At 41.2% G+C, this 143,532-nt stretch overlaps 8 protein-coding genes and 2 long non-coding RNA genes across 12 annotated transcripts in view; 3 read left to right on the forward strand and 7 right to left on the reverse strand.

Moving 5' to 3' along the window:
- Nucleotides 1-3,199, forward strand: part of pcp4a (Purkinje cell protein 4a) — a 13,977-nt gene extending 10,778 nt beyond the window's left edge. The window contains exons 2-3 of the mRNA XM_027015462.2: nt 974-1,025; nt 2,111-3,199. Coding sequence (XP_026871263.1) covers nt 974-1,025; nt 2,111-2,244 — 186 coding nt within the window. The 3' untranslated portion in view covers nt 2,245-3,199. The remainder of the gene's footprint in view (nt 1-973; nt 1,026-2,110) is intronic.
- A 3,734-nt stretch (nt 3,200-6,933) lies between these two features.
- Nucleotides 6,934-64,449, reverse strand: dscama (Down syndrome cell adhesion molecule a). 2 transcript variants are annotated; one of them, XM_035535848.1, is made up of 33 exons: nt 63,675-64,449; nt 52,687-53,004; nt 52,132-52,275; nt 31,616-31,762; nt 31,212-31,490; nt 30,408-30,683; nt 29,646-29,942; nt 28,407-28,682; nt 27,734-28,012; nt 27,528-27,647; nt 27,235-27,414; nt 21,519-21,733; nt 21,202-21,298; nt 20,870-20,998; nt 20,346-20,513; nt 18,911-18,981; nt 18,532-18,772; nt 17,292-17,438; nt 15,991-16,146; nt 15,612-15,745; nt 15,243-15,396; nt 14,684-14,801; nt 14,145-14,305; nt 13,941-14,039; nt 13,630-13,818; nt 13,060-13,350; nt 11,664-11,840; nt 11,395-11,425; nt 8,973-9,088; nt 8,699-8,866; nt 8,390-8,587; nt 7,715-8,017; nt 6,934-7,353 (listed from the first exon to the last, which is right to left on the reverse strand). In XM_035535848.1, the coding sequence occupies exons 1-33, from the start codon at nt 63,715-63,717 to the stop codon at nt 7,004-7,006; spliced, it is 6,072 nt and encodes a 2,023-aa protein (XP_035391741.1). In that variant the 5' UTR covers nt 63,718-64,449; the 3' UTR covers nt 6,934-7,003. The 2 variants fall into 2 exon arrangements, with proteins under 2 accessions (XP_035391741.1, XP_026871258.2); XM_027015457.2 differs by lacking the exon at nt 63,675-64,449 and adding an exon at nt 57,594-57,680.
- On the forward strand, nt 46,537-50,203 carry LOC113580733. Its single transcript, XR_004777088.1, has 3 exons — nt 46,537-46,749; nt 47,010-47,055; nt 50,033-50,203. It is a non-coding gene; the product is annotated as an uncharacterized LOC113580733 (long non-coding RNA).
- Nucleotides 64,450-78,734: 14,285 nt separating the features above from the next.
- tmprss2 (transmembrane serine protease 2) lies at nt 78,735-84,706 on the reverse strand. The gene is made up of 13 exons (XM_027015441.2): nt 84,623-84,706; nt 83,206-83,398; nt 83,011-83,103; nt 82,779-82,895; nt 82,545-82,674; nt 81,654-81,773; nt 81,247-81,290; nt 80,836-81,001; nt 80,524-80,696; nt 80,215-80,310; nt 79,846-79,988; nt 79,606-79,758; nt 78,735-79,446 (listed from the first exon to the last, which is right to left on the reverse strand). Exons 2-13 carry the CDS (start codon nt 83,396-83,398, stop codon nt 79,438-79,440), a joined length of 1,437 nt encoding a protein of 478 aa, XP_026871242.2. The 5' UTR covers nt 84,623-84,706; the 3' UTR covers nt 78,735-79,437.
- On the forward strand, nt 83,120-91,326 carry LOC113580726. The gene is made up of 3 exons (XR_003410994.2): nt 83,120-83,197; nt 84,658-84,751; nt 91,256-91,326. It is a non-coding gene; the product is annotated as an uncharacterized LOC113580726 (long non-coding RNA).
- acat1 (acetyl-CoA acetyltransferase 1) lies at nt 86,833-92,262 on the reverse strand. Its single transcript, XM_027015443.2, has 12 exons — nt 92,158-92,262; nt 91,810-91,857; nt 91,569-91,686; nt 91,281-91,376; nt 90,881-90,981; nt 89,013-89,156; nt 88,493-88,643; nt 88,239-88,334; nt 88,005-88,118; nt 87,784-87,848; nt 87,542-87,699; nt 86,833-87,417 (listed from the first exon to the last, which is right to left on the reverse strand). The coding sequence occupies exons 1-12, from the start codon at nt 92,206-92,208 to the stop codon at nt 87,297-87,299; spliced, it is 1,263 nt and encodes a 420-aa protein (XP_026871244.2). The 5' UTR covers nt 92,209-92,262; the 3' UTR covers nt 86,833-87,296.
- A 16,587-nt stretch (nt 92,263-108,849) lies between these two features.
- LOC113580711 (collagenase 3-like) lies at nt 108,850-112,885 on the reverse strand. Its single transcript, XM_035535989.1, has 10 exons — nt 112,749-112,885; nt 112,321-112,562; nt 112,068-112,216; nt 110,774-110,902; nt 110,528-110,689; nt 110,288-110,411; nt 110,061-110,191; nt 109,805-109,964; nt 109,583-109,686; nt 108,850-109,487 (listed from the first exon to the last, which is right to left on the reverse strand). Exons 1-10 carry the CDS (start codon nt 112,848-112,850, stop codon nt 109,387-109,389), a joined length of 1,404 nt encoding a protein of 467 aa, XP_035391882.1. The 5' UTR covers nt 112,851-112,885; the 3' UTR covers nt 108,850-109,386.
- Nucleotides 112,886-118,716: 5,831 nt separating this feature from the next.
- Nucleotides 118,717-122,707, reverse strand: LOC118242815 (collagenase 3-like). The gene is made up of 10 exons (XM_035535200.1): nt 122,571-122,707; nt 122,187-122,428; nt 121,934-122,082; nt 120,641-120,769; nt 120,395-120,556; nt 120,155-120,278; nt 119,928-120,058; nt 119,672-119,831; nt 119,450-119,553; nt 118,717-119,354 (listed from the first exon to the last, which is right to left on the reverse strand). Exons 1-10 carry the CDS (start codon nt 122,670-122,672, stop codon nt 119,254-119,256), a joined length of 1,404 nt encoding a protein of 467 aa, XP_035391093.1. The 5' UTR covers nt 122,673-122,707; the 3' UTR covers nt 118,717-119,253.
- Nucleotides 122,708-129,148: 6,441 nt separating this feature from the next.
- On the reverse strand, nt 129,149-132,226 carry LOC113580723 (collagenase 3-like). Of its 2 annotated transcripts, none has more exons than XM_035535877.1 (10): nt 132,131-132,226; nt 131,683-131,924; nt 131,385-131,533; nt 130,713-130,841; nt 130,467-130,628; nt 130,219-130,348; nt 129,991-130,121; nt 129,735-129,894; nt 129,513-129,616; nt 129,149-129,417 (listed from the first exon to the last, which is right to left on the reverse strand). In XM_035535877.1, the coding sequence occupies exons 1-10, from the start codon at nt 132,224-132,226 to the stop codon at nt 129,317-129,319; spliced, it is 1,404 nt and encodes a 467-aa protein (XP_035391770.1). In that variant the 3' UTR covers nt 129,149-129,316. The 2 variants fall into 2 exon arrangements, with proteins under 2 accessions (XP_035391770.1, XP_035391769.1); XM_035535876.1 differs by having other exon boundaries at nt 132,125-132,226.
- A 4,568-nt stretch (nt 132,227-136,794) lies between these two features.
- LOC118242877 (collagenase 3-like) lies at nt 136,795-139,701 on the reverse strand. Its single transcript, XM_035535875.1, has 10 exons — nt 139,600-139,701; nt 139,270-139,511; nt 138,972-139,120; nt 138,336-138,464; nt 138,090-138,251; nt 137,842-137,971; nt 137,614-137,744; nt 137,355-137,514; nt 137,133-137,236; nt 136,795-137,037 (listed from the first exon to the last, which is right to left on the reverse strand). The coding sequence occupies exons 1-10, from the start codon at nt 139,699-139,701 to the stop codon at nt 136,937-136,939; spliced, it is 1,410 nt and encodes a 469-aa protein (XP_035391768.1). The 3' UTR covers nt 136,795-136,936.
- Between the last annotated feature and the right edge of the window lie 3,831 nt (nt 139,702-143,532).

Consider the following 143,532-nt stretch of genomic DNA (forward strand, 5'->3'; position numbering starts at 1 on the left):
TGATGCTGGTTGAAGTTGTTTTGTGCAGCCACAAAACTACACTAAATTACATTAACTACATTGGCTTAATCTCCCTTGTTATGTTATCCTTGTAATTAATTACTTTTAATTTCTTTTATTCCATATGCAGGCCTTCTGGCAAGCATACTGCATTTTGTACTGTATGCTTGCATACTTCTCAGTTTGTGTGTGTGAGTGTGTGTGTGTGCGCGGGCGTGTTTGTTAAAAGTATGCTTTATGGCTCTAAGTTGGAAATGGAGGGTCATCGGATGCCTTTCGGCTGGGATCAGCCGGTCCGTAGCAGGGGCTGTGGTGTTTGTGCTGAGGGCCAGCAGGGCAGTGAGATGGCAGCGTGCCAAGCCCTCTGCTCCCACGGGCCCGCAGGCTTGGGCATCGCCGCATCAGCCCTGCTCTGAGCAGCGCCTCCTTACATGATGGAGTGCCACACTGACACAGGAGGAGAAAAAACACCAGCAGGAACCCACTTCCATGTTCCTTCCATGCTGTTCCATGCATGGCTACTAAATGGAGGAACAGATGGGTTTGCGTGGAAGTGGGTTTCCCTTGCTAGCCTGCACCCAGAGCAGGGGGAAGAGAGGAGATCTTCCCTGGCCTTCGTTTCTCTCCCTCGGTGGCATGGCTTCAGAGCAGAACATCGAAAGATTCCCATGAATTATTCAGGACGCAATGTGCAATGGCAGCAGTGTCAGTCTTGTCTTTGGTGCTTAAGTGGTGAGGCGCTCTCTGGCATACAGGAATTCCACTTCTCCTGTCTCATGCCGGCCTCCCCTCAAAAACCTACCGACATCACCATGAGCCACTTTGTTGTCACTGTAGCAGTTTCTTGTATGCTGTTTCATATGGCATAACAATATTGGGATGTATCAAATATATACCACATACTGCTGTTTTTATTATTATGTGAGCATGTATTAACTTGCATCAACCTGCCCTTTTCTGTTTGCGGTTGCAGAGACAAGGTTCCGGGGCAGCAACTGGAAACACCAAACCTTTATCGGGTCAAGGTAAAGTCCTTCTAATATTCGGTCTGGAGCTGATTTAAAAGGGTCCAGTCATTTCCTTTGCTGCTTTTCCCTGCTGGGCGACTCTGTCCTCGTGAATCCGTTGACTGCCCCCCCCAAAAGCAATGTGAGGAGTGATCCGACTAATCAGCCTTCATCCATGCCAATCTCATCTCCATGCCATGCACAGAAGAAACAGCAAGGCTGGCATGCTCTGCAGGGTTCCCGCACAACGTACCCTCAGGCCCTCGAGTGAGAGGATCGCGCCTCTTACATGTACTCGCCGGTACACATCCGGCTGCGGCACATGGGTAGAGGTCCATCTGAAATGTACGGATGGCATGGTTTATTGTTCCGCAGTTTAAAACCCCTCGAAACGTTCAGCTCAGAAAATCATTTCTTGGAGTGACGAACAGAAATCCACTGAATGTGTTTAATGCCAGATCAAGGCATTTTTTAAACTGTTTTCAATGTCCTTGTGCTGTTTTGAGGAATTTCCAGCATAAATTGCATATTCAAATTATGAAACTGTTAAAAGTGGCCTCTTTGTAGGAAAATAGGTAGATAGACATTGCCAGGTGCATATGCATGCTACCTTTGCAGTATAAATGCAATAGTTTATTGGCTCCCTTCAAAATGTGTTATGAAAAAACATAGACTCACAATCTCATGTCATTTTTGGTCTTAAGATTACCTCTCGATGAGTCCATATCCCTGTGTGATGGCCTGTTTTGAGAAACAGATCCCTTTTTCCTTGTTTCTTTGATGGGACATGATGCTGAATGTGCAGAACTGGTGTGACACCTATGGTCTCTATTGCTTTAGTCTGCCTGTGTAGCTCCTTATGGTGCCGTGAATGGTAAGGAGCAACTTATAGTAATTTTCACAATACGTTTCAAAGATACCTGCTCATAGGGTGATATGTGAAGGCTATTCTTGAGGAGATCCAGGTCAGCCTTTGTTGGTCATATGAAGTTTTTTTTTAATTAGTTTTTTCTTCAGAGAACTTGTTTAGGTTCAGACCATTTGTTAAGATGGTTAATTTTAATATGGAGCAGGCACTAAAGCACAGCTATTCCTGCGCACAGATGCATCCAAGAAGGACATCCCTGCTGAGGACTTTGACATCGACATGGATGCCCCTGAGACTGCAAAGGCTGCTGTCGCCATCCAGTCGCAGTTCAGGAAGTACCAGAAGAAGAAGCAGGATGTGAAGTCCTAGGCTGAGGAGGGACACACCCTCTGGAGGCCCTGGAGTACCATTGTTTGGGCTGGCTGTTTGCATGTCTAATAAACCATACCATAGTGGACTTGTGGGTAGGGATGGGGGTACTTGGGGTAAACGGACTAGAGGCATAACATTAATCATTATCCTGTCTGTCACTGATATCTACCTGGATTAATAAATGTTATCATTTCAGATTTGATTTCTCTGTCCAATTAGCTTTTAGGTCTTTTTAATCCTTCTATGCCCTAATTTGTGTATTGATTTTGATTTCAAATGTGTTCTGATCTGTTCAAATATGTTCTGAAAACTGCTGTCTCAGTTGCACCCATCGATGTTAAAGATTTTTTTTAAAAACATTGCACCCGGGCCTGCTTTCAAATATGTGATCCATTCATTGCTTGGAAACACAGCGAGATATTTAATGTACTGACAGTGTGAAGCTGTGCTATGACTGTTTCCCAGAGGCAAAATGCTGAAAGTCGACATATTGTGGAGGTTTACCATAATTTTTATGTCAGGGAGTCACCTGGCCCTAACCTGCTGGAATCATTTCATCCCATGTGGCTAAAGCGTTTTGTTTCAGGGCCAACAAAGCCACTCTAGATGAGCTAGCTGATGGATCCTGGATGCTGTTACGAGCCACTGAAGCCGTGACTACCGCATTTATGTGACTTCGTTAGTGAGGCAACTGATACCTAGACACAACGCTTCTTCAAGCGGTATTCTTTCCCCTTTCACATTCATAGTGTTGTATTTTTTTCCACCACTGTTCATTATTCTTCTAACTGTAGGCAGTGGCATCTTGAGTAATCACTTTGTTTGTGATACAACCTTCATCATTTCCTCTAAACTTTGTTTTACCAAATGTGACATGTACTACACCATTATCAGACACTTTGAAATGATATACAAGCCGAATACAAATGAATAAATATTGGGAAGAACTGACTAGATGACTGATATATATTTGACTTTAAATCGCTAAACTGAACCCAACACCTGACCTTGAACTGGACGTCCTTTGCGTAATCTCACCGTCTTTGTCTTCTTTACCGAAGTGGTCCAGAGTAGAGTAGTAAAGTTGCTGTTCAAGGCGCAGTGTTAGGCAATTTCTCATGAGCTTGCAGCGAACTCCCGACCCTGTCTAAGTGTATCGATCTGTCCGTGGGACTTAATTGTTTTTGGAGCAATAACGTTGAAGAGCCCCATCAAAAAGACAGGCTACTTTCCTCCTGTAGAGAGAAATATAACTGTATATAATATTACCGGGGGGGGGGTACTAATTAAGTACTGTGTAGACATAATATTTTCTGTCATCTAGAAGCAAATGGCTTTGCACAAGAACAACCTATGATATTGCAGTGTAATTTTATAATTCTTGCACTGTCGATTAAAAGGACAGCAGGGTCTGCTGTATTCAAATTTTAAAAATCTATGAAATTATCATTTTAAAAACATCCTTTTTTCTGAGGCTAAGAAAATAGCATCTGAGTACCTCTGATTTGCTCTGAGGCCGAGCTACGATCCAGGACAAGCTGTACGCAGGGATATCACATATCTAGGAAATCCGTGCACTTCGCGTTGACTCCACTGCATGGGAGTCAGGTCAGACCGTGACAATGTACTGCTTGTGTTCTACTTTTTAACACAATTCTTCTTACTATTTGTGGGACCGAGTGCCAAACTGGGTTTATATTAACAAAACAGTCCTGCTAGTTCTGTGATCTAAAAAGAACTCTTCTCAGCCAAAATCAAACTTCAATCATAATGATGGAAGCAGCAAAACCGAGAAAAACAGGGCACTTGTAGCAGCTGCATCAGAAACACTAAACGCTCGAAAGCGCTTCCAAAATGACTAACCAGTGTATTGTGGGTGGTTCACAATTTTGGAAGTCTACCGTTTCGCAAAAAAAATATATATAAATAAATAAATAAAAAATAAAAAATAAAATAAAATAAAAGTACATTGTGTTTGTATGCTAAACACCAGTCCTCCTCCACAATCCATCAGAGTGCTGTCGAAAGTGTGAATACTGCGTGCATAGATGCTTTTCACATTACTCATAGCTGAACTTTGAACTTTTAAAGATAGTCATCACGGAGTGCCAAGTTGAATTGTAGGCTCCGGTATAGGCATGAGCAACCGGCTAAACTTAGAGAAAACGCAAAAATAACGCCCACTTGCAAGAAACCAGAGCAGTGAGGATGCCGACTAGGCATGTCAAGATCAATATTAGTGATTCATCGCACTAAAGCCATACCCTCCAAATATTCAGAGACGCTCACAGCAGATATTTATTTCTGTTTGCCAGATCTATAAGGGCCTTAAATCTCTACTTTATGGCATAGAATTAATAGCAGACTTAGTTCAACAAAACCGAATTTTAACATTCCAGTCCATGTTGCAATAATTTGGAGCACTTAAAGGGAAGCCCTAAAAACGACTGATGCACCCCCTAGATTTCACCCTGCAACACTAGCTGCAGGCGGCCCTCGCTCAAGTGGCTGCTGACAGCTCCTTTAGACTTCAAATGGAGCAGGCGAGAACGTTTAATGCAGCGTAATTAAAAGAGATAAACCACGTGTTGTCCATTCCCAGATGCAATCGCTGTCTGGCGCCTGACAGCTCCGTGCTTGTCGCGGAAGACCAGAAGACAGCACATCAGTCTTTATTTACGACAGCGGTTAATAACGCTGAGTGACAGTGCGTAAATCTGTGCCAGCTCGTTTAATTTGTTGCGGGCTTCATAGGAGGAAGGCGAATGTAGTTGTCGCACAGAGTAATACATTTCCCCATTACCCAACGTCGGTTATATAGAACCATCAAACCAATTTTCAGTGCAAGCATTTGGAGAAAGGGCCCTGCCGAAACCTTCGCAATCAACAGCAGCACCACTTGCCCGGCAGAAGCGAAACGCCAGGTTCAGGGGAGACGCTCTGTTTTGTCGAAGTTGCATTCCTGCTGCACTTTAGAATACAAGCCGCGTGGGTCTTCCCCAGATAACCTCGTCACTCAAGCCTGAGTATAGACGTGCACGGGACGTTAATTGTGTTCATATGGCTGTGCTGTTCGTATCTGTGCTGATTAAAGAGCATTCTCTATCCCGATCCATTTTCTTTATAATCATCGTAGGCGCCATCGTGCCATCACGATTAATCCATCTTTGTCATTTGCGGCACTGGACAGGTAAATGTTAGGCATACAAAACTTGGAGATATCTGGGGAACAACCTTTTATTAGTCAATTGGAACTGCATGGTAAATCTTTATTGGAGTGACAGCTGTGAACACCCTGTCCAAAAACATAAACAAAACAAAAAAACATCTGTATAAGAAGTTTAACAGGAGGGGGATCTTCTAATGAAATATACTGGCATTTGATCTCACAGCATTCTTAATCATTCCTCTTCCTGCAAGACAAAGTTCATTGCAGAGCTACAGTTACAGATTGCACACAAACCTTAAATATTCACATAGAATCCGATTCTCATTCTTTAAGGGTATTCTCTTCAGATTGTCTCGGGTATTTTTTTCCCTGTAGAGGAGCACGACCGCAATGCAGCAAAAATAAATCTAGTGAACACAAGCGAGTGCCCTGCAGACGTTACCTAGTGCACAACGCACAGGGGGTTCATGAGCAGACATTTTCTAGTGCAGAGGGAAGCAAACTATTAAGAATAACCTCCCCTGGACATAAAATCAATATTTACCTTGTAAACAACCAGTGGTAATTTACACCTGAATAAACAGTTTCAGATCGTCTGCCCCTTAAAGTCATATGCTCACAACATAGGTTAGATACAGTACAGTATAAAGCAAAAGTATTTCAGTTTTTTTTTTTTCCATATTGCACCATTAGAGAATGGGACACAAATAGTCGTTAACCAAGACTCAGTTTCCTAGGTAAAACAATATATGTGCAAACTGACTAAGGACTTTATTAATCAAATCAAATCTTTCCCTGTAATATCCACAAATAAAAGTGATTTCTCATTTAATATATATATTTATATATTTATAGTCATAAGAATACTAAATCTTCACATTTGATCATTTCATAGTGAAAAAAAATTACCAGCTGGACAGTCCAGCTATTATCATCTTCTTTATGATCATTGTATTTTATTGGTCAGTCCCCATGCACCCATAGGAAGTTTAAACTTTAAAACGCAACAATCTGAAAACAGTGACAACTTTGGAACAGTGGTGATCACTTCTCTCTCTCAACCTTCACATCCTAATCTTCATTCCATTATTTTATATCAATTAATCAATTACACAAATAAATTTCAGTAGAAAAAAACCTAATGGGCTTCCAGCCATCATTTTGTGCACACTAAATGCTAAATAATAATAATAATAATAATAATAATAATAATAATAATTCTCAAATAAACCATGTTAGCAATCTCCATTTGAAGTAAGTTTTAAATAAGTGAATTCACATGTTTAAAAAAGCTTAAAGAAAGTAAACATTACGAATTAAAATGGCCCTTCTGTGAGGAAAGGCGTCTATGTACAAATGTTTGATGAGAGTCTGTTTTTGCTCTGGAGTAGAATTTGGATGGGGAGTGGGGTGTGAGGGGATTTGGGGGTGTGAAGGTCGGGGTGTGTGTTTGTGTGTGTGTGTGTATGTGTGTGTGTGTGTGTGTGTGTGTGTGTGTGTGTGTGTGTGTATGTTTGTGTGTGTGTGTGTGTGTGTGTGTGTGTGTGTGTTTGTATGTGTGTTTTGGAGTCCGGTCCATGCTCTGGGTTATACCAGTGTGTAAGACTTTGCGTAGGGGTTGCTGCTCTGTTTTAAGTGTCCTCTGGAGTCTAAGAGGGATTCCTGCGAGGTGCTGAGTTTGGCGGCCTGGGCCAAGTCCGAGCCGGCCTCTCTCTGGGGCAGCGTGGAGGCAGAGCCTGGCTGCCACTGCTGGGCCTCCCGGCTGGCGGGCACCTCCATTGGCGTGGGCGCCAGTAGGCTGGGCCGCTTCAGTGAGCGGCTCTTCTGTGGCTCCAGGCATGCCTGGCCCATCGCCGCCTCACGAGGCCCGCCTGATGCCCCACGGCTCAGCAGGAAGTCCATGCGCAGGTACGGCGGCAGGTGCACCAGCTCGCCCCCTGCAGGAGGACAGATGGCAGGATTCAGCAATGCATTGCCACCTTTCATGGTGAAAAAGTGCCTTAGGATGAAGTTTGAGTACAGCAAAAAATATATAGCTTTTCAACATTATATTATATATATAGACAGACGATCAAGGCAAGTTATTAAATTTATGACCAAGAAAAATCATAGCCTGGAGACACCAGAAAGCACAGTTCGTTAAGCAGACGGAGAGTACATTTTCAAGATGCTAACTTTTTGTGTTGTACACTCCAGGAACCTGATTGCTCTTTCCTGAATATATTTCATGATTCAGGTTATTATGCTGCACTCTACTAAAGTAGACTAATAGTCTGAAATTAGAATCCATACACCCACCTGGCCTGTGGGCCTTGGGGACGGCCATATTCATGACCCGGCAAGCATCCTGCGGTTTGGGCGGTGAGGCTGTGAAGCGACAGATGCCTGACTCAGACGGTGTGCTGGAGGTCAGGCTGTCTGTGTAGTCGTTGGTGCCGGCCGTCATCTGCTCCGAGGACGTGTCCGAAATGAAGCATTCGGTGATAGTGAACTTGGCGTGCCGTAGCTGCTCCTCCATCTTAGCGTGTTCGTAGGCACGGGCCAGCTCCTCATAGGTGGATGAGGCGCTCTCAGTGGACACCATGCTGCTCCGGGCACGGTCTGAACGCGCGAGGGGACAGGCAGAGAGTGCAGATACAGGACTTTATAGTGAGAGCCCAACTCTAGTTGTAAAGGGCTGGTGTCCAGATCAGTCAACCAAGTTCCTGCTCATACACACCTAATACACCTCAAATTTAACCGATGAGTTGAATGAAGTGTGTTTGAGGAAACCTGACATACTGGGCTGGAATCCCAGCCTCCAGGACTGGAGTTGCTCTGTTGAACATGCACTGCTATCAGCATAAATGAAGTGTGAGAAACAAACCAAATCAAACAGGGCTTAACAGAGACACTAACCACTGAATAATGCACAACAGAAACAAAGCTGATGTGAATAGCAGAGCGTGAGGAGGAACACCGTCGCAGTCTGACCTGTGTCCTGAGACGGGCTGACACTGTAGCTGTCGCTCTCTTTATCAACAGAACCGGCCACCCGTGGCGTGGCTAGCCTCCAGTCCGTGCTGAGGGTATGGGTGGAGACAGGTGGGTGGGGCCGGTTCAGCGTCCACTGGCTGGCGTAGCGGTTCCGCGCCGCGGGGCCTGGCTTTGCAGCGCGGCGCGCCGTGGGGTCTGGCGGGACGCAGAGCGCGTTCAGTTCGATCGGCGCATGCAGGACACGAGAAGAACCACAGCAGGACAGTGGGAAACTCGAACTGACAGACAGAGAAGTGCCCCCCTTACTCGACAGGCTGCTTTTGCTCGTCCCGGGTCGGACGTCCGACACATCCACCAGTGGACCCGTGGCCTGGGACAGCGACTGGTAGTGGACGGTGTGTGCCGCCGTGGCTGACTTTTGCTTAGCTGTCTCTCCGAAGTCGTTCTCTGTGAGGAGCACGGTTGACCTGTCATCTAGGATCAAGAGATTGGCTGTTAGAGATTGGCTGTTAGAGATCTCGGCGGCGGGCCGCTGTTTGCCCGGCTAAAACGGATCATTGGCCGGGGGCCGGCAACTCACCCACTGTTTCCATGGTGTCACGCTCCTCGATGAGGAGCTGAGCTCGGGGGATGTCGATGTGCATGCGCAGTGTCTGCTGCTGCTTGTTCAGCGTGTCGGATGGCCTGGTGTTTTTGCTGCAGGTGCACAAAGGGGATGCAAAACACCTTATTACGTCTCTGTAGATTGCACTTGCAATACTATCACTTTCAAAGATTATCTAACATATGGGTTATTAAGAGCACAAACAACTACAAAGTGTAGACCCTGAACTTTACCATGAAGAATCTGCAATTACTGTATAAAAAGACTTTTATGAGGCAGAAAACAGTGTTTTAGTCCAAACCGGTTGACAGCTTTACATTAAGACTGAATGGATGTGTAAATACTATAGCACCTCTAACAAGCAAACAGAGGCACAACACTTCTAAAGCTCCATGGAAAAATTCAACCTCATTAATTAGGTTAATAAGAGACTGCAGGAAAGCACCATGAAAATGGAGATGGACTAAATTCACTGTCCACTGAAATTTTTACAAATCTGCAAACTGAACTCAACATGTTGATCAGCAGCCTACTATGATAACCTACTCTTCAAGCCTGATAGCCATCAAAATAATCTTAAATTCCTTTTTACTATAATTTACATGCTGGTTAACCACATTAGATCTCATTGGAGATCTAATAAATTTCCTGAATTTTTTGGTAGTAAAATCTCTTCCATGGGGTACAGCATTATATGAGATCAACAACCCCTCACTGCTAGATTATAGTGCACCAGAATGCACCTTGCCTGAGGTGTCAGAAATTGACCTTGAAACACTGATAAAAGTGACCTCACTCTTAAACAGTACTATCAGTTCTCTAGACATCATACCAACAAAATTCATTAAAGAAGCTTTCAGTGCACTGTTGAATGACAATGTCAATCAGTTAATCAGTTATTCGGTCGATTAATTAGTTAAACAAGGAATTTACCCACAGAGTCTCATAATAGGGTCTGTCAAGTCTCTTCTGATTAAGAATAAAATAGACCTCTCTAACTTCAATTCTTACTGACTGATCTCTAGTATTCCAATATTATTGAGTAGGTGGTCTCACTCCAATTACAAGAATATGTAAATAGTAATGAAGTAAATATGAGCTTTCAGTGTGGCTTCACAGCTCATCACAGTACAGAAACTGCACTAACCAAAGTCCTAAATTATCTTATTCTAAACCGTGACATCAGTAACCTGTCTATACTGGTTCATCTTGACCTCAGTTCTGCAGACCACTGTATACTGCTAAACTGTCTAAGACACTGGGTTGGCCTAACTGATATTGCTCTCAACTGGTTTCATTAATATCTAACGAATTTTGACTACCATGTCACACTCGGTAAGAGCAGATCTAAACACCATACACTATCCTGTGGTGTCCTCCAGGTCTCAATTTTGGGACCAGCAATCTTTAGTCTCTATATGCTTCCATTGGCCATAATTATCAGTAAATTCAATATCTCATTTCACCAATATGCAGACAACACACAATTATATATGTCCCTATGACCCTCGGGCTTCCATTCACTTGATTTTTAACCATCTAGAAGACATCAAGTCTTGGATGGGTCATAATTTCCTGCAACTCAATCAATGACGAAACGAAATTTATCATTTTTGGGAATGGTTGTGAGCACACTGATGCAGTAACCTATCTGGAGTACCTATCAATTAAAGTTAAAAACTATATCACCCTTCTAGACATCACATTTTACTATGACCTAAGTTTTAAACACTGTTGTATCAACATATCTGGAATACTGTAATGTGCAGTGAGAAGTCTCCCTAAGAAAACTATCTGAAGCCTACAGAGGGATCAGAATACAGAGACCCCAAAATATACAAAGATGAGAGAACATCATTCCCAATGTCAATCACAATGCACTGGCTACCTGTATCACTCAGAAGTTACTTTAATTTCCTACTGTTGACTTTTAAGTGTTTACATAGTCTTGCCCCTTTATATCTCAGCAGTATGATCACAAGGCACGCACTCTCAAGAGCCCTCAGATCAGTTGATAAAAACATGCTGGAGGTGCCCACCATGCGACTAAAATGTTCCAAGGCTGCTTTTTGCTGCCATGGCTCAAACTCTGGAATTCTCTTCAATTTGATGATTTCAAGAAAAATGTGAAGACATGCTTATTTTGTAAGGTCTTTAATTAAACTGCTCTGCCTCAACTGTGCTTTTACCTTGATTATTTTTTAAATATTGTTTATCACTTTTAACTAAGTAATTTGTACTTTGGTTTCCTTGAAGTGCAGTGATAGATCTCAGGATGTAATAGCTCTATTATCCTTCTATTCAGTCTCTAGTCTCTGTAAAGCACTTTGTAAACTGTGTTTAAGAAAGTGCTAGACAAAAATAAAGTTTATTACTATTAGATTATAAACTTCCTTACCTCATGAGCATTTCTGCCAAGCTTTTCGCATCTAGAGGGTATAAAGTGACATTTAGCATTTAGTCTTGTCAACTTGTCAATATTTAGCAATGAATCAAAATACTGAAATACTGAGTTTTTGTATGTGCATGTGTTGAAATCCGATCGTTTGAAATGTACTGTTACATCAGATGAATGTTCTAAGGTCTGTGAGTACTGTGTTCTGTGAGCTCTGTGTTCTGCAGCCTGTGAAATTTGCCTTCTTGACCAGGAAAACCATGGCTTCGTACCTCTCAGCCTCTTCAGCCTCTGCTCTCTCCTCCTCCTCCTCAGCACCATCAGCAGGACAAAGAGCAGCACCACACCCACCAGGATGCAGGAGATGGTCACCATCATCTTCACACCCTCATGGCCACTCTTCTTCACTGGGTCCTTGACCGCGGTCTGCACCAGCGGAGGGATGGTGCCTAGAGTGAGACAAAGAAATGCCTGAAATCAGGAGGACCTCCCACAGCTTTTACTGAGGTAAGCACACAGAAACAACAAACAAAGAATCAACCTGCCATTAACACTGCCCACTTGTGTATTTGAGGGACGACTTGATAGTGAAAGGAACCAATCAGGTATTAGGTGAGAGTGAATTAGCCGCTTGTCAATTGGGAGCTCCCAGGTTCTGATAAGTGCAGTGGGACCGCAATCAGCACTTGACCTTTGCAGAACTGGTGAGAACAGCCACTCGACTCAAATTCCACTTAAAAGAGATGGACTCATCTTTCTTAGCTGAGCACTCAGCATTTTTTTTTCTTTTTCCCCTCAGAGGTGAGGCATAGGGAGCCCGAGAGCTGGCCCTTCGAGAGGGTGAACGGCCACGCGATTACTCAGACGGCCCTACTCAGAGAATTACTCACGTGGTCAGCCTTCCGGCACGGTGGTCGGGCACATATTAATTCTAGCCGTGCCACTCAATACACAGTCTACGGGAGGGTGATAAAAACAACCCCACACGACAACTGTGCTGACTGGAGTCAGCATAAAATACAGGGCTGCATTACTACCCAGAGCATTAGTGAAGCTGGATCCTTTATGTCCAGTTAAAGGCTGACAGAGCCTTTTCCATTTTGGAGAGTGGGTGCCACCAATGTGATGATATACGTCTTATATATGTGCATTTCATACTTCTTTATCTTACTGAGGCAGACAGGTTTCCTGTAGTCTTCATTTCACCAGTTACAGCCATTGTACAAGCAAAAGCCACCATTAACATAGGGTTAGGGTTAGAATGTCTTGGCCAGAGCACACATATAAGAAAGCGAGAACTAATTAGACTGTTGCATATTATTCATCAGACACCTACCATTACTAATCTTAATAAAGCAGCTAAACTAAGCTACTTCAGTTGCCTAGTTTTGCATTTCATTGCCAGGATTTGCTGTTTTCTTTGATATGTAATTCTATAATTTATTTATTTGTTTTATTGGCTTTAATTATAAGTCACTAATTTTCTCTATTTTAAGATTATCTTGTGTTTCCCTTTTGCTTTTTATCATTTTACTGGTATATGCATCATATTATTTTAATGTCAAGTTCAGTTTTGGTTATATACTGTGAAAAACATTGAATTGTGCTTATGAAACTCTGAATTTTGATGATGTTGTTGAAAATGATGATGATAAAGATTCTACTCACTGCCGTCGTAGTTGAGCGTGGCGAACTTGACACGTTTCTCGGCCAGCCCGGCGCTGTTGTGCACCTTCATCTGTAGCTCGTACCACGTGGCCTCCTGCAGGTCCATCAAGTTGTAGCTTTTCGTGAGCGACGTGCGCTGGGCCTTGGTCCACACGGGGCTGTCCAGTGGCCGGTATTCCAACGTGAAGGACGTGATTGGACAACCGCCGTCATTCCAGCCAATCAGATTGAGTCTGACACACGTAGCGTTGATGCTTGTGAACAATTCCTGCTCCTTGGAGAACTGGGGTTCTGCAGAGGAATAAGAAGACTGCCCTGATAAGAGGTGGAGGTACTTCTTATTTAATCTTTATTTTATTGACTTAAACTACAAACTTATTATCCAGTTATTCATCTTAAAACCTAATATTCACTAATGTCTTTGAGTAATTTAATGACTAAAGAGACTGATACCAAATGTATGTAGGTACAAGAGTGTCTGGCACCATTAACAGTTCCAATTTTAAGAGGATGTGTGTATTACCTATATATCCATAGCAGACCAGATGCTATTGCACATAGGGCCCTTACCTTTCCCATGAGTCTTAGCTTCTATGATCTCACTGATGCGCCCGGGTCCCACAGCATTCTGGGCCGTGAGGGTGAACTTGTACCAGGTGCCGCACTTTAGATTCTCCAGCCGGTACAGGCGCTCACTTGGACTGATAGGAATGCTTCCCCATTGCTCACTGTTGTCCTCGGAATACTGCAGGATGTAACCTGAATACAGGAGTGGGACATGAAGGTTAACATGGATGCAACCGATATTAATCAGACGAAGACGATAATTCAATTTAAAAGACCTGCTGAGCATTTATGATTGGTTCGATAATGGTATACACCTCTGATGGAACTTCCTCCATTGTCTCCTGGTATCCAGGACAGGGTAATGGATGTAGTTGTTGTCTTGGTCACTGTGAGACGAGGCTGATCTGGAGGGACTATAGGCAACAATTGTGTGCTGAGAAAATGTCTACAAGTGAGTGAGTGAGTGAATCTGCACTGTATTGATTAGAATCCCCAGCCCTCGAGTCAGCCCAGCTTACCTTGCACCTGCAGGTTGAGTGTTATTTCATCCGTTCCCCAATTATTGCTGGCAACACAGGTATAATACCCAGAATCCTCGGCTTTCACGGTCCTGATGACAAAGCTTCCGTTTCCATGGATACTGCGCCTTCCATCGATGACTGCAGGCGCTGGGCTCCCGCTGGTAAGACACAGCACGGCACTTTGCAGAAGGGCACGCTTTGACATTTTCAGGCGTTCACACACACACAGCACACCTTTATGAATTATAGCCCTCGAAGGCTAACACTGCCTACATTTCCTTTCGCAGGAGGCAAGATGTTTCTGCAAACACTGCATGGTTAATGGGCCGAGAAGCACGCCTGTTACTATTTCGCACACTTTATTAATAGCATTCTCAAATCCAAGTGTCTTTAATAACAGAAGTGTTGTTCAGTGGAACGACTATAGCGTGTACACCTCAGACTGCTATGTCTGCAGGCTTCCGCGATCAATAACGTGCTCGGCATGATCGGGCAGATTAGTGAGTGCATTTGCATTGGGTGCCTGCTCTGTTTACCTCTCCTTCATCCACTTGACCATTGGTGGAGGGTCTCCGACAGCTCTGCAGGGCAGAACAATGTCCTTCATCCAGGGCGTCGTCACCGTGCCGCTAAAGGTGAGGATCCGGGCGGGAGCTGCAAGACACGCAACATCAAAGCACGCCGGGGTCACGATGGGTTCCTGGGACGGCGGCAGGCTTTTGTGATCTCTGGGTGGTGCCACTCGTGAATGAGGCTTTGCGAGGGCCCCGCCCTAAGAGACGCATACATGCCAATGCAGCAAGGTTTGCAGTTCTAAATGTCAGCGCCGTCAGCACCTTCGGGCAGGCTGACGCTGCCTCGCGTTATAACACGGTTGGCTTTATTCTCAATAATACAGTTGGCCCTCACGCATGGGGAGGCTCATTTGCCATGTTTAGCACACATGGAGGAAAAAGGGCACAAGCTCTTCGCATGGCCCCCACGAGCTGAGCGTTCCCCTTCTCACCAAGCACACTAAACGCTGACACTAGGCTTATGTAACTGGGTGACACGTGACGATGCTTTTTCATTCGTCCACTGCTCCCCCCCACTCACCTTTGGCGAGTGGCTCGACGGCGATGACCTCGCTGCTGTTGCCGCGGCCGGCGGCGGTCACCGCCAGCACCCAGAAGCTGTACTTCCTGTTGCGGCTCAGGTTCTGAACTCTGTGGAGGAACTCGTCTGGGGCTGCCTCGAACTCACTCACCACCTGCCGAGGAGGGAAACGGGGGTAAGTGGCGGACGCTGACGCTTGCAGTACAAGCGCCGTTATGGCTCGGGACGTAAAGTCGATGACGAGGTTTTGACCGAGATCTGAGCGTAGCTCAATCAGACCCCACAACTGAAACAGCATGCAGCTCTACTGGAGTTATTCTATGTTTGAAAGGGTGGCCAAGTGGGTGGAGTCAGAGCGGATGTCCTTACTGTGGGGTACGAGCTGGAGCAGAACACCGTGTACTTCCGGATCACGCCATTCATCTTGAGCGGGGGGAGCCAGGATACATATACAACAGAGTTGGATGCCGCAGATGCCTTCACACCTCCGGGGGGGCCTGGAACTGGAGGGGAGGAGCAAAGGAGTCAATGCTGAGCAGAGTCACTAAAGAAGCAGTGACCTGATGTAATTATACCACTCCCTCACACGCAAACAAATTCTTCCCAATTGAAAAGGATTTTAAATGGTACAGTAAAAGCCATGCAGGGAAAAGAAGCCGCTTCCTTCACCGTGCTGGCTCCAGCACTCTCATGAGCAGCGGAGCAGGGCGGCTTTAGCCCGGATGGTGAGAGAAGGGGGCGGAGTTACCGTCCTCTTTGGTGCGGATGTAGATCTGCTCGCTGCGCACACCGTCACCGGCCCGCGTGAAGGCCAGCACCTGGACGCTGTAGTTGGTGTATTTCTCCAGGCCGTCCAGCTCCAGCGGAGACCGCAGGGTGGTGATGTTCCTGATCTCCCCCAGCTCTGAGGGGGAGGCGGGGCCAAGATCAGACACACTACGACGACGTGATGCCAACCAGTGACCGCAAACTAAGGTAAATGTAGAGCTTGCTATACACGAGATGGCAAGGACGAAAATATTAACCGTCCATAATATTCAAAATCATTTGGGTTATACACATTTAACAATACAAGCGGTCAAGACAAACACATACATGTATACCAAAGGTGAGCACAGAGAGCACACAAATGACATTATGTCTTTTGGACAAAGATAAAAAACTACATTTTGCTTCAGTAACCAGTAACCAGTTCAGATACTGCTGTGACCTGTAATGCTTCTCTCCCATCTGATGCTGGCCCTGGAAGCCCAAGCATTTACCCCCCCCCCCACCTGCTGCTGCAGCACGAGGGAAAACAGCCAGTCTTCCCCACGCACTGCGCAGGTGTTTCCACAACCGAACACTGCAGCCTGATAATGAGGCAATCTAAAAACAAATTGCTTCTGAGTAGAGGCTGGATTAAGAGGTATTTCTGTATTACAGGATTTTTTCTTCTTCTGGTACTCATTTGTATTATGGAAGTGGGGCTTAGCGGACACTGTGGTGGAGTATTTAAATGAGAATGCCTCGTAGGCGCCAGGTAACCAGTACGTTATGGGTTAAGTAATAGGTTGCAGTAGAACTATTGAAGCTTACAGCCTCAGTGATTAAGCATCCACTCATTTTTAATCAGGACCTGTTTCAAATACATTACTTAAATAGAGACTGTACATTAATGTAATTGAGACTTACTATTGGCCCTTATAACAGTGGTTCGCTAATTAGTGTTTAGTGTTTAGTCACCACCTGGTGGTGAAAACTTGAAATACTACAATACCTTGTACAAACACATATTGTATGAATGTTTTATAGATGTAAATCACTACTTAACCATGATTAAACTTTTGATGAGATCCTGTCCAATCAATCATGGTTAAACATGTCTGATGTAGCATTATTGGACAGCTGTCATCTTTTTAATCATTATCTCATTATACCCAGGTATAATGTAATCCCCACGTTCTGGGAATATATAACTGCGGCCGAGTATTGCACGTGTTAACCCCATGAAAGGGGATCCCGGGATATCAGTGGGATATCAGCGGGATATGGGTGCATGCGGTGTACCTCCATCGGGTAGATTGGCCCAGTAGATGACCCGGAAGCCCTGAAGGACCCCATTCAGGGCTTCCCTGGCAGGAGTGGACCATGAAAGGGAGATGGTCTCAGGCGATGTGGCTGTTGCAGCTACGTTTTCTGGAGCTCGGCTGGGCACTGAACACAGCAAGCGCAGAAGGAACAACACGGAATCATTCACTTGAAAGACTATGGAGGTTTTCACTCATCCTGGTCATTGAAACTTCTGGTAATAGTGAGCCAAACTGAGTAGCTTTAATCTCATATACAATTAGCCACTCATCTGAAGGGGCTTCATCAGTTGTTCGTCAGCTGAACTAATGAAACCCTTGAGGTGAGTGGAAAAATGTGGATTATAACTCCTCAACACTGCAGACTAGTCATTTGATTTACTAAGATAGCACTTAAAAATTCAGAATTTTGGTTAATGGTAGTTAACCAATAGCTCAGTGGACAAATGTAAAATTAGTACGTTCCTGGTGGAACCTACATTTTTTCAATGAATGTACACAAACTGAGCAATCAGCACAGAATTTAAGGCAGGCGGAATGCAAAAACAATTCCACTAGATGGCAGTACATCCCAAACGGTTCCAACTACATACAGTGGTTCTTGGTCATGGAGGAATAGAATCTGGCAAACAAACTGCTTGTTAATATTGAATGAATAAATTAAGAGAGCTAATTCTAATATGATGTTAGAAATATATGAGTGAATCGTTTGCATAATATTCTCACATGCAGAGACCGCACAAGGTCTGACATGAACAATCATGAATTAAGGAGTTATGTGAGAAATTTTTGTATTTAAAGGAGGAATAAGTAATTTTTTAAATGATTCTTCTTCATATTATGAAACAGCCATTTCACTGACACCTAGTGACCTGAATGTTTCAGAGATTGTATACTAAATCTAATTTTTACTAAATATATTCATGGCTTCCTGTGGGTAACCCGCTCTGTGAAGAATAAACTGGTTCATTTGAGGACTACAAAGCAGTTTGATGCTTTATCTCGTGTGAGTTGTATAGGAAAAAATCTAAAAATAATAAGCACTCTCTTTCATAAATATTGTTTGCTATTTTTTGATGGTAAAAATGACTTATTGCTCCTCTGAATGTTGATCTCTTGGCTTTATCCCTTTTCTGGGGTCAAACTTCTCAGCATATTGTAGACGCATCACAGCCTGTGGAACATGGACTGACACACGAGCAGACCCCGGCATCTCCTACCATCCTCCATGGTGGTAGCTCGGACCTCGCTGGAGGCGGGGCCCGGCCCGGCGCTGTTGCTGGCCTGTACCACCACCTCATACTGTGTGTACTTCTTCAGGTTGTTCAGCGTGAGCGTCTCACTGTCACCCGTACTCTCCACGCTGGCGCAGATGAACTGATGGCTGCCGTTGGCCGAGTGCTCGCGGTGACACACCTGGTAGCCGCGGATCATCCCGTTCTGGAGGTGCTTCTGAGGAGCCTGGAGGTGGGGGAGGAGTGGGGCATCAGGTGAGGACGCTAAGCGGTACGGAACCCCTCGATTCCTTCACGGTAGCCAAAACACGGCAGGCCACGTTTTGACCCCCATGAAGGAAGAAGCCGAATGACCCAACTTTACCTTCCACGTCACTTTTATACTCTGAGAAGACATCGCTTCAAGCGTCACATCTTGAGGTGGGCCTTCAGGATCTAAAACATATTCACAGTCACATTAAAACTGGAATGTGGGAGTTTTCCAAAATGATAGTGAGATTCTTGTGCAGGGTGGTGTATGGCTGGCCTACATGAGACAGGTAAGTAGGCCTAACCAAAGATAGATACCAAAGCTTAGTTAACCCATTTATGTCAGGTGAACTACAACTTAATAGATTCTGCTTTTTGAAATTCCACCCTTAGCCTGAGGAATATGTCTCATTTGAAAAAGTAAGGGATGAAAAAAACACTGGGTTATGGGGCGCAGGGGAACGTGGGTCAAAACCATCTTAGGAGAATGGTCAAATATATATGCATTTCACTGGTATTGCACTTTTACCAACTTCATTGTTCTTCTTTACACACTTTTTGCACAGTCATTTTTCCTGTTTGAGGGGCTTGGCTCTTTCCTGAAGGCAAATGTGAAGGTCTTAACGTACGTAGCGGTAATAACTAGATTATAGGATTACACAGTAAGAGAGAGCTGGGGGAGAACGGCTGGAGGATGACACGTCCGCGGCGGTGTGTGCGCTTGGACAGCAGCGTGGCTGATCGGCTCTGTGCTCCAGCACAATGAAACTGAAATGACATGAGGCTACAGCGCAGAATGCTAGTGTTCGTTCACGGCTACTTCATGGGGCTTTTATTAAAGGGTATCTAAACTGGACCCTTTTTAAGACAGTGTCACCCAATTTCACTGGGCAATATGTAGTTGGGCAGAGTAGCATTAGTATAATCAAAACAAAATTCTCGTGTTTAGTACTTGATTTCAAATGTTCTGTCTTCGATTCACCTAAGGAAAAACATTACAAAGACATTGCCAGACCCTGGCGATGTATTGGACTTATGATGATCTAATGATGCAATGACCCAGTATTGAACAAAAAATAACTGGCCAGCTAAAAATTGTTTATTGTCCACATATAAAAACAGCAGTGGGGTTCTATGGGATTCCATATGAATGATCTGAAATTAAAACCAACATCTTGCACTTTACTTTCACGGTTTCTTTTCAAACCCAATATGCTGGAGTGCATAATCAAAACAACGTCACCATCCAATTTCTAACAATTACTCACACTCTCTATTTCAGAGATAATCTGTATTTCTGTGAAACTATTAAGAGATGCTCCTGTCATACCATTAACAACCTCTAGATGGAGCGATTGCAATATATTTTCAATAGTAATGGCATTAATCAAACAAGTATGACATTCTGTCATTAGGTGATTACTTCCAACTGTAAATCTCAGTAATTCTAAGCATCATGAACTGTTGAAAACTCTTAAAAATATGCACTTTGTGTGTATTCTATTCATCATCAACTTTGCAGTGCCATGCTACTGCGATTCGGCTTTTACCTGCTTCGTCTGTGGTGACAGTGAGCTCATTACTGGGCTCGCTGTCCCCAATGTGGTTTTTGGCAAACATGCGGATGTTGTAGGTGGATGAAGGGTGGAGTTCAATGATGGTGGCTAGATTGAGGGTTGGGGAGACGTCCCTGGTTCTGCGAGCTTTTTCCCAGGTCGCTGTAAAGGAATGGACTGGGTGAAAAGATGGATTGCAGAATATTGGACAGATTAGAAGTATGAGTTAAAAGTCTGCGGTATCGTCCAGATTAAAATATAATAGGTCAAAGATGTGCATTGCAGGGATGTTGTGCAGATTAAAGGCAGTTAAAGTGTGGATTGCAGGGATATTGTACAGATTATAACAGGTGAAAGATGTGGATTGAAGGAATATTGCAGAGTGCATAGTAGTGATGTATTCATAACAGCTTCTTATGAACTCCTAACACCTAGGAAGGTGACAGAGCTTGTGTTCCATTGGGTATTTATTGCTTGCGCTCTCCCTTTAATATAATGAGTTTTGCTGTGTGCTCCACCTGATTTATTTTTGCACTCAATGTCATAGCCAGTGATCGGGCTGTTTCCATCGAAGCCCATGGTCCATCGAAGGGCAATTGTCCTCTCCTTTACCTCCCGAATCTCCACTTTAGGAGGTTCTGGCGGCTCTGTGGGAACATGGTAGGGTGAGCAAAAACAAAACAAAACAAAACAAACAACAACAACAAAACTAATTTAAAGTGACAGCCCAGCAAAAATCCCCAGTGATGGCTGGACATTTCTGAAGTTCGTTTGCACAACCAGGGAATTTTTGTCATCCATATTCATGCCACCGTGCCATGTTTGGAAGAACATCTCCTCAGGCTCTTACCTTGGACTGTCAACTGGATGATTCCTCTGTCCTCACCATAGGAGTTGATTGCATGGCAAGAAAAAAAGCCAGAGTCCTCCCTCATAGTTGGCTGGATCTAGTGAGATGGGCAACGAGTAGATACGTTTGTACGATGGCGTTTATCATTTATTCTGCATTTCTTCAGCAAAATAAAACCTGTCCTACTTCTCAAAATTCTGTAATACCACTTTTAGCCTCTAGCTGGCGTGATTGTGGTACATTTGCACTAGAACTGATATTTTAGCTTGCTTGGCAAGTCAAGGTTAAAATAATAATAATAAAAACCATTGCCCTACCTTCAGGGTGGAGATGACATCGTCAGGGCCCTTGGAGTTGCTGACAGTGTGCCTCCACATGTCGGGGTTGATCATGTGCGACTGCTTCTCCTTCTCCACCTCCTTCTCCCAGCGCATCATGATGGGTTTCTCGCCATGCGCCCTGCAACTCATCTGGATCTCCTCGCCCTTTGTGGCCACTGTGCTGTTGGGGTACGATGTGATCATGGCGGGGACTGCAGCAGAAGGGGGGGGGGGGGGGGTTGGGTGGACGGAAAAAGAGTTAGAAAGAAACAGAATGAGATGAAATGAGACAGAATGAGACAAAGCATTCGACTAGTGCCTAGGAGGTTCTAGCAGAGTGAGCAAAGTCCAAGGATACTGGGAGGTGTAGCACTGCTGTTATGTAGTGATGTCTACAGTGCAGATGTCATACGGAAGTATTACAGACTGATGTGGCCTAACTGTAATGAACGGGAGGCCGCATTTCAGGATCATTTTACCTCCCTACCTCTCCAACATACTTGCTATACACAACACAGTTCACAGTAATTAAACACCACAGCTATATCAAGTTGTATTGAATCAAATGTTTCGTACTTTGCTGAGGATAACGTCCCACAGAACATGAGCTCTCTGCTCACACACACACACACACACACACACACACACTCCTCAACATACACACTCACATCCCTTACCTCTGGAACAGCCATTTTATTGTGGGATGGTTATAAAGAAAGAGGTCTGCTGAGGTGCATCTGTGCAGGGTGGCATGTGTAATGTAACTGAATCTGTCAGGATAAGGTTTGCAGTGATTTCTGTATCAGCTGTTATTCACCCCAGCCTTGATATGCAAATATACAAGATAAGATATTTCAGGGTTTTTTTTAATAGTACTTTAACGTTTGTGAGAAAATCCATTCTGCTAGTTGTCATAACACTAATTACAAATGGATATTTGGTCTTTTGAAAAACCATCCCTCACGCCGACTCACGTCACACGGTGTGTATTAATAAACAAGGACAGGCTGTTTTGGCCTTTCACTCCGCATGTCTGTCAGGGTTACTCTGCATTTATTAATTACCAGGGAATATGAGCCTTTGTCTTACAGGACGATCCACGGCTTCCCCTAGGCTGTTTGCTGTCTTCGTGATGACTGCATAATTGCTACGTTGATGTATTTCTTTAATATCCAACAGAATTGGAGATGCGGTGGAGATGGGCTCTTAGGGAAAAGGAGAACTCCTCTCCAGAGACACCCCCACCCTGTCTGCTCCATACAGGCAATCTGAAGTAGAGAAGGACCCTTCACCACACACACAGTTATTATTTTTGCATGGGTCCAGAGATGGCTTGTCCACGAGGACTTCCCCTTGAGGCACTGGGTTAAAGTCTGATAGGACTATTGATGAGTTGTAATGAAGCAGAAGGGTAGTGAATCTGTAACTCAAAGAAAGAACGCATCACACATAAACTGGTCTGAAGTGCTAATTGTGTTCATATGTTAAAAACCTGAGTGATGATTAAAACTGCAGTTTATTGCAGAAGGGTGCAATATATAAATGTGGAGTGAAATTTACGGCATCATACTAGTTCTAATCATTGGGGTGCAGTGGTGTGCAGTAAATAAGCCCTCCAGCTAATGGGAGATATTTCTGGTCAGTGTGCTGTATTCCCACTGAGGGCACAATATCTCTTCAGGTCAATCTCATTCATGTATTCAGACAAATGAAAAACAGTAAACAAGGCCTCTGATCAATTTCTGTTAATCATAATTAATAATCGCCATCTTCAAAATACTTGTTAATACAGTTAGTTAGATTAAGCTGTAATGTAACCACATGTGCAAATCTGCCCATGCACAAAGAAATACACATAGTAATATGAGAGAAAGGACATCAGTACTGGTCAGCAGTGCATGCTGGGAGATATATATATATATATATATCATCCCTAGCCTATCAGCTGAATAAATATACTTTTAAGTGAAGCCTCCTGAGCCTGTATGTACACAGACTTAAAATGAGGTTGACGAGGCATCATGAATACTAACTGAGGAGAGATCAGCTGAGTTGCCAGTGTATGATCTCTGGGGCAGCACGCGCCCAACGTAGCTGAGTCTTCACGGCTACCGGAGTAATTAATCCCTGGTGATAAGCTGGAGTCAGAACGAGGCAATGCCTACTGACAGCAGCATCTGTGATGTGTTTGTCGGCATGGCCCGCCCTATCTGAGCAGGGGTTCTTGCTTCAGATCAGTTCGCGACAGCTTTGCACGAGACATTCACTGCTGATGTCTGCCTTTTGAAAATGCAGAAACGGAGACGCAGAGAGGAGGTGTGGTGGGAGGGCGTGGTCTTTACTCAGCATCCAGTCTTTAGGGCTGCCCGTTTTCTACGGTGCTCTTCCACATGCGCTTCCAGCTCCCCCCACACACACCCTTCACGCCACAATCTCCCTTTCACCTGGACACGTTGCCATGCCAACTGGCTTTGGCCTGCCGGCTCTCCTGCTCCCCCACCTCTTAGAGGGGGCTGTCAATGGTGGACAAGAATAGAACAAACATCCAGAATTGATTTTCAGAGGAGCACTGTTAGCGCCACTCATGTTCCTATCAGCGGAGGAGTGGAGTGGCAGAAAATAGTCTCTTTCCAGAAAGACGATGGTTAACATTTTAGTTCGTTCAGAATGAAAAAGGAAAAAAACTGCTTTTGGCCTGATCATGGATTTCTACAAACTAAATTAGTTCAATTAATGTTTAGGGTGAGCCAGGGAATTTTCATTTAATTCGATTAATTAGGTCATGGCTGACATTTAGTTACATTTATCTTTTTGACGTTTTGACCTCAGACCATCAGCTCCATCACCATGCACTGAAGATCTCTGACTCAGTTATGCTGACTGAGTCTGCACCAAATGTAAGTTTAAGGTCGGTGTGAATTACTAATTTTACAGGAATAAAACCAAAAAGAATAAAACAAAAAACAGCACCACCAACCAAAAAAAACCAAAAAAACCCCAAACAAACAAACAAAAAAAACCCACTCCAGTAAATGATTCTCTGTTCCATCTATCCTGCATCTCTTCTGACCTTCTACTCTATAAGAATTGGGCCTGGGTGCACATTGGCTCAGTCCACAATTATGTCATCCCCCCATTTTGTGTGCACGCTGGCTGTATGAATGTAGGCCACACAGCTGCACCCGGCTGGGCTGCCGGCATAACAAGGTCGGCGTGTGCGTGAGCACCCTGCCTTGTGCCCGTCCTGCCCTCTGGGTAAGCATGGAGATGACTGCTCAAATGGAGGCGCTCGCTGTCCTTCCGTCAGAACCTTTTACCGCGCAATCGGTCTTTGCAAGAGGCGGCGAGGGTCCGCAGCCAATCAGCATGAAGAGGAGGAGCATCTTAGGGGAGGAGGGACCAGTAACCTGGGGTTCCATCATTTAAATGTTTTATCTTTGTGGGACTTTTTTGATGGTCACAACTGCTGTAATTGGCAGTTGGCTCAATGTCCCTGACAAACTGATTGCATGTCTATGATGACGCAATATAAAACTGCACACAGCAGATTCAAAAACATTTTTTGCAGACCAAAATCCTAGATGGGAGACCCTAGACTTAAAAGGAACTAATTTTGAATAAAAATCACAACTAACAAAGTAATTTAATCCACAGGGTTAAGATAATCTGTGATTGGAAACTGATTTAACAGTGATTTAAGAACTTTTCCAAATTTTTTTAGCCTAGCACAGGGAATAAAAAGTGTTATAGCCAAAATATGTTAGAAAGATGATTATAAAATAGTGGTGCAGGTGTCTGTAACTAGGATTAAACCTTTTTTTTGTTTGTTTGTTTGTTTGTTATCATGTTTTGGTTATCATAATATATGCAGTCTTTATTCCACTTAGAACCACCCGAAGCAGTATGAAGCATTCATAACATTACTTAAACCAATCTGTGTCAATGAGTCCTGTGTTCATGCAGGCAACAAACGCGAACAACTCCGTAAAGCGCTGGTGTATTTCTGTCCTGAAGGCGGAGATGCTGTCCGTCTCTCTCGCGCTAAATGAGGGTCTCATTTGAAGCAAACACACAGGGATCACAGCCGACATGGAGCTGGGCCGCTTCGGGAGGCTCGGGTTACCACGGCGGCAGCGCGGTGAATCAAAACAGCCGCCTGGCACCTTGGGGACCGGAGCTCAGCTCTCAAAACGCCACACGGGGACACGCACACGCCACATTATTTTTCCCGACTCTCCGATCGATCACGCAAGGGGACGCAAAGCGGGTGAAGGATGTGAGTGTGCGTGCGTGCGTGTGTGTGTGTGTGCATTATTGCAGAAAAAGAGAGGAGAGAGGGAGAAAGAGAGAGAGAGAGAGAGAGAGAGAGAGGGAAAAAGAGAGAGAAAGAGAGAGAGGGAGAAAGAGAGAGAAAGAGAGAGAGGGAGAAAGAGAGAGAGGGAGAAAGAGAGAGAGAGAGAGAGAGAGGTTGTATTTGGCACACACAGAGAGCTCCTCTGCAGGGAAGCTTCTGCTTTGACTTGATAAGGGCAGTGTATGGAAATAAGCCCCTCTGACATCAGAGTGGGATCAACTGTGAATATGGCCTCTGCAAAAGGGGCAGACAACAGGGACTAACGGCATAAAAGGACATTAAAACAGTACTAATTTTGCCAGCATATAACACTCCAACTGTATAAACCTTTTTGTCTCATTTTTTTTCCCCATTAAGTGAACCGATAATCACATCACACACACGTAAGAGATGAAAGATGACAATTTCCAGACTGAATAAACTAAATAATGAAAAAATCTAAAAAGATGATATATTATGATAAATTATGAAAATTCTTTAATAACTGTTTAAAATAAATAGGCTAAACATACTTGCCATTAATAATCTTCTGCACTACAGTACCAGAAATGGAAATGTCTACATTTCTGGAAAAAAAATTGCAAGGATGACTAGGAATTGAAGGATTATTATAATTAATTTTGCATGCGCATTTCTAGAAACCAATAAATAAGTAAAAAGAAAAAATATATTTACTGGCCAATTTAATGGGGTTATAAAAGGAAATACTTTGCATTTATTTGTCTGTGTGCTTCTCTTTCTTTCTTTCACTCAGTTATGTTTATGCTGTATTATTTTTAATAATTCTCATAGCAATAATTTTGTAGGGAAATGGGGAAAAAAGTCACACACTCACACAAACACACACACCCACACACACACACACACACACACAGCTTTAACGCTACCTCAAAGCTAGCTTTTCCACATGACAGCTTCTGCTTGAGATGGAGGCTTAATGGGGGGGATGAGTCTTTGGCTAGGCAGCAGATAGACATGCGGTTCTCGGGCAGACACCCTGCTTGTGAGACACCTTGCTTGGGCAGACACCCTGCTTTGGAAAGCTTCAGTGAGGCAGAATCTAAACAGCGCTGACCTACACCTGGTGCTTCTCTCCACTCTGACACAGTGACCTCATTTAACCTTCTGAGAAAAAGCACTACAAACTCCTGGAAAGCTGTTCAAGCAAAAGGTTCCTTTGAACATAAGGTCACCAACACAACCAGGATCATTAACCACAAGACCTGCCCTCTTTGGTTACTGTTAAACAAACAAGTGTTTGCAGACAAGCACTTCTAATAAAGAAAGTTATGTTTACAAAATGTAAAATGTTTATTTATATGTACTTTTTTTGCCAGGGGATGGTTAACTCAGACTTACTCTTCACGTTGAGGTACATGGACTTGCTGACGTCGGCTCCCACGTCATTGCTGACCTTGCAGAGGTAGTAGCCAGCATCTTCCTCCAGAACGTGCTTTATGAGTAGAGAGCCGTTGCTCAGCATCTGGATCCGGTAGCCTGAGTTCAGTGCAATTGGGTGGAACTGTGGCACGCCTGCACCTGCCAAACGTGGTCAGAGTTTTGGTCAGAGCATGCGAAGGGACACTCCAACTTTTCGTGGAGGCCTCGTCTTTAAGCTGCAGGCTGAGTTGTTTCGGACCAATCCCAGTTACCTTTAGAGTACTTCCACTCTATTGTTGGACGGGGTTCACCATCTGCAGAACAGTTAAGGATCACGGCTTTCCCATAAATCCCGTCCTGGTCTTTGGGTTGGACTTTGAATCTCGGTGGAACTATGCACAGAAGGCAAAAGTTTCGCTTAGTGACATGACACACCATCGCCATACATCCAATCGACATCCAATCAGTGCCTCCTTACCCCTGACGATGAGCTGGCTCTGATACTTGACAACGGCAGCATCGTTACGTGCGATGCATGTGTACGTGCCGTTGTGCACGCGCTGCAGGTTGGAGATGCGCAGGGAACTGGTGAAGTCGATGTTGTCGATGGTCACGCCCAGGCTGGCATTGATAGGCTTTCCATCCTTCTCCCAGTTGATTGAGATGGGCAGATCACCTGACCGTACCACGCAGGGCACGAACACACGGTGGCCAATGGAGTAACGTGGGAACTCAAAGGGCTGGATGAAGGGGGGCACTGAGGAGGAAACCCAAAAAAGTAATTTTCAATCATGTGCTGGCATGGTGCTAGCTTTCTGCTCCCCACTGGGTTGCATTCATTGTTAGCAATTTTAGAATCATTAGCAATGTCAGGATTAGCAGTCATTAGCAATGTCAGCTTGCGCGATGCAAAAAACAGTGTAAACACTCTTTGTTGTAACTCTTTATTTGTTATATTTGATCATGCTAGCCCATTTGCTTTCATTTAGTATTAGTAATGATAGAAACATTACCAATGTGAACTAAAGCAAAGAATCTGTGTTGTGTTTCTTTCCATCCTCATTTCCTTTTTAAGAGTGACATATTTTTTAGTTTTACCAATAATGCTTCGAGACTGCTTGACGACAGGTTTTTGCCTGTGCGCCCCGTACCTTTCACAGTGACATGGACGCTCTGGTTTTTGAAAAGCTGAGGCTGCACGAGCACGTGGCAGGCGTACTCCCCTTCATCCAGCTCCTTCTGCACGTTCAGCAGTTTCAGGGTGCCGTTGTTCTCGAACGCGCGCTGTCTGTCATTGAACGGGAGCAGGTTGGAATTTTTGTACCATTTGATGGAGTAGTATGGGTAGCCAATGACGTGGCAGTGGATGTACGTGTCCCGCCCAGCTATGGCTGTGAGGTTTTTCATTGGTCTTATGTCAGCAGGACCTTTAAAGATACAAAAGAGAAATACCTCTCTTTAAAATGAATTTTTGGAAAGTGGAGAGAAAATCCGAAAGCCAAATTAGTTTTCAAAACATTACATTTTTGTCAAACATGAAGAAAGTCATGGCTGTAAGTTAAAGATGAAAAAACAATGTTTCGTCTCTTTTGGTGGGACCCCAAAGGCCCACTAAACCAGTGTTTGGAGCCTCACTAAACTCTATTCTCTCTTTTTAAATCTAATCTTAGTACAAGTGCGCTTCATAAAAAACTATCCAGATTATATGCATGTCCCCACCTAAATTTTCTCATCATTTCACATCAGGGCAGGGGACCATGTCCTTTATTTATTTAGACTGTGGATTTCGTCTCTACCTAAGCATAGAGCATCACATTACACATCACATCCACGACTATTAGGGGGGCCAGTGATGCGATAAACGGTGATTATCCCCTCTCTGGAACGGCAGCGATTTATCTTCAGAACTCCTCTGCCTGTGACAGCCAGGCGCGGGACGAGAGTGGGGGCAAAACACCAGTGCTATGTTCGGTCATCAAAACAGACAGCATTGTTTACAAAAATCATGCCTTGAAGCCACTGTGTACATCTGTAATTAAAACTATCATGAGTCCAAAGGATAGATCACAATGCTAAAAATAAACCATCAAATAAAGGGTCTTTAAGACGTGAATGGTCATGGGGAAAACACAGCCAAATGAAAGAAAAGCTTGGTATATTAACCAACATGCGATCTGTTAAAAGGGAGATGGAGAAACAAAGTGTGACAGAACGAACATGTAGAGAGACTGAATCACCCCTATAGGCCAAGAAGTTCATTCAATCCCTCTGTTCTGACATTTTAAAGGCACGCATGATTTTCAAACAAAGAGAATGCGTATATGTGTGCGCTTTATATTTATTTATTATTATGATTAATTTGTTTTTGGAAGAGCTGATCTGACAAGCACCTCTTACGTTTATTCGCGCCTGGTAGGAGACCGTCCCCGCTGAGTTGTTGCAGGTGCAGCGGTAGACGCCGCTGTCGCGCACCTGCGTGTGCGAGATGTTCAGGTAGCTGATGACATTCCCGTCAGCCGTCAAGCTGTGGCCCATCCGGTGACGGCTGTCCTTCATCACGAGGTCGTCGTCCAGCGTCCATGTGACCACAGGCTGCGGGGTGCCTTTCACATGACACAACAAGGACACAGCCTCGTTGGGGCTGACCACTTTCTCACTGAAGGCCGACAGGATCTTGGGGGTTCCGTCTGTGAAGAAGCAACAGTTCAAGAAATTCTTTAAACAAGACATGATTAATGGCTATCATTTTCTGTGAGAGTGATGTCGACGCGAATGATTTTACTGTCGCCGCTTTGCAGTTATGCAGCTTCATTGCCATAAAATATGTATGCTTTGATTATTACAAGTCTAATGACAGTCAAACTTCGAAAAAACTCAACACAGTACCATAACGGTTACCTGAACATGTATCCTTCATGTTCTGTTACCTAACAAACACTGGTAGTCACAGAATTCAAAGGAATTCTCAAAGTACAACAAAACAATTCAAGTTTCACTTGAACACTTACTGACTCTGAGAATGAACTGAAAGTTTCACAGACATTGATCCTGACAAAGGACGGACGTTTCACACTTACTAACGGACGTTTCACACTTACTAACCCGAAATGTCTCAAACACTGACCCTGACAGACAACGGAAGACTTACTGACCCTCTAGGATGACTTGCACAAAGTCCTGAGCTGAGAGTTTGCCTTTCCTGGCAAAGCACTGGTACGCTCCTCCATCACTCTTTGCCATGCCATCCATCACCAAATTCTCCTTGTTGACGCCATTCATGTGCACACTCACGGCGGCGTTGATCTTGTCGCCGTTGCGGTACCAGGAGAGCTCGTACTCATCGGAGCCGGTGACGCTGCAGGTGAGGGACACCTGACTGCCCACGCTGCCCTTTACCTTCCTGGGACTGACCACCACGCGCAGAGGCTCTGGAAGAGCACAGTGGAACAAATTGGTTGGGCGGTGGATCACATTAAACCCAGCAGTGACACTAACGTGAAGAGACCTCAGCAAATTTGATATGTTTGAAAAACCTTGTTTGACACCTCAGAGGACGTGTTGGATGATAGTATTCCATAAAAATGAAGATCATTTGTTTTCGATTCCTATTCTGACATCCAACAGCACAAGACATTCTCTGCCCGTTTCACTCACGTAGATTCTGATTTTTTTCTGCCGCCACAATGTGTGCGCATCTGCAAGTGACGTCATCGTGACGTCCTCTCCAAATTGGTCTATAAGTCATTTCTTCCCAGTGATTATTCTTCAAATTACGAAACGGACATTGTACTGACACCTAGTGTCCTCGATGTGTCAGAAATTCTGTACTAAGTCTATTTTAAACATGGCCGCATCCATGTGAGCTGCACATTATAGAAAGCATAACTGATCGCTCTTTTAAAAACTTGCTCTCACCATATAGTTTTAATGGAGCAAATACCTAAATATGTACATACCCTTGACCAGAAGGCGACCGATGACCTCTGCGTTGCCGTAGCTGTTCCACACCTCGCATACATAGTTGCCAGAGTCACTGGGCTGCGCGTTCTCGATCACCAGGCCGGTCATTGTCTGCTGGAAGCGTGTGTCTGGCTCCAGTGGCCGGTTGTCCCGGAGCCAGCGGTACTTGGGTGCCGGGTGCCCGGATGCTTTGCATGGGAGTTCCACCCTATTCGTGGCCATGATTTCCCGCTTCTCGAAGCCATCGAGGATGACGGGCGCTGAGTTTGTGGGGTCTAATGGCAAATGAGAAATAGACATTGGCTTGCAAAAACTGAATATAAAAATATGATAATAATATAAAAGGTGATTAGGTATAAAAGTGAAGTCAGGTTGCTTTGAGGGGTTAACTTCCTCTCACCTGGTACGAAGAGGCGGGCGCTGTTGCTTTGTCTTGTCTCGGAGGTGTAACGGTGCTTAGTCATGCAACGGTAGTTGAATAATTCATCTTCCTTCTGCACGTCCTGGATATACAAAGCTCCCGTCGATGTCCTGGAGAATCTGGGTCCTGAAAAGCACACAGCAACATGTATGGATGTTAACGGAGCTGGTTACCACCCTGCCAGTGCGTCGCACCACTCCTCAGGCTGCAAGTCAATGAGCACGAGCTTCTCTAGATTTAATTTCACTACTGTCTCCACTAAATAAATCTGATGTGCCTGTATGTCTGGGAGATTATAGCCCTAGTTAACAGAAGCTCATTTTCTCAGCAGTCTCCCCGGGGACCTATTCACACAGAACAGAGGTACGCAGTCAACATGTGCAGGTCTGATATGGCCCGTGGCTCACTCTGCATGTGGTAATAACGTGCTAATTCCTGGGATAACCCAGTACGGTAAGGTCGTCAACATTTATGAAGAATAATATGGCCCACAGCCGCCACATACTTCAGCCGGCCCCCAGAGGGGTTATGTCCAAGTCAGGAATGATTGAGAGTGCAATTTGGACAAGATTGCCTCTGACAGACCATGGTTGATGCTTAGGGATTCAGTTCAGGCCTTGCAATAAGGGGTATTCCAGTGCCTACCACAAAAACCCCTCTGCTACTCTTTGATATGTATGTATGTATAAAAAGAAAGAATTAGTACCGAATGGAAAACAGACGGGATGGAGAGGAATAAAGAAAAGCAAGGCCGAAATGAAGAGGCTGCTATTGTACATCTTGATGCAGTTGGATAAGAGAAACATCCTTAGATATCCTTAAGGCATTTTCAGATTGTGGTCTAAATACAATTAGTGGAAGAGTCTGTAAGTGTGTGTGTGTGTGTGTGTGTGTGTGTGTGTGTGTGTGTGTGTATTTATTTTGTGTTTGTGTGTCTGCAAATAATATTTTGTATAGACCTTATGAGGTTTATATAGATGTTATGAGATCATGTGGTTGAAGACTAATGTCTGTATGGGAACTGGGCTAAATAGGGATTAACAATTTCACCACGAACAGGAAAACAGCATAAAATGTCAGAGAATGATTAAATATAAAAAATATTTATACAGTTCAATATATGTTTAACATACTTAGGTTCAATTAGGTCAGAACAAATTTTCCAGAGATCACAGTGAAGGACAGAATTCATATGAGAGTAGAAATATTCCAGCGTCTGCTACCGTGCATCTTTCCTTGCTCCTCTTCCCCTGGGCTGACCTGTGACCTTAACTTCTAGAGGTCTGGAAAGGGCGTATGTATTTTTGCAGCCTCTCCGAATGATGTGTGGTTTCGTTAGGGCATCACATTATTTACGACCAGAAGGAGGGAAAAACCACTGAGCACACATCACATCACATGCCTGCCCTGGAAAACCGCAGGCGAAAACATCCTTCAGGCGAGGTGATCTCCGCACCGTGTCCTTCCTTGGGTCGCTTTCGCTTATTTGTGTAAGAGACTTAAAAGGCAGCCAGGGTTATTTGGTGCTCCACCATTCGCCAGCGTTCAGGGTTGTGTTGTGTGGGAAAGCGTGAAATGAAAGACACACCATGGGGCGTGACTGCATTTACCCAGGCGGAGACTACGGAGCCGCATGGCCCAGTTTCACTAATCTGATATCAGGAGCCTCTGAATTGTTCTGGCACGGAATGTCAGGTTATTGCTTGATTGTTTGACAGTCTCCTAGAAAATCTGTTGAGCAATAACCCCCTTCTTCTCTCCTCTCCTCTCCTCTCCTCCTCTCTTCTCTCCTCTCCTCTCCTCCTTTCTTCTCTCCTCTCCTCTCCTCTCCTCCTTTCTTCTCTCCTCTCCTCTTCTCCCCTCTCCTCTGTTTTTATAAATTATTCAACACCCAAAGCCTCATGCTGTTTCTCCCTGACCCTCTGGGAGTTTCTCTACAATACTCATCCAGACCTTTCTTCTTCCACTGAGCATGGGCACTTATCCCACGCTCAGTGTCTTTGCCCACGCGATGTGTAAAAATACAGCATATGGTCCCTTGGGTGCCTCCTTTTTGAAGGTACACTTGTCAGTATGTTTCCTAAGACAAAAATGAACTCCTGTTAATGGGCTAAATAGTTGAGTTGGATCAGTCTAAAGCACATTGCCTGTAGCATATGAAAACAACCAATTATACAACTGGGTTTTTGAAAAGATATTGTCTTATTTATTTAAAGTGGCTCCACAGACATATAATATTTTCCATCTTGATGGGTGTGCCTTTGAAGGAAGTGACATTTTATCTTCGTGCTTTTAGGACACATATTACAGATTTGCTCATAGCTACATAGTTAGCTACATGAATAAGATAAGAAAGTGACCTCCTCTTTAGAAAAGAGAAACATTTTTCCTTCTGGATGCCTGCTCTCGCTTTCTGTGTTTCTGGAACATTTTATACCTGCAGTCCTTAGGTGAGTCTTCCAAGTATTCTGTCAAGTCATACAGGAAAATTGAGCTCAGTGTAGTTATAATGCTGTAATGAGAGCCAGCATTGAGTGCAGTCAACATCAACTACACAGCTTCCCGGCTTTAACAGTGTCCCTTCAGGGAGTGTGCTGTTTAAAACAGTTAATTGGTTTGATGGTGTGTGTGTGCCCTGTGCATGGTTTACGCACACCCGTGTGGGCGTTTGCATGCACATGTTTGTTCGTGTCCGCCTCTGCACCGCATGTCGGGTGGGGGGGGGTGGGGGGTGGGTTATTAGGGAGCGTGTCTGTGCAGCACACTCGGGGAACACTGAAGTGTGGTCAATAATAACGATCTTGTGAGCTCCTCTACACAAGCCCTGAACCTGACAGGCCGTCTACAGTATGCAAACTGACAGGGATGCAGAGAAAGCCTCAATAATAAACAGCATCAGCAGGGGGCTTGGGAACATGGAACTGCGTTGTGCTGGTCCAAAGACACACACACACGCACATATGATCAGTCGGTCCCCTGCATCACTGAGGGTGTGGCTGGCGACTCACACTGCACTGATGGTGCTGGCACATGGCTATGTGTAGCTTACTCCAGTGCCCTTGGCTTGCACGTGCTCACAGTTTATTCGCTTTTTTTCGCTGGCATCACTCCTGGGGAAAGGCTGCTATGGCCATAAATACTTCAATTACAAATTACAGCCCATAATACTACAGTTTTTGAACACAGCAGTAGTGTAGCTAAAACTGTTTCATTGATATAGCCCAATTTTATTTTATTTTTTACATTTTTGCAGACATGAAATAAACCAAAGAAATGAGGACATTTTGGGTCGAGTATGGTGAGAAAGAGAATTCACTTTTCTAAAGTCTGCTTCTGGCTGGCTGCTGTAACTAACTGCTGCTTGAGACTGTCACTGATGGAGATATTAAAGCGCAGCTCTGGGACCCAGTTAGTGTACACAGTCTGATTCTCATATGCTAATTCACTTCACAGCCTAGTTGTAGGCCCATTATTTTCTGAAACACCCCAAATGCGCTGTTAGGCAAGTCCCAAATGGTGCTTGAGGAAGTCTGACCTCCCAACTGCTCTCAATGGGTGAAGGGTCTGACTTCATTTTCATAAAATCTAAAAGGCACACACATATTTTGTATTCACCTCACAGATTTATACTGCAGCATTGGCTGGGAGGTAATAGAGTTCCACACACATTACATGGAAATTCGATTTGAGATTTAAAAAACAAACAAACAAAAAAACCAATAGTAAATAACAAATAGCCTGACGACTTTAAAAGTGTTGCAGATGGGACTGCACAATGCAGTCTGAAATTGCTCTCTGGGAAGTGTTCGTGGTGATGTCAAAGGGCACCACTGTCCAGAATAAGTACGGCAGCACGGGAATTGTCTTTCGTTAATCACCGTGTGAAAACACGGATGCTGTTGCCAGGTGTGCCTGCATGGCACGCGGCATCCTGGGAACCGGGTTAGCTTCTGCTGAAGAATGAAACAAGTCAATTTATACGCCTGTAATGAGGAAATCAGGGAAGCATTGGAAATTGCACCGGCTCTGTCCCAAACTCTCAGTTTAAGGCAGAGACCTGAACGCATCCATGTTCTACAGATGTCAGTGAGGAGTCAGTGTTATTGTATTATGGAGTAAATGCAATGAAGTGCATTGAAATGCAAAACTGCAAATTCACAAAATATCTATAGAAACAGAAAGAGAGAAGACTAGTGGTATGGAACACCTGTTTGTTAATGTCCTGTGGTTACAGAAGCAGTGTCCATTGCAGGCACCGTGTGGGTATTTATTGAATTCTGAGCTTTTGGAAGCTTAGGCAGCTTGCACGGCTTTGGACATGCTTGTGGTCCGGCGTTTGGGCCTGAAGCAGCGGTGACCCTCGGCCACCTGCAGCGACACCGTAGGAATTGCGATGACCCTCATCCGCCCCTCCCGCCTACCTGTGCTCGTCCTGCTACCCAATGCAGGTGCCACCTAAGCAGAGGCACCTCTGCCGCTCTCCAAGAGAGATGCAGCGGGTAATTAGCATGCTGTTGACCCACTGCTGAGAGCTGCCTCTAACCGCTTTTCATAGCCGTGGGATTTCAAAACCTCATTCTAGGCGAGGAGTCATCTTTAGGTCCTACATTGTCCAGTGGTTCAGAAAACAAGGCCCAGATGGAAATCACGGCAGCCTGCCAGGCTAATGTTTACTAGGTTGACCACTATTAGTGACAACTCAACACAATATGCACGTTACCTGTCTGTTAGAAAACTCAGAGTTTTAACTTGAAATGTACAGATTAGTGTATTAATAAGGAATTTTCCCAGTGCTAATAGATTTTTGCTTTTAATGATAATCTTGGCATGGGTGGAAGTGTATTTGGTCATTGGAGAGCTCTCCATCACAGCAGCAGTGTAAATCCAGGCATATGCTGCAGTGGTAACCCTAGCACCTCACAGGCTCAACCACCCACACATGCTCTCCCCCCACGCAAAATCACATTTTCTCTCCACAGACTGGAACATAGGCTGGAATTACTGCTCTCTCCATCTCTTTCTCTCTCTCTCTCTCTCTCTCTCTCTCTCTCTCTCTCTCTCTCTCTCTCTCTCTCTCTCTCTCTCTCTCTCTCTCTCACACACACACACACACACACACACACACACATTCTCTTGCTCTCCCTCATATTCTCTCTCCTATTCTCTGTGCAGATAGCTCCACTCATCTCTAATCACAGAGCATGGTGCGCTCACCCCCAACTCACTTAGCTTAACCATCAGGAACATTTGTCACCTCCCTGCACTATTACTGCTGGATTAAATATAGATTCCTCCATCATGAATTTTTTGCCCCCCCCTTCTTTATAGTTCATTGGTGTCAAACACAAAAAAAAGCTGCATTGTCTCTGGACTTGAAATTAAACACTTATATAAAGATCAAGCCAAAACAAAACAAACAAACAAAAAAACATAAAAACTGCAGATAGAATGAAGTCAAGTAAACACAACATTGCACAGCAAATACATTTTGTTGCGCCTTTAGGGCAGTGGAGAATGGGGAATATGCAGGATAAGTGGTTGAAATGAGGTCTGTTCTCAGTAATTACTACGACTCGGTCTGATCAGTGTGAGATCAGTGTCTCCATCTCAGAGATGGGACAAAATTAACACGGATGTAATAAGTACTATTTGTCACCATTAGAGAGTGAGATGTTGACAGCTGCCGCTGTTGTCAGGGCAACATCGTTTGTCCTGCTGCTACTGTATGTACACACTCACACACAAACAGGCACACCATATGAATGTGACTGAGAATTTACTGGGTCTGTCATAAGGCAACCTGTTCAAATGTATAGTACAGTAACATTTTGACATCATGGCGATCGACCTAGCATGAGGCTACTATGCTGTACTTGGCCGAGTAAATTTAACTTAGTTGCATCATGCCGCATCGTCAGATTGTATTTACTAATATTTAAGTTCTGTAGTGGCATGCTGAAGCGTAGATTTAAATTTTAATCTCGGATTATTTTGGAGTTCATCAGGTCTAAAGTGACTATTTCTTCCTGTCATATTTTAGTCTCCATTTCGATTGTCACCTTTTCTTATCATTCTTCTCTTTGAACAAATACCAGTTCAGAAACGACTCACCTTCAACTTGAACAACAGGAAAAAAAAAAGCTTTACAAAGCTTTACTTTTTTTCCCACCAGAAAACAATCATTTGATGTTGTCAGTGACAAACTTGAACCCCCGTCAGCAGATGGCTGATATTAGTGCCTGCAAGGCCCTTGATAGCTGACGTCTGGCAAACCCTCATGAAGCCCGAGTCAGTCAGCTGTCTGCGCCAAAGACGCGAGGGTAGGGTCAGATCATCATGTGAATGCGCTGCTTCAAATTATTTCAGCCCTCTGCTGAGAGCCCGATGACGTCACTCAGAGGTCCTCTGCTTTAATTGTCTGATTTTCATTCATTATGATTGAGGGGCTCGATAATTCAACAGCATTAAATATTCAGAGAGAGAAAAAGGGAGAAACAGGGAGAGAGTGAGAGAGAGAGAGAGAGAGAGAGAGAGCGAGAGAGCAGGGAGAGAGAGATAGTGAGAGGGAGAGAGAGAGTGAGAGAGAGAGAGATAGAGAGAGGGAGAGAGAGAGAGAAAGAGAGCGAGGGAGAGAGAGAGGGGGAGAGAGAGAGTGAGAGAGAGAGAGAGAGATAGAGAGAGAGGGAGAGAGAGAGCGCAAGCATTCTTATTGCTCACCCCTCCACTCAGCCTCTTGGGTCACTTAAAGGAGCTGAAGGTAGAGGTGTTGTGAACGCGAGCTCATCTGCTAAATTAGATCTACTTAATCTTTTATGAAACTACTCGGCAGTCACCGGGCTGTGCTTGCAACAAGAGAGTGGCAGGGCCGTGAAGCGGAACATGTCGGGGGGATGGGGTTTAGGGAGGGGGGACACAATCACAGGTTTTGTTTCACTTACAGTTCAGTTTAGGTCAGCTTCAGTAGCTGCTGTCCGTGAGGGCAAACCGACTTAGAGTCTCAGACGGACGTGCTGAAGCACTCGCGTGTGCCTTTTCGGGGGTTTACCTCGACGTCTACAGCTCCGTCAGCACGTGTGAGTGTCCGTGAAATGGATATTTAACAGCTGGGTTCATTCGCGAATGCTCCTGCGCGGGCCCTCGGAGAGCTCCAGTGCGATGGTGTGCCGTCAATTATGCTGACGTTTTAATTGCGCCAGTGATGCTGTGCTTTCCCCCTGTGACGGGCGTCAGAATTCCCATCTCCATCACTCTGAACGGGACCAGACGGCAGTGTTTGTCCTGGGAATCCAGGACAGTACTTTTCTATGTCAACATGCAGCCCACTGGCCCTGCAAAGCAGCCCTGTTAACATACTGGACACCCCCAACAAGAGCGGTGCACGGCTGCTGAATCAGACGCGTTTGCTGGCCAGCTGTTTGAGGGAGACCTAAATCTGAAATGTTTTTCGATGGAATGCACATGTGAATATGTCCACAGATCACCAAAAAAAGAAGACAGATCACCAAAACATCATTTATAGAAAGAAAACTTTAACCAACCACCGGCAGTCTAAAAATGCTGTCTGTGTGCAGTCCATCGGGATCTTTACCACCGCCCAATTTCATCATGTTAAATACCACGCCAACTGAGGTAGTAAAAGATGGAGTTTTTTCCTTCTCTCTCGCACACATACTCGCACTCTCTCACTCTTTTCAGGGTTAGGTATTAATGGTGTTGCTGGCAGCTGCTCTGTCTGAACAATGTGAATCGAATGTTACCGTGGTGACAGACAATTACTCCGTTACCCTTTGTGGCCTGGATGGTTTGCCTCCCTGTATTCAGGTCTTTCCTGGAAAATAAACTACATTCTTTTTTTGTTCATCCTTGTTTGCCTACAGGCAAAAATGCATACATGTTTACCATTTCAGCGTTTCCCAAAAGGGAAATGTAAGCGGCAATATTATTTCTGAATATAAAGATCAGATGATGTTACTGCAGATGAGATGCACATTTATACATTTTGAACATCCTATAAGCTTATTTTTTTAATGTAAAACATGTAAAAAAAAAAAGAAGGCTGGTCTGTATTTATAAATGTGCATCTCACCTGCAGTAACTTCACCTGATATATGTGTGTGTGTGTGTGTGTGTGTGTGTGTGTGTGTGTGTATGTATGTATATACACACACACACAATTTCTTCTCTCGTTTTGCAGTAAAATGATCACTTATTCCACTTCCAGCTGCTTTGCTGTCCATGCTAATTAGCCCTTAGTTATAGCATAATTGCTTGTCAGCACATGCGGTAAAATGCAGGTTAAACGCCCAGGTGCCAAAAGCCTGGGTTTCCTTTGTGCAGGCTCCCTGCTGTACTGACTGGTAGACAGGGCAGAGAGAGAGAGAGAGAGAGAGAGAGAGAGAGAGAGAGAGAGAGAGAGAGAGAGAGAGAGAGAGAGAGAGAGAGAGAGAGAGAGAGAGAGAGAGTCTGGAAGGGTGCAGAATCAGAATATGGCTGTCCTGTGAAGCTTGCAAATTTGCAAAAGTAGGGTTGTCATTTCAGAAACACCCACCTCATCCTTGCTTCCCCTCCCCCTCTCTTTCCTGCTTTCTCCCCCTCTCCGCACGCTGCAGTCCCCCTCTCTTCATCCTCCATCTCTTTCTCTCTCTCCCCCTTGACAGCTGTTCTTTTCCCAACATGTATTGAATTAAAAAGGCGGAGGAAAAGCAAGAAGGGGGAAAAAAAGGTGAAACAGCTATTTGCCATTTATGAGACATGCCTTTTTCCCTTCTTGAAAGTCTACATTCTCACCTTGTCGCTCTCTCTCTATCTCTCTCTCTCTCTCTCTCTCTCCCTCCCTCCCTCTCTCTATCTCTCTCTCTGTCTCTCTCTCTCCCTCTCCCACTCTCTCTCTCTCTCCCGCTCCCACTCTCTCTCTCCCTCTCCCTCTCTCTAACTCTCTCTCTCTCTCTCCCTCTCCCACTCTCTCTCTCTCCCTCTCCCACTCTCTCTCTCTCTCTCTCTCTCCCTGTCTCTCTCTCTCCCTCTCCCACTCTCTCTCTCTCCCTCTCCCACTCTCTCTCTCCCACTCTCTCTCTCTCTCTCTGGAAGACATAATCTTTTCTTTAGGTGTGATGTGACAAGAGGAGGAAGGTGAGTTGGTTACTGTGGCAACTGGGCGAGTGACTCTGGGGCTGTGACATTAGCGGTGCGGGGGGGGGGGGGGGGGGGGGGGGGTGGGTGGCGGTGGAGGGCAGCAGGGTGGGGTGTGGGTGGGGGGCCTCCGGCGAGAGCAGCAGGCATATTAGAGGGATGTGTCAGTGGGCTGCTGCTGTAGCGAGACACTCTCCTTGCCTCGGGCTCACAGAAGTGGGAGCTCAGACAAAAGAGGCCCTTTTGGGCGCCTGCACCGACGACGACAGCTTCTCGGCAGTGGCTTCATCACAATCCAGTCACCTGGAAATCCTACACAACTGGCTTCCCTGCCCACTCATTGCCTGAGTTAAGAATTAGAATTTTTTGTCTCACCACAGAGGTGGGAAAAAAATTATATATATATATATATATATATATATATATATATATATATATATATATATATATATATATATATATATATAGACACACACACACACACACACACACACACACACACACACACACATACACACACACACACCCCAGCTATATATTTAATGTGGACGTAAGGAAAACATTTTTAGAGTGTGGAATGTGGAATCAGTAGAGCAAGCGTAGCGTACAGCAACTCTCCTGAATGTTCCTAATTATTGGAGGACGTTTCCATTGGTTAGCGTTTCACAGATGGCTGCAGAATCACATCACAAATAATGCCATACACAGTACATATGGAAAGCACCCTAATTTCCCTGTGAGAAGGATCTATATTTAACAGCAAAAGCAGATGTGTGTATTCTACCCATCTCATGCAGGAAGCCACATTTAGAGGAGAGCTCATATATGGCATTGCATCCTTCTAACAATAATCTAGTAAAAAAATGCCACAATATTAATTGACATTTCTGTTATAAACAAATTGCTGCCCGATCTGTACCTCGAGTACTTCGAACCTCAAGTGCGGCTCGGCTTGAAATATCATGCTTCAGGTCTCATGGACGACAAGCATCGAGACTATTTTCTGTCCTGGCTCCAAAATTGTGGAATGAACTCCCACTTGCTGTCCGGACAGCAGAGTCCCTTGCAGTCTTCAAACGCAGACTGAAGACCCATCTATATGCAGAATATTTAAATGACCACTGACCCTGCTCCCTTATTGACTTATTGTACTTATTGTACAATAATGTACTTATTACATTACATTATTACAGTACATTAATGTACAATGTACTTATTGTACTTATTGTAGGGTATTGTTTATTATTTTCTTGTTTAACAAACTCTATCACTTATTGTTTATAGCACTTATCATTGTTTAAGATGGACCTTATGTACTTTGTACTTCTATCTATTAGCATTCATCCCTGTATTCTACAGTATTCTAGTTCATTGGTATGCTGGACTCTAACCTACTGTACTGTACTTGGATCTATTCTATGAGTAACCGACAAAGCACTTTTGTAAGTTGCTCTGGATAAGGGTGTCTGCTAAATGCCATAAATGTAAATGTAAAAATGTAAATGCTTCTATTACAAAACACCAAGGATGACATACAAGGATGAATTTACAGATACAGTAAAGGTAGAAAAAAAAGTCTTGTTTGAGAAAAGAGCACTTGGTTACCTTTAACATGCATTTGAAGGGAATTAAAGGCACATTAGACTTCTTACACTGACAAACTGCTGCCTTCAGTAACTTTTTTTTATCTATGGACACCTTCTGACACACACATGGCACCAACCACTCTATCAAGAGATAATCTTTCTTTTAACATCATCCCCCTGTCTCAGCTCAAGGGGAGAGGTGTTATGATTTAATTTTACATGCCTTTGTGGGTGTTACCTGACTAACCTTTAGGGTCGGCAGAAGCCCAGAGAGAAACAGATGGACAACAAAATCTTAACGATGGGGGTAGCCGAGTGTGATGCTACTGGCCCCTGTGGAGTGGATGACCTTACAGTGCATCAACATGTTGACCTAGCAAACCCATCCAGGTGGTGTCCTCTACACAAGGACAAATGGGAGAATAAATCCACAGTCACATTTAAAGTGTTCCAGCACTCCACTTTGGCCACTAATTAGGTTAGATAAACAATTGAGCATCTTGCCTTTTGGTTCATTTGAGCTATCAAACTACATTCAAACCCTTTTATGATTTCATCTTCAGTCACTGTCAGATATGAGCACAGCAGTGGTCTGCACCCGCCTAGTCAGTCTAATAAAGTCACGAGCCCAGCGAGTTTTGCTGAGTCAACGGCACACCGTGTCACTCCCCTCCAACGCCATGACAACGAGCTCCATGTGACACCAGGGCGTCTAACAGATCTTTGATAATGACAACGTCCCGCATTTAGTGACAACACAAGCGTAGGGAAAAAAAAAAAAGAGGAAGCAAGTCCTTCAGTCCCTAGACATGCTGACTTTGATGTCATGGAGGAGGGTTTTTGGAGCGCAGGGCATATGGTACCTCTTCTGCACCGTGATGACGAGTGACAGGTTAGCAGAGCACCGTGCTGGGCGCGCGTGTGTGTGTGTGTGTGTGTGTGTGTGTGTGTAGGGGAGACAAGGAAGATAGGGGCGGTGCGTTCTCTAAACACCTCCATCTGTTCGTATCCTGAGGCGCTTCGAAGTTGTCTTTATATGAGACGAACCCGTGTCGTAGCTGTCCTTTCAGAGCCCATGACAGACATTTAAATAGCGACAGCGGTCATATGCGAAACCCACGAACAGGGAGTCAGCAGACTCTGGGGAGTAGCTGCTCCTTCTTTTGTTATTATTTTTAATTAGAACAATTTTTAAAACTACATCTAACTGCACCCTGCCACTCTGGTCTTCCCCATTAATTACTGCAGAGCTGCGGGGCTGCGTGTGCTCTCTGGAGGCCTGCACGTTTTGATGAAGGTCTAGCAAGCTTTCATCAATCCTGCCATGCCAGCTGCGAGATCGGAACACTCCTGCTGTAGTATAATAGCCGTTAATGAATAAAGAAAGAAAGGTATTGAAGGGGAATTTTTCTGCACACTCTGCTTGGACTTTCATATCACCAAACAATTTTAAGTAATTTATAAATGCACTTGTGACAACTTTTAACACCGGAAAGAGAGACTTCCTTCTGTAGTCTTTTAACGAGTAAACAGATGCAAAAATAATGTGTGTATGCATTACAGGATATTTTTTTTTAAATTAATGAGCTTTTGAGAAAGTGTTCAGGGGGGTTAGCGAAGGGTCTTTAGAGTTTGCCCTTTTTAAACGTCACTCATTTAAAATTTCACTTGTCTTGTTAATATCATGCACTTAAATGTTTGGCAATGTTAACGAGGCTCAGGAGACACTGGTCTAATTACAGCGCTGCGTATGTTTAGAGAAAAATTGCACTTATTTAAAAAGGCTCTGGGAGGAAAAGGGTGAAAAGGTATTGAAGGTTTCAGATGGCTTAATCAGTCAGAACTTCAGACCGAAGGCACCCATTAAATTCCAATTCCAATACACATTAATAACCTAACTAACTGCTGGCTAGTGACATGATCAGACTGGCTAGTGGCATAATCAAGCTACCTACTTTCAGCTACTGGACTCTTCCCGTTGTGTCATTTTGAAGGCCAATTTATCAGGTCTGCTGCACCAGGGTTCTTAAGATGCTCTGACTCACTGACAAGCCAAAGTTCTGCTACCTATCTCCAGTGAAGCAGTTGCCGAATTTCTCTGCCGGCCAGTTTAACCCGATGTGGTTTGTTAAGCAGTGGAATAATGTGCCAGCAAGCTCCTGGTCTTCAGCTGTTCGGCACATTTGGCTTTAGTTCCAGGGCAGCCAAGACGTAAGCGAAAATGCTGCCCAAAGCTTCTCTGCTTGAGCAAAGCCACTGATGGGTCAGCAGAATAAGACTCCCACTTACCCAAATATTTGCTCCTAAGCTGCTGCCTGCTTTCACCTAGTCCTTTTGCTTCATTTTTTAATTTTTTTTTGCTCCTCCATGTTAATTCTACTGTGTCCATATGCCATACAGATTACCACACGCTAGCAATAGCTGTCTCAGCGTGGCCTCTTTAATTACTGTGGATGGTCCATCATTGAGTGGGCTCTGGGTTTACTCTAAGGAGGCTATTTCCCGTTTGTTAGACAGGAACCAACAGCAGGACAGTAGACACAGAAAAAGCCACTGTCTCGCGAGCGTAAGTGGCCATACAAAAATGTATAGACTGTTATATCATATAGCAAACCACCAGCATCAGTTCAAAGCCCCAATACTCTGGCCCTAGGATACAAAGCAGTCTAGGATTTTTTAAGCAGTGAGCAATTAATTAAACTGACTGGCCACTGTGTCATCAAACCTGACTCCTTCATAAAGGCAGGATGGGAATTCAACAGGAACTGGCTCTTGACAGGCAAAGACTGACCAGCTCCGTTGCATAGTGTTCTCTTAAATGCTGTGTTTTTCTATAACCATTCTGTGGCAGATATGGCCCATTAGGTTATTTTGAGATCCTGGTCGTGTTTTTATGCCCTGTTTTTCCTGGTTAAGTGTCACATTTTTTAAAGTTCAGCCACTGTCAGAAGAAACTGAGACAAGACCCTCTCCACATCTCGCGACTCCCATCTCTGTCCTAACACGTATGCTCTGCTGCAGATTATCCAATAGAGGTTATCTCATATAATTCCGGATCATGTTGCTGGCTGCTTTGCTTGTTTCTTGCATAGCCATGAGTGGTCTAAGGTTTGCTGGGTCACAGGCATGGTTAGAGTCATAGGGTTAGGACTGCTGCTCGATGAAGCCGCAACCTCCTCCACCCAACCCCCCCCCCCCCCCCCCCCCATTAGAACACTTAATCCTTCAGGACCCATCTGCTAGACGCAGGGCCAAAGAAATCCAAGCAAATAAAACTTTTTTTTTTCCGGTCTGGGCTTCGATCACTTGCTAACATTTGGCTAAAGAATTTATATCTACAAGTTTTAGTGTTTAGTATTTCCACTAGAAAAAAAAATTAAGTGGCAAACTTATGCCTTACATCTCACAGTTCATTACATCAACCCTCTGTAGGTCTCTGTAGCTCTTTGTCAAGTGAAAACTTGTCAAAGAAAGACCAACCAGACAAAAGATGATCAACAAGAAATAGTAATCACTCAATCTACATTAATTTAGGAAGGAGACAGCATCACAGTACTTTATCTTCATAAATTATCTCTTTCTAATGCTTTTTACTGGTAAAATTAACATTAACATTATTTAATGTGGAACCTATGGTGTTCCAGTTTTGAGTCATCAGTGTGGACCACACTGCTGAAAGTTTGCAGTGGTTGATAAATAGATAAACAGGAATTCTACAGAAGAAAAACTAAATTAAACATTTTTTTTTAAACGAATAAAATGATTAGATGATTTGGAATAGCAGTATCAATAATTGGGTATATAACAGTATCATTATTTAGGAGTGTCAATAATTGATTTAGAATTTGTTTATATTAGTTAACAATCACAAGCATTACTGTTGTTCAGTTTCTCACTCAGGTCATAAGCCTTTGAAAAGGAAAGCATTCAAATTTTAAATAATTAAAATTCTTACATGTGACTTAAATGTTGACTGGTAAGTTAGTTCCTTGTAATATAAACTACAAAAACATTATATATTTAATCATCAAATACTACTGGTCATGACTGTTGCATGCTCCAGTTCATCATCCATTTAATCTGACCGCTCACAGAGAAGATGGCTGCACATGGTCACATGACATGTCCTCCATTTTGGAAACTGCATGTTGGAGCAGTTTTAACGACTAAGCATGCACTGGCAGCAAAGCTTCCCCCAGTACAGAAAAAGATGTCGGGCTTTTTATGAAATCAGACAGAACTGAAAAAAAGAAGAAGAAACATGCTAACAAACAGTAGCGGCTTATCTTCTCAACACAGCTAATTTGAAGCTCTCAATTAGATGAGCTGTACTCTCCTTTTCACTCTTTTTTTTTGTTGAGTTTCTTCGGGCAATTCATTAAATGGAGGCAAAAAAGAGTAAGACTCATTTTGCATCTTACTGGCTACAGAGAGGCGAGTCATACTGTTTCATCCAATTAAAGGGCTGTAGTAATGTTAGCTGAGAACCCTAGCAACAATAAGTCTGTTTTTGGACAAATAAGGAACTTTTTGTGTGTTCACAGTTTAATTTTCTTGCCTGGTGTCTTGCTCTGTTTTTTGTTTCATAGTTCTTAAATATTATTATATGCAGTTAATTATGTATAGTTATTAATACATGTAACTATTTTCATATGCAGGCCAGAGGATTGCAGATATCACTTCTCTGAGTTCCAAAAATGAACGGTAAGCAATATAGTTTCATGTTTGTTCTATTTGAGCCTTATTTTATCTTTTCAGAATAGCACATTCATTATTTTATATTAAAGGTTCATTTAATTTATATAACCTAGTTGTAACCTTATATAATCTTTTGTTAAAGGCAAACCAATTTACTCTCCCCAGAATGGAAGATGTTCTTTATGTTGTATGAAGGCTTGCCTTTGCCCTCAGACACACATACAGGAGTAATATTATTGTATGCAAAAGAGCTCCACGTGCAAATGTATCTTCCGCTTCTTCGTTGCCAGCTGAGGTATCAAACGCTACAATGCGCGTTAGGAATCGACCAATAGACGGTCATAACACAAAGTCGACTTTCAGACAACCCCACAACCTTTCCCTCCTCCCTCCGGCTGTGAGGCAAGCATTAATATAGCCTGTGGTGTAGCAAGGGCAGGCAAACCTGCAGCTGTTTGTCCTCACGACAGAACCTTTCGTCTTACGCTTGCAAACAATGGCGCAGTGGTGCAGTGAGAGACACTGCTCTGAACGGTACGTGCCTGTGTGCGCACACACGCACACACACACACACACACACACAATCCTTCCCTCAAATACGCAGCAGCAGCTGTCTGCTGATGATAAGACACAGCAGACACGGCCATCAACTCTAATTGGCTAACACAGCCTGGGCGAGCGTGTCAAGACTGCAGGATACAACGGTATAAAGGGGTCAAAGGTCATTCATGTGCTTCACCCCTGGTCATGATGCCACAGTAGTTTGCGAGGCACTGACGGCGACTGAGGTCTTTAACATATTAAAATTACTGCGTGTCCTTTGTGATACACCCAGGGTGATTTTGTGCCTCAGAAATCTAGTACATGTGGCAACAAAGTGTTCTGTGTTTTTTTTTTTTTTTTTTTTCCACTTTCCTTTTCTCAAGGACTTGAACGTTTTGGTGAGGCATTTTGCAAGTGCTCGTAAGGGGAAGTGAACGGCTCTCTGCTACCTTAATTAGCCTTCGCCGTGCTTATCGTTAAGCCGGATTTTGGATCTTGGCCATTTGGCTATGATCCAGCCCGACGCAGTGCCATAATCCATAAGCTTCTGAGAGCGGCAGGCTTGACGAGATGCGCCAAAACTGCATGGTGGCAGTGTAAACTCAGCGCTGGTTATTACAGATTAAGCACTGGTTAGTCCTTATGGCCCCTGGAATCATTTTCATCCTTTCCAGTATAAAGCCTCTAACTTTTTAATCATTCATGGGCAAAGAGGCCTGCACAGATGTGAAGCCCGTGACAAAATGGGATCAAACTGTCTTAATCGTTTCATGATCGTTTTTATGACCCATCTGGGTCAGCATATGCTAATCTGATTGTTCTTACTGCTATATTTATTTTCATATCTGTTTCCTTCATTCCAGAGGTTATAGCTATAGCTAAAGGCTATAGCAAATTAGCCTTGGTCCATTAAAGACCATTTGTACTATTGTTGGAACAGCAGCAGCATATTACAGCAGGGTTATAGAATTAAAGAAAATATCTCTACTTCCCTGGGAATAAGCACAGGCTGGACACTAAAAGACCCGCTCAGTGCATCTGGTTCAAGATACCTAGTATGAACGCATAAATGCATGTGCCCATGATTCTTTCTGGCACCCACAGTATGATTAATGCACAAAGGTATTGATTTTTCACCCCCCGCCGCAACCCCACCACTGCTCCTCCACCGCATGTTTGCAAGGATCTCCTTTTATTCAGCCTTCTAAACCCTTCTCTGCTAAGTAGGAGAAGGAGAGGAGCTGGGATTCAGGGGCAGATGGAGCATGTTACTGAGTGGAAAGAGTAGGAAGTGAAGAGGTTTTAAGCATTCTGGCTGGAGCGAAAGTGAGTGTCTCCGCATTGCCTGTTTATCCAGGCTATTCTCTGCAGGCCCACTGACCCATTTTTCCCTCGGAATAGTACTAAGGAACAGGTAAAAGCGGAGGAGAGGAGCCTCCGATTGGGCCCGCATTCTGTCAGCCGGCCTCTCTGAGCCTCCGTCTCCTTCCAAGGTCCACTGGTGGAGGGGGCAGCCATGTTGTTCGTCCTCCTTCCACCAGCCGCACAAGGGAGGGGCTAAAGCTGTCAGACCACCGCCCGCCTTTCAGTGTTCCTGGGCTCCATTTGAATTCTGCTGGAGTTCTGTCCCACATAGCTAGCCTGATGTGTAGTCTGGACAGGGCTGCATTTATGCAGTCAGTCCTACCTATTTCTAAGGCATGTAAAAATGTTATATCCACATAGTTGTAATTGTGTTTTGTTCTTATTGTCATTACCAGTGGCAGATTGATTTTCTATGTGCAGGGGCACTTACTGAGCACTGGCATGTATGACCACGAAGCCCAAGCAGAGTGATTAGCGGTGATGAATATGCTTATTCCAGCAGGAGCTCGTTAAATCCACCTCGTTAAATGGGTGGGGTTTGAATTGGGCCCCTCCTCCACAGTGCAACAGTGAATTGTGAATCCAGGGCAACAGTCAACTTACTGCTTAATGGTTTGCAAAATGTCAGTGGCAAAAACCACTAAACGGATGATGTCTCCGTAATGTCACCAGTGTATTATCAACTTCAGTAAACCAAAACCCCAGGGTGAGCTCTGCACTTTTGACAGAACACAACACTGAATACTGACAGCTTTTATCTCATTTTTCAGTATCCACCCACCATCAATACATGTTATTCTTTTAAAAGGGAGGGAGTTCATGCCTTCATTTATCTCACCCATATTATGCAAAAGTTTCTATTACATGCATTGTATTAAATGCTTATTGTTGTGCCGTATTTAATCTCTTAACATGTTTCTATACAGTGCGGCTTACGATGAGATGGAAATAAAGTCTCTTTCTATCTCTTTCTCTCTTGCGTTTTCTTGTGCTCTTGCTTTCTCTCTGTCCCCCTCTTCCCCTCTCTCTCTCTCTCTCTCTCTCTCTCTCTCTCTCTCTCTCGCCCTCTCTGTAGTGGTAATGCTGATGACCACAGGTCCTGCTGTTAAGGCCATGTGTGGAATGGGAGTGGGAGTCCCTGCAGTACCATCCATCACTGCTGGGCACCGGTGTGAGGCACGGTGGTCACGGGCGGCACCAGGCCTTCGCTCCTCTCTGGCTATGGGCCTAATGCTCCCCATGAATAATAAATTAACACTCTGCCAAGAAATTCATGGCCTCCGGAACTGGTTGCAGGTTTGCTTGACGGCCTCGCTCCTCAATCCTACATGTTCTGACACAAGAATGCGTCTAAAATGGCAAAAGTGATAACAATAGCTGAGAGCATAATCGGCCGGGTGGTATACCATGTAGACACATACTCATTATGCTGTGTTGGACATCCTGTGGACAGTCCCAGGCTAGACATATATGAACAGACAGACATATGCCCATACTTACAAGCTATAGAAAAATTTCTAAATAGACATATGCTTTCATAATGCTTCATTGAAATGGAAGAAAGTATAGCTTCTTTTGAACTTGTGTATGTAAACCTTTATTCATTAGATTGAAGATAGCTAGAAAACAAAGAAGGCATTATAGTTACACAAACACACACACACACGCACACACACACACAGACACGCACACACACACACACACGACACACACATGCACGCACACACACACATACAGACACACACACATGCACACACACACACACGCACACACACACACACTACTCTAAAGTCTCCATCTGAGATGCCAGTTAAAAGTGAAGCATGGATGGTGTCTCAGTATGACACATGCAATGAATTGTGTCTCAAATCTATTTGTTTGTGAAATATTGCCTTCCCTTATCAAATATTTACTGGAGAAAAGCACCACAGATGGTTGGCAGGCTAATGCTTTCTGACATCCTCCCGTCAATGGACACATACCAATCTCATGCACAGCTTGCACAAAACTGCACTTATTTAACACTGCAATTCGACTTTTATGACTCTACACATATGCATTCATTCATTAGGATGGAACCATAAGGTTTACATAATGTAAAGGGATAATACTACATAAACTCTTAGAGAAAATAACTGTACCGCTGCAAATCTCTCCGCTTTCCCCCTTCACATGTACCATTGCTCAAGGTTATTAAACCGTTCCAATAATGTCACATCTGTAAATTGTTCACCAGCAGGCAAATACAAACCATCCAAAGAAAATGGCTGCTCCAGCTCTCGGCCTTAGAGGCATTGGGTTCTCTAGTGAGTTTGCTAAATGCCCCATAAAAAGAGCAGCCAACCCTGAGGGTGGGAACGATTGTGTGTATGAGTATTACATTTAACTGACACAAATTTTCAAACCACTCTCTCTTCTGGATTCAATGGTGAGCGAACTGGATGAATACGGCAGAGCTAAAAGAAACGGGGGTCAGAGGTGACTCTGGCAGGCGCTCAGTGGCAGGATTGGGTGGCTAAATTGGGTCAGACAACGCACCTGTAGGTGCAGTGGGGGTGTGGGTACAGTTTTATCAGTGTAGTTGTTGTTACATTTACGGCATTTAGCTGACACTTTTATCCAAAATGACTTACAATTATGACTGAGTACAACTTGAGCAACTGAGGGTTAAGGGTCTTGCTCAGGGCCCCAACAGTGGCAACTCAGCAGTGGTGGGGCTTGAACCAGCAACCATCCAATTACAAGTCTAGTACCTTAACCACTGAGTTACCACTGCCCACCTTGTTGGTGTTGTTGATGTTGTTGTTGCTGTAGCCTGGCAGCTTAGAGGTCTGGATCAACCGCATGCTCAGTATAGGACAACATAGATAAGTGATATGACAAATGTCCAATTGGAGTTTATATTTTTTAATGGCAAAGGGGGAAAAAAGAAATGAACAACTATATAAATAAAAAAAATAATAATATTGCTCTTAAGTAAAACACATCAGTTGTGGCCTCTGCTTGTTCTGGGATCACATTTCATTCACATTTCATTCAAGCACAACGTTAAATCTGACAGCAAATTACATAAACTCATACTCGGGCTACATAAAGACAGCAAGTCAAAGGCCAACAAAAGTGGATGGAGAAGAAACTGGCCAGCATGTTGGAAGAAGACCACCAGAAGCCTACCTGTGACGGGCACTGTGTCTCTCTCCCATGACACAACAGTGATGTATTTCTCCACTGAGGAAGGAATAATGCACTTGAAGACCGCCACACTGCCTCTCATGGCTGTCTGGTCCGCCACCCGGACTGTGTATGGCTCTCGTAAGACTGTACCGGGAACAAGGTCAGGGTTAGGAGGGTGTTAGGAGTCAGGCAAAAACAGAGGCTATGCACTGCAGTGGACTGACATGGAAGCAGCATTTCAGGAATGGCCTGTTTCATGACTGGTATTTCTTGATGTGATGCATGTACAGCTGCTTGCCTGGGCATGGGCCAAGTCTGGGTCAAACCTGGCACATACCAAATGCAGTCTAAGTCTAGTTCTGGACCGATTAGCTGTTTCATGAAAACCGTTTACATTTTTATGTCTGGTGCTAATTAATTAATTGCCAAGATCTACACTAAATGTCTTAGTGGAAAACTTATTATTGTTAGTGGCAGGAAACTTATTACACAGGTTGCCATTAAAATCGAGCCACGTGAACAAAACAAACGATGCATGCAGATCATAAAACTCACCGGCCTTAATATGAACATCCTGGCTTCTAATTTTCCCTGAAGGATTTTCCGCGGTGCAATAGTATGTGTTGTCATGGATCACTTTGTTGTAGCTCGAGGGGGGGAAGTGGAAGATCTGCAGTGTGCCGTTGGGGTGGACGTGACGGATCCCTGGAACGTTGTAGCTCTCCTCGCCTGTAGCCAGGTACCAGCGCAGTGTGGCCGGGGGCACGGCGGTGGCGGGACAGGGCACCAGCGTCCCTGTGGTGCTGGCGAACACTACCTCTTGCACAGATGCATTGACGAAATACAGGCTGGAATGTAGGTCTTCACTGTGAACTGTAAGAACAGGGTGAAGGGCAGAGTTAGGGCATGAGTGATAGGTGAGCGAGACCCGTTGGCTTGTGGGTCTGCAGCTGTGTAAGTCTCTGTTGCAGCTCAGCTCATGAGAAGTTATGGGTTATGAGAAAAGTTAATGGGTCTCTCTTTGAGAAGGGGGTTTTCAGCACACCACAGAGAAGGGTGATGTATTAGTTTAGACGGCTTTCGCTTCTCTTAAGTCTGTCACCAGGCAACTTGGCCTAGTTCTGACTCCTCGCTCTTTAAGGAAATGACCCTCGCATGCTTATCAATTTATTACAAGATTTTGAACCATGATCCATCTTCCCATGTTGATGTCTTTACTCGGTTTATGCATTCTATTCACTCAGACCTGACCAAATGCTTTATGTAATGAAGGTAAAACTACAGTCCTTGACCAAAAAGCTTTTTCTCTGGGAGTTCAGAAATTCAGTAACCCATTCACCAAGCCCAAATTCAACAATAAACTGACCCCTCCATATGCACTTCTAAAAGCCTGAGGCTGCACTCATCTGAAATCCCCATATCCATAAAGATTTAAGGTAACCTTTACAGGATGCCCCTGCCTCTGTTAAATGCACATTACTGGCTGGGTATACTGAAAGACCTGAGCAAGTAAACTGTGTCCACAGGTTCTATATATAAGATTCACACTGCATTAAAGCTTCTTTTGTCTCAGAACATTTTTGAAAACATATAAAAAATTCAGGGCCCTTTTCCAAGCTAGCTGATTCTCCAACATGGCAGGGTTCTGATGGATGAAAGGCTCTTGGGACTGGAATCGTAAAAGCATTCGCTGGTTTTTCCGGTCTTTGTCAGGGTTGAGGCGGACACGTGAGTTTACCCCCGTGCACTCAAACAATAGCACGCAGGTTCTGCAGGCTTTAGGCTGGTGGCCCCTGTCTATCAGTTTCGGCTTTGCTCTTGCGTTAAGATTCATTTGGGCACCAGTTTAATGGACTCCGTATGTAAGTCTGTATAGCATCTCTAGGCAATGGTTAGTGATTGTATTTGTTTCACAGATGGACAATAATACCTCAGTCTTCATTTTGCTCTTAAAACACTGACAGCTCATTTCCGAAGTATACTAGGCCGAGAAGTCAATGATTGATGCGTCATCATTTAAAGAAAATGCCTTAAAGATCAATTAGTTACCCCAGTCTGAATGCCAGAAGAGCATCAAAACAACACTATATAGATCTTACGCAGTTTATTAGTGTATGACATTAGTATGGAACATTTTTACCACAGCACCGTTGTTTCATTGCAACAATGTGCAGCGTCAAAAACCTACATTTTGTCTATTTTACATGTACATGTTGAATGCAAAAAAAATCAGGAACAATCAGCATTTTACGGTGTTTGCAGTTTGTTAATGTCTGAGTGAAAGAACTAGATCAGAGAACATCATGGTCACACAGACAGCCTGCAGCTGAAAGGTATGTTTCAATAAGTCAGTTTTCTATCTGTAGTTTCCAATAAGGTGCACAACAGCTTCTCAGAAAAGAACCTTGAAAAGCCATCCATGTGATTCACTATGTCAGAAATGGTCACCTCCAAAAAATCTAATTATCTTATAATCATCAAATAAAAATGGACAGACAGAGCTGTTCAAATATGGATGTTGATGAATGTATAATTCATTAGGCATTTTATTCCTGACAGCAACATCACAGTCTTTTCAGGCAGTCTGATTTAAGGCCCTGATCTGCTTGCAGTAAGAGACAGCCCAACTTGGGTGTCACTCCCTGTTTTTACCGCCCTGTCGTGAACATTTTAATCCCAGATGGCCAACGCATGTGATGTGCTGGCCCTGGGTAATTCTATCCCAGTGGCCAATATCTCTGGGATGCATAGTTGGCAGCTCAAGTGCATTGTAAAATCAAGGGGAATGGTATGGGGTCTAGGGGACTCACAAAGATGCTGACTAGGGAAGAAACCGCAGAGATGGATGAAGGAAAACACGTGGGGTTGCAGTCTTTTTTTCCAAAGCCTCATGTAGGTGATGCTCAACTCATTTTAATTTTATTTTAGATTATGTGCGACACCCCCCCCCCCCCCAAATCAAATTGTACTTGGAGAAAATGTACTTGTTTAAACAATATTTTATTAATATAAGAGTTTCTGAAGTGCTTAAATTGCCACCAGCTTTTCATTTTGCTTAGAGTGATTGCTGAGCTGCATCACTGTACAGAGGTCAAGTGCAATAGGGCACATTTCTTTCATATTGATATCTTGCAAATGTTTCTCAAATTTATGATATCATTACAATGGTTCAGCCTTTTCTCTTCATATGAAGCCAAATTATATGTTTAACTTTGAAACACAACACCATGTGTCCACTGATAGTGTGTAACCAGCCATTGCAGGAGACCTTTGAAAACTGGCCAGGCGATTTATGTAGGTGAATGTGCAATCGATACTAAGTGTAGAAACTGCAACAGCAGTCACAGCCTTGCTGCAACCCCCATTAAAGTCACCAGAAGACCACCAGTAGAGGGAAAGGTCCCAACACCTCACCTCACCATAAAAGACCTGTTCATCTCACAGACATACAGCTTAAACTTAATCAAACCCCCAAAACTTGAAGAGCTACCTCTCTTTAAATAAAATTGCAAATTCTATTTGTGGTAATCACAATTCTTCACTCAGTAGTCAAATTAAAGTTGACATATTTTCTGTATCCTCATTCATGAAACTGATTGTATTACAGCAACTGCTCTTTGTGAAGATACTTCTTTTCCACGAAGAGAGTGAAGAGAGAGGAGCATGTGACAAGCTCAGACCAAAATAAAGGAATTCATAGCCCGGCAGCCAGGAATCAAGCCTACAGGAACAGAGAGTCCTCCCCCATCCAGGAGTCAGGCCTATAGGAACAGAGAGTCCTCCCCAATCCTGGCACTACAGGCCCTAGTCACTGGCTACTGGCCACTGCCATGTCCTGCTTGACTACGCTCCTGTCATTTGTCTGAGCGATGCCCATTGGCTGGGTGTCCCTGGTGTCTGGAGCTAGCCCAGGACAGCTAGCTTAAGGTAATTAAGGCAGTACTGTTCGGAGTGTGCCCAGAGTGGGTTGGGGTGGGGTGATGTGGGGATGGCTGGTGCTGGGTTAGGAGTTCACATTCCCCCGCCTGCCCTGGGGCTGCAGCAGATCCCTGAACACAGGGGCCCTTTAGCTCTCCAGCTCCCAATTTGCTCTCATGAATATTAAGCACTGCCCGATGACACAGTTAATGGCCCCCTACTCGCTGGCAATATGTAAAGACGTCGATACGCCTCTGATGTTGAGTGCGGTCACAGCCCAGCGACGAGGGTCCCCGTTGGAAAAGCCAAGCCGCTTTTCTCTCTGTCTCTCTTACACTCTCTTTTTTCGTCCCTCCATCTCTTAAGTGAGATAATCTGAATATCATCTGAATATCATCTGAATAGCGGCAGAGCAAATGCTCGTTTGCGGACTCCCCGGTTGCAGTGACAAGATCAAACGACCTTTGTAGACCCAAATCAATTACAGGAGTGGGAGATGTTGACGTCTGAATCCAGGCAAGATGAGGAATCGTTTGGCTATCGCCAAACGAGCTCCTGCCACCGGCGCTTGGCCTGAAATACACGGCACTGCTGAGCTCATCTCATCAGGCCGCATACACAGATTCCGCAACACGCCAAGTACATATTAACTGAAATATGCTGGATTTCTCTTGGATAAAAGATTGATTTGCAACATGATTTTGTTATTTGGCTGACAATCAATTTTAAACCCCTCAGAATAAATCTTTATAATAATAATAATGCTGTTGTTATTATTATTATTATTATTATTATTATTATTATTATGAGGTCCCTGAACACAGAGCCCTCTTCCCCTTCTCCCCATTTCAGCAGTTAAAAATTATATTATAAATATATATATAAAATTATATATATATATATATATATATATATATATATATATATATATATATATATATATATATATATATAGCAAGTTCCCTGAAGATTGCTATGGTAACTATTTAGATAATGACTATACTGTTAATGGTCCTATTTAAATTTTCTTGGCAAAATAATTAAGTTTATGATTTCTTTGATTAACACACTGCCCTTATTAGCTGAGAGCAGTGACTCGCTCTCCAGAAACCAACTGCTTTGAAATATATTATTATTAGACATCTGATTTGGAGCAACACCAGAGCAGAGTAACATTCCAGTTAGCTATCACAGTATCTACATCTGCATTTGCACATTAAACCAGAATCAGTCTGGAACAAAGAACAAGACCAAACAGTCCTGGGCTTATATGTGATTGTGGGTCAAATGATGAGATTTCACTATCCTATCTTCAAAGCGATTCTTTCAGCTTCATAAGATGTGCCTGTCTGTCTGTCTGTCTGTCTGTCTGTCTCTCTCTCTCTCTCTCTCTCTCTCTCTCTCTCTCTCTCTCTCTCTCTCTGTCTGTCTCTCTTTCCACATTCCCCCATTCTGTCCATCTTTCTCCCTTCATTTTAACCACTGATAAGCTAAGACATTTATAATTAGTTATTAAGTTTGCCCACATAAAAAATACAACTCACCATTCAAGATGCACTGGAAAAAGATTATGACCAATATCCTCATGCCCTGCTCCTTTCAATCCCCACGCTAAGATTCTTCCTCTTCCCACACTACACTTTCTTTACCTTTTTAAAAGAGGTTCTAATATCCTCAGTATATGGATTACAGTGTTACATGAGCATATATGAATAAGAGCTATCTCTCCCTCTGTCTGTCTATCTTTCTCTCTCTCTCCCTCTCTCCTCCCACCCATTCTCTTCATCTCATCCTCCTTCCCACTATCCTCACTGGAAGGTCTACTCCATTTTGAGATGTGCTCTGCAGTGCTACACCCCCCACCCCCCACCCCCCATCTCCGTAGCGGGCGGAGAACAACCCAACCCACCCGACGAGAAGTGCAAGTCTACCTGCGAAATCGCACGCGTTCTGCCCTGCATACATCCCAAGGAGAAAAAAAAGAAAAAGAAAAAAGCCTATTCTGCTGTGGGGACAGTTAGGACACTGTTTTCATCTCTCTGATATATTACCCCAGGGACTGCCCATCTGACGCACCCATAAATCTTTGTGATGGACACTTGGAAAATTGGGGCTATATGCATAAGAGTCACATGCAAAAAAGAAAAAAAAAACCACACAGACATGAACACACATGTGCACGCGCGCACGCACACACACACACACACACACGCGCGCGCGCACACAACAAAACCTATTCTGAGAGAACAGAAGAACCAAGGTTAAAATAAGGCTTAAACAATCATTCTCTTTTCCTTTTTTTTCCCTATAGCCTACATTTTCTTTCCTTTTTCCAGTTTTACGTCTACAGTAATGGTGCCACTGTGCTAGTCCTGGGTCATTTCCCATCATGCTTATTTAGTGGCAGGGGAGGTTAGTTCTGCGAAGTGAGGCAGCCAAGCATATGTAAATGTATTCAGAGCATTTAGTGCTCAGGATTAATCAAATTATAATTTAATCATCTGATCAAACAGCAATTAGCATAATCACTTCTGGGGACAGCCTGATAGAAGGGAATGGAAACATAACAGACCCTAGGCTAGCAACACTTTAATTGGCTGGGATCTTTGAAAATGTTTCACATTTCTGGGTGTTGAAACTCTGCCCTTTTTATACAAATGCTCGTTTAAATCCTGGGTTGGCTGTTACACCACACACATGCATTCAGCAGCCAGACATCATATACAACCCCTTGAAACATCTAAATTACAGTGTACACTAGTATGCTGAAATCTGATTTACCACCAGTCAAAAAAGATTTTGCTCTTTGCACGTTTTAAGAAAAAAAAATCATAAGGGAAAATCAAAGGGTTTAATACATTTCTCCGACGAGTTTAAGTAAAATTGTTTGGAAAACACAAATGAAAAATGACTTGAAAAATTTCGAATTTACAGTATGGTTTCCTGAACAATTTTAATAAATATTCTAAAAATGTTGAGGATGGCTTTCAAATATTTTTAATGAAATGTTTTCCCTCTCTGCCTGACCTCATTACTAACAAACTAGCCCCTAAAACTATATATACTCCATATATACTCCCAGATACACTGTGTCAAGAGAAAAAGATAAATACTAAATACTGATACAGTGCCAGGACTTATTTTTCTAAATTTCCTGTTATTACTGTATGTGTACTGGCTTTGAATGAAGTCTACAAATGTCTAATGAATACCACAACAAATGTTTAATATATTTATATATTAATCACATTACATAGCGCCATTTAGGTATTAAATGTATCACTTGTCTTCAGTTCACATCAGAAGTTGTCTTCCCACTTATTCTGTACCGTATAGCTGTTAGACTGCGGATTGCTCAAACCACATCCTGCAGACTTGGTGTTGTAATGAAAACTGTAGCACTCTGCATGGCACTCAGAGTCGCCTGACAGTGGCGTGTAATTTAACCCGCCACGCGTCGCTCCGAGAACACCTGCAGCGAACGAGGTCCGTAACCGTTTACATAAGAGCGGCGCGTCACCCAGCAACCTGCTTCATGGTGGCGATGACAGAAGAGCTCTCATTAGTGGACCACATTTCCCCGTGGCAACCAGGCTGTTTTAGACTGCCAAGTCATCAACGCCAGGATAAATACACGTGGAAGCCACTCGACTAGCCTCCTTCTGTCAGCCTGTGCCAAGTCCAGGACATTTCCACCCCTTTTCTAGGTCAAAGTGACACTAAGCCATGCAGGTATAGAGGATGTGGAGTCTGACAGCCACGACTAGCCCAAGTTCACCCACTCTTGGGTGACTCTGAGAAGGCCACACTGAGATGAATGGGACAGGAGGTGCTTGGAAACTGACATATTTTTAGGTGGGATTTGGGATAATCACAAAAACATGGTGGCTGTCAATGTACTGCTGAAACAATTTATGTAGGTGCCATTAAGAGACGAATAAATTACAGATAATACATTATCAGCAATATAGAAAAATAGAGTGCAGTTGGTGATAGTTAGAAATGGTGGTAGTAGTGGTACCCACATCTGTAAGGCTCTGGTGTGCTGTGTGTGGTGTGATATCAGTGGTTCTTCTCTCCACTGTGACAGATGTACATCATCATACAGTAGTGCATCCTCACCCTATCAATATTGGCCTTCATCCTGGGACATGGGAAGTGTGAGCAACTAAGAAACACACACTATTCAACCTGAGTGATTTCACACAGCAGACATGTGCGACTGCAGTAACAGGAACCCTTAATTAAAAGGTATAAGGCACCATGCCGTTAAAAAACAAATAACAAATGCTTCTGTGCTGAAATCCAGCTTTGGTGTGATGAGGGCATTAAAAGTTGCATTTATTTCCAGGTTTAAAAATTATGTGGAATACAAGAAGTCTGAAGGCCCTGATATGGGTCAGTGAGTAGTTTCACTTCATAACAATACAGAAATTGAGACAGTAAATAATGGCCACTGGAGTGTATTAAAATCCTCATCTTGCAATCTGAAAACCATACAAACAGGCCACGAATTAGTTTAAGTCTTTTAGTTCACAGGAAGTGAACATGCTCCCCACAGAGCAGGCCTATCTCACATCATTAGTTTTGCATTTATAAACTGATTAAAATCTCTCAGTGACAGCTTCATCAAGATCAATCAGTCGTTCCGGCCTCCCTGCCTTGGCGTTCTAAATGAGACATCTAAATACTGCTGACAGCAGCTCAGTCTCTATGCATGAAATCTTTAGTCGTTCAAATACATCAGTCCTTCATGAATTTCCAGGCTAACTTGTGTCTGTCCTGTGTGTAGTGCATATGAGTAATTGCAAACCACAGCTTTCACTGGTGAAGACGTTAATTTTAAAACTCTCCTCCATATCCCGGCACTTACATACGCTTCATTTTAAATTGGGTACAGCCAAACACACTCTTTTCTGGCATCGGTGCAAGGGACTGCATGTTCAAGGCCTTGACCTATATTTGCACTATTTATTAGCATCCAATTAAATGTGTATTTGCCACCACCTTGCAGAAACATCATCATTCCTGTTAGCCAGCATGACTCTCCAAGGATGGACCCAAAGCTCCCAATTACGGGCTGCGTTTTAATCGAGCCGTGGTGGCGAGAGCTCTCCAGCCAGCAGAGAGCCCTTGAAAACAACTCTCCATGATACTGCATGTTAAAGCTCTGCTTATCTAATATCACAAGACCAGTGTTGAGGAAGACACCATAGTTAACTGGATTGCGAAAGCACTGCTGGATGGAGAGTATATTAGTTTAAGTCATTTAGTTCACAGGAAGTGAACCAACACTTTCCTCTTGATTTAACACAACAAAATTGTGTTAAACAAATCACACTGGCACAGAAGAATTTGTTGCTACAAACATTCAGAATAAACTGTAATGTTCCTGAAAATACAGAAAATGAATCCCCTTTACTGGCATTTCCCATTATATCAAGTGATTAGAAATACATTTTTATACTGATAAAGACTGAAATTGGTATTATCATGCAAAGTTTGTCAAATAACTACACAATCTCTTACAGTACATCTCCTCTCTGCATCAACGCCTGGCTGGCTGTCATCGTGCCATAGTACTTCCGGGGTCACCTGTGCCACACACAGTCTTGCAAATACAGGCACGGCTGCAGTCTCGTCCATTACACGGGTTTCCATAGAGACCATGCAAGGAGTGGGTTATGTGCTTGGCCAAATCAAGAAAGCTGCATTTTGTAAGGCATCTGGTCTCTGTCTCCTCACAAGAGATGCTTGCTATGGGGAGCAGGAATGTAGAGGGGACATGGGGAGGGGGTTGGGGGGGGGCGTGTAGAGGGAGTATGGAGCACCGACTCAGGCTTGCCTGTCGACTGAAAAACTGCATCAGAAAACAGATCAATCGGCTCTAAAAGTGCCTCAGCCGCAAAATCAGAATAAATGGAACAGTACAAATGGTGTACTATTGATCAAAGGGAAGCACTCTGAATGCTCTTTAAAAACCTCATTTGAACACAGTCCACCAGGTAGCCACAGTTTAATTTTGCAATGAAATGGCGCTGAAATACTGACAATCAAGTCGATCGACGCAGCACCCGAAGAGCTTATGCAGTCGTGTCCATGCATTTCACGCAAAGCGTGCCAGAGACCTGCTGGAATGTGTGAAAACAACATTTGAAACGTATGAAAAATAATGTTCTGTCACGGATGGTGCAGGAGCGGACAAGGCTCCCCTGGATGAAAAGCCACCACGCCAGACAGATGCTTCTGCACACGTTCCTGCATGTGTCCATCACCGCGGTGCTACAGCCTTTGTGCTAAACAACCACTGCTCTCGATCGGCACACCATCCTTTCCCACAAAATGGTTTTCCTGTCATCTTCACTTGACGCATCGCCATCGCTGGGCTGCCTGAATGGGAGGGGGTTCACATTCAGTTTTGTCTCCTATAAAATCTCATAAATGCCCCTATTTTCTCCCAGTTCCATTCCCCCCTTACACACCAGACCCCCACCCCCACCCCATACACACCCTTCCTGATTTAGCCCAGCAACCATGCACCCCTTTCTCAATGCCTCTCCATTTTACAGCCTCAGTCAAATTTTCCTTCCTGTCGAGCATCCGCACAAAGCCCTTACAGGTCATTCAGATTAGAACAGTAATCTAACAAAATCGGGATTTACTCATAGAAAACATGCTTCAGGACCAGTGATGAAGCTCTGATTGGGATTTGGGATTTGGGGAAAAAAAATGTTCTTCCTCCCCTTCAATGCTTCAGTGTTTCAGCTTCAACATGGCGCGCGTGATGCCACAAAAACAGAAATACCTCTTTTTCATAGAGTGCTATTTTCTTTCACACAGTGGAGTCTTCTTTGTTTTTTTTTCCAAAGTAATTAAGTGATTTTGAAGTGCTTTACATAGCACATTAATAATGTATAATTGAGTTTATTACATCATTGAAATGACCATACTTATTTTCTTAATCAAATTTCCATGGCAAAATGTTATGCATAATTTCTAAGTGACATAAAGTAATCCAAAATAAATGTTTTGGGAAGCATTATGTACACTTTAAGGCAAATGACAACTGGAATGACATGATTTATTTATTTAATGGCCATGATACATTGACAAGTTAAATTTGCATAATCATATAAAATCAAGAATCTTGATTAAAAATGGCAACCATAAAATCACTGATTCAAATGTTTGTTTTTGATGGAGTGAATAACCGCTGCTATATTTCGATAAGCTTAAAGGGCGAACGAGGGTATTCCATTTTAATTTTCAAAATCGCAAGCAAGAATCCGAATTAGACCATCATTACGAAATGTTTTCTGTCTTTCTCTTGCATCGCGTTACAAACTAAAACAAAAACAATGAAATAGTAATAAATCGAAGAGGTCACAATGGAAAACCACTGTTTAAAAATTTAGCCTATGTAAAGTTGAGCGTAATTAACCTTTATAGATGTGGCAAGCTAGCTAACCCCTGTCCTCTGAAATGTGAGTAGGACATATAGCCGTATAGTAATATATTTAATGCTTTTAAAAAGATTTTTACAACAAATGATTTATTTTAACCACTGATAAGCTAAGACAATTATAATTAGTTATTAAGTTTGGCCACATAAAAATACAACTCACCATTCAAGATGCACTGGAAAAAGATAATGACCAATATCCTCATGCCCTGCTCCTTTCAATCCCCACGCTAAGATTCTTCCTCTTCCCACAGTACACTTTCTTCTTTAAGATTTTTGCTTTTCTCCGGGTGGTTTTAATATCTTCAGTTTATGGGTTACAGTATGACATGAGCATATATGAATAACGGCAATCTCTCTCGCTCTCGCGCGCTCTCTCTCTCTCTCTCTCTCTCTCTCTCTCTCTCTCTGACGAGGTGTACGCTTCTGTTGATTGTCTTCAATAAAAAAGCCGCACTGAGATCCCACTGTAAAGGTCTTTGGTCGTGGACTCTCTGCCTTAATGCCGTGCCGGCGTCTCCAAGCGCTGCTCTGGCGGGTGCATGCGGGGCTCGCGTCGGTAACCGGCTGGCCAGGTGTGACGCGGAGTCTGTGGCGCTCTCCGAGCGTACGCTGGATAAGTGCAATGCGCACAGGTGGAGTTTCATGCAAAAGTCACGGAAATAACGCGTCGTTTCAAACAAAAGGCAAAAAAGTTAATCCGTCCATGCAAATGAAATCAGTCATTAGTCAAAAAATCATGGCAAACTTTCCCAGAAAAAAATAAAATGTAAAAAAAGAAACTGAAGCAAAATCCAGTCGGTGAATATGGAGTAGAGGTAGCCTAATAGTTGTTAGCTGGCCTCAGAACTGAGTCCCTCTTCACCACCTCGCGCCATCCAGTAGGCAACAAGCACACGCATCTTCCCCTCTGCTGCATTGATCAGGCTACTCCCCGCGCTCACCCCCTTTGGCTCCGAGCATTGCGGAATAACCCTCTCTCTCTCCTCTGCAGCCGCTTTCTTCCTTCGTTCCCTTAAAGGTGCAGGGGCGCACTGCTCTGCACGCAAAAGAGCGTATCCATCACACCAATCAGGCTAACAATCAACTCAAGCCATCACGTGATAAGTTGCGGCATTAGTCCCCTGTGACATATTTACACGGTTCAAAACGCTTAATAATTTACATTGCAAAGTTTAGTCGAACTGAGAGCGTAGGGACGTGTAAGTAAAAAATGACAGCTTCCTTATTTTAGCTTAATTGGAAGATATCAAATCGTGCGCTTTAACGTGTTCTCTGTATAATTTATGAGCCCCGAGGGTGCGAGCATTTACATGCGGCCTTAAATTGTATTCATTAATTGACCTTGACAAATCGGAGCGCTGGCCTCCTGTGCAGCCGGCCCATTAAGCTGTTCGTAGTATTTTCAGGAAGTAAAAATGTTGCATATTAACCTCTATTTAAGTATTAGCTGTCAGAATCATCAGAATCAGATTTTTTATGGTGTTGCACTTTAAAGAGAATTATTGTTGGTTTAGTTATTATTATTATTATTATTATTATTATTATTAATATTAATAATAATAATAATAATAATAATAATAATAATAATAATAATAATTCTACTACTACTACTACTACTAGTAGTAGTAGTAGTAGTATTGTTGTTGTTGTTGTTGTTGTTGAAAGCTAGATATTTAGATTGTTTGACATTAGACATATTTCCTCTTTGATTTTTTATTTTTTATTTTGTAGTATATTCTGTGTTGAGTGTTTTGCAGACAAACTGCACCTGTCCTGTCTTTGCTGGCACTGTCTGATTGGTTTAACGTCCACCACAGAGCTGCGCACATTGTTGTGTGCAGGAGCTGTCATTATTCCTTGCCTGTGGCCACCCAGCCAAAAATACAGCGCATCATTAGAGCCATCCCCAGAAAGCCTGACAAACACAGCGCTGCTCTCTGCTTTCGCAAAGGTCTCTTTTGTCCCTCTGCCACCTTTTGTTTTGCCGATTTGTGTGTGTGTGTGGGGGGGGGGGTGTACTTCTAGGAATGGCCTGGCTATTCGGAGAGTTTCGCATTTATGCGCACGAATTGAGGGCTTTATCCCTGTTGACTGTGGTCTGGATGGGAGGTGTGTGACAGTAATGGAGCGCCTTCCTCCTTATCAGCACTACTCCAGCCCTCTGCCTGCCTGCCGTCTTTAGCCCCTGGTTCTGCCATGAACCACTCCTACCATCTCTCTCTCTCTCTCTCTCTCTCTCTCTCTCTCTCTCTCTCTCTCTCTCTCTCTCCCCCCCCCACCTCCTGAATGCATTTACTGCAACATTCAGCCGTCGCGGAACCACGCGTAAAAGGAAAAGGTTGTGTTGCCACTTTTCTGAATCAAACCCTGTCTGCTTTTGTCATTTATCTTTACTTCCAGTGATCTGATTCCTGACCTGCACCAGACCTGTCTTCCTCATAATCACTCACATGCGTTTATCGTATGCATGCATTATTCACCATCATCCAATTTTATTTCTCTCCAGCTTGCAGAACCATGAGACTTTATAGACAAATTTCTTTCTGGCTTGAGATTCAGTTGTCTTTTACAAAAATTAAAACTTAAAGCAGACCGCGAGTGATGAGCACATACGGATCTGTCACACAAGTGAAATCCAAACAGCACGGACTCTTTTGTCCAGTAACGGTGCCGCCATCATGCTACAAAGGTGCGGTGGCTTGCCCCAGAGGTGACTCCTTTGGTTGCTATCAGAGGGTGCACATCAGAGTGACATGTACTACGTGATCCCACCTCTTGTGCCATGAGAGCTGGAAGTCTGTTGGGCATCAGGGTGGCCAGGGGGAGTGCCTTCCTGTGTTGGGGGGTGGGGGTTAGCTCCCTCAGCGTGTGCCAAGCCTACAAGAGAGGGCTGAGGGCCTTGGGGAGTGCCCCGCCGAACAGGACAGCTAATTATGGGCAGGGAATGCTGGGATTTCAGCCACAGCTCATCCAAGAGAAAGCTGACCCTCTTCCCTATTAGTCTCCATGCTGGTTGGGAAGATGTAAGGTGGCTGTTATTTAGACCAAAGGAATCCACCACCCCTTCTACATTTGTGTATTTTCAGCAAGTTTTCTTTTTTTTTTTTTCCTTTCTGTCTACGTGGTTGATTGTCATTGTGGTTATGAATGGTCACCATGCGGTGGTGGTCCCATAGCACTCCGGAATCTGCCGCAACAAGCACTTCCATATCTGTGGATCAGCAGTGGGGGAACCAGCCTGAAAGCAAGCTGCTGCCGCAGGCTTACAGAAGCCCTCTCAAAAGCGGCTAGTGCAAAACCAGAAACACTTCATACACTGGACCTGAACAATAGAGCGTATAAAAGTAATTTTATGAGCTGTACATTTGATGTGAGACATTCAACACAATTATCACTTCAGACACAAAAGTGATCCCATCAAGAATTAAAACCATGTATAGATATTTCAGAGCTGTATCCTTATCCATTGATTATGTCATTTTAAGACCTTTCATGCTGCCTTGATTTAACCTTTTGGGGGAAAAAAAAAAAACCATGTTGCATGTCAAGTAAATTTACTAAATAAAAGAAATTGATGCATCATGTTCAGCCAGAAATGTTTAATCACCTCAAGAAAAGAAAAGAAATAAACCTAGCAGCATTAGGTACCTTAAAATCCACAGAGTGCTACTAGCATTGCCTGTTTGGCTTTACCAGAAAATTATGCATTTACCTTTTAAATATCCCTTTATGTGAGTGTAATTCATTATTGGAATAGTTTCGTGGTACACTAGACATAGCATAAAGTGGCTAACAGACATTGCTGGAACTAAATTAAATTTTCCCCTCAAAAAACAAGTGGTGTGCAGCAGACGGGGCAGAGCAGGCTCGATGACCCGCTGTGGAGAATCCATACATCGATGTGGCGTATTGACTACCTAGTGCCTCTCCTCACATCTCCATTCAGGAGTGCGCCTTTCCCCAAGCAACATGTCCCCCAGGGCCAGAGCCATGAGACGAAGGCCAAAGAGTGATTACAACAAACGCTCTGGGTTTCTGTGTCTTTTGAACTGGGCTCCGTGGAAAAGCAAATGACAGTATGGCTCCTCTTTCACAATTTTTTTGAGAGATGCCTGGTGCATGAGTGCATGACCCCACCCTACTTCTCTGACCACACCCCCTGCTTGTTGGCCTGCCTTTTTATTTGCATGTTCTAGGCCCACTGCAGGACACCCTGCACACTGGTGCTCTCTGATGGTGCTGCACTAAACTGGGCTTCTTAAGGAGCACAAGTGTTGCAAGAACAAAGGGACAAGTGGAAAAAATATTTATTGTTTACATAAAGATTATGCAAATAAACTGTACATTTGATACAGAATATACAGATATGTATTTCGGATTAGATACATATTACACAAACATATTGCAGATTAGATACAGACTATACATAGGGTCTAACATATAGATGTAGATGCAGATTATTATTGCTATAGAACACATGCTTTTTTGGCAGCAGAATTTACGTATTATATTTTTATAACTGTTTTTAAATAGAATTTCAACACTAAAAGGAAGATATAAAGTACATATTTAATATGTTTCTCAGATTTAGTATCCATGAACTATTATATTTCGTAAATTAACTATTTAGTTCATTTTAATGTTATCTTAAATTTTTATTCTTTCCAACATATATTTAATAGTTAATTATGAGAATGATGCATGATGTGCTGAAGGATTGTCAATGAGGTAACAAAGTTGTGCTCTAAGCATGCATGAAAGACTGACTGTCACAGCAGCAAATGCCATTTGAGCTGACTTTCCCCATTCACAACTGTCCAGCCCAGAGTTGCAGTGTTGCTTAGTAACCATGGCACATGGCTGACCCTATCCGTTTGGTCATAAAAATGTATGAAGGTCTATTATTAATATATTTTTTGTCTCCTCTCTGTCTCTTTCCCTCTTTTACTCGCTGCTGAAACCTGCACACACACACACACACACACACACATCACGTCTAGGTGTAGCTGAGAGCAAGTGTGCGCTGGATAGTGTGCTGGTGTTATTAGTGAAGCACAAGGCTGATGTTGCAGATGACACTGTCCTCCGTAGTTTCATCTTCAGACGGCCAGCTCACAGGTCAGGTGACCCTGTTCTCTGCCCCTTCTGCTGTTCTTGTCTTCAGATCTTGGAGGCATGTTCCTTTGGTAAGACTGCACGTCAGACCCCATGCCTTGACATAACGGTCAAGGCTTCAAATAACACCCTACTGCCAATTTATGATTGTGTATGCTTGGGAATTCCAGTATAGAACTGATGGTGGGCTCTGTGGGGCTCTTTTCCACAGGGCTGAGAAAATGTGGTAGGACACTCTGGATGCATGGTGAGGGGGTGTGGGTTTGAGGCTCCATCTCTACCCACTAGCATTACAACCACAGCTAACGCACATCACAATCTTAACCTGAAACACAACCCCATAGCAACCCCTTAACTTAAACCACAGCCCCTACTTAACAGTGCTCGGGAAACCCTCCTTAAACTGACTGAAGCAAATGAAGCACTGAAATAATAATAATAATAATAATAATAATACATTTAATTTATATAGTTCCTTTCAGTAACCCAAGGTTGCTTTACAATGACAAAGATGGAGAGGGAAAAAAGACATTAATTGACACAATCAACACATTAATGAACAAATATGAATAGGAAGAGAAGTTTTACAGTAATTTCCCCAGCAGGTCCAGAGAAAAAAAAATATACCCCGTCAGTGATGAGCAACGAACATCCAATGGAATAAACAAAACTCCAGACATTTTTTCTCCTTCATGATTTAGCATCTATGGTGCCTTATGAACCAGGTACTGAGTCAGCTATTCTAAACCGTAGGCTCTTCCGCCCACCATGCCAGCATGCCGGAAGCACGCATGCCATGTCTGCAGGACTGGCAGCTCACAATCTGGGGTCCGCAAAAAGCCCCGAGCTTTACATTGGCATGTTTGTAGTGTTAAAGGCTTCCTGCCCACCCCTTTGGCCTCAGACACGCTGAAGTTGAGCTGGCTGTCTGCGCAAGAACCTCCACCTAGTGACAGGCCTGCCACGCGGCGACTGCCTCCCTGGGAGCAGCTTGGCAGATGGCACACGGGAGACGAGGGCTCGGCCCGGGAATTGGGGGGAGGGGGCGGAGGGTGAGGGCAGTTGGGGGCAGTGGCAAGGGGAGGGGTTGGCAGGTACTTACACACGCTCCCATCTGGCCTTGACCCTGGTGTTTGGCCAGAGGATGTCAGTGTTCACACAGCTGAAGGCATGTCAACGCAAAGCCACTGCAGGGATAAGGCAGCTCTTGTTAGCCTGTGTAGACACAGCTTAGCCTGCAGGGATAAAGGATAGGCAGCACAGATACAGGTTATCCTGCATACATACAGGGCAGGCTGCACAGGCTCAGGTTACCCTGCACAGATGCACACTTATAAATATCTGTTAAAGTACGAATATATGGGGTACCTCATTGACCCTTCTGCTCATAGTCTAATGGAAACACAATAACAGTAGTCAAGTTCCAAAACACCATGTGCATTTGCTTAATATGGAGGATCAGGAAACAGATTGGGAAAGTCATCATCCGTAGACATCATAATTAGCAGGAGCTGAAGGGCTGCACATTGCCTGATAGACATTTGAAACCACATAACATGAGGAGAACAGACACTCAGCATGTCTGGGCATCATAGCTTGGAAACACAGAGAAATCCATGGGCTCAGACATGAGGCTAATAGCATGACACTCACAACTGGTATCAGGGAAAATCTAAACCTGCATTTACCAAACCAGCTGGTCATCCAACTGAACGAGTGCCACTCAACTCAGGATGGATCAGGAATGACTGATGAAAGTGTCCTCCCTATACTGCTCATTTACATTTATGGCATTTAGCAGATGCTCTTATCCAGAGCGACTTACAAAAGTGCTTTGTAGAATACAACTCAGAATACAACCTAGCCAGTACAGTAGGTTAGAGTTCAATATACCAATGAACTAGAATACTGCTGAAATACAGGGATCAGTGCTGATGCCTAGAAGTGAAAAATACATAAGATCCATCTCAGACAATGATAAGCGCAATAAACAATAAGTACTAGACTTTGTTAGTCAACATCAGTGTAATAAACAATGCCCTACAATAAGTATTAGTTTCAGTTAGTCAAAATAGGAGCAGGGTCAGTGGTCATTTAAATATTCCACAAATAGAGGGTCTTCAGATGGCATTTGAAGTCATTATAATAATCTGGAATATAAATCCAGCATGAGGTGGTCATACCCCCCTTCCTTTGCTGGTAGGAGACCGAATGCCTGCCTGGGTTCCAAAGATGGAACCTGGTGCATCTGCCTAAGTTGTGTATTAAGTAAACCCAAGGGAGCAGAAGTATCACAATTCTTCGACCTCACCGGCCAATTGCATCAAAGAGGTGTGATTAACACTACATGACAGATTTGTTAATGCTTGCATTTGGAAGGCACAGCAGATGAAACAATTTCCATAATTCCCATCAGCCCAAGTTCTAGACAGCATTGGTTGGGTGATGCGATAAATCATAATGGGTGGGCATGTTTTTAGTCATATTTTGAAAATCAGAACTATATTAAGGTTTTGCTTTGAGGAAGGAGGAGATGTCAATCCCCCAGTTAAAGAGAACCATGAGGACAACCATCCCCTTTGTAAATCTTATCTCCCTTTGATTTAATGCGGTAAATTAAGTTGTCTGCTATCAATATTTTCACTCTAACCATGTGTGCAGTTTACTCACCAAGCAGTGGTGTAGCGCAAAATTTTGGGACCACACCGCAAGAGGCACAATAGACACCTTTTTCATTTTTATTATTATTTCTTAATTATGATCCACTCCTACACCCCCCCTCCAGTTTGACTGCATACCCCTCCCCTATGCCAGTGGCACTCAGTTGCCCTGAGATTATCAAGAATTCTTCATGGCAAACAACTATTGAAGCAGGACAGACGCAGTTTTCCTGTAGAATCAAAGACTTTCTGTTTTCATTTGGAACTCAGTGGAGGGTTTGGTGCATCATTCATCTGCTTTGGATAACATTTGAAATATTGCGAGATCTGTGGATTTTCTTTAAAAAGAAAAAAAAAACAGTAACCATCATTAACGAGTGAAAGATGTTTGGAGTTAATAAAACTGAAAATCTGTACCTATGATCTTAGGGGATTGTCTTGATATTTAATTAAATGAAAGGGTTTAAAAAATGGGCTCATAAAACATTACACTGCATCTTCAAGAAGTGCTAACCTTATTTAGTGTGCTATTACTGCAGTGTGGGTAACGCTACATTACATCTGTGCATTAAACCACATAAAGGCTCAGGGAAAGGGCAGCTGACCATGATGGTAAATGAAGAGCTAATAATGCTGCCTTAAACTGAAATATGTGGTAAAGAAATAAAAAATGTGCATGTCTGCAAATGCATCCACTTAAGACTTAAACGGGCTGTGTGGCCTAACATGCACTTTGGAAATGCTCTTAAAACTGTCTGCGATGGTAAGGACTCAAGTTGCGAGCTGCTTCAGCACTGCTTCACAGTGTGTGTGTGTGTGTGTGTGTGTGTGTGTGTGTGTGTGTGTGTGTGTGTGTGTGTGTGTAATATGTGAAAAGACATGTCAGTTATAGTAACAAGCTGAGCTAATGGAGATTACCTGCTACTAACTAACAGTTAACATGCTAATAAAACAAGTATATAAAGTAAGCAACAAAAATATTAGTAATAAATGTGAAAGATATATGAAAACAAAAAAAGATAATGTTACCTTGTGGATGTAAATTTAAACTCGTAGGTTAAAGTTGTCTAAATTGCACTACTTTCCTATTTGCATTGAAGTTAAGAAGCTGTCTGCCCTGCTGAACTGCAAACAGCCAATGAGAAACAAACAAAGAGACAGCTTTACACTGAACAGCTAAAATGCAGCTTTGTTATTGGTTCGGAGAGAATGGCACAAGTTAAAAAAAAAAAGAAAAAAGCTTTAGCTTGCTATGAGAAAACCTGGGGCCCAGCCCCCCAGATACAGGTTAAAATGCACAGATACAGGTTACACTAGATAATAACAGGTCAACCTGCACAGAAAACGATTAGCCTGGACAGATCATAATATAGGAAAGGCAAAGAATTTGAGAGTGATCTGTTTGCAAGTCTAGATCAGAGCTTGGTCACCCACTCTGCCCTCCCCATAACTCCACTCTCAGACTGCCCTCCTGCCTTTCATATGAAGATGAAAGCACATATCTGGTCTCTGAAGATGACTCGATCACATATCAGCATAGAAGATAATGGACATCTCGCTGAAGAAAAAAAAAATCAGGCTATTTTCTGCCTTGATTACTGACTCCATTTTTTCTTCCACACCACTTTAAAAGGAGAGAAACTGGGGGGGGGGGGGGGGTATAAGAGCCAGAGGTAAACCCTAAGTCTCATTAACCTGGTTCCACTACTAAAACCTATTAGACAAACTATTAAATGCAACTTGTTGATATTGTGAGGGAATTCATGACAGATGTCCCTGCTTTGCATTTTAAACCTATATGGCAACTGTCCCCCCACATCAATCAGAACCTTTATCTCAAAAAAAAAGTTTCAGATCTTAGCAGCAAGAAGATCTTGGAAAATAGCAGAAAGGGTCACCTCTATTCGACATGACAGCTGAAACCGGAACATGTTGCCAGGTCATTATGGTTCACTTTATCTTAATTCTGTATACTGTCAAGCTTGTCGGGGGCTGTATTAATGACATCCAATCCAATCCTACACAACATTGCATGAAAAAGCTAACAGACAGCAAGAGTCTAAGATGACCATAAGGATGCCTGTTTAACGTGCAGGACACTGTCTAGTGGAATTCTGGATGGTGTCAGAGCCCTGTATAAAACTGGTGTAACTGGAATTGAAAACAATCAGTTGGACCTCAAACCAAGAGACACTTAATGGATATTGTTGGGATAATGTTAATGAAGAGAAATACTGCCCATACTGATAGGCTGGCACAGGGTTCTTTGACCTTGTAAAGTAATCATTACATTATACTTTGCATAAAAATGGCGTGTATCCTATATTAAACTGAACTTCTAACTCTGAGAGACAGACTCAGATTCTGTGGGGAGGAGGTTCAGGACGAGATTACTGGCCATCATCCTGCAAAGAGCAGACAAGCTTAGGCAGGGGTAGCTCAGTGGTTAAGGTACTTGACTTCTAATCAGAAAATTGCTGGTTCAAGGCTGCCGCCCCCCCCCCGCAAAGTTGATGCTGTTGGGCCCCTGAGCAAGACCCTTAACTCTCAAGTTGTAATTGTAAGTTGCTTTTGATAAAAGTGTCAGCAAAATGCTGTAAATAATGTTAAATATGAGATGATATGCAAGAATCTAGGTTATAATGTAAACTGAAGCAATTTAATCATGTTATTTTTCATCAAATGAGATGTGCGAATACATTTATCAAGATTAAATAGTGGTATTTATAGAGCAGTCAAAAAACAGAGAGGAGATATTGAAAGGGAAAAGGGGAAAAGACAGCATTGTTACAGTTTGTGCATTGCACAGTCCACCCTCACCAGCTGAAACACAGGGCTTCATTTGCCATCAGAGATTGTGTCAATCACTTTTCCAGAGGATGTGTTTTACTGGAGCCTGAGGGATCTTCCATGACCCAAATACAAAACTGTCAACAGAACCACTGCCCAGCTAAGAGCAGAATCATATTACACATTTTTCTATCTTTTTAATATAATTATATCTATTTATTTTGATCTAATTCAACGCTTTTACATTATTTGTCTAAGAAAATGAAAATGAGAATGCCAAATATTACATGAAGATTGAAATTTGTAATGTATAATGTAATATTTTTTTCATTGTGTTTAAAAACATTAATGTATGACTTATTTGCCCTTATTTATGATACATAGCACAGTGTCACTTGAGATCTTGGGATGCAGGGCTATGTATGTGGGTGGCTTGATGTACAGATTGAGATGTGTGTGTGTGTGTGTGTGTGTGTGTGTGTGTGTGTGTGTGTGTGTGTGTGTGAGATGGACTTGATGCTCAGGTTGGAGTGTGCGTGTGTGATGCACTTGATGCTCAGGTTGAAGTGTGTGTGCCTGTGTTTGGGTGTGTGTGTGATGCACTTGATGCTTAGGTTGAAGTGTGTGGGTGGGTGGGTGTATGTGTGATGGGCTTGATGATCAGGTTGAAGTGTGTGTGTGTCTGTGGGTGTGATGCACTTGATGCTCAGGTTGAAGTGTGTGTGATAGACTTGAAGCTCAGGTTGAAGTGTGTGTGTGTGTGTGTGTGTGTGTGTGTGTGTGTGTGTGTGTGTGTGTGTGTGTGTGTGTGTGTGTGTGTGTGTGTGTGTGTGATGCTCATAGTGGCAGCATAGCATACTGGTGACATTGTAAAAGCAAGTTTCTCCAGTGCAGTGCATTCAGGAGTCTTGGCATAATTGCACAGTTTAACATGGCATAACTCAACTACATTTTCCTTATATACCATATGGTTTCCAAAACAGTCAAATGTTTAGAAGTGTTTTAGATGCATAAAGGAATGCTCTAACATCCTTAGAGGATGTTTATTTGTTTATTCCTTCATGCATTCTTTAATTTGTATATTGTTTTACTACACACATGAGCCAAGGAGTCTCTCAGATGTCATTACTCACATGGGTGGTTATTTCAAACTAACAACTGAGCAAACCTCTGCTCATAACTATATGTTTTTATGTACATTAAAAATTAAAATGTTTTTTTCCCTCTGTTGTCACACCTTAATGCTTCATGTGCAGGGAACAAATATCAGATCAGCTTAGCTATTTAGATTCATAGTGTTCAAAGACTGAATCACTGACCATCAGTTCTGAAGCAAGTATTCAGTATTACTCATGTAACTTAAAAACAGACAGTAATGCACAATACCTCTGCATCCTGTCCCAGGAGCATTGTGGGTAAGAACGGAGAATGACATGGTTTGCCTCTGTACGTGTTCTCAGTCTTTTCCCCACGTGCGGCACATGCAGTTCGGCAGTGGCTGGGGGGCCGAAGAGTGGCTGGTTCCCAGAGTTAGCTGACCTACAAACTCAGCAGACACTGATGCTCACTGCAACCCCAGAGCTTTGCTGTGCCTCACAGCCTCCTTCTGCTCTGAGAATCTATGAGCCCTGACGTATGACATCGACCTCAAGGAGAGAGGGGGGGGGGAGAGAGAGAGAGAGAGAGAGAGAGAGAGAGAGAGAGAGAGAGAGAGAGAGAGAGAGAGAGAGAGAGAGAGAGAGAGAGAGAGAGAGGGAGCATGAGAAAAAAAGGAAACCCATAACTGCCCAGTAACAAGCTCTTCTTCCCCATTGGCTGCAGAGACATGTGCGTTTGATCATACCCTTAGACCAAATGACACACACAGTTTGATCCGTGTACACACAAAGTGCCTGTGTGAACTGCAGCACAGTCAAACCTATAAGCACCATTTAACTTCCAGCCCTGACCAAGGGCTCCGCTCACTCTCTGCACCCGAATCAAACTCACTTCACCCTGACAGATATCATGAAGTACTTAAGAAACCTAAAAATGTCACAGAATTTGTTCAGGTTTCTTTTAATGGAAATACGACGGCAAGGATTTGTGTTCTAATCCCATCTTTGGAAGCTTTTAATCAGGGATGTCATAAATATCTTAAATGGTAAGATATTTAATTAGGTCCCACTACCAAACCAGATGGATATGTTTTCCCATCCTCTTTTAAAAGAGAGGAGTTTGAATTTGCAGACGTATTTTGCAAATTGGTACATTTACATTTACATTTTTGTCATTTAGCAGATGCTCCTATCCAGAGCGATTTACAAAAGTGTTTTGTTATTTTCTCATAGAATGTATCCTAGCCAGTACAGTAGATAAGAGTTCTAGGTACAGTTGAACAAGAATACTGTTGAAATACAGGAATCAACGCTGATACCTAGAAGTGCAAAAATAAGTATAAGATACATATCAGACAACGATAAGTGCAATAACAAACAATATCAAACAATAGCTGCTTGAGTTTCAGTCACCAACAGTAGGATGAATTTAATGGGTGTAGGGGTCAGCTGTGAAGCTAGGCTTCATAAACCATAAAAATTTCTTACTACTACTACTACTACTACTATTATTCTGTAGAATTAATGAAGTGTAATTTTGTAATGAAAAAAAAATGTACAGAAACAAATAATACAATGATAATGTAATTAATTATTTATAATCAAAGAGAAAGAATGAACAAAAAGGTCTAACACAATTTGACTGAAACTAATATTATAAAATATATTTTACAATAATAATTGGCATTGATCAGATTTATCACCTGTTAGATCTTATGTTTAAAGTGTCTGCACAAGTTCTAAGTCCTGCTCAAGACAACACCTCGAGCTCTAGGCGTAGGAAATATTGGCAGTTTTTCTGCCAATTGTACAAAATCGCAGAACCTCGGGGGAAAAAAATAGGAAAAAAAGATGGCTGAAATCCCACTTCCCGATCGCGACGTAATTGCTGGGACCGTGCGCTAAACGAGCGTTCGTTCAAACGGGCCCGTAATTGCCACATCTGTTAACCCACTGAAGAGGCGTCAGCAGCGTGTCACACATCTGCTAATTGGTACAAACAGGTAGCAGATGCACCCTCGACTGCTGAGCATCTGCCAATTAACGCTGAAAACTCAATGAGGGGGTGATTAGATAAAAAAAGAAAGAGATAGTGAAAAAGAGAGGATGACAATAGCAGCCCAGCCTGAATTTAGACATGAATCTGCAAAATTAATGTGTAATCTAAGCTTGGTTGGCACCTTTTTTTCCTCCTGGGTGAAACATTTGGAGTTACATAAAATTCTGAGAAAGCTGACGGATTAGTTAAAGCATAGCCAGCAGGGGGCACTCATCATCTGTTTGCAGATTTTTTTTTCAATTCATCGCAAATTCATGATATTTACAAAGAGACGACAACAGTTTTCACTGTTTTCACAGTGATACGTTTTAATTTTTTAAAAAATCATTACGTGGTTTAGATCGGTTTCCTTGTATTGAGTATGAAAGCAAGTCAGGTTTCTGGTTTTCCAATCTTTGAAATAAAAAAGCATTTTATACAATGTTTAAAAAATTTGAAAGATGCAAAATTTTACATTCACATTTACATGTTATATTTATTAGTAGAAAAAATACCCCCTTAGTCACCATGCATTAATTGAGGATACTCATGCAGATTTCAACACCAGTAAAAGGTCACCACCTGGATTTAACTAAGCAAATAGGTAAGAGCCTCCCATTGGATAATTGCTTTATGGGTGATTATGTTTCAGCTGGCAACAAGTTATTTAACCCTAACTGACGCATTTGTTAAACAACCATGTCGAAAGACACATCCTGTGGTCGTGAAAAAGATGTTAATCTGTCTCAGAAGGGTCAAATTATTGGCATGCATCAAGCAGAGAAAACATCTAAGGAGATTGTTGAAACTACTAAAATCGGGTTAAGAACTGTCCAACGCATTATTTAAAAGTTGAAGGACAGTGGGGAAACATCATCTTCGAGGAAGGACTGTAGTCGGAAAAAAAATCTTGAATGATCGTGATCGACGATCGCTTAAACGTGTGGGCAAATCAAATCGTAAAAAAACAACAGTAGCACTCAGGGATATGTTTAATAGTGAAAGTAAGAGAATTTCCACACGCACAATGCAAAGGGAAAGGATTGGGACTAAACAGCTGTGAAGCCTTAAGAAAACCACTTGTCAGTGAGGCTAACCGGCAAAACTGGCTTCAATTTGCTAGGGAGCATAAAGATTGGACTCTGAAACAATGGAAGAAGGTCATGTGGTCTGATGTGTCCAGATTTACCCTGTTCCAGAGTGATGGGTGCATCAGGATAAGAAGAAAGGCGGTTGAAGTGATGCACCCATCATGCCTATTGCCTACCATACAAGTCTGTGGGGGCAGTGCTATGATCTCGAGTTGCTGCAGTTGGTCAGGTCTAGGTTCAGCAATGTTATGTGTCCAAAGCATGAGGTCAGCTGATTACCTGAATATGCTGAATGACCAGGTTGTTCCATCAATGGATTTTTTCTTCCCTAATGGCATGGGTATATTCCAAGATGACAATGCCAGGATTCATCTGGCTCAAATTGTGAAAGAGTGCTTCAGGGAGCATGAGACATCATTTTCACACATGGATTGGCCACCACAGAGTCCAGACCTGAACCCCATTGAAAATCTTTGGGATGTGCTGGAGAAGACTTTGGTCCAAATCCCCCATCAACAATACAAGATCTTTGGGGGGGGGGGATGAATGCAACTTTGGCCAGAAATAAATGTTGTGACATTGCAGAAGCTTGTAGAAATGATGCCACAGCGAATGCGTGCCTACAGTGTGTATAACTAAAAGCTGACTGTGTTTAGTGATACTAGGAATGGATAAAACAAAACAAAGGTTACATTTGGTGAGCCCGTGCATATGCAGCTCATGTCCAAACACCAGGCTTTGGTGTTGCATTGTGCAATTAAAGCATGTGTATATTTGAACTGTAATACAGGCAGGACCACATAGGCCAGCAATTTTGAACATGTCTCAGAAAGCACCTGTGATCTTAAATACAATGTAAATCATTAAGTTACAAAATACATTAATAAACTGTTGTGTTTCACAATAAATACTTTGCATTTACAATCATCATTCAACACAAACATTTCAGATATTCGGGAACACAAGAATAAATGAGTATGTGAAATGATTAGGCAACAGCAGTGTTATATTTATGGAGTCTTCAGTGACATCATCAGACTGTTCTTCAGTGACATCACCAGACTGTTCTTCAGTGCTATCAGTTGTGAAATGAAGCTAAATGAGCCGCAACCAGTTCCTCAGACTGTTCAAGTTAATATTTCTGCCGGGGGGGGGACAATAAATGCAACAAGAACATCATGTGTGGAATTTATATGAATCTGAAGCAGAAATATTTTATTGTCCACTTCATTTACATAAATGTCATTTGCGTACATATGTCCCCACTCAATACTGTAAGATCATCATTTACAGTTCATACCTGCATTTGCTCATAAATCCACTTGAGGAAGTATGTCACGTTTCCATAGACACCTGGCTTGTTTCTGAAAGCACAACCCTCACCCCAGCTTGTGTCCCCAATGAGCCACCATAGCGACGTCTCCTTGATGACCAGAGGCCCCCCGCTGTCCCCCTGGGAGGGAAAAAACAATGTCATTCTCAGCTGCCTGCCACGTTATTGCTATATACGGAAATCTCTTCCTGCACCTCAGATGCTGACCTGGCAGGAGTCAACTCCGCCCTCCAGTTTGCCTGCACAGATCATGTTGTCTGTGATGTGTCCATTGTAAACTTGACGGCTGTTGCAGATGGACCTGTCTATCAGCGAGACAGTGGCTTCCTGCAGCTGCTCTGATGCAGGACCTTCAGCGGGACATAAGATTTACAGTCATAGGTTAGTATCGCTTTGAATTGTCAAAGCAAATACTGTAAGATAAAATGGATAGCACGTAGATGATTCCATTACATTTTCAACACATGTTCAATGATTTCATTACACGATCTAAACACTGGTGTTGTTAATATATAAAGGTAATTAGACCCAGGCAGAGTGACGCACATGAGGAAAAAAGAGAAAAAGTGCTTGTACCTCCACTGCGAACTGCTCCCCATCCAGTAATGCTGCATTGTCTCGGCGCAGCAAAGTTGACACCAGCATTCGGCAAGCATACCGGTCCAACGTTGGCTATTGAATTGAAGAAACAACATCTAACATTCTCCCTCATGATCCCTTCGTCTTGTAATGAGAAAACTTCACAAAGATAAAATCGCAAAGCGTGGCAGAAATTTGCAACCAAGCTCATCAAATTACTCTAAATTTGTGCCAAATATTTTTTACTGTGAGATAAAAAATATGAGATTCATTTGAGATTCAAATGACATTGAATCTTCAGCTCACTCGACATTTTTAGTGGAGTCAAAAGTTTCATCAGTGCAATGTCGTTGTTGTTGGTTTTGCTGTCAAAGCCAGGGTGGTAGATGATCCGGCTCACTGGGCTGCCCGAGGCCGCATACATCTCGGTCAGGGTGAGATACCCTGCATACACGGTCCACTGACTCGGCAGCGAAAGCCTGCAGGACGACAAAGCAGCCCGAATGAGAGACAGCAACTGGTGGTGCACATACCAGCACACACGGGCATGCTCCTCACAGCCCGTGAGCGTGTGCGATGGATGTCCTGGACAGTGTCGGAGACTTCACGGGGACATACGTCTGAACACAGTGTGCAGCAGTGATGATCCACGAGGGGGTGATGATCGAACCTCCACATTGGTGGCTCCCAGCCACATGTAGGCTGACCTGCCATGGCCAACGCCCCCTGGTGGTCACTGTTTGCCCTCCAACTATGCGTGTTCCATCTCCAGATCTCCCACAATCTAGGGCACAGCATAATGAGAAACGGAAACGGAAGGCAGAACTAAAACCAAAAATCAAAGGAAAGCACTGGAGATTTAAAAAAAAAAAAATGTAATTGCCTGTAGTTACTATTTCAGATTCAAACAAACAGAGTCTCCTGATTTGTCAATGAAAAAGCAATTTTGTCAGGCTTCAATAAAGTAGTGTGGTGAAGGTCACCTTCACCAATGTAAGGTAAGGAAGTGGAGATTTAGCTATTATTTACCTATACATTTCAAGGTCACTGTTGCATTTGTTGGGCAATATGCACTGCATGGGAAAAACAAACACTTTATTATGAAACTAAATGTGATCAGCAAAGTTATTTTAATTAAAACATGACACTCATGAAGTATCGGAATATAAATTTAGGGTGGTAAAACAATCACTTCATGTTTTAGTACAATTCAAATCATATGTAACAGATACTAGAGAAGTTATCTAAACAAATAAAGTTACTTAAATACATTATGATTATTATTACTTCTACTACTACTACTACTACTACTACTACTAATAATAATAATAATAATAATAATAATTATTATTATTATTATTATTATTATTATTATTATTATCAGAAAAAGAGTAAGAATAATGTTAAAAAGTGAAAAGATGAAATCTACAACCTACCTGTTTACAAGATACTTATATACCGGCTGGTCAGAACTGGAATAATCAGATTTGAGCCTCACATATCCATCCACAGCATTGGAATCCATACTTATCTCCCCAGAACTAATGTAGTCATTCCTAAAAGACCAGCCACAGGCCACATCTTACACCAGACAGCATTTACAAAGCCCTGCTCTCAGATCAGTACACACAGATTAGGACTGAACAGCAATCACTAAGCCCTGCTCTAAGATCAGTACACACAGATGAGGACCGAACAGTATTCACAAAGCCCTGCTCTCAGATCAGTACACACAGATGAGGACCGAACAGTATTCACAAAGCCCTGCTCTCAGATCAGTACACACAGATGAGGACCGAACAGCATTCACTAAGCCCTGCTCTAAGATCAGTACACACAGATGAGGACCAAACAGTATTCACAAAGCCCTGCTCTAAGATCAGTACACACAGATGAGGACCGAACAGTATTCACAAAGCCCTGCTCTAAGATCAGTACACACAGATGAGGACCGAACAGTATTCACAAAGCCCTGCTCTCAGATCAGTACACACAGATGAGGACCGAATAGTATTCACAAAGCCCTGCTCTCAGATCAGTACACACAGATGAGGACCGAACAGTATTCACAAAGTCCTGCTCTCAGATCAGTACACACAGATGAGGACCGAACAGTATTCACAAAGCCCTGCTCTCAGATCAGTACACACAGATGAGGACCGAACAGTATTCACAAAGCCCTGCTCTCACATCAGTACACACAGATGAGGACCGAACAGTTATACAGCACTATCTAGAAAGTGTCAAAATGGGGCCTTATAGCTACATGACTGGACAGGACAGTAGAAGTTCGGAAAACGGAGAAACCAGACTAAAGGCTTCCTTACCTGGAGTAGCCAATATGCTCACAAATGGTCTTCCCAATATTGTTGTCCCATCTGTCGGAGCACATAGGCTTCCATGTTTGGTCTTTGCTTGAGAAACTCTGGAGCAGGAAGTTAGATCCATACAAGCGAACTAATAAACAAACAAACAAAGAAATAAATGGAACCAGTTGAAGGTCAGTCCATGTGCAAAAATGATGCCCAGCACAGATAATCTGGTATGAAGAAGCCTCTTACAGCAGGTTGCTTTGTCCTCACCCCCCGGGCAGTCATGGTGTCCATCACACCAGTTGGAAGAGCTCAAACACGTACGGCTATCTCCACACATAAAGCCCAGCATGCACTTCTCAAACACTGTTTTGACACATGGAGATCAACTGCATTGATCAGACAATAGGCAGTGATCTAATACTGATTCCTCTAAAAGGGAACCAAACATTTACCATGACAGCGATTACTCATTACTTACCGAAGTACCATACCAGCACAGCCGCTACACCCAGAATGATTAACACGACGATAAGTGCCACTGTTATGCATGGGCATCGGCTCTTCCTGGTCCCTATCAGAGCGGTCACACCACATAGATAGTGCAGTCAAACACTGCGCGATTACTGAACCGTATATGCCTAAAAGACTGGATGGAAAGGCTAAACGTGAGTACCTCTGTGGGCTGATATGGGATGAGGGTGGCCAGCTGTGGCGGTGTGGTGCGTGTTGATGGGCATAGGCTGGGAGAAAGCATACTGTGGTACAGTGGGGTACACCCCCACGGATCCCCACGAGGGTGCCTGCGGTAGAGGCCGAGATTCCTCATCCTGAAATCCATGGTTTATATGGGAGAGGTTATTGTACATCTGAAAAACAAGGCAAAGGCTTGCTGGAGGAAATCTTAACCAATGGGCTAAGCATTGGTCTTCTCAGTATAAGTTAAGGACATAAATGTAAGTTGTAAGTCCTTACAACTACGGCTAAGCTTCCAATGTGCTCTTAAACATTTTAGCAGTAGCAGCACTAAGTGCATCAGAACTAGCGGATATAAACACACATGTGCATTGCACATGAAACAAGCAAAAAACCTTTTCGGGTATGTCAGTGCTGATTTCTGAGTAAAGTCTATCAAATTAATCATTCACAAAGTGTACAATTCTTTTGCAATGTGAGGATGACTCATTGCCTTGCAAACCAGTTTTGTAAAAGTAGCTTCCGGTTTCACTGAGTGCCAACGATGAAAGAGTACAATAAAATAGTAGTTACTTCAGAAAAAATCTACTCAGAAAAAAAGTACTCATGGAGGAGAAGTACTTTAAAACAAAAACAAAACAAAAGTTTTACTAAAAGTCCCCTTTCTTTTCAAAAAAGAAAAAGTAAGTTGTTTTTTTTTTACTGTATAAGACCATATTTACTATTATATCACATGGCTTGAACCCTTATAACAATATTCAGGTTGTCTTATAACATTTAATAATTAAGTTATTCTTACCCCAGCATAACACAAGCTAATTTTCAACAATAAAAAAAAAAGGTTTTCAGACTTAGTTTTCAGTAATATTTTTTTTTTAATTTTATTTATGAATAGTTTGATTCTATTAGATTATAATGGTGAATTAAATGCTGAAAATAACCCTGTGAATAAAATCAATGAAAAAAGTAGCAAATGTACTTTGAGAGGAAAAAATATCTCAGAAGAGGTATTTCACTCAAAGTAGTTTACTCTTTATTTTTCTCAAAATGTACTCAGGTAAAAGGACCATTACTGAAGAAAAATAACCTTACTCAATTATAGCACCAGACTGAAAACTAACCAGAAATGGTAAAAAAAAACCAAAAAAAAACCAGGAAGCAACTTCATTACTGTTTTGTTGCTCATTTATTTAATATAGTTCAAAAATAATTATCTACTTTCTAATCTTCTTAGAGGAAACAGAGCCTCATTGAACCCAAACACAATCCACTGTTATCAATAAAGGTCACAATCAATATTAATGAAGTTTATTGAAAACTAGTGTGCTCATGTAATGACTAATAGCGTACTTATGACCTTGTGAAAGTAAGAACTTTTAGTTGTATTAAAAACATACCTCTAAGGGCTGTTTCTTCACCACTTATCCCACAGATTTGACCATGGAGTCTCTCCCTTCTTCTGTGTGTCCACTTCTTCTCTGTTCTTGGTAATGAACAGCCATGGCCACACCTTTGCTTGTGCACTGGTAAGCCTATCAGGCCATGCACTTCACTTATCAGGTGAAAGTAAACAGCACTTTTTGAGCACTGTTTCCTGACTCATCGAATTGGGTGAAAGCAACTGATCACGTGGCACCTGGCTGAGTGCTTTTAAGTTGACAACAAAAACCCTTCAGTATGACTCTCCCTGATGCAGATGACATTACATTGTTGTCAGTATTGTTTCCTTGTAGGTTCAACATTTCCATGTAGTGTGCATAACACTTTCCCATTCAAAAATGCCTGGGAACATTCAGGAGAATAGATTTAGGAGCATCTCATATCATCCACTTTAATTGTCTTTATTTGGCATTGTGAAAGAGACAGATCTGGTGTCTGGCAAGGGCTGGTCTCTTGTCCAATATTTCATCTTTACTTCCTTGTTTCGGTGGCACTTGGAAATCCATTTTTAAATACTAATTACAATGTATTTACACTAAAAGGTGTCTGCTTATTTATCAAGGAGAGTAACTGTAATAACTCTGTTCAATGCCTGTGCCATTATGCTCACCTGGTTAAACAACTTCAAAAACACAGGTCTGCTTGGGTCAGCAGGTAACCAGCGCACTATGCTTTTGTGCCATTCTTAGGTTGGTATGAATATATGAACACCCATAAAAGTTGCATTCTTCTTACCAAAGAGGTTCATGACTGGGTGAGGTGTTTCCAAATAATGTTAATTATTATTTTGGGGGTTTATCACTTGAACAACAGGACCAGGCGTCTTGGTTATTTATTGGAGTACATGCTTTTTTGTTCTGTAGTGAAAGCAAAGTGACTTTTAGACTGAACTGGTATATTCATATTATACTGGAGAAATAGTAGTGGTGCTTTGCTAAAAGATCACTTTAAGAGTTCAGGAGCCGTCATTACTGTTGGTGACATCATCAGTAACTGGGTCACATGACATGGCTGTGCACTGACCTTAGGACAAAACAGCTGAAGTGTCAAAACTGCACAGGCAACGGTTTTGGATTTGGAAGTACAAGTAATTTATCCTGTCAGAGGAGTTTAAATTTAGGTTCAAAAAAGTAAAAACCCTGACACAATTTTCTGTCATCCAGTTAATCTCACTAATTAACAACACCTGATGTCTTGAGTCAATTAGAAAATCCAGGTTGGAGCAAAATCTTGGGTAATATTTTTACAAACCCAGTTAACCACAATATCTTATAGTATTTCACAATCACTTTTCTGGGTCTCTATGTGGTATACCTAAAATAAAAAAGATTCTGTTGTCTTTCTGCCTTTTTAAGATGATGTTAATGATTATCCTGGGTCCGATTTCCTAAATGTTATGTCCTGGTACAAAGATGCCTTAATACGGCTGGACAGATTTGCTTCAGTAGCACTGAAACTAGACTCTGACAAACGAAGACCAAGGCTAGTATGCAGGCACTTTTAATGCTCAGAAACCTTCTGTGCATTCACACCTCGTTACTACTTGACAAGACTGAGTGTACTTCAGATTGTGTACTTAACGATTGAGAAATGTTTGGTCATTGTGCATTATGTGGTGGTGTTTTTTTTTTGTTGTTGTTGGAAAAATGTGTCCGGTAAACATGTCCCGTGCTGACTTCGGTGGACAGCTGTGGAGGTCAGTTATTCCTGTAAGGTGAAGGACCCCCATACTGCAAGCCTGTTTGTGCATGGTTTTGCCCCTTGCCAAAATCTTGCTCATGCTTCTTGGACAACACGCTCTACTGGACAGTTTAGAAACACTCCCAGTTCTGTGAAGCGTTTAACATATGCTGCCAGTCCGAGATGTCATCTGAACTGGACTAGCGCTGGCCGCAAAAAAACCTGAAGTCATATTAAACTCTTTGTACCTAAGTCTCCCCGTCCTTTTTCACATGTTCTCTGCTGTATATCTTAAGTAAAGCTTTCTTAGTGGCTAAGCAATAGCACACTCCAGTGGTAATTCAGTGTTGCTACAAGGTAGTGACTGTTTCTATTCTCATTTTACAGGGAATTTTGAAGATTCAAAATGCTGTTGGGTTTTTGTTTGTTTGTTTATTTAATATCTTTGCCATTTTCAATAATATTAACTCTAAAGGCACTTCAGTAGTGAAAGCATTTCATAAGTATCTTTTATTGCTATTCCACGGTTTTAAATAATCCATTTTATCTTGGGTGTTCCTTAAAAATCCTTCCACTTTCCACAAAGAGATTTATCCTATAAAGAAACCTCATACCTTAAATAATGATCAGTATAAATACCTTTACTTAATGGCTTAATTTAAAAAGCTAATTGAAAAATGACCACATTAAATAGTTCTCTGATGGAGAGAGAGGAGTGACATTTTGGAGTGATTATAACCATAACGTTAGAAAGGCAGCTAATACTGAGAAGGCCATCATCTGCCTTCTGATTATACTGTCCTTTTTGGCCTTTGTGGAATGCTGAATTTGAGGCTGAATTGGCTACAGTTGCATTTTCCCCATCTTCTGACCTTACTCAGACAATGTGGCTGAACAGACAAATTACAGTTGACCTTAGAGAGATACTGAATGAGAGAGATTTTGCACTGGTTAAAATCTCTGGATGAGAATGGATGAGGCCCCTCCTCCTCCATTACAGATACTCGCCAAGCCATATTGCCCAGACTTCAGATTGTGCACCATATGTCCAACAATCCTAGTACCAGACATGCTGGGGAAAAAGAAGATTCAAACAGTTCAAAGATTAACAATGGAACCATTACTATATACATGTGTTTTAGAACCAAGATCAAACTGGCAACAGCCAACAAACAGTGCTGATTCATGCTCAATACCCAATAGGGTGCCCAAGGGACACAGCTCCACCGTTGATGTTGACTTTGCTGGCGTCGATGTCCAGCATCTTAATATTGGCCAGGACCACCACGCTAAAAGCCTCGTTTATTTCCCACATGGCAATGTCCTCCGTCTTAATGCTGGCAGCCTTGAGCACCTGCAGAAGGCGCAAGGGCTCGTCAAGAGCGGCACGGACAAGTTCACGCGAGCGCCAATGCCGAAAGCGACCGCGTTAGCTTACCTTGGGCACGGCAAATGCTGGCGCGATGGGGAAGTCGATGGGTGCTACAGCAGCGTCAGCGAATGCTGGAAAAAAGAACAGTGGATGACTGATTAGCTTCAGCAAAGAACACGCCACTTTGCAGGAGGAGGCCAATACAGAGAGAACGGCCACCACGCTGGGTTAGGAAAAGAGATCTTTGAAAGGGAAACACAGTTGCTGCAGAGGAACGTTTCTCTCACCTACAATCCTTGCCATTGGCACCACGTTGAGCCTCTTCGCCGCGTCTGCAGTCATGAGCACAACGGCAGCTGCACCGTCGTTCAGCGTGCTAGCATTAGCTGCTGTCACTGTGCCTGAGAGCCAAATTAAAAAATATGTAGATTTATATATGATGTATCCAAACATATCTTTAGACAAGCAAAGGCTTGCAGACCAACTTTGAGAATCACAAGTCCTGGGAGCAGAGCACATACCGTTCTCTCTCTGGAAGACAGCCTTCAGTTTTGGCACTTTGCTAAAATCAACCTTCCTCCATTCCTCATCTTCCTTAACCACAACATCTGGCTTGCCTGAAAACACAGGAACATTACACAGCTTGAATCGGCACAGGAAAGCCGCGTGCAGTTTCTTTAACGAACATGGAACGCGTCAGCTCTGTAATGCTTCGTGCGCCGGAAACTGCCTGGATGTCTGGACTGAGATGTCTGGACTGAGCAGTCAGACTGACCTTTTTGTGGGATGCTAACCGGAACCACCTCCTTGGCCAGGACACCTGACTCCCACGCTGCCTTGCTGCGGGTATATGAGCTGATGGCATAGGTGTCCTGTTCCTCTCTAGAAATGCTGCTGTTTTTGGCTGTATTTTCTGCACAGTTACCCTAAAAATGAAACCCAAGGGGTTAATGGTGCATAGGATGCATGTGGTGCCATCCTAGGTGCACCGACTGAAATGTAAAGTACAAAAGGCCAACACCATTTGAAATCTGTTGTAACGTACAAAACTACAGTACCATGTGAAGTTTGTTGTAATGTATGGGCAGTGGAAGCTCAGTAATTAAGTTACTCAACTTCTAATCACAAGGTTGCCAGTTCAAGCCCCACCACTGCCAAGTTGCCACTGTTGGGCCCCTGAGCAAGGCCCTTAACCGTCAATTGCTCAAGTTGTACTCAGCCATGATTGCAAGTTGCTTTGGATTTAAAAAAAAGGCAGCTAAATGCTATAAATGTAAATATAAAAGGCACAGTACCATGTGAAATTTGTTGTAGACATCCGTGAGGCCATCCTTTACGATAAGATCCTCCATCATCACCCCGCCATATGCGGGTGCCTCTCTGGCCATCACATATGGAACCTGAGACATGCACTCCATGCCTCCTGCTACCATCACATCCTACACATATATATTTTTATCATTTATGCATTTATGCAGGGAAAAAAGAAACAACTATGCATCCAAGTATGAAATCTCAGTAAATTATTACATAACTTGGTAAGACAAATCTGCATTTCTTTCCAAATTACAAATTGTCAAGTTCTCATATACTTTTTTTAAGACAAACCAGGGGTGGGTTTCCCAAAGTGTTTGTAACTTGAAGTAATACGTTATCTCACACTTGAGAACATTCTTAAATTGACAAGCATTTCCCAAAACCCTTTAAATCTAATTTAGTAGTTAAACTCGATCATAAATTTTAAAGTATTCTGAACTTGAAGTTCACATGTAGTTCTACCTCATAAAACTCAGACATGTTGGTTCTATGCATGGCAAAAGTGCATTTGTATATATACAAAAATACAAAATCATGAAAATTTATATTTATTTTTGAGCAGAAATATAAATCATTTCATTTTATTTCAGGGTTTAAATCATTTCATTCACACAAAACAAACAATATAACAATTGTAATATGGGGGATTATTTGCTGGTGTACACATTTAAATGAAGTGTGTTGTAGTAGTAGTAATTAATCAATGTAATCTTTGCAAAGAATGGCTACAGTTAACCTGTCATGCAAATGTGTGCAAAAGCACTGTGGTGCCATGCACCAAGATATATAACATTTCCATGCACTAGAGATGCACTGCATAAAATCAACATAGGTTTTCATTGAACTGTTCGTGCAGTGGATGGCACACTGATCCCCACACACACACCCAGCCTCTTGAGCTCTAACTATATCTGCCATAATGGCTTCTCTGTGTTAAATGTGCAAGTCATATGCAACCCCCAAGGCCTCTTTATGGACACTGTGGCCAAGTGTCCTGGGAGAACTTGCATCCTGCATCTGGGCCAATTCTGGAGTGGGTCAAATGGCAACTTACTCCTATCTTGAATTACCAAGAGAGAAGGACTTTTCCAGGCTGGCATTGAAACAAGGAAGCAAATGATAAATGTTTTTGCTAAAATTGACCAAAAATGTATTTGGGATATGTGACCTGTTTGTTTTTGGGGTTTAACATAATAGACTCCAGGGCATTTATTGGGGTGCAAGTTTTACTTTCACCAAGCTTTATTTGTGCCCACCACTTAAAATATAAATAAGGAAGTGCAACACTCATAAAAAAAAAAAAAAATTTGTCCTTGCATCTTTTTTACCTCCTTTACCAGGTCTGTAGCTTTGTAAAAGAGCATTTTTTGTTTGTTTGTTTTTTCAATTACTCCCAACATTTGGGTGAGTTCATCTTTGGAAAAATTCTGTTTGTACTGCCAGTTGCCATGCTTCTGGACTGATGCATGAGAGGTTAAATATGTGCCTCTTTACAGGCTTGATATGGACTTGCAAGTGTAATGTTTTTCATATTTTTTATACCATTCATTTATAATAATTATTTTCCTAATCATAGTTTTGTAGTGTAATAATGAGAAAATGTATATAAATGTATGGGAGGTTCAGTTTTTGACTGGCGGTAGTTTTCCAGCACAAGTGCAGAGGTGGAGTCAACAAAGAACTACTTAAAACTCACTCGTAGTTTAGGAGAAAGTTTTTGGGAAACACTCGCTACACTGGCATTCTTAAAGTTATGTAATTGGTAAAGTTCTTTGTAATTTGCTAAGACTAATCGTTATTGGAAAACGCACCACAGACTGTGAGTTAAGAGTAACAGCTGCGTTACCTGGTGCCCACACATGAGACTCTGAGCAGCCAACATGATGGACTTCATACCGGAGGCACACACTTTGTTAATGGTTGTCGCTGGAGTGGAGAGGGGCAGACCTGTGAATTAAACAGACAGAATGGATTATGGGATTGCTTAGACAAAGACCATTTCCCCATCACCATTTTTATGAGTTGTTTTGCACCTTCCAAAATGTGCTGTTGAGTCTTGTTACAAACCTCCCATTCCAAAGCAAAACTCTGTCACAGATAAATCTCTAAATTTAAACAACAACCCAAATGCACAGAGCTGCACTGCATCACTGCATTGCAGTATGAGATCTCATCAAGAAAGACTGCAGGGTATTGTTAGTTTTGTCTTTGTTATGCATAGGTGTGCTGAGTGCTGAGTCACTCACCGGCACCCAGGAGGGCTTGTCGGGTTGGAGCTTGTCCTTCCCTGGCCTGCAGGACATTGCCCATGTACACCTCCTTCACCTCCTCCAGAGGGATGCCTGCAACAGAGACAATGGGAACGCTCTCACAGGTCCCAGAATACCTTCCAAATCATTGTCCTTCAAGAATTCTGAATAAATGATGATTCCCAACATTTGCTTGTGAGGCACAATTTATGTTCATTGCTTATGGCACTGAGTGCTCTGTGTGCAGCATCACCCACATTTCTTCAGAGGGAGAGAGAGCTTTACCTGCTTGTGCGATGGCTCCTTTAATGGCAATGGAACCTAGCTTGGTTGCAGGAACTGTGGAGAGGCTTCCTCTGAATGACCCTATAGGGGTCCGAGCTGCGCTGACAACCACAACCTCCTAGAAAGTCATACACAAGAGGAGCAGCGGACATTCACCCTCAGTCAGCCATAGATACGACGGTTCTGTGGCTTTTCTTCATATATGTCTAAGGGAGAGCTATAACGTTAAGTAGCAACTTACATTTAGAGATGGTCGCGCAACGTAGGTCCTCGACAAATATTTGTGTGCCTGAAAAGAATAGCCGGTGTTAGCTAGCTAGCTAACTAACTAACTAACTACAACGTTTGCTAAACGCAGACATCAAATAAGTCTCTCATAAGAAGGCAGCCACATCTATGTGAATGTGTATAGTTTTTGCTGGAAATTAAATAGGTAGCCTATGCAGCTAGCAAGCAAGCTAACCCGCTAGCTGCCTACTCGAAATGATCCACAACCAAGATATCTAGGTCGCTAAATGTCATGTTTTGTTGACTTGGGGGGGCTAAAACAAACTTCACATATCGACCTTGCACCCTTAGTTTTACTTACGAGCTGTCTGCACAGCTGCGTGCGTGTGGTGAACAGTGCAGCAGATGACATAATCACAGTAGACAACCAAGCGCGCAGAACGACGAGTTTCACCTTCACACCCCAAAAAAACGCTTTTAAGCGAACAGCCAATCAAATCGGAGAGGTGTGTCCTCGTCACGTTGCTGCTCCCACAGAATTGTGGATAGTGTAGTGTTATTTTGGTTTGCATATTTCATCATTTCGTTTTCTTATTAATCTGAGCGTCTTTTGTAGGCTTAATGTAGAAAATCACAAAATTAAATTCTCACGTTTTCTTGTCTTATCGTCAAGCATGAGACTTGAGTGCTTCAAATAATTGTATTTTATTTTACTTGCAAAACATACATTTACAGCAGAAAATAGTATCTTATGACACCTTAAGATAAGAATAATAACAAAGTAGGTTAGTATCATGCATATAAATATGTGACTTAACAGACACCAGATAATCTACAGTTGTTCAGCTCAGTTCAGTTATTATTCATGTAAAAGAGGAAACAATGCTCAGTAGCAGTCCAGCCATCCATAGATTAGAAGCACCCATCTCACTGATCTTGATTTATAATCATGCTCTGTTTTCCTGGCACCAATGGAAAAATATAATAGACCTGAAGAATAAATAAATCTTAAATCACACCTGCACTTGAAATGTAGTGCTGTCCATTACTAATGTGTTTGTGTATAAAAAAATCATTTGCAAGTACAGATCATGGCTTTACTTAAGTACTAACTGGGAATTTTGTTAATTGGTTGTGCAAAAACATAGTCACAGAGACCTAAGAGAATGTTGGCAATGCAATTAAAGTTAGGTTAGGGAGGGGAGGTTTTGGGCAATGTATTTTTCCCAGACCTCAGCTATTAGAAAACTCAGATTTATTAGTAGTAGTATTAGCACTAGTGTTTATGCTCACCAAACTTTTTTATCAGCAGGATTAAAAGCAGGGAAATCTTGTTTGGTATATTTAGGGTAACCACATTCCAGTTTTTCAAAAAGTTCATTGAATCTAAGCAAAATAAGCAAAAAGAATATATACAAATGATAACAGTAATATTGATAATACTTATGCAGTATCAATGAGTACAGTATAGATTATTATTATTATTATTATTATTATTGTTGTTGTTATTACCTCCAGTAAGTATCTCCCACAAAGAACAGTGTGCTAGCATCTGCTTCCTCATGATAGGCACCATCGATCTTTGTGACTGAAGCAGGAAAGCCAAACTGGGAGATGGGTTTAGGATATCCATGCAATGTTTTGGTCCCTCTCACGGCCCAATACTGCTGACCTACATGGTTACATATACATAAATATGTCTGGATTTTACATTATAAAAATACATTAAATTATAAAGTCAGCTTTTTCTGTATGAGTGAGTTTGAGAGTGATAAACATTGCATATTTCAGGTAAGATAAATGAAGTCATACCTTTGAAAAGAAAGGCCATGTCTTTCGCTTTTACCTCATACGCAGCATCAACAGAATTAATTGAGGGCCAAGTTGATTTTATTTTGTTAATTTGAATTCCTTTTATATTGTCACACTTCTTCCAGTAATACCTTATAGGAAAGAAAGATAAACAAGAGGGAACAAATGTGAAAAAAACAAGATTTTTTGTTACCTTTTTATTCTATTATTACTATAGCTGTTATTGTTGTAATTATTATTATTATTATTATTATTATTATATTAATAATAATAATAATAATAATAATAATAATAATAAAACAACAGTTTTCTACTTAAAACACTGTCTTACTCATTTTTGAAAAAATAAGGTTCTCCCCTTATAGTAGTTACAGCATCAAACACTACATCTTGGCTGCATTGCACTGGTATGTTTGGTCTGGTCTCCGATGTACGAAGACCTAGGAGAGACAAACAAAAGGAAGTTCATTTTATTGTCCAGATACTCCATTGCACTGCCTGACTTACATCTACATCATGTCACTTCTGTGCACTACACTTTTCGTATACCATCGAGAGCTCGGACTCTTCGTTTAGCATCTCCTGGTAGTTGATATCCATTTGTGTTCACGTACTGATAAGTGGGTTACATGAGGGCGAAAAAAGAAAACAAGATAGAAAATCATCAAAACGACGGCACAGTTTGGCCTGAGCTTCTAAAAACGGAAGGACTACTGTAAAATGACAGAAACAACATGCAACATCAATTTTAATGTCCACATAATTGCTTACCTCTGCTAGTTCTTGGTCCCCTGCGGACAGATGTGTGAGGTTGGTCGGGGCGGCATTACTCAGCCCCAAACACACCGTGAGTGCCAGTGTCAGAAGCACCTTGCCCTCCATTGCTGAGCTGTTTTCTACTGCAGAGAAGACAAGAGGGGTTTATATGTGCTGCATCTACACCACTTCTATGTAAGGCTTCCGAGCCTTGACATTGGGTGGGGAAGCGAAAGGAAGGATAGGCCATTCTGTCTGAACATGCCCTTTACTGGAAGGGCTCAAAAGTGCCTTCATGTTTGTTACATATCTGAAGATGTCTCAGTCCTTTCTGGAATGGAACATCCCTGAGACATCTGGATATGGAACATACTCACAATTTATTGTTTATGCACATACCTTATCCTAAACTTTAAGATTATTAGGTTGATATTTACTGCAACCCTGATCTGACTTAGTAAATTCTTTGCAACTTGAAGGCATTAGACTGGCTACAATCTGTGGATTCTGTGTTTGTAAAAGTAACCTCTAAGTAGCTAAAGTACAAGAGATTCTGGTAGTTGTTTACTTTTGCCATATGCTGTACAATCCAAGATGCATGTGGTACTTTGTTTATGGTGTTATTTTTATTTATTTGTTTAAGGAAATACTGCAGTAGGTTTACAAATACTTATGAATATCTCTACTTCTTAAAAACGTACTTTAAAATAAATTCTACTCCGTCTACACCTGATTTTGTAACATGCTGCATACTGTGTCAAATTTGCTGAAGGACATATGAGACGATTTTGTATTGAGGTTTCCTGTAGCCTCATTTATTTTGGATGATTCATCACGAAATTAAATTCTCATGTTTTCTTGTCTTATCGTCAAGCATGAGACTTGAGTGCTTCAAATAATTGTATTTTATTTTACTTGCAAAACATACATTTACAGCAGAAAATAGTATTTTATGACACCTTAAGATAAGAATAATAACAAAGTAGGTTAGTATCATGCATATAAATATGTGACTTAACAGACACCAGATAATCTACAGTTGTTCAGCTCAGTTCAGTTATTATTCATGTAAAAGTAATATGGAATATCTCTACTTCTTAAAAACGTACTTTAAAATAAATTCTACTCCGTCTACACCTGATTTTGTAACATGCTGCATACTGTGTCAAATTTGCTGAAGGACATATGAGACGATTTTGTATTGAGGTTTCCTGTAGCCTCATTTATTTTGGATGATTCATCACTTTACTGCTTGATTAATATTGCTCATTAAATAGAAGACAGGAGTCATAAAATTAGATGTGATTTGGCTGCTACCTTTTTTATAATTTAGGAAAACCTAATCAATTGTCTAAAGTTGTGGCACTGGGTTTCTTTTGCACAAGAAGAAAATCATGGACAAAGTATAGAGAATTATTTAATTAACTGATAATTAATTAGATAGTTTTAAAAAATGCAAATGTAATAATAACTTATTAATTGCAGTTTATTTTCTATACCTCCTTCCTTAAAACAACAGACAGAAACAACTGCACAAAAAGTATTCAGTGATGAACATCTACAGTTGTAACACATTACAACACACAGAGACGTCTGGGAGGAGGGAGCCGTGCCGTGACAACAATGTTTGTATAAATTCAGATGAAGACAGATAAACTCTGTATTACTGAATTATTTCCACAGTAGTAATTTTGTGTATACTAAATTAATGGTCAAAGAACAAGTAGGTTGGCTGTAGAGTCTGTTTGCTACTAGTGGAACAAAATCTGTCATTATATCTGGATGTTGGAAATGATCTTATGAAATTTCCCAGGAGAGTTGTGATGTCATTCTAGTACATTTACACTCAATCACAGACGTTGAAAACTTGATTGTGTGACAATAGAAGAACTACAGAAAATCCTGAGGCTGTTCCAAGGGCGATTTAGAATACATTCATGCATACACTTGACAGATAACAAGCCTCAGCATGACAGAACAGCATATGTCTCCATATATGGTTATTTTTCACTTTATACAAAATACTGCACAGTGATACTGAATTTCACCCCTGCAACTGATGCCAGTAACAAGTATTGAAGCACAGGTATCTATTAAATTGGAAGATGATGTCAGAGAATATGAAATTTAAGTAATATGAAGAATAACTGTGCAATACAAGTTTTAAAAAAAAGCTTTTTCTTCTGAGTTGTGTGACTGTTCACGTATATTCTTAAAACAGCATGTGTCGCTGTATTTGGTTAAAAGTGCTGGTATTACCATTATCTGTTGTAAGGTAGATAGAATTTATAGAATAATCCATAGAAAACACCTAGTTTTGTGTTTATTCGGTTAACATTTCTGGAAGTAGCACACACTGAAGCTTCTGTTTTTTTTTAACTATATCCACTGACGAGGTAGCTAGAATAGGAAAGAAAACAATTTTATTTAACAAATTTCTACTTACATAGTAACAGACTGTTTTCCTACTTACAGGTATGTATGTACTTATTGTCCTCCAGTACTTGTTGAGGTTTGCATGTGTTTGCATGCGTGTGCGTGTGTGTGTGTGTGTGTGTGTATGCATGTGTGTGTGTATGCATGTGTGTGTGTGCGTGTGTGTGCGTGTGTATGTGTGTGTGTGTGCGCGTGTGTGTGTATGCATGTGTATGCATGTGTATGCATGTGTGTGTGCATGTGTGCGTATGTGTGTGTGCGTGTGTGTGTGTGTGCCTGTGTGTGTGTGTGTGCATGTGTGTGTGCATGTGTGTGTGTGTGTGTGCATGTGTGTGTGTGCGTGTGTGCGTGTGTGTGTGTGTGCGCGCGTGTGTGTGTGTGTGTGTGTGTGTGTTCAGTAGAGAAATGGGCCATGCCTGTGTACCTCTTTACTGAACGGCTGCAGTAACTCAATGAATCATCCTTGGAAATTTCTCTGCCACTAATGTGATACTGATGTTCATTCATAATCTCCTTTCATCATAGCTATAAAAATCAAAACCATTGATGAATAAAAGTAGGTGTTGTATGAGACTAATTGCCCAAAAGGCCATGAACATCCACCTGAAGAGCTACTGGTTCATGAAGATCATGGTCATGCTTGCCTTGTGGTAACAGAAGACAGCGTCTACTTTGCAACCTCGTCTACTTTGTCTCACTGGAGTGAGACAGACCCAGCGAGCGGCTAAACTCGTGAGCAGCCACCAGGAGCAGAATGTGGCCTGAAAAGAGTAAAAGGATAGTCCATCAGTTTCTTCCTACTTTATAGTTCATTTAGTTCAGTGGTGATTTGCAAGCCTCACCGTTAGTTGAACGGAAGGTGAAATTTTCATCATCATCAAAGTGTGCATCTCCTCCAATGCCAGCAGAGGTAGCAAAAGAATGAGCCAGAGTGCCGTCTGGTCCATCAAAGGGGAAGGAAAGTTTTAACATTAGAGGATTTTATGGCCTGGACAATTTACATCTTTGTTATCACTATACGTTACTAAGTTGACAGACCTGAAAGGGTCTCAAAACTAAGCCTACAGTGAGCCTACATGTGGACAAGTAAGTACTTTCTCAGTTAGCAAGGTCTGCTACATAAGAGCAAGTTAATACTTCATTTTAGCATTCATCTAGGCACAAAAATACTAGACATTTTCTGTGGTAATAACAGGCTGTTTAAAGTTTTTTACAGGCTTTTACTAACTTTTGGCAGTGCATTTATAAGACTTGACTTCCTTCAGTCTGTGTAAGAAAAACTAGTCATGTTCTCAAGATAGTCGTGTTAATGAAGTTCATTGGTCTTCCATTTCAAATCCTTACCAAACGTGCTGAGTACTGAGCAACATCTGGAACTCCACAACAAGGCTTCTTCATCACATTTAGGCTTAAATCCTTTAAGCCCAAAAAACATCTGCATCTCAGCAATTTTGAAACTCATCTCATCAATGCTTGCTTTGGAAGCAGTTCTAGACTGTTCACTCATATTTTAGAATTTCTTCAGGTAATTCAAGTAATACACCCAATAATGAAATACAATTTAGTACGAACAGTTTCTAACATCCTGAATGTTAACAGAAATGTTATTATATTTATTATTATATCTCATTCTAGAGTGTAAAGTAATATTTTACACTTCATAAATGTTACATTACCACTGCAAAAGCAAAATCTTGGACCTGAATGAACAGTCATCAGGCCATTGAGGAGGTAGAGCTTGTAGTGAGTCTTCATGTTGCCTCCATAAGGATCCACTCCTGCTTGGATTGCACTCAGAGGGATGGAGGCTTAATACACTTACATTTACATCTTTATCTCATTTGTCACCATAGCTTGTGGCAATACTGACCAGTTGACCAAGATTGATGTATCTATGAGCTACAGTTTTGTAAACAGAGGTGGAGAATCAGAAGAAGAAGAAAAACAATTACAAGAGGGGTCCAGCACCTATGGTGCTTTATCAACTAAGAAGAAAAGCCCTAAGAAATACAACTAACAAATACAATAGTGTTACAGCACCTAAGTTGCTTGCACCGTTAAATATCGCTGCCACAGTCAACGAGCCTTTCCTGACGTGACTTGGCACATGCTGGCACTTAAGCACAATTTAACCAGTTGTTTATGGTAAGGCCTGCTATTGGAGATTGACTGTTATGTGTCATTCATGATAGACATATTTAAAATGACTGACAGAGAGGATTAGCCCTGATTAAAACACTATGGGAATGACTCATTTTTCAGTTTCAAATGCATGTTTATATCTTATAGTTCCACTGTGACATGAATAAGAAGGAGCAAAGTGCAAGTGCAGAGTAAGATCGTCTTTACTGATGCTCAGATACAAAATTGAGACACACAGACACACACACAGACAGAAACAACTGCACAAAAAGTATTCAGTGATGATCATCTACAATTGTAACACATTACAACACACAGAGACGTCTGGGAGGAGGGAGCTGTGCCGTGACAACAATGTTTGTATAAATTCAGGTGAAGACAAATAAACTCTGTATTAATGAGTTATTTCCACAGTAGTAATTTTGTGTATACTAAATTAATGGACAAAGAACAAATAGGTTGGCTGTAGAGTCTGTTTGCTACTAGTGGAACAAAAATATGTCATTATATCTGGATGTTGGAAATGATCTTGTGGAATTTCCCAGGAGAGTTGTGATGTCATTCTAGTACGTTTACACTCAATCACGGACGTTGAAAACTTGATTGTGTGACAATAGAAGAACTACAGAAAATCCTGAGGCTGTTCCAAGGGCGATTTAGAATACATTCATGCATACACTTGACAGATAACAAGCCTCAGCATGACAGAACAACATATGTCTCCATATATGGTTATTTTTCACTTTATACAAAATACTGCACAGTGATACTGAATTTCACCCCTGCAACTGATGCCAGTAACAAGTATTGAAGCACAGGTATCTATTAAATTGGAAGATGATGTCAGAGAATATGAAATTTAAGTAATATGAAGAATAACTGTGCAATACAAGTTTTAAAAAAAAGCTTTTTCTTCTGAGTTGTGTGACTGTTCACGTATGTTCTTAAAACAGCATGTGTCTCTGTATTTGGTTAAAAGTGCTGGTATTACCATTATCTGTTGTAAGGCAGATATAATTTATAGAATAATCCATAGAAGACACCTAGTTTTGTGTTTATTTGATTAACATTTCTGGAAGTAGCACACACTGAAGCTTCTGTTTTTTTTTAACTATATCCACTGAAGAGGTAGCTGGAACAGGAAAGAAAACAATTTTATTTAACAAATTTCTACTTACATAGTAACAGACTGTTTTCCTACTTACAGGTATGTATGTACTTATTATCCTCCAGTACTTGTTGAGGTTTGCATGTGTATGCATGCGTGTGCGTGTGTGTGTGTATGCATGTGTGTGTGTGCATGTGTGTGCGTGTGTATGCGTGTGTGTGTGCATTTGTGTGCGTGTGTGTATGCGTGTGCGTGCGTGTGTGTGTTTGTGTGTGTGTGTATGCGTGTGTGTGCGTGTGTGTGCGTGTGTGTGTGCGTGTGCATGTGCGCGTGTGCGTGTGCATGTGTGTGCGCGCGTGCGTGCGTGCGCGTGCGTGTGCATGTGTATGCGTGTGTGTGCGTGTGCGTGTGCGTGTGTGTTTGTGTGCGTGTGTGTGCGCGTGTGCGTGTGCGTGCGTGTGCGTGTGTGTTTGTGTGCGTGTGTGCGCGCGTGTGCGCGTGTGTGTGCGCGTGTGTGTGCCTGTGTGTGTGCGTGTGTGTGTGTGCATGTGTGTGTGTGTGTGTGTGTGTGTGTGCATGTGTGTGTGTGCAGGTGTGTGTGTGTGTGTGCGCGTGTGTGTGTGTTCAGTAGAGAAATGGGCCATGCCTGTGTACCTCTGTACTGAACAGCTGCAGTAACTCAATGAATCATCCTTGGAAATTTCTCTTCCACTAATGTGATACTGATGTTCATTCATAATCTCCTTTCATCATAGCTATAAAAATCAAAACCATTGATGAATAAAAGTAGGTGTTGTATGAGACTAATTGCCCAAAAGGCCATGAATGTTCACCTGAAGAGCTACTGGTTCATGAAGAACATGGTCATGCTTGCCTTGTGGTAACAGAAGACAGTGTCTACTTTGCAACCTTGTCTACTTTGTCTCACTGGAGTGAGACAGACCCAGCGAGCGGCTAAACTCGTGAGCAGCCACCAGGAACAGAATGTAGCCTGAAAAGAGTAAAAGGATATTCCATCAGTTTCTTCCTTCTTTATAGTTCATTTGGTTCAGTGGTGATTTGCCAGCCTCACCGTTAGTTGAACGGAAGGTGAAATTTTCATCATCATCAAAGTGTGGGTCTCCTCCAATGCCAACAGAGGGAGCAAAAGAATGAGCCAGAGTGAGCCTACATGTGGACAAGTAAGTACTTTCTCAGTTAGCAAGGTCTGCTACATAAGATCAAGAATCAGAAGAAGAAGAAAAACAATTACAAAAGGGGTCCAGCACCTATGGTGCTTTATCGACTAAGAAGAAAAGCCCTAAGAAATACAACTAACAAATACAATAGTGTTACAGCACCTAAGTTGCTTGCACCCCTAAATATCGCTGCCACAGTCAACGAGCCGGTCCTGACGTGACTTGGCACATGCTGGCACTTAAGCACAATTTAACCAGTTGTTTATGGTAAGGCCTGCTATTGGAGATTGACTGTTATGTGTCATTCATGATAGACATATTTAAAATGACTGACAGAGAGGATTAGCAATGATTAAAACACTATGGGAATGACTCATTTTTCAGTTTCAAATGCATGTTTATATCTTATAGTTCCACTGTGACATGAATAAGAAGGAGCAAAGTGCGAGTGCAGAGAAAGATCGTCTGTACTGATGCTCAGATACAAAATCAAGACACACATCAAAAGAATAGCACAAGCACAGAGAGCACTCATCAGAAGTCTCTTCAGGTTTCTGGATAGCACTGAACCAAAATGCATAGCACTTGAGGAGATCTATTATAAGTAGGAAAGGTGATGAAAGTAAACAATAGTTTGCAAGCCTTCAAAAACACATGCAAGACTTTGTTTGGGAGGAAAAAGTAAAAATGTATGTCCTGTATGTCTTGTATTTACTGTATATCTCCTATACTTTTCCGATATGAAAAAGAAGTACTATATTCTACTTTATAAAACTAAAAAAATAAGTGTAGAACATGACATGGAGTCAGATTCGTAGAAGTAGGCTACAAGGGAAAATCGATTTGTTTCCAGTGTGTTATGAACCCCAGGAACAACCCTCATCCCCGCACAGCCACACCTGCTCGTGCACACCCCCGATGTGACTCACCGGAATTCTAGCACACACCTGATTCCTATTCCCCTCATTACCAACCCCTTTATAAGCTTCTCCTCCCCGCATACTAGTCCCAAAGTATTGCTCCTATGTGGCGTACGAGCGTTTCCTCATCCTGTGTGGTTTCTTGGTTATTGACTCCTGCCTGCTTTCTAGACCTTGTTTCCTGCCTGACACTCGGACACCTCCTGAATGTTACCCCGTGCTTTGACCCCGGACCGACCTGACCATGCTTACCTGTCTTTCTGCAAGTAGGAGTTTGGTTGCTAAAATAAAACCTATGCAACTGGATCCTCTTCTCGTGTGTGCAATGATTACACAGTGGCAATGACACACTCAGTGAATATTTGAAATTTTATGAGCATGCAGTATCAGAGGGAACAGCATGGACAATAGAATGGACTCTTCTAAATGGCAAGAGTATCAAATTTAAACATGACATAGGTGCTGAAGTTAATGTCATTTCTGAAACAGATTTCAAGAGCCTGCAACCCAAAACAGCAATAAACCCAAAGTTATTGCTGTCCTGCAACCAGTTTCTCCCAGCTCCCAGTTTCTCCCAGTTTCTCCCAGCTCAGCCAACAATCAATATTACTACATTTCCCAGAATCCTGTTAATTGCAAGGAGCAACATTCCACCAGTCACCGATGACCGATCACTTACCCGTTCATCCTCACCTGACAACTGAATTCACCTGTTCCCTATTATCCATGCTTATTTAAACCTGTCTGTTTCTTAGTATCACTTCAAATTATTCTTCCTAGTGTGTACTGAGTGATTGTCTTTGCATGTATTGTGCTTTTGATCCTATTGTGCTTTTTGGACTTTTGCCTATTGTCTTTCCCTTTGGATTTGTCTGCCTGGCTGTATTTCTCTCCCTGGATATTGAATTTTTGGACTGGTACTCTATCTGATGTTTTGAATTATCCCTTTAACTACATCTCTGCAATAATAACTTCTTCCTTTCATCCTTGAGCAGGACAAGTGGCGGGTTCGACATGTGACCTGTTGATTAGGGTTGAGAAATGATTGCTCAACAGCTTCAGTTGCTCAAAGGCTTCAATTGCTCAATGGCTTCAGTTACTCCTCAAGTTCTTGTTTTGGAGGAGCAAACAGTTTACCAGGAGCTCATGGCAGAATATAAGGATCAGTTTCAAGGATTAGGTTGTTAACCAGTAGAACACACAATGCAAACTGACCAAAGCATGCCACCGGTCATATAAGTTTAGCTGCCAGCATCCTGAAGATACATCTGGCTTGCTAAAATATTTAGCATCTGCAAACTGACATTATTCTACTCTTGTTGGTCCATGTAGAAAAATCCATGTAGAAAAATACTATTTGCTCTCCAAAACTAGCTGAAGGCAGACCTGGAAAGAATGGAATGGCTCAGTATGTTACAGAAGACTGATGGTCTTACAGAGTAGATTATCTCCTAAGTAATTATGGACATAAAGAATGGAAAACTGAGAATATGTCTAGACCCCAGATATTTTAACAAAGTAATTACAAGAGAACATTGTATATTCTCATATTTTAAGTTTCTATTAATTAGTAATTAACTGTTTTGTTTCCTTCCCAGATTAGCTGCCCAGTTATACTCATTGTACTGACTTGATGGTAAGTAATACGTAACACTGTTATAAGCAGTGGAAAGATGCAGTTTTGTGTAATAATTTATTTCTCTTTGTGTTTACAGCAACACAAAATTATCCACTTCTACACATGAATTCATTCAAATAAGTTATCCACACATCACATGCACATGTAACACTCACACAAGTGCCTTGTACCCAACAATGTCAAAATAACCAATAAATCTATGGTTGGCTAAATATATCTCTGAGATCTGTTCTGACCCGCCTAAAAGGCCCACCAAACTGTCACCCACTAGATTGTGCACTCTTCTTCACAACCAATGATTGATGGGGTTATTTGGTAGCTTGATATTGTTGTGTACTGCTTTGTCGCTAGGGTTTCTCCTGAGTGCTTCATCAGATCCTTACAAGTCTGTATAGCTTTCTCTTCTAATCCTTTTGACAATAGGTGACAGGTTGCAGTGCTTCAATAGGGTGAGTGTTTCAATTTATGGCCACAAACCCCTTGCTGCCATTACTAATAAAACACTTTGCATAGTGTGACAATCATTTCTGGAATGCCATGAATCCTGAAACAATGTATAAGTTCACATGGTACGCATCATGGTACGCATGGTGCTTTCCTGTGTTCATGACATTGCAATATCAACATTCATCTGAGGCCGCCATAGATAGCACCTAGCCAGGACTTTCATTCTTGTTATGCCTTCTCTAATATTGATATGGGTTCCCAAAAAGACACAAACATCTTGTCCATTCAGCTCAGGTTGTCCCTTTTGGAAAGGTATACACCCTGGTCCCTCTAGGTGATCACACCAATGTAATGGTGAGCGGTAAGGCCGCGGGCACGTGTATGGAGAAGAGCAAGATTTATTAGGGAAAAATCCAGAGTCGTAGTCGTCAGAGTAGCCCAGGGTCATAGCCCAACATAGAGACTCCGAGAATACATAACAAGATCAAGGGCTAGGAAGTAACACACGGAGATAAGAATTACACAAATGGCTAGAGTAGTAAACAAACTAGACTTACTTACAGGCTTATATAAACAGAGGCTTCAATAAAGATTGAACCTACTTACATACATACAGACTTACATCCAATGAACAGCCAAGACACTGGGAACAACTTAACAAGGCGAGAAATGAGGAACAGGTGAAAGTAATGACAGGTGTGGAAAACAAAACTAAGGAATGGAACCAAACCAATACACAAGAAAGGGGAAACCATGGAACATGGAAGCTAGGAGGGACCAATTGTGACAGCCGACCTCTCAATAAAAACTCACACACTCTGGACAGAATTGTGTCTGTAGCTATCCATCTCCAGAGTTGAGGTTGTCTATGGACTGAGTTTCTGCTCCAACAATACATGCTGTAGAAGTGAAGTGCTTTGAACTGATGAGATTAAGATGCCTTTATTGTCACAATTATACAAAGAAATTGGGGGGCCAACTCCAGTTCAAAGCTATCTAATACAAGTGTAATCTAACAAATTTAAGACATTCAAACACAATGATTATTGCACTTAAACACAAATTCTTTCAAAAGATATTGCACTCGAATATAGACATTAGTCGTGAGTTTATATAAAATTGTTAGGAAAATAAATATTGCTTCAAGTGTGATAAATACTTTAAAAGAATATGAATATTTTTTACTGTAAACTGTTCTCGTCATTATTCACCTCCTATTCAGACTATATTGGTGGAGTTTAAAGTTCAGATGGCCCAGGGAAAGAAACTGTTTGTCCAGCACTTAATTCTCCTGTACCATCCACCAGAGGGTAAAAGATTGAACAAAAGATGGTCTGATAGCCCTAAATGTGGAAGGGGTACAGCTTTGTATGCATGCTTTAAATTGGAATATGATCAAGTGTGCTTTCTGCCCCTGAGTAGATCACTGCACATAGAGCATGAATTTGGGAAAGACTGTCTTTAGACATGCTTGATTAAAATCCCCAGCAACAATATGCACTCTCTAGATGATCCTTTTGTTGTTTATTTATAATGTCATGCAAATGAGTGAGAGCTATGCTAATATTAGCATCTGGTGAGATGTAGGGGATCTTTGGGTGTAGCCAAGTTTCTATTATAATCATCACACAGTATTTGAAAACATAGGTGCTTGCAACTTTATGAACTTGAACAGGTATATGAACTGTACTTGTGCAAAAGACAAATAATCCAAAATACATTTTTTTTGTACTTCATTATTACCATTTTAAAAGCATTACTTATTTTTTAAACAAATCTTTTATACATCTACCACTAAAAGAGATGACACTAGATGTCACAGGAGGCCGATCTCCCAGCAGGAAGGAGACGTCCACTCGTGATAGCGATCGCTCCATTTCCCAACCTCGCTCCCATACCTGGAGTATTGATTGTGCGCACCTGTTCTCGCTAATTGTGTGTCTATTTAAACCCACAGGTACACGAAAACGTCGCTGCGCTGCCTTTAACCCGGGGATTACCTTGTGTGTTTTGTTAGCTTTTAGCTCTTCAGTTTCTTTATTATCTATGGATAAATTTATCTAGGTATCAGCATTCATCCCTGTATTCTACAGTATTCTAGTTCATTGGTATGTTTAATTATAACCTACTGTACTGTACTTGGATATATTCTATGAGTAAATGACAAAGCACTTTTGTAAGTCGCTCTGGATAAGAGCGTCTGCGAAATGCCGTAAATGTAAATGTAAAACGCACTTCCCCGCAACCCCGCCTCTCCCTTTCTCTGAGCCACTTGCGTCACACTAGATAAGAAACTTCACCAGACATTACATTCAAACAGACCTTTGCTCCAAAAATGCAATCTCCATTTTTTTTTTGGCTTTCAGGGAATATATTTTAATATCAGTAGTTTAACTACAGACAATGTAAATCCCCATTTTTAAAGCAAAGCTCACTTGAAAACTACAGAGTGCTATCAAAGTTTTGAGTAGTTAAGTAGGCTACTTGTGATGAATTAAGTATTAAATATATGTTTTTAAATAGATAGACCTTTATCCATTCCTCCAGGATGAATAACGTTCCATCTAAAATTTTAGTTCTGAAAGACTTTAAAAGGTGATATAGTTAGAGTCCACATATAAACTACTACTAAACCATCTAATGATTCAGATAGTTCAAGTATGTGTATGTTTGTGTTTAAAACAAAGACGTCACTTCTCTCCGTGGAATTTTTTATGGCTTTACTGTTCATGGATAGCTAATAAAATAATGTTAGCAAGCTAAAGAAACAAAGTTAACAAGATTATTCAGTGAATAGCTGTCTAACAAAAAAATACATAACATGGGTCCTTAATAAGCTGTATTAAACACAGCTGTATACTGTTGTCTCTATCCCAGAGGCAGCTTTGCCTTTAAATCCTTTTCGGTTTTCTAAGTAAAGATATTTAGATTTAAGATACTAAAAAATAATGTAGTAAAATAATGGCATATTATATCTTAGTCATATGAAAAGGGTACTTTTGATATTCCACTTATGTCCAATAGTTTTGAGACTAGCACAAATTTTGGTTTTCACAAAGTGTGCTGCTTGTTTTTATGGTGGCAATTTTTATTAACTCTAGATTGTGACGCATGATCACATGAGTTGCAAGTAATTGCAAAGTCATTCCTTGCCATGAAAATTAATACAAACATGACTGCATTCCAGGCACTGCATTTCAGCCCTGCCACAAAGTGGCCTGCTAAAATCATTTCAGTGATCTTCTCGTTAGCTCAGGAGAAAGTGTTAACGAGGACAAGGCAGCTGATATCACTCTGTCATGCTGATTAGAAGAGCAGACTGGTTGCTTTAAAAAGGTGGTGGTGCTTGAAGTTTTCTTCTGTTAACCATGTTTACTTCCAAGGAAACGCATGCGGTCATCCTTGCATTGCAAAAAAAAGGGCATCACAGGCAAGGACATTGCTTCTTATAAGATAGAACCTAAATCAACCATTGATTAGATCATCAAGAACTTCAAGGAGAGAGGTTCAATTGCAGTGAAGAAGGCTTCAGGGCTCCCAAGAAAGTCAAGAGAGCACCAGGACCATTTCCTAAAGAGGATGCAGCTATGACCACCAGTGCGGAGCTTGTTTAGGAATGGCAGAAGGCAGGTGTGAGTGCCTCTGCATGCACAGTGAGACGAAGGCTTTTGGAGGATGGCTTGGTGTCAAGAACGGCAGCAAAGAAGCCACTTCTCTCCAGAAAAAACATCAAGGACAGACTGGCATTCTGCAGGAAGTATAGGGATTGGACTGCAGAAGACTAGGGTAAAGTTATTTTCTCTGATGAAGCCCCCTTCAGACTGTTTGGGACATCTGGACAAATTATTGTCCAGAGAAGAAAAGGTGAGCGCTACCATGAGTCTTGTGTCATGCCAGCAGTGAGGCATCCTGAGACCATTCATGTGTGGGGTTGCTTCTCATCCAAGGGAGTGGGTTTGCTCAAAATTTTGCTTAAGAACACTGCCATGAATAAAGAATGGTATCAAAACATCCTCCAAGAGCAACTTCTCCTAATGATCCAGGAGCAATTTTTGATGAATAATGCTTTTTCCAGCATGACAGAGCACCATGTCACAAGGTAAAAGTGATAACCAAGTGGCTTGTTGAACAAAACATTGAAATTTTGGGACCATGACTAGGAAACTCCCCAGATCTCAATCCCATTGAGAACCTGTGGTCAATCCTCAAAAAGAGGGTGGACAAACAAAAACACAGAAACTGTGATCAATTCCAACCACTGATTAGGCAAGAATGGGTCACCATCAGTTAAGATTTTGCACAGAAGCTGATATCCAGCATGCCAAGGTGAATTGCAGAAGTCTTAAATAAGGGTCAACATTGTAAATATTATTTGCTTAAATTTGATGTATTTGTCAATAAAAATAAATGAAAAAAAAAAAAGTATAAAATGCTTATAATTAGATTTCATTATACCATATAAACATCTGGCAAAAGGAACTAAAAAAACTGAGGCAGTAAACTTTGTGAAAACCAAAATTTGCCAGTCGTTTGGCCATGACTGTGCTGTTACTAAGATGCCTTTGAGGAAAAATACGCTAATATGTGTTACATGGTGAGAACAGACACTCACAAATGCGGTAGAAAGCTTTAATAAAATAGTTATTACTGCTCATAAGTACTCTACTTACAAAATGGTGCAACTGATTCAAAAAGAAAAAGTAATAATTTCAGGTATTAATCAATACAAGATAGATTTCTAGTAGATTAAGATAAAAGGTTTTTAGTTTTGGCATTGCCATATAATGAAAAACCTTTGTATTTTTACAGCAAAATATTTAGACTAAAAATTGCCAAAGCTATCAAGAAAAGATCTAGGTAACATTAGTTACCTAACTATAAATAACTTCAGTAATGAACAAAAAATCTTACAATTTTGCATAACTAGCAAGGCAGCTATATAACAATAAATAAATAACAATAGCAACAGAAATAATAATAATAATAATTTAGACAAGCTACATTTACAAAACACACAGTACAACAATAAGATTTTACAAAGTGCATACAAATAAAATATTATCAATAAACATGGTAAATGTAATGGACCATACTGTATTTGCTATTTATATTTTGCCATGCCACTATCTCAGTGGTACACAGATGGGAACAATTAGCACGGCAAGAAGTAATTATTATTAAGCTCACGTAAGACTTTCTTGCTTGAGTTGCTGTACTCAAACATGCGTGTTCCACTGAAGAGGTAGGTAAAACCTGTAACACACGGTTTACATGTCAGGAATGTCATACTAGTTAATCAGAGGACAGTTTGACTCTATGGAACATTAAAGGGTGTCAATGTTACATACCCCTGTACTGGAAAGCTGCAGTAATTTTTCCAGTAACTCCTGGGAATCTCTTTCCCACCAGTTTAGGGGAACCCTTGTCCATCACTTTCCTTTTTTCATCATAACTACAAAAGTAGTTACAAAACTTGTTAGCTGTATCCATAGAAATTATTCAGGAACATTTTTTCGGGGGAAAAAAACAATTATTAACAGTGTGACGTATCAGTGTGATTTATTTCCTACCTGTAGTATTTGTTGTCAACAAAGAACAGGGTCTTTCCAGTGTCAGGATCATAAAGGGCAGCACTGATTTTCTTCACTGTAGAGGGAAGCCCCACACTGCTGAGGCTCTTAGGATACCCCTGCACAATGTCAGTAGCCTTGAACACCCAAACCTTCTGACCTGAGGACCGTGACAACAAGTTTGAATGTTTATCTCACATTGCATTATGACTGGTTATATTATTACTGGAAATGTATATTTTACATTTTTGCTTACCTTTGAAGAAGAATAGTTGGTCTTGTGCTGTATTCTCATAAGCAGCATCAATATAATCTGGAGCATCAGGCCAGAAACTCTGGATCAGATGTGGTCCAGTCTTGTAGGCCGTGGAAACACGCCAGAAGAAGCTGAACAACAGAATTTAGTGTCAGGTGGTCACTCCCTATGAATTACACTTCAGATGTGGATAAGGTTACTGAGGAAGTCTCCTTATCCATTTTTACCTATTCTTGAAGAAGAACCTCTCTCCTCGTAATGTAGTAACAGCATCAAGGACTAGATTAGGGTCACAGGTGACTGGAGGTTTGAGGTCAGGCTTGTGAGGGCGTTTGAGCCTGGTGTTTGAGCCTGTGGTTAAATTGTCAGAATTCAGAACACAATTATTAAAATGGATTCACAGACTGAATTAAAGCACTGCAAAATTTTTCATTGTTCATTTCAGTACCATTTCACCTTGTGCTTACCATAGAGAGAATGAATTCCACTGACATCATCTTTGGACAGAATAAATGAATTTGGATCTCTATAGCTGTACGTAGGATACATGAGGGCATCCGAGTCACTGGAGTGAGACAGACCCAGCGAGTGGCCAAACTCATGAGCAGCCACCAGGAACAGAATGTAGCCTGAAAAGAGTAAATGGTCAGTCTACCAGTTTATTTACTTTATACATTAGTTCATTTGGTTCAGTGGTGAGGTGCAAGCCTCACCATTAGTTGAACGGAAGGTGAAATATTCATCATCATCAAAGTGTGCATCTCCTCCAATGCCAGCAGATGGAGCAAAAGCGTGAGCCAGAGTGCCATGTGGCCCATCAAACGGGAAGAAATCACCGTGGTCTGTATCAAGAAAAGGGGATTTAACATTGGAGAATTTCGTCTAGACAATTTTTCCTTCAGTCACTATTATCAGTTCACAGACCTGAAAAAAAATCACAAAACCTTAAGATGTGAACAACAAAGGCTGTTAGTGATTTTTCAGCTGGAAAAGTGTGCTACATTCATTTAGACACAAGAATGTTATTTTCTCACACAGACATCATTTTAACTGTTTCCCATCTACATGTCTAAGTGGTGGTATAATCTGACCATATCTCAGAGATGACTTTAACACATCATTAATGGTCAGTTCACTGAAATGTTGCCAGCATTGCCTTTCTAATTAATAGCAGCTAGCAGCTTTGTGTAACAGTTAGCACCTCCCAGCTTCCATGTTCCATGGTTTCCCTGTCTTGTGTGTCTGGTTCCATTTCTTAATTTCGTTTTCTCCACCCCTTGTTTGGTTTTCCACGTCCGTCATTACTTTAACATGCTCCTCATTTCTAGGCTTCTTAAGTTCATGTATTTAAACCCTGTCTTGATCCCTGTGTCTTGGCTGTTCATTGAATGTATGTTAGTAGGTTAATTGTTTATCCAAGTCAAACCACTGTGTATTCCATGTAAAGTCATGTTTAATTTTCCTAGCCTGTATGTTATTTCTAGCCTACATTTACTCAAGCCTCCGTGATTTTCGTTTTAGCCACTGCTTGTGTTCATGTATCCTAGCCCTTGTTCTTGTCATGTATCCTCGTACTCTTCATGCTGGTAAATTGACCCTGGACTACCCTAACGACGATGACTCTGGATTTGACCTAATAAATCGCTCTTCTCTGCACATGCATCCATTTTTTTACTGCTCACCGTTACACTCTGCTGATTGAAGGAATGTGCCACAATGAAAGATCAGCTTTTAGACAAGTGCTTCCCCCCACTACCTCTCAAACCAGTGAAAATGTAGAGTATCTATGTGTCTATTAAATGTATAGGATCTGGGTGTTTGATAAGCTCAACGCAGCTAGAGCAGAGACAAATCAAGGTGTATATATGTATATATTCTACCAGTTCTCCTTTTAAGAATAATAGAGAAATAGAAAGTAGAATTCTTTGTCCTTAAGAATACATTTTGCTTTAATTGAATGAAAAATTGTTCCCTGACCGTGCAGTGTTGCTTTAGGTGTGAACTTACATCCTCTACCAAAGGAGATCATGATGTGGGCTGGGCCGCTGTGGATGCGGGTGAACCTCAGAGGAGTGACACGAGCCCAGACTTGCAATGCTCTGTGGATGGAGTCGTCCACTTCAGCCGCAGTCATGTCAGGAGTGTAGTTCTCAATCCTGTGGGAATAGCAGAGTCACTGTTAAAGGTTTTTACAGGCTCTTACTGATTTCAGGCAGTGATGTTATGAGACGAAATGTTCAGCAGTGAATCCTGTTTGTACCTGTATGTCAGCTCATTGGTCTTCCATTTGAGACCCTCACGAAACGTAGAGTACTGAGCAACATCTGGAACTCCACAGCGAGGCTTCTTCATCACGTTTAGTGTCTCCGAGTCCATAGTACCTGTGACTGTAAGTCCAAAAAACTTCTGCATCTCTGCTATTTTGAGACTCATCTGACTAAACCTCCCGTGGGAAGCAGTCCCAGTCTGCTCAGTCAGGTTGTAGAATTTCTTCAAGTAACTCTACACACAACAATGAAATACAAGTTAGTCTAAAGAGTTTCTAACATCCTGAATGTTAACAGTAATTTTATATATATATATATATATATATATATATATATATATATATATATATATATATATATATATATATATATTATTCATGAGTATCAAGTAATACTTTTCACTCTATAAACCTTGCATTACCTCTACAAAAGCATCATCTTCCTCAACTCCTCGTGATATTGGACTTGAATTTACGGTCATCATCAGGCCAATTACAATACAGAACTTATAGTGAGTCTTCATTTTTCTTCCTCCTCGGTGATCCACTCCTGCTTAGATTGCACTCAGAGATGGAGGCTTAAATACACTTCACACAGGCATGTTGAGCAACAGACTGAGTCATTGTGTTTACTAGTTAGGGAACATCATGACCACTGGATATGGTTACACCAACACAATGATGGTCAAGGAAATGTCATCATTGTTATGTTTTAATCCACTTTTTCAATTTCCTCATTTTCAATCTGTACTTTTTAAATTTCTATTTATTGCTAAGTGAATTAAAACTTTGAGAGCATGATGTTATCATTGACATTTTGATTTGTGTTGTAATGTTGAGCAGTAAGGAGACGGATGCGTATGCGGAGAAGAGTGAGATTTAATAGGGGCAAATCCTGAATCAGAGTCGTTATCATAGTTCAGGGTCATAGACATGAAATGGAGAGTACAGGGATACATCACAAAACAAAAACACACGAAGGCAAACTAAGGAAGCCGGCTATAACTAAGGCTAGGAAAACTCGGGGCTTGGAAACACACAGGCACGGAGTACAAACTTAACCACAATGATTCAAAATTATATGCATGCACAGATTCAAAAACAACAACCACAATGAAACACATTCAATGAACAGCCACATTAAGGGGCAAAGACAGGGTTTAAATGTATAAACCAAATGAGGTACAGGTGTGGAAAATTAAACGAGGTGAGGAGAAAACTAAACTACGGAGCGGAACTAAAAAACAGAAGACAAAAAACAGAAGGGAAAACAGGGGAACATGGTAGCTGGGAGGGACTGATCGTGATGTGTAAAATCATGAAATAAGAAATATATAAAATCTTATATATATAAAATATGTTTAGTTTATTTTTAATTCTTAAACATTTATATTTCTATAACACATTTATACCAGAACCACTGTTAGCCTACTATGTTGAGTTTTCTGTTCATTAAAATTCAATTAGCTCTTAAACAGAACTTTTTACATTTTGTATTTATTGCTAAATGAATTATTCTGGATTATATTTGGCAACAAATTTAAACTTATTTGACATAGAAAAGATAATGATTTTGCTTCAGTGTATTAATTATAGATATTTATGTGACGAAGGAGTTTTTCTAATTTGTGGAAAAACCCCTCAGACTTGTTTATACATGTCACAACTGCAACTGTAAGGAAATGACTCACTGATTTACTTTGTTTTACACAACGTCATGTATATGGAAGACACCAGTCTTTTTTTTTGCCATACAGCCACAGTGTTTGTCTTCAGTGTAACGTGTGGATTTAATGCTCAGTGTATCATTTGGATATATATCCTCATTGTCTGTCTGAGAATTTCGTGTCACATATGGCCATTTTATCTGATGAAATTTCAACCAATCATATCAACTTTGGCTGGGCAGCACATTTTCCAAATGGAAGACGTGATAACAGAGTTAGTTGTGGTATGTGCTGGGGTGTGTGGGAGCAAAAAGGACAGGATGCAGGCATGAGTCCAGTAATATTTAATAAACAGAAAACAAAAGCGAGCAAATCAAATGAAGCTAAAACACAAAGTATAATGCAGACGTGGGGGGTGACAGATTGCATAATATCCTGACGCACAACAGAAAGAACATGGGACCTGACGTAAGGCTACTGTGGAAGGAGTGGGACTGTGAGCGAGGGTGGCAGTGATGATGATGGACACATGGATGAAGACTAGGACAGGAATGAGGATGACATAAAGAACAGGAAGAACAGGTGGGCCTGTATTTATGATTTAAAACTTTTGGGAACTGTAATGCCTTTATTTAGACTTATCTGAAAACATGACATATCTCTGTCATGGGTCTGTCATGGTTCCACACCAGGAACTTGTCTCAGCTACTCTGCTCATTCATATTTATATTACTCATTCACAAACTCACTCATTCATAAGCTCACCGTAGCTGTATTCTGCTTTATTTCCACTGTCGAATGCATAGCCTTGCATATGCTCTGTCTATATCACAGACCTCCCAGGATCTGTCATTAATACATTAGTTCTGATCAGTCAGATCTCAATATCCAGTCAGCCTTCCATTCTCAGAGTTGCTTGCCAGACATCTGAGGCTTTGTTCCACCACATGTTCTGTTGATATGGCTGCCCAAAGAAGCAACTTCAGTCTGAAGTAGTCAATGTCTCTGGTCTGGAGGGCTTTTATGGAGCACTTAACATCTGGACACCATTCTAAAGCTAAAGGACAAGTAGGGAGGCTGAAGCAGGAGCAGGCTCAGTATCTATGTTCTTATTGTGGTGACTGACATGGCTGGAGTAGGTTTATCCCCTGGGCCGAATATGCTCCCTGGTACTTTAAGGCTTAGGCCTCACTCTAATCCAGTGCTGCTTTGGTTTCCAGCCTCCCCTGTTCCTGAAGACTTCTGGTATCCCAGTGGCCAACAACTTGTTTCAGCACAATGGTCCTACACCTATGTTCATCTTGCAGAGGCCGTTTGATGTCAAATGGCCCAAGCTGATTGTTACCACAAAGTTGTATCTGAGTAGCAACCCGGAGAAAGCGCATGACATTACAAGGAGATTTGAAACTGCATCTGCCATCAAGATTGAACAAAAGATGGTCTGATAGCCCTAAATGTGGAAGGGGTACAGCTTTGTATGCATGCTTTAAATTGGAATATGATCAAGTGTGCTTTCTGCCCCTGAGTAGATCACTGCACATAGAGCATGAATTTGGGAAAGACTGTCTTTAGACATGCTTGATTAAAATCCCCAGCAACAATATGCACTCTCTAGATGATCCTTTTGTTGTTTATTTATAATGTCATGCAAATGAGTGAGAGCTATGCTAATATTAGCATCTGGTGAGATGTAGGGGATCTTTGGGTGTAGCCAAGTTTCTATTATAATCATCACACAGTATTTGAAAACATAGGTGCTTGCAACTTTATGAACTTGAACAGGTATATGAACTGTACTTGTGCAAAAGACAAATAATCCAAAATACATTTTTTTTGTACTTCATTATTACCATTTTAAAAGCATTACTTATTTTTTAAACAAATCTTTTATACATCTACCACTAAAAGAGATGACACTAGATGTCACAGGAGGCCGATCTCCCAGCAGGAAGGAGACGTCCACTCGTGATAGCGATCGCTCCATTTCCCAACCTCGCTCCCATACCTGGAGTATTGATTGTGCGCACCTGTTCTCGCTAATTGTGTGTCTATTTAAACCCACAGGTACACGAAGACGTCGCTGCGCTGCCTTTAACCCGGGGATTACCTTGTGTGTTTTGTTAGCGTTTAGCTCTTCAGTTTCTTTATTATCTATGGATAAATTTATCTAGGTATCAGCATTCATCCCTGTATTCTACAGTATTCTAGTTCATTGGTATGTTTAATTATAACCTACTGTACTGTACTTGGATATATTCTATGAGTAAATGAAAAAGCACTTTTGTAAGTCGCTCTGGATAAGAGCGTCTGCGAAATGCCGTAAATGTAAATGTAAAACGCACTTCCCCGCAACCCCGCCTCTCCCTTTCTCTGAGCCACCTGCGTCACACTAGATAAGAAACTTCACCAGACATTACATTCAAACAGACCTTTGCTCCAAAAATGCAATCTCCATTTTTTTTTTTTGGCTTTCAGGGAATATATTTTAATATCAGTAGTTTAACTACAGACAATGTAAATCCCCATTTTTAAAGCAAAGCTCACTTGAAAACTACAGAGTGCTATCAAAGTTTTGAGTAGTTAAGTAGGCTACTTGTGATGAATTAAGTATTAAATATATGTTTTTAAATAGATAGACCTTTATCCATTCCTCCAGGATGAATAACGTTCCATCTAAAATTTTAGTTCTGAAAGACTTTAAAAGGTGATATAGTTAGAGTCCACATATAAACTACTACTAAACCATCTAATGATTCAGATAGTTCAAGTATGTGTATGTTTGTGTTTAAAACAAAGACGTCACTTCTCTCCGTGGAATTTTTTATGGCTTTACTGTTCATGGATAGCTAATAAAATAATGTTAGCAAGCTAAAGAAACAAAGTTAACAAGATTATTCAGTGAATAGCTGTCTAACAAAAAAATACATAACATGGGTCCTTAATAAGCTGTATTAAACACAGCTGTATACTGTTGTCTCTATCCCAGAGGCAGCTTTGCCTTTAAATCCTTTTCGGTTTTCTAAGTAAAGATATTTAGATTTAAGATACTAAAAAATAATGTAGTAAAATAATGGCATATTATATCTTAGTCATATGAAAAGGGTACTTTTGATATTCCACTTATGTCCAATAGTTTTGAGACTAGCACAAATTTTGGTTTTCACAAAGTGTGCTGCTTGTTTTTATGGTGGCAATTTTTATTAACTCTAGATTGTGACGCATGATCACATGAGTTGCAAGTAATTGCAAAGTCATTCCTTGCCATGAAAATTAATACAAACATGACTGCATTCCAGGCACTGCATTTCAGCCCTGCCACAAAGTGGCCTGCTAAAATCATTTCAGTGATCTTCTCGTTAGCTCAGGAGAAAGTGTTAACGAGGACAAGGCAGCTGATATCACTCTGTCATGCTGATTAGAAGAGCAGACTGGTTGCTTTAAAAAGGTGGTGGTGCTTGAAGTTTTCTTCTGTTAACCATGTTTACTTCCAAGGAAACGCATGCGGTCATCCTTGCATTGCAAAAAAAAGGGCATCACAGGCAAGGACATTGCTTCTTATAAGATAGAACCTAAATCAACCATTGATTAGATCATCAAGAACTTCAAGGAGAGAGGTTCAATTGCAGTGAAGAAGGCTTCAGGGCTCCCAAGAAAGTCAAGAGAGCACCAGGACCATTTCCTAAAGAGGATGCAGCTATGACCACCAGTGCGGAGCTTGTTTAGGAATGGCAGAAGGCAGGTGTGAGTGCCTCTGCATGCACAGTGAGACGAAGGCTTTTGGAGGATGGCTTGGTGTCAAGAACGGCAGCAAAGAAGCCACTTCTCTCCAGAAAAAACATCAAGGACAGACTGGCATTCTGCAGGAAGTATAGGGATTGGACTGCAGAAGACTAGGGTAAAGTTATTTTCTCTGATGAAGCCCCCTTCAGACTGTTTGGGACATCTGGACAAATTATTGTCCAGAGAAGAAAAGGTGAGCGCTACCATGAGTCTTGTGTCATGCCAGCAGTGAGGCATCCTGAGACCATTCATGTGTGGGGTTGCTTCTCATCCAAGGGAGTGGGTTTGCTCAAAATTTTGCTTAAGAACACTGCCATGAATAAAGAATGGTATCAAAACATCCTCCAAGAGCAACTTCTCCTAATGATCCAGGAGCAATTTTTGATGAATAATGCTTTTTCCAGCATGACAGAGCACCATGTCACAAGGTAAAAGTGATAACCAAGTGGCTTGTTGAACAAAACATTGAAATTTTGGGACCATGACTAGGAAACTCCCCAGATCTCAATCCCATTGAGAACCTGTGGTCAATCCTCAAAAAGAGGGTGGACAAACAAAAACACAGAAACTGTGATCAATTCCAACCACTGATTAGGCAAGAATGGGTCACCATCAGTTAAGATTTTGCACAGAAGCTGATATCCAGCATGCCAAGGTGAATTGCAGAAGTCTTAAATAAGGGTCAACATTGTAAATATTATTTGCTTAAATTTGATGTATTTGTCAATAAAAATAAATGAAAAAAAAAAAGTATAAAATGCTTATAATTAGATTTCATTATACCATATAAACATCTGGCAAAAGGAACTAAAAAAACTGAGGCAGTAAACTTTGTGAAAACCAAAATTTGCCAGTCGTTTGGCCATGACTGTGCTGTTACTAAGATGCCTTTGAGGAAAAATACGCTAATATGTGTTACATGGTGAGAACAGACACTCACAAATGCGGTAGAAAGCTTTAATAAAATAGTTATTACTGCTCATAAGTACTCTACTTACAAAATGGTGCAACTGATTCAAAAAGAAAAAGTAATAATTTCAGGTATTAATCAATACAAGATAGATTTCTAGTAGATTAAGATAAAAGGTTTTTAGTTTTGGCATTGCCATATAATGAAAAACCTTTGTATTTTTACAGCAAAATATTTAGACTAAAAATTGCCAAAGCTATCAAGAAAAGATCTAGGTAACATTAGTTACCTAACTATAAATAACTTCAGTAATGAACAAAAAATCTTACAATTTTGCATAACTAGCAAGGCAGCTATATAACAATAAATAAATAACAATAGCAACAGAAATAATAATAATAATAATTTAGACAAGCTACATTTACAAAACACACAGTACAACAATAAGATTTTACAAAGTGCATACAAATAAAATACTATCAATAAACATGGTAAATGTAATGGACCATACTGTATTTGCTATTTATATTTTGCCATGCCACTATCTCAGTGGTACACAGATGGGAACAATTAGCACGGCAAGAAGTAATTATTATTAAGCTCACGTAAGACTTTCTTGCTTGAGTTGCTGTACTCAAACATGCGTGTTCCACTGAAGAGGTAGGTAAAACCTGTAACACACGGTTTACATGTCAGGAATGTCATACTAGTTAATCAGAGGACAGTTTGACTCTATGGAACATTAAAGGGTGTCAGTGTTACATACCCCTGTACTGGAAAGCTGCAGTAATTTTTCCAGTAACTCCTGGGAATCTCTTTCCCACCAGTTTAGGGGAACCCTTGTCCATCACTTTCCTTTTTTCATCATAACTACAAAAGTAGTTACAAAACTTGTTAGCTGTATCCATAGAAATTATTCAGGAACATTTTTTCTGGGGAAAAAAACAATTATTAACAGTGTGACGTATCAGTGTGATTTATTTCCTACCTGTAGTATTTGTTGTCAACAAAGAACAGGGTCTTTCCAGTGTCAGGATCATAAAGGGCAGCACTGATTTTCTTCACTGTAGAGGGAAGCCCCACACTGCTGAGGCTCTTAGGATACCCCTGCACAATGTCAGTAGCCTTGAACACCCAAACCTTCTGACCTGAGGACCGTGACAACAAGTTTGAATGTTTATCTCACATTGCATTATGACTGGTTATATTATTACTGGAAATGTATATTTTACATTTTTGCTTACCTTTGAAGAAGAATAGTTGGTCTTGTGCTGTATTCTCATAAGCAGCATCAATATAATCTGGAGCATCAGGCCAGAAACTCTGGATCAGATGTGGTCCAGTCTTGTAGGCCGTGGAAACACGCCAGAAGAAGCTGAACAACAGAATTTAGTGTCAGGTGGTCACTCCCTATGAATTACACTTCAGATGTGGATAAGGTTACTGAGGAAGTCTCCTTATCCATTTTTACCTATTCTTGAAGAAGAACCTCTCTCCTCGTAATGTAGTAACAGCATCAAGGACTAGATTAGGGTCACAGGTGACTGGAGGTTTGAGGTCAGGCTTGTGAGGGCGTTTGAGCCTGGTGTTTGAGCCTGTGGTTAAATTGTCAGAATTCAGAACACAATTATTAGAATGGATTCACAGACTGAATTAAAGCACTGCAAAATTTTTCATTGTTCATTTCAGTACCATTTCACCTTGTGCTTACCATAGAGAGAATGAATTCCACTGACATCATCTTTGGACAGAATAAATGAATTTGGATCTCTATAGCTGTACGTAGGATACATGAGGGCATCCGAGTCACTGGAGTGAGACAGACCCAGCGAGTGGCCAAACTCATGAGCAGCCACCAGGAACAGAATGTAGCCTGAAAAGAGTAAATGGTCAGTCTACCAGTTTATTTACTTTATACATTAGTTCATTTGGTTCAGTGGTGAGGTGCAAGCCTCACCATTAGTTGAACGGAAGGTGAAATATTCATCATCATCAAAGTGTGCATCTCCTCCAATGCCAGCAGATGGAGCAAAAGCGTGAGCCAGAGTGCCATGTGGCCCATCAAACGGGAAGAAATCACCGTGGTCTGTATCAAGAAAAGGGGATTTAACATTGGAGAATTTCGTCTAGACAATTTTTCCTTCAGTCACTCTTATCAGTTCACAGACCTGAAAAAAATCACAAAACCTTAAGATGTGAACAACAAAGGCTGTTAGTGATTTTTCAGCTGGAAAAGTGTGCTACATTCATTTAGACACAAGAATGTTATTTTCTCACACAGACATCATTTTAACTGTTTCCCATCTACATGTCTAAGTGGTGGTATAATCTGACCATATCTCAGAGATGACTTTAACACATCATTAATGGTCAGTTCACTGAAATGTTGCCAGCATTGCCTTTCTAATTAATAGCAGCTAGCAGCTTTGTGTAACAGTTAGCACCTCCCAGCTTCCATGTTCCATGGTTTCCCTGTCTTGTGTGTCTGGTTCCATTTCTTAATTTCGTTTTCTCCACCCCTTGTTTGGTTTTCCACGTCCGTCATTACTTTAACATGCTCCTCATTTCTAGGCTTCTTAAGTTCATGTATTTAAACCCTGTCTTGATCCCTGTGTCTTGGCTGTTCATTGAATGTATGTTAGTAGGTTAATTGTTTATCCAAGTCAAACCACTGTGTATTCCATGTAAAGTCATGTTTAATTTTCCTAGCCTGTATGTTATTTCTAGCCTACATTTACTCAAGCCTCCGTGATTTTCGTTTTAGCCACTGCTTGTGTTCATGTATCCTAGCCCTTGTTCTTGTCATGTATCCTCGTACTCTTCATGCTGGTAAATTGACCCTGGACTACCCTAACGACGATGACTCTGGATTTGACCTAATAAATCGCTCTTCTCTGCACATGCATCCATTTTTTTACTGCTCACCGTTACACTCTGCTGATTGAAGGAATGTGCCACAATGAAAGATCAGCTTTTAGACAAGTGCTTCCCCCCACTACCTCTCAAACCAGTGAAAATGTAGAGTATCTATGTGTCTATTAAATGTATAGGATCTGGGTGTTTGATAAGCTCAACGCAGCTAGAGCAGAGACAAATCAAGGTGTATATATGTATATATTCTACCAGTTCTCCTTTTAAGAATAATAGAGAAATAGAAAGTAGAATTCTTTGTCCTTAAGAATACATTTTGCTTTAATTGAATGAAAAATTGTTCCCTGACCGTGCAGTGTTGCTTTAGGTGTGAACTTACATCCTCTACCAAAGGAGATCATGATGTGGGCTGGGCCGCTGTGGATGCGGGTGAACCTCAGAGGAGTGACACGAGCCCAGACTTGCAATGCTCTGTGGATGGAGTCGTCCACTTCAGCCGCAGTCATGTCAGGAGTGTAGTTCTCAATCCTGTGGGAATAGCAGAGTCACTGTTAAAGGTTTTTACAGGCTCTTACTGATTTCAGGCAGTGATGTTATGAGACGAAATGTTCAGCAGTGAATCCTGTTTGTACCTGTATGTCAGCTCATTGGTCTTCCATTTGAGACCCTCACGAAACGTAGAGTACTGAGCAACATCTGGAACTCCACAGCGAGGCTTCTTCATCACGTTTAGTGTCTCCGAGTCCATAGTACCTGTGACTGTAAGTCCAAAAAACTTCTGCATCTCTGCTATTTTGAGACTCATCTGACTAAACCTCCCGTGGGAAGCAGTCCCAGTCTGCTCAGTCAGGTTGTAGAATTTCTTCAAGTAACTCTACACACAACAATGAAATACAAGTTAGTCTAAAGAGTTTCTAACATCCTGAATGTTAACAGTAATTTTATATATATATATATATATATATATTATTCATGAGTATCAAGTAATACTTTTCACTCTATAAACCTTGCATTACCTCTACAAAAGCATCATCTTCCTCAACTCCTCGTGATATTGGACTTGAATTTACGGTCATCATCAGGCCAATTACAATACAGAACTTATAGTGAGTCTTCATTTTTCTTCCTCCTCGGTGATCCACTCCTGCTTAGATTGCACTCAGAGATGGAGGCTTAAATACACTTCACACAGGCATGTTGAGCAACAGACTGAGTCATTGTGTTTACCAGTTAGGGAACATCATGACCACTGGATATGGTTACACCAACACACTGATGGTCAAGGAAATGTCATCATTGTTATGTTTTAATCCACTTTTTCAATTTCCTCATTTTCAATCTGTACTTTTTAAATTTCTATTTATTGCTAAGTGAATTAAAACTTTGAGAGCATGATGTTATCATTGACATTTTGATTTGTGTTGTAATGTTGAGCAGTAAGGAGACGGATGCGTATGCGGAGAAGAGTGAGATTTAATAGGGGCAAATCCTGAATCAGAGTCGTTATCATAGTTCAGGGTCATAGACATGAAATGGAGAGTACAGGGATACATCACAAAACAAAAACACACGAAGGCAAACTAAGGAAGCCGGCTATAACTAAGGCTAGGAAAACTCGGGGCTTGGAAACACACAGGCACGGAGTACAAACTTAACCACAATGATTCAAAATTATATGCATGCACAGATTCAAAAACAACAACCACAATGAAACACATTCAATGAACAGCCACATTAAGGGGCAAAGACAGGGTTTAAATGTATAAACCAAATGAGGTACAGGTGTGGAAAATTAAACGAGGTGAGGAGAAAACTAAACTACGGAGCGGAACTAAAAAACAGAAGACAAAAAACAGAAGGGAAAACAGGGGAACATGGTAGCTGGGAGGGACTGATCGTGATGTGTAAAATCATGAAATAAGAAATATATAAAATCTTATATATATAAAATATGTTTAGTTTATTTTTAATTCTTAAACATTTATATTTCTATAACACATTTATACCAGAACCACTGTTAGCCTACTATGTTGAGTTTTCTGTTCATTAAAATTCAATTAGCTCTTAAACAGAACTTTTTACATTTTGTATTTATTGCTAAATGAATTATTCTGGATTATATTTGGCAACAAATTTAAACTTATTTGACATAGAAAAGATAATGATTTTGCTTCAGTGTATTAATTATAGATATTTATGTGACGAAGGAGTTTTTCTAATTTGTGGAAAAACCCCTCAGACTTGTTTATACATGTCACAACTGCAACTGTAAGGAAATGACTCACTGATTTACTTTGTTTTACACAACGTCATGTATATGGAAGACACCAGTCTTTTTTTTTGCCATACAGCCACAGTGTTTGTCTTCAGTGTAACGTGTGGATTTAATGCTCAGTGTATCATTTGGATATATATCCTCATTGTCTGTCTGAGAATTTCGTGTCACATATGGCCATTTTATCTGATGAAATTTCAACCAATCATATCAACTTTGGCTGGGCAGCACATTTTCCAAATGGAAGACGTGATAACAGAGTTAGTTGTGGTATGTGCTGGGGTGTGTGGGAGCAAAAAGGACAGGATGCAGGCATGAGTCCAGTAATATTTAATAAACAGAAAACAAAAGCGAGCAAATCAAATGAAGCTAAAACACAAAGTATAATGCAGACGTGGGGGGTGACAGATTGCATAATATCCTGACGCACAACAGAAAGAACATGGGACCTGACGTAAGGCTACTGTGGAAGGAGTGGGACTGTGAGCGAGGGTGGCAGTGATGATGATGGACACATGGATGAAGACTAGGACAGGAATGAGGATGACATAAAGAACAGGAAGAACAGGTGGGCCTGTATTTATGATTTAAAACTTTTGGGAACTGTAATGCCTTTATTTAGACTTATCTGAAAACATGACATATCTCTGTCATGGGTCTGTCATGGTTCCACACCAGGAACTTGTCTCAGCTACTCTGCTCATTCATATTTATATTGCTCATTCACAAACTCACTCATTCATAAGCTCACCGTAGCTGTATTCTGCTTTATTTCCACTGTCGAATGCATAGCCTTGCATATGCTCTGTCTATATCACAGACCTCTCAGGATCTGTCATTAATACATTAGTTCTGATCAGTCAGATCTCAATATCCAGTCAGCCTTCCATTCTCAGAGTTGCTTGCCAGACATCTGAGGCTTTGTTCCACCACATGTTCTGTTGATATGGCTGCCCAAAGAAGCAACTTCAGTCTGAAGTAGTCAATGTCTCTGGTCTGGAGGGCTTTTATGGAGCACTTAACATCTGGACACCATTCTAAAGCTAAAGGACAAGTAGGGAGGCTGAAGCAGGAGCAGGCTCAGTATCTATGTTCTTATTGTGGTGACTGACATGGCTGGAGTAGGTTTATCCCCTGGGCCGAATATGCTCCCTGGTACTTTAAGGCTTAGGCCTCACTCTAATCCAGTGCTGCTTTGGTTTCCAGCCTCCCCTGTTCCTGAAGACTTCTGGTATCCCAGTGGCCAACAACTTGTTTCAGCACAATGGTCCTACACCTATGTTCATCTTGCAGAGGCCGTTTGATGTCAAATGGCCCAAGCTGATTGTTACCACAAAGTTGTATCTGAGTAGCAACCCGGAGAAAGCGCATGACATTACAAGGAGATTTGAAACTGCATCTGCCATCTAGATAACTCAGTCCTAATAATATTGTAATATCGGTCCCTTCAAGATCACCGAACAGATCAACCTGGTGACCTATTGTCTACAGCTACTATCTTTCCATTTCTCTCTCCAGACTCATAGTTCTGGTCCCTTGCACAATGAGGAAACCCTTGACTCCACACCTGTGGCCTTCATGATGGACGATGCCCCAGTGTTCGCTGCGAGGGCTCTCCTGGATTCCAACAATAGGTGAGGTTAGGTCCAATACCTAGCTGTGTGGTAAGGTTACACTGCTCAAGGCCCACTGCTAGGGAAGGAGGGCTTTTGTCATGGGTTCATCCGAGGCACCGTCCCAGCCGTACCACCACTCACGAACTCTGACCGTGTTGCTCATTCACCAACTCACCATGGAGACTGCTTATGTTTCAGTCCCATTGTCAGTCACAAAGTCTTGCACATGCTCTGTGCCCCTCGCTTTTCTTCTGTTTGTCTTGCTCTTGTTCCTATTTTATGTTTCTAGTCTATTTTCCTAGCTTACTTCATATGCTTATCATTTGCTCTTTTGTTGCTTTGTTTACAAACTTTTTTTTGTTCTAAATCTTTCTGATTTAGTGCTTTCTGCCAAGCAAAGCTCTGTATTTTGAGTAACAAACATTCTGAATGTAAGAAGCAATCCCTCTACAGATTTCCAAGACGTGGCTATTTATTTAGCAGTAACTTTATTCACATAACAATTAATTACTTACAATAGAAGAAAGAGCTAGTTTACAAAGCAAAAAAAAAAAATACCACCCATACTACTAATCCCAGGATTAGGTTGAAATTCACCTAGTGATATAAACATAATTCTATTTACAATTAATTAATGTTTCCATTAATAATTGAAATGAACAATAAAGGTATATTCAAAACTTTCAAATACTTATTTTGTGTCACGTTACAGCCCCTCTCCCCAAACGTCTCCCTGTGTGTGCGTGTGCACGTGTGTGTGTTTGTCTGCATGACCACGCCCTCCTTGTGTTTCACACCTGCTCCTTATTCTGTGTCGTTAGTGTGTATGTATATAAGTTCTTTGTCTACGTACTAGTTTTGTCGTTGTTTGAACCAGGTTAGCTTGCTCACCACATCATTGTCTATGTGTGTAATAAAACATCTTGTTGTGTTAGACACGGCTCATCCCCGCATCCTGTTTTGCCTCCGAAAGTTACATTTTGTTAACCAACTTGCTAAAATGAATTATATTTTCTTGCTAGAAAAAAAGGTTAAACATGAGAAATTTGAAAATAAATACTATTAATAAATACAGTGAATGTGATAACGTCTCAGTGGAACACACACAGGAAGCATTAGCACGGCAGGAAGTAATTATTATTAAGACTTTCTTGCTTGAGGTGCTGTACTCCTACAACCTACAGCAGCCCCACACTGCTGAGGCTCTTAGGATACCCCTGCACAATGTCATAACCGTAGAGAGCCCAGACCTTCTGATCTGAAAATCAGGACAAGTTTGGATGTTTATCTCACATAGGAACAGAACGTAGCCTGAAAAGAGTAAATGGTCAGTCTACCAGTTTATTTACTTTATACATTGGTTCATTTAGTTCAGTGGTGAGTTGCAAGCCTCACCATTAGTTGAACGGAAGGTGAAATTTTCATCATCATCAAAGTGTGCGTCTCCTCCAATGCCAACAGAGGGAGCAAAAGCGTGAGCCAGAGTGCCGTCTGGTCCATCAAACGGATATGAATCACCATGGGCTAAAGAAAACAAATGGGCTTTAATATTGGAGCTTTTCACAGCCTGAAATATATTGTTTCTCCAGTCACTAGTAACGTTTCACAGTCCTACTCATCAACTCATTACTGGAAAACTTCACAAAACTTAGTGTACAGTAAGATTTAACATATGGACAACTAATGTTTTTATGTTTTATGTTTACAGTGGTTGGTGATTATGATGTACAAATATAATTAAACATTCATGCAATAATCTGAATAGATTTTATATTAACTAGAACTATGAGGACCACATATTTTACATTGTGGGATAAAAATATATCTAAATATTTTTGCAGTGTTATTGGGTGAGTTTTGATGGACTACTCACTACTCGTGTAGTCTTTTTAACAGATACTTTCTTACTTTTACTTAGTAATTTGAATAACTACTTTTATTTCTACTTAAGTAATTATTATTTCAAAATAACAGCACTTTTAATTGGGTACAGTTTTTGGCTACTCTATACACCTCTGGAAACAAGTAATTTACACATTTAAAAGAGATGATTACAACTGTTTGCAGAAATTAGATTTGTATCAAAAATGCAATCTCCTTTTTTTTTCTTTAAGGTACTTTACTGTAACAATTTTAACATTATTAGATTAAGCCTATAACAGACAGAATTAGGTCCATGATTATTGATTATTAGGTCCATGATTATTGACACTTAGAAAAGATTGGAGGAAAAGGTCATGAAACATGTTTTTGTGGTTAAGGTCTTAGCCTGGTCTTACCCTGAAGATACACTGAAAATAGCATAAAATTGTCTTGTGGGGTATTGTTAAAAATGGGTAATATAAATGCTTAAAGTGTTAGTTACAGAAAATTGTAAAGTCACATTTTTAAGATGTTAAAATATGCTATCATAAGTTAATCAGCTTTAATCTCATGTGCAAAATTAACAATAAATATTGTTCTAAAAGCAACTCTCATTATGCTCTGAATGACACTTATTGGTCAACATCCAACAGGTTGATTTTTAAATATTGCTCTCCTTTCCCATATTGTTCTACTTCTACACCTTCCTTCTAACTGTCTGAACAGAAGGCTTGAGTGAGATAAGAAGCTAACTACATTATATCAATTTGTTGTTGTTGTTGTTGTAGACCTGACTATAATAATTAACCTACTAGATAATAACTGAATAATTGCACACTATCTAGCTAGCTAATATAAGCCAACAATGCTAGTAAGTTAAGAAGTAATCAAATAAATATGTGAATAGCTATCTAACGCTATATTATTTAGCAAAATGTGAAGAGCTAGGTTATCAAAGTTTGAAGTAGTGAAGTAGAACTCACAGAAGTGAACTGCCTGAAACATTATACTGTTATTTTAATCATAAGGCAAAAAAATAATATTGATATTTTTAAAAATGGTTACCAGCTGCCTCTGAGGAAAACATGTTAGCATGTCAGTAAAACTTGCCCTTACAGGTTCTTTTTTCCCCTCTAGTCTTTCATCTAAAATACGAATGGTTTACTATTTCGAAAATGTATCTGTAAAGTAATAAATGACAGACATGTACCCTTGCATTTGTCCAATAAAATGTTTAACAGGCAAAAAGCAAGTTATCCTGGAAGGTGCTTACTAAGCTAGCATTAGCTTACTTAGCAAACTAGCAATTAACAGTTAAAAGGTATAACTTATTAGAGCTAAATACCTAGTTTTCTAGGCAGTTTCTAGTAGATAATGATAAAATATTTTTACTTTTGGTGGTGCCATATAATAAAGAATGTAGCTTTCTCCAACTAATTATTTAGACTAAAAATCACCAAAGCCATTAAGATAGCTTCTAGCTAATACTAGCTAGCTAATAGAACTAACGTCAAAAGAGCTTACATCCAGCAAGCTAACTTTCAGGGCAGTTTCTACTAGAAAGCAAACAAGCAAACAACAACAGTAATAATTATGTATTTTATTTATATAATACATTTAGATATAGCACATTTTTGAAACCAAGTTTACAAAACGCTTTGTGTGATAAAGATAAAATAGACAATATAAGATTTTTTTAAAGTGAATATGAAGTGCTTTACAGATAAAACCATTCATCATTTTTAATCAGGTTCAAAGTAAAATTATTTGGTTATTAATAAATTATCATAGGCAAATTAAATATTTACATCTAGTGTTTATTTTGGAAACCATACTTATCACTGAGACAGAGCAACGGGGCCATTAAAGATAAAGAAAACACGTTTTAAAAAGTTAAAACATTTTTAATTTTTACTATCAATGAAAATAGTCAATAAAAGACTAATTATTTACTCTGTTGTTTTGATTTTTCCATGCTACTGTCTCAGTAACATACACACAAGAAGCATTAGCACGGCAAGAAGTAATTATTATTAAGCACACGTAAGACTTTCTTGCTTGAGGTGCTGTACTCAAACATGCGTGTTCCACTGAAGAGGTAGGTAAAACCTGTAACACACGGTTTACATGTCAGGAATGTCATACTAGTTAATCAGAGGACAGTTTGACTCTATGGAACATTAAAGGGTGTCAGTGTTACATACCCCTGTACTGGAAAGCTGCAGTAATTTTTCCAGTAACTCCTGGGAATCTCTTTCCCACCAGTTTAGGGGAACCCTTGTCCATCACTTTCCTTTTTTCATCATAACTACAAAAGTAGTTACAAAACTTGTTAGCTGTATCCATAGAAATTATTCAGGAACATTTTTTCGGGGGAAAAAAACAATTATTAACAGTGTGACGTATCAGTGTGATTTATTTCCTACCTGTAGTATTTGTTGTCAACAAAGAACAGGGTCTTTCCAGTGTCAGGATCATAAAGGGCAGCACTGATTTTCTTCACTGTAGAGGGAAGCCCCACACTGCTGAGGCTCTTAGGATACCCCTGCACAATGTCATAACCGTAGAGAGCCCAGACCTTCTGATCTGAAAATCAGGACAAGTTTGGATGTTTATCTCACACAGCATTTTGACTGATGACATTATTACTGGAAAAGCTTCTCTTTTTTTTTTTTTGCTTACCTTTGAAGAGGAATATTTTGTCTTGTGCTGTATTCTCATAGGCAGCATCAATATTGTCTGGAGCATCAGGCCAGAAACTCTGGATCAGATGTTGTTCAGCCTTGTTGTTTGTTGAAACACGCCAGAAGAAGCTGAACAAAAGAATTCAATGTCAGATCATCATTCCCTAGGAATTACACCTCAGATGTGATTAAGATAATTTAGCAAAGTCTCTATATCCATTTGTACCTATTCTTGAAGAAGACCCTCTCCCCTCGCAGTGTTGTAACAGCATCCAGGACGAGATTAGGGTCACAGGCATTAGGTGTAACTGGAGGTGTGGGGTCAGGCTTGTCTGGGATCACATCAGTGTTTGAACCTATGGTTAAATTGTCAGAAATGAGAAGAAAATTGTTAAAATTATTGAATAGACTTTGAAGGAAACCACTGCAGAATTTTTCATTGTTAATTTCAATACCAGTTGACATTGCAATTACCATAGAGAGACTGAATTCCATTGACATCATCTTTGGGCAGAACAAATGAATTTGGATCTCTATAGCTGTACATAGGATACATGAGGGCACCCGGGTCACTGGAGTGAGACAGACCCAGCGAGTGGCCAAACTCATGAGCAGCCACCAGGAACAGAACGTAGCCTGAAAAGAGTAAATGGTCAGTTTACCAGTTTATTTACTTTATACATTAGTTCATTTAGTTCAGTGGTGAGTTGCAAGCCTCACCATTAGTTGAACGGAAGGTGAAATTTTCATCCTCATCAAAGTGTGCGTCTCCTCCAATGCCAGCAGATGGAGCAAAAGCGTGAGCCAGAGTGCCGTCTGGTCCATCAAAGGGGTAGAAATCACCGTGGGCTAAAGAAAACAAATGGGCTTTAATATTGGAGCTTTTCATAGCCTGAAATATATTGTTTCTCCAGTCACTAGTAACATTTCACAGTCCTACTCATCAACTCATTACTGGAAAACTTCACAAAACTTAGTGTACAGTGAGATTTAACATATGGGCAGCTAATGTTTTTATGTTTACAGTGGTTGGTGATTATGATGTACAAATATAATTAAACATTCATGCAATAATCTGAATACATTTTATATTAACTAGAATAGATTTTACACACAAAAAGCACACACACAGATTCCAGGTGAGAAACAGCAGTGTACTGTAGACATATTCAAAATTATCATCAACAGCTTCATCAGCCGTGCTCTCTCTCTCTCTCTCTCTCTCTCTCTCTCTCTCTCTCTCTCTCCCTCTCTCTCTCTCTCTCTCTCTCTCTCTCTATATATATATATATATATATATATATATATATATATATATATATATATATACACACACACACACACACACACACACACACACACATACAGTGGATACTGTAGGTTTCGACTTACATCCTGCCCCAAAGGAGATCATGATGTCAGCTGTGCCGCTGTAGATGCGGGTGAACCTCAGAGGAGTGACACGAGCCCAGACTTGCAGAGCTTTCTCGATGGAGTCGTCCACTTCAGCCGCAGTCATGTCAGGAGTGTAGTTCTCAATCCTGTGGGAATAGCAGAGTCACTGTTAAAGGTTTTTACAGGCTCTTACTGGCTACTGGCAGTGTAGTTATAAGATATTTTTCATACTGTGTAAGAAAAGCTGGTTTGTTATCTCAAGCTAGAAATGTTCAGCAGTGAATCCAGTTTGTACCTGTATGTCAGTTCATTGGTCTTCCATTTGAGACCCTCACCAAACGTAGAGTACTGAGCAACATCTGGAACTCCACAGCGAGGCTTCTTCATCACGTTTAGTGTCTCCGAGTCCATAGTTCCTGTGACTGTAAGTCCAAAAAACTTCTGCATCTCTGCTATTTTGAGACTCATCTGACTAAACCTCCCTTTGGACGCAGTCCCAGTCTGCTCGGTCAGGTTGTAGAATTTCTTCAAGTAACTCTACACACAACAATGAAATACAAGTTAGTCTAAAGAGTTTCTAACATCCTGAATGTTAACAGCAATTATATATATATATATATATATATATATATATATATATATATATATATATATATATATATATATATATATATATATATATATATATTATTCCTGAGTATCAAGTAATATTTCTTGCTCTATAAATGTTACATTACCTCTACAAAAGCATCATCTTCCTCAGGTTGTCGTGATATTGGACCTGAATTTACGGTCATCATCAGGCCAATGAGGATGCAGAACTTATAGTGAGTCTTCATGTTTCTTCCTCCTCGGGGATCCACTCCTGCTTGGATTGCACTCAGAGATGGAGGCTTAAATACACTCCACACAGACATGTTGAGCAACAGACTGAGTCATTGTCTTTGTCTATCAATTGGGAAACATGATTGATGGACGTGGCTACACCCAAACAATAATGGCTAAGGAAATGTTCATTTTTCGGTAGCAGTTCATTCTTTTTTCTCTGTTAAAGTACTTTTTACTCTTCTTTTAAAAGCATGTTAAGTTTTGTTGGCATAGATGTTGGCTATGTTTGCCGGTTCAGTTGACATTTTGAGACACACACACACACACATACACACACACACACACACACACATATATATATATATGTATATATATATATATATATATATATATATATATATATATATATATATATATATATATATATATATATATGCATGTATGTATGTTTATGTATGTGTGTGAGCATGTGCATACACACACTTCCAGATTGCATAAAAAATAATGAAGCTTAGGAACTTTACACAGTTGTGTACATATTTATTTGATATGTTAGAATTTGTGTTCATGGCTTCATTTTCTGCATTGCACTTCATTTTTAAAATTCCTATTTATTCCTGAAATTATTAAAGTCCTATTATTAAAATTGTAAGGTACATCTGGAGTATGTTTATTATTTATACTATTCTGTAAAGCATAAGTAAAATATTTTTTCTCCATTGTTCATCTTTTACTATCAATGATTCATACACTTTGAATGGAGTTAATTACTAAAATATTAAAATATTGTATTGTTTCTAAATATAGAGGCAAGTAAAAACACATCCAACATTAAGAGTAATGACATTTTTACATTTACAGCATTTAGCTGACACTTTTATCCAAAATAACTTACAAGTATGACTGAATACAACTTGAGTAATTGAGGGGTAAGGGCCTTGCTCAGGGGTCCAACAGTGTCAACCCGGTGGGGTTTGGCTTAAACTGGCAACATTCCAATTACTAGTCAAGTACCTTAACCACTGAACAACCACAGATCACTTAGAAAGGTCATGAGTGTGGTGTCATGTATTATAGAAGATCTAACAGAGAGAATGTCTCTTCCATTTCTCTCCCATGGTAACATGGAAAACCCCGCAGACAAGCCCACACATGTCAGAACAGCATCTGTAAGGAAATGACTCACTGATTCACGCTGTTTTGCGTAACACCATACCTTGAACGTGACTATTTTTTTAACAGCATAAAGACACAGTAAAGCATTTGTCATGAAGGTAATGTTGCATTATCATTTGGATTTTACGAACTGAGGGACGTCAAAGAGGCTGTCACGTTTCCACCTTAGTACATCACCCATGAGCTTTTCTGGCTGTGAAATGGGAAACACTGCAATGACTGAAAAGTCACTTCCAGACAATTCTGTTTTGTTTACCCACAAGATGCATTGCAGCTAGAACCAGTTACTGGAATTGAGGATTCACGTAGAAATCGCAGAGGTGTGTGGCAACTCAGAGGGACCTGATTTGGTCTTTGCCTCTCGTGTGGCTCCAATGTTTAATTCCAGTCCTACATTTATTCTGGTGCAGCTGTAGTATTGGCCTTAAAGAGGAAGACTTACCCATGCTTTGTCAGACTTTCTCCATGCTTTGTCAGACTTTCTCCATGCTTTGTCACGTCTCTTTTAAAAGACATTTCTGTGATCCCAATAGAAGTTACTTAGATAGTTGTCAGTAATGTCATTACACACAAATAAATAACAACACCATTAATAATGCTTTTTATTTTTATAATACATTAACCTTTTTGAAAACATGTTTACAAAGTGCTTGGCATGATAATACCCAATAAAACAATAATTATTTTAAAGTTTAAAGAGTTTTACAGATAAAACCATTAATTATGCTCAGGGCAAATTTATCTATAATAATAATAATAATCAAAATAATATTAATACACTTTATTTGTATAGCACTTTCTTAAACACAGTTTACAAAGTGCTTTAAAGAAAATAGAATATATAATTAAGCTTACTACATCCTGGGGTCTATCCCTTCAAGAAGGTATTTGCAAAAATTAAATGAACAAGAAACTTTTTTTTAAATAATACGGTGAAATTCTAAAAGACATTAAAATGAAAATGAATTAAAAAATGAAGAAAAATGAAAAGGAGAATTTTTAAAAGACTTAAAAACATAATAGGCAAATTAAAAACAACTTAAATGAGTAGTTTAGGAATAAAGTTTAGAACAGCATTTCCTCCAATCAAGGATGTAAAAGTGTGGCTGCATTTAAAACCAAAGTGAACATGGTAGAAGCATAGTAGAGTCAGAACAGTTTAATTAAAACTTACAAAATAGAAAGGTCTTTTTTCTTGAAAGTGTTTAAGTCATCCAGGGCCCTCAGGTCATATTGGAGAGAATTACAGAGTTTTGGGCCAAGGCAGCAAAAAGAAGCCTTGGAACACTTTAGCATGTTTGGAATGCTTTAGCATGTTTTTATCAGCTGATCTGAGGGCTTGTTACGAACCCCAGGAACCACACTCAGCCCCACACTGCCACGCCTACTCGCACACCCCCCCGATCTGATTCACTAGAGTTCTAGCACACTCCTGATCCTCATTCTCCTCATTACTGCCCTCTTTATAAGCTTCCCTCCCCTGTATTCACGTCACAAAGTATTGATACTCTATGGTGCATACCAAGCAGTCTAGAATCTTGTTTGTGTTCCTGGTTTCCAACTTCTGCCTGTTTTTTAGACCTTGTCTCCCACCTGACCCCTGGACTCTGCCTCGTGTTATCAACCTTGGAACAACCTGTCTGCGAACACCTCCCTGAACCCCACAGATCTGTTTGATTTCATTATTAAAACCTCTACAGGGCTCTTGAGGGTACATGCCTCATGATCATACTGCTGAGATATAGAGAGGCAAGATTAGGGGTAATGAAGTCAATAATGCATGGCGTAGGTAGCTTATGCAACTCTTTAAGGATGGGCGTAATCTCTCATCTTTACACATGCTAGTACTTTGGCTGCTGCATTATGAGTCCTCTGTAAGCTTGAAATAGTATTCTTAGGGTGGCCAGCAAGCAGCACATTACAGTAGTCCAGAGATGAAGATACAACTGCATGCAGAAGTTTGTCACTGTCAATAGCTGTGATAATACTTCTGACCTGGGCGATGTTGCTGTCACCATCAGTCCCTCTCAGCTTTGGTGTTCCATGTTTTCCCTGTCTTGTGTATTTTAGTTCCATGCCATAGTTCCGTTTTCTCCGACCCTGGTGTGATTTTCCACACCTGTCCCTCGTTTAGTTCATGTATTTAAACCCTGCTCAGTAGCCTTGGTCTTGGCTGTTCATTGTTTATTTGAATGGTTGTGTTTCTTTGAATCCATGCATTTATCTTTATTTGAATGTGTGTGTTCACTGTGGTTGTTAGGTTCATTGTGTTTGGTTGAATTTAATGTTTGAATGTTAGTTTGTACTCCGTGTATCCTAGCCTTCGTGTTTCTTAGCCCCAAGTCTTTTGTTATAGCCTGATTCACCTGTTTGCCCTTGTTTACTTGTGTATTTGTTTAATCATGTATCCTCAGACTCTCCGTATTGGCTCTATGGCCCTGGATTACTTTGATTATGACTCTGGAATTGCTCTTAATAAATCTCGCTCTTCTCCGCACATGTCCGCCTCCTTACCACTCACCGTTACAGTTACAAAGAGGATAGAATATTGTCTGGAGTCATTGCTAATATGGCAATTAAAGCTGATGTTGTGGTTTAGTCTAAGATCATTCAGGACTTTGGTTAGTACAATTCTGTGGTGTGAGGACCTCTAACACCAGACTGAAAGGACATATTTAGTACATTACTATTTATGTATTCTTAAAGTTGGAGAAAGACATCTTCTCAATAATCTTTCCTAAAAATAGAATATTACGGACCAGTTTGTAATTATTGAGGTTAGCAGGGTCTAATGTATTCTTCTTTAGAAGAGGCCTAATATTTGCTGTTTTTAGACTCTGTGGGTAGATTCCTTGTTTAAGTGACTGAATTACAATATTAACAATGTATTTTGACAGTGCACTGAAGGTTGTATAAAGAATTTTGTTGGTATGGTGTCTGCAGGGCAGGTAGTAGCATTTAATAATGAGATCCCTTTTGTACGTGATTCAATGTCAATTTCTAAGAATTGCCCTATGCTGTTGCCGTATGACCTTGCATGTAACAGGGGGGCTGTTGACATTGTATAATGCTATTCGTAAAGGAGATTTAATGCCAGATAATTCAGCAAATACATCACATTGGTCAATAAAAAGTTGTAATGAGATCTGAGAAATTTAGCATTATTTTGGTGGCATTTTGGTATCAATTAATTTGGTATCAATTATGAAAAGTAGGCTTCCCTCGCATTTCTGATCTGTGTGTTCAGATCAGTTTGCAGATATTTAAAAAACCTGCATTTTTTAAAAACAAAAAATCTGCTTATTAATAAAATAATCAGAGGCAGATTAAAAACGTGCATCTAATGTTTATTTTTGGAAACCATAATGCATCAAACGTATCACACAAGAGACAGAAAAGTAAACAACAACAAAAAAAAGTTTTTAAGAATATATAATTTTTAATATCAATAAATGTAGTTAATAAAATGGACCATACTGTTATAAATCAATCTGTTGTTTTGATTTTTCCATGCTACTGTCTCAGTGACATACACACAAGAAGCATTAGCATGGCAAGAAGTAATTATTATTAAGCTCACGTAAGACTTTCTTGCTTGAGTTGCTGTACTCAAACATGCGTGTTCCACTGAAGAGGTAGGTAAAACCTGTAACACACGGTTTACATGTCAGGAATGTCATACTAGTTAATCAGAGGACAGTTTGACTCTATGGAACATTAAAGGGTGTCAATGTTACATACCCCTGTACTGGAAAGCTGCAGTAATTTTTCCAGTAACTCCTGGGAATCTCTTTCCCACCAGTTTAGGGGAACCCTTGTCCATCACTTTCCTTTTTTCATCATAACTACAAAAGTAGTTACAAAACTTGTTAGCTGTATCCATAGAAATTATTCAGGAACATTTTTTCGGGGGAAAAAAACAATTATTAACAGTGTGACGTATCAGTGTGATTTATTTCCTACCTGTAGTATTTGTTGTCAACAAAGAACAGGGTCTTTCCAGTGTCAGGATCATAAAGGGCAGCACTGATTTTCTTCACTGTAGAGGGAAGCCCCACACTGCTGAGGCTCTTAGGATACCCCTGCACAATGTCAGTAGCCTTGAACACCCAAACCTTCTGACCTGAGGACCGTGACAACAAGTTTGAATGTTTATCTCACATTGCATTATGACTGGTTATATTATTACTGGAAAAGCTTCTCTTTTTTTTTTTTTGCTTACCTTTGAAGAGGAATATTTTGTCTTGTGCTGTATTCTCATAGGCAGCATCAATATTGTCTGGAGCATCAGGCCAGAAACTCTGGATCAGATGTTGTTCAGCCTTGTTGTTTGTTGAAACACGCCAGAAGAAGCTGAACAAAAGAATTCAATGTCAGATCATCATTCCCTAGGAATTACACCTCAGATGTGATTAAGATAATTTAGCAAAGTCTCTATATCCATTTGTACCTATTCTTGAAGAAGACCCTCTCCCCTCGCAGTGTTGTAACAGCATCCAGGACGAGATTAGGGTCACAGGCATTAGGTGTAACTGGAGGTGTGGGGTCAGGCTTGTCTGGGATCACATTAGTGTTTGAACCTATGGTTAAATTGTCAGAAATGAGAAGAAAATTGTTAAAATTATTGAATAGACTTTGAAGGAAACCACTGCAGAATTTTTCATTGTTAATTTCAATACCAGTTGACATTGAAATTACCATAGAGAGACTGAATTCCATTGACATCATCTTTGGGCAGAACAAATGAATTTGGATCTCTATAGCTGTACATAGGATACATGAGGGCACCCGGGTCACTGGAGTGAGACAGACCCAGCGAGTGGCCAAACTCATGAGCAGCCACCAGGAACAGAACGTAGCCTGAAAAGAGTAAATGGTCAGTTTACCAGTTTATTTACTTTATACATTAGTTCATTTAGTTCAGTGGTGAGTTGCAAGCCTCACCATTAGTTGAACGGAAGGTGAAATTTTCATCCTCATCAAAGTGTGCGTCTCCTCCAATGCCAGCAGATGGAGCAAAAGCGTGAGCCAGAGTGCCGTCTGGTCCATCAAAGGGGTAGAAATCACCGTGGGCTAAAGAAAACAAATGGGCTTTAATATTAGAGCTTTTCACAGCCTGAAATATATTGTTTCTCCAGTCACTAGTAACATTTCACAGTCCTACTCATCAACTCATTACTGGAAAACTTCACAAAACTTAGTGTACAGTGAGATTTAACATATGGGCAGCTAATGTTTTTATGTTTACAGTGGTTGGTGATTATGATGTACAAATATAATTAAACATTCATGCAATAATCTGAATACATTTTATACTAACTAGAATAGATTTTACACACAAAAAGCACACACACAGATTCCAGGTGAGAAACAGCAGTGTACTGTAGAGATATTCAAAATTATCATCATCAACAGCTTCTCTCTCTCTCTCTCTCTCTCTCTCTCTCTCTCTCTCTATATATATATATATATATATATATATATATATATATATATATATATATATATATATATATATACACACACACACACACACACACACACACACACACACAGTGGATACTCTAGGTTTCGACTTACATCCTGCCCCGAAGGAGATCATGATGTCGGCTGTGCCGCTGTAGATGCGGGTGAACCTCAGAGGAGTGACACGAGCCCAGACTTGCAGAGCTTTCTCGATGGAGTCGTCCACTTCCGCCGCAGTCATGTCAGGAGTGTAGTTCTCAATCCTGTGGGAATAGCAGAGTCACTGTTAAAGGTTTTTACAGGCTCTTACTGGCTTCTGGCAGTGCAGTTATAAGACATTTTTCATACTGTGTAAGAAAAGCTGGTTTGTTATCTCAAGCTAGAAATGTTCAGCAGTGAATCCAGTTTGTACCTGTATGTCAGTTCATTGGTCTTCCATTTGAGACCCTCACCAAACGTAGAGTACTGAGCAACATCTGGAACTCCACAGCGAGGCTTCTTCATCACGTTTAGTGTCTCCGAGTCCATAGTTCCTGTGACTGTAAGTCCAAAAAACTTCTGCATCTCTGCTATTTTGAGACTCAACTGACTAAACCTCCCGTGGGAAGCAGTCCCAGTCTGTTCGGTCAGGTTGTAGAATTTCTTCAAGTAACTCTACACACAACAATAAAATACATATATATATATATATATTATTCCTGAGTATCAAGTAATATTTCTTGCTCTATAAATGTTACATTACCTCTACAAAAGCATCATCTTCCTCAGGTTGTCGTGATATTGGACCTGAATTTACGGTCATCATCAGGCCAATGAGGATGCAGAACTTATAGTGAGTCTTCATGTTTCTTCCTCCTCGGGGATCCACTCCTGCTTGGGTTGCACTCAGAGATGGAGGCTTAAATACACTCCACACAGACATGTTGAGCAACAGTCTGAGTCATCTGTTGATCAGTCAGGAAAACGCTGGATTACTTTGTTGATTACTTTCATCTACACAGCAAAGTTTAAGGAGATGTTTCCAATGCTATTTAATTGTCTTTATTAACTTTTACATTCTGCACATTTCAAATTTTGATTTATTATTGAAGTTATGCTTTAAATACTGTTTTGTTTTGTTCTCAGATTACATATTACATAATATTTTTGTACCTAAATCTAAATAATTTGATTAAAATGTCAATTGTGTTAAATAATAGTGATAATAACAATAAACTGCTTCGGTGGCATCTATATCTGAAGATTTCAAAGAGAAACTGCACTGTATTGTAGTTAAAGATTGGTGTAGTGAAATTTGTGTAATACACAAGATTTTCAACAGAACAGGATATTTGGAACACATGTGACTGCCTGTGTGTTTTTCATTGTCTTGAGGGCATTTTAATCTAATTGCTTGTGCTTAAATTTATTTCTAAGGCAAATAGAAATAGTGAAAGTTAGCGAAAGGTAGTGTGAAAGCTCATCCACCGGGGCACCAACAAGCTCGACATAGCACGATAAACAATGACCAGCGAACTAACAGGGAATAACACATGTATAAATACACAGGGTAATGAGGACTAACAAGATAAAAATGAGGAACAGGTGAAACTAATAAAACAGTGAAAAACCAAAACAAGGACTGGAACAGTAATGGAGAAAATGAAACAAGAACATGATACAGGCAAACAACGGAGACAGGATGCTAGGAGGGGCCAACCGTGACAGGAGGCAAAATTTCGGAGGGCACCATTGGCCATATATGAAATTATTTCTAAAACAAAATATATAAGTAAAAATGTAAAATAATGAATATAATAATTTTAAACATTTTTGCTTATTGCTTACTTTTCAATCTGCACTTTTACATGTTTTACTTATTTAATTGAAGTCATTTTAATAAAATGGTAAGGTGTCTCTTGCTTGTTTTGTTTGGACAAATTTCTGTTCCTGTAGAAGGTTCTTTAATAGCAAAGTAAGTCATTTCAATTAAAGTAAATTAAAATAGATGTTGTATTTAAGTACTTTTTCAAAGTTCTTAAACTGTACTTTTACAAATTATATTTCAATTTCAAGTTTTTTCATTTTCACTCCACATTTTGAAGTAAGATATCCATGTAAGAATATAACCTTCAGTTTTTAATATAAACCAATCGCAGTACAATGCACCTCTTTGTCTCGGCACAGCCCCTCCTCGCAAATGTCTCTCCACGTGTGTTTGTGTTTGTATGTTCATCCGTGTTGCCACGCTCCTTCTCTGTGTTCCACACCTGCTCTTCACTGTTATGTGTGTTAATAAACGTATGCTTATATTTTGTGAAACCCATCCCGGCATCCTGTTCTAACTCCACAATGTGACGCTCTTTTTTTTTACAATGCTCCTGTTGTACGCACTTGTAATTAGGAAGCTTTGTATCATAAAGGTCAAATTGTGCAATGGTTGTGGAGGTCAGGGCATTATTAAAGAAGAAGGAATTAGAGCAAAAGAAGCAATTATTTATTTCATTTATTTCCAAATGCCTGCTCTGTGTCACAAGCCAGCATGATGACAGACACTTACAGGTGTGAGTAAATGAGTTAGTTTTATTGACAAAAGGATAATCCGAGTTCAGAGTAATGCATCAGGCAGAGGTCAGTATCCACACAGTAGCCAGCTAGAACTTAAGGGGTAGACAATGGAGCAATCCAGAAAACAGTACAGAGTACGCAAAACCAGAGGGCAATCCGACACGGCAAACTAACCAGACAGGGACAAGACAGTGGCGATAATCCAGACAGACAGATATAATGCTCTGTACACATGTGAAAGTCATGGCAATACTTTGCAGAGAACACATGGAAATGAATGGGTATAAATAGATAGGGAAGTAATGATGAAAAGGTGAGAACAATCAGTAGTCTGCGGATGCAGATCTGGTGAGGGTGTGATGATTGGAAGAACCAGACTGAGTGACAGGGGAGCTGGCAACAGGCGGATGATGGGAGATGGTGTTCTGGCTAGGGAGCATGGCAGTACCCTCCATCAAGGAGTCCTGGAAGGCCAATGGGCATCGACGCTCACGACGACCACCAACCTCACTCCCGGAAGAGGCTCAGGTCCAACAGTCACACCTGCAACAGTTCTGGACAGAAGCAACTGAGTGTGAACAATCCCTCCACGGTTCTGGAGGAGGGTCACTGGGATGTTTCTTTGGTCGCCCCTTGGGGTGAGGCGCAGGTCTTCCCGGATGGAGTTGGTGTTAGTCAGCCACCAACTTCGGTTCCAAGTGCCTCATCCAGCGGACCTGGACTGATTGGTTTAAGAAGTGAAACATGGAAAGAATTAGACATACGATAGTGTACAGGGAGTTCTAATTGGTAAGTGATGATTTGTGTCTTTATCTTAAACAGTCCAATATTTAGGTTGTAGGTAAACTTTCCAATGGACTGAATCAGATTCCATGGGAAAATATGTTGACCACAGTGAGGACTGTTGTGAAACTCTTGGATGGAGGAAGGGATGGGCAGAGGAACTAATTTTCCTGCAGGTAGGGCCTTATGTGTTTTATTTTGAGACCGTACAGTGCAGGAAGGTATAAACCTGTGTATATCTGTCAACATATTCTCCCACCAGTAACATCTGGATAAAAACTGTGTTCATGTCTCACCCGGATGACTTGAAGTCAGTGAGGACAAAACCGCCAGGGCTTGGCTGATCTCATCATCAATCTCTCATCAGATAGAGGCTATTATACATTTAGGAATCAGTATGGTCTTGACAGGGGTCTTGGACTGAGGGTGATCGTCTGTGCTGAAATTTCAGGATAAAGAGTCTGCTTTTCTGTTTTGAAAACCAGGTCAGTATGTGATAGTGAAATGGAATCTTGAAAAGAATAGAGTCTAGCGGGCCTGCCCAGGATTTAGTCTTTTGGCATTGCGTAGATATTCCAGATTTTTGTGAAGCCCCCTCTAACCAGTGTAGCCGTTACTTGAGCACTAATTTGATTGCTAGTAATTCCTGGGCTCCTATTCCTTAATTTTTCTCTGCTGGTGTAAACTTGTGGGAATAAAATGTGCAGGGTGTAATTTCAACGGATCTCCTAAGCACTGGGATAAGACTGCCCCTATGCCCATGTCCAAGGCATCAACCTTCACTACAAACGGTTTAGACGGGGAGGGATGTCAAAGTATTGGGGCCATGGTAAACGTTTTCTCTAGGGAGATGAATGCAGGGTTCCACTGAATTCTCCTCGGTGAGCCCTTGAGGAGAGCCATAAGAAGGGTGGCAATACTATTCTAGTTTCAAATTAAGCACCTGTAGAAATTTGCAATTCGCACTCTGACCTCGTCTTTGTAGGGTGACTCTTCTGTGATGAGGCCCAGGATGGGTTCACATCAGTGAACTTGAGGATAGTGTTGGCATTGTGGTTGGCGACACAGTAATGTATGAACGGGGAATGTGGTTAAGCACACATTCCGTAGGAGCGCCTGTGTTCAGAGTCAGTGTGGAGATGTTGTTTATCCCCACCTGGTTCTGCAGTTCAGTAGGGGCATGTCTAAACTGCACTGAGACCAGAGGCTCCACTCAAGGCCAGATGGTAATCTATGACATGATGTCAAAGTGTTGTGAAATCAGAACAATAACATGAAACCACAAGAAGACTGAAATTAGATCTTACTGTGAGGGGCCCTGCTCTATTTCACTACTATGTTGCAT

The sequence above is a fragment of the Electrophorus electricus genome, chromosome 17, assembly GCF_013358815.1.
Source record: "Electrophorus electricus isolate fEleEle1 chromosome 17, fEleEle1.pri, whole genome shotgun sequence".
Classification (NCBI taxonomy): Eukaryota; Metazoa; Chordata; class Actinopteri; order Gymnotiformes; family Gymnotidae; genus Electrophorus; species Electrophorus electricus.

Coding starts and splice junctions, on each gene's coding strand:
- dscama (XM_035535848.1), bottom strand. CDS start 63,717: ATGAGGATATTGGTCATTATCTTTTTCCAGTGCATCTTGAATG. Junction 13,819..13,940: donor TGGAGGAAGTTCCATCAGAG/GTGTATACCATT, acceptor TCCTGTATTCAG/GTTACATCCTGCAGTATTCC. Junction 8,867..8,972: donor TGACACCATGGAAACAGTGG/GTGAGTTGCCGG, acceptor TCTTGATCCTAG/ATGACAGGTCAACCGTGCTC.
- tmprss2 (XM_027015441.2), bottom strand. CDS start 83,398: ATGTACAATAACCTCTCCCATATAAACCATGGATTTCAGGATGAGGAA. Junction 82,675..82,778: donor TGAGGACAAAGCAACCTGCT/GTAAGAGGCTTC, acceptor TTTGTTTATTAG/TTCGCTTGTATGGATCTAAC. Junction 81,291..81,653: donor TATAAGTATCTTGTAAACAG/GTAGGTTGTAGA, acceptor TTTCCCATGCAG/TGCATATTGCCCAACAAATG.
- acat1 (XM_027015443.2), bottom strand. CDS start 92,208: ATGTCATCTGCTGCACTGTTCACCACACGCACGCAGCTGTGCAGACAG. Junction 91,377..91,568: donor AGGAGCCATCGCACAAGCAG/GTAAAGCTCTCT, acceptor TCTCTGTTGCAG/GCATCCCTCTGGAGGAGGTG. Junction 89,157..90,880: donor GTCTCATGTGTGGGCACCAG/GTAACGCAGCTG, acceptor ATATATGTGTAG/GATGTGATGGTAGCAGGAGG.
- LOC113580711 (XM_035535989.1), bottom strand. CDS start 112,850: ATGAAGACTCACTATAAGTTCTGTATTGTAATTGGCCTGATGATGACC. Junction 109,687..109,804: donor GTTGACAACAAATACTACAG/GTAGGAAATAAA, acceptor CTACTTTTGTAG/TTATGATGAAAAAAGGAAAG. Junction 109,488..109,582: donor TGCAGCTTTCCAGTACAGGG/GTATGTAACATT, acceptor CGTGTGTTACAG/GTTTTACCTACCTCTTCAGT.
- LOC118242815 (XM_035535200.1), bottom strand. CDS start 122,672: ATGAAGACTCACTATAAGTTCTGTATTGTAATTGGCCTGATGATGACC. Junction 122,083..122,186: donor ACCAATGAGCTGACATACAG/GTACAAACAGGA, acceptor CTATTCCCACAG/GATTGAGAACTACACTCCTG. Junction 120,059..120,154: donor AGGTTCTTCTTCAAGAATAG/GTAAAAATGGAT, acceptor TCTGTTGTTCAG/CTTCTTCTGGCGTGTTTCCA.
- LOC113580723 (XM_035535876.1), bottom strand. CDS start 132,226: ATGAAGACTCACTATAAGTTCTGCATCCTCATTGGCCTGATGATGACC. Junction 131,534..131,682: donor ACCAATGAACTGACATACAG/GTACAAACTGGA, acceptor CTATTCCCACAG/GATTGAGAACTACACTCCTG. Junction 130,122..130,218: donor AGGGTCTTCTTCAAGAATAG/GTACAAATGGAT, acceptor TCTTTTGTTCAG/CTTCTTCTGGCGTGTTTCAA.
- LOC118242877 (XM_035535875.1), bottom strand. CDS start 139,701: ATGAAGACTCACTATAAGTTCTGCATCCTCATTGGCCTGATGATGACC. Junction 138,465..138,971: donor GATCTCCTTCGGGGCAGGAT/GTAAGTCGAAAC, acceptor TGTTTTCTTTAG/CCCACGGTGATTTCTACCCC. Junction 137,237..137,354: donor GTTGACAACAAATACTACAG/GTAGGAAATAAA, acceptor CTACTTTTGTAG/TTATGATGAAAAAAGGAAAG.